Raw genomic sequence first — 144,179 nt, 5'->3', positions numbered from 1 at the left:
AAAGTCACTGCATCACTCATATCTTAGACATAGCTGCACCATACATACACATACACCATTCAGCAATACCATTAACACCACTGTGAAGTGAGTAACATTATCCCATGACAATGACACTTTTCAAGGGGCAGCAAGTGGGCACTTAAAAGTGATATGCTGGTAGCAGGAAATATGAGCAAACGTTGTGTGACTCAGAGAGCCAAAGTATGATGGCTACACAAATTGATCAGAGCATCACCAGAGTAGTAGATCTTGGGAGTCGTCAGTATGCAGTTCTTACTAATGACTAAAAGTGGTCCAAGGAAGAGCAGGGGAACTAGCAACAGGGTCATGGGCACCCCAGGATAATTGCTGGGCATGGGGAGTGACAGGCTAACCCAGGCATGGGCAAACTTGGCCCTCCAGCTGTTACGGAACTACAAGTCCCACAATGCATTTGCCTTTGAGTCATGACTGTGGCTGTCAGACTCCTGCAATGCATTGTGGGACAGTTCCATAACAGCTGGAGGGCCGAGTTTGCCCATGCCTGGGCTAACCTGTCTAGTTGGATCCAGCTGAAGAGAAGTTGTAGCAAAAACTGCTGAGAAACTTAGATGCTGTACATACGTGTCATCAGCCTGATGTAGAGGGACAACGAGTGCGTACAACAGAGCGGTTTCGGGCAGGTGTTGTGCATCACTGAAGATTCAACATGCCGGATCTTTAGCGATCGTAGTTGCACCGCTGTACCCATGCTGGTCTGACCGCCCAAATCTTGGCCATGGCAGTTGTTATCGTCCGCCACGGACGATTTTAGGCCAGCGTGGCTATGGGCTTTCAGATAAAAGGCTGTCACTCCCAATATTTACAGTTTGCTTCTGAGTGTAGCCTGTATTTCCATACTTGGCATTTGAAGATGTGCAGATAAGATTAGTACACAAATGAGTAGTGCAACCAGGGAGAAGTGAGGGAACATTTCAGAAGCAGTGGGAAACGTTTAGAAATACATTCTTCAAACATGGATCTATAACTATAGACACAGTGTTGTGAGGTGGCATGGCTATATTATAAAGTGGGGCCACAATGATTAATGCAAATATTTTACATTGTTGATTACTATCCTATTTTAAGTTATTTTAGCCATACTTGAAGCCCCACCCAAGCCTAAAATTGAAGGCAGATTCTAATAGCAAATGATTAGTTCACATAATGTATAGGAACAAAATGTTTAATGGGCCAAATATACTTGCCACAGCAGAGTCCAGAATGGAGAATTTGCCTTATTGGATTAAGTTGGACTTTCTTTAGTTTTCTTGTGTATTAGGAAGTGAAAAGTTAAAAGGAAACAAATGCTGGTTACCGATTGTAGATAGAAGTCTGCTGTTCAGAATAGCTGCATACCCTAGGCCTAGGTGAAACACTGCGCCATTGCTTAGATATAGGCACTGTGTAGAAAGTAAGGGCAAGGCTGAACAAAGCTCTGCACAGCAGCATTTAGTCGAAAAAATAATTATTTGCCTTATATCGCTTTGTGACATTGAGGCTAAAGCTGCTTATATTTTGGTCTGAACTAATTGGAAGTGGATCAGAATCCTTCTTTGGTATTTATGTCTGTCTCTGTGTTTAGGCGGTTTCTCCTATGTTTCTTCTCAGTCCTTTCCTATGAGGATCGACTGGGGGCTGATAATAGCGCCATTACACTTCTCCACCTCTGCAGTGGATTTTCCATGGGATTATTTTAACAATGCGTTAAGAGAAGTGGAATGGGAAGCCCAGATCATGGCAATGCCCTATGTGTCACCTAGACAGGAAGTGAATGGAAGTAACAGAAAACTGAGCAGACCTACATTTTCCACTCTATCCACAATATAAAAATGTAGTGGTTGTGATGCAGTACACATTTTAATTGTATCAAAAATGGATTACAAAACATATAAATGGCAATGTGGTTCTGTGATTTAATCCAAGCTTATTTCTCTCAGTCCCAGAGATGGAGCCCACAGGACCTCCTGACCCAGATGGAATTACTGACCTGTGCAACCAGATCAATACCTCCTTCAACAAATCTGAAGACCCCTTTGTGAATGGGAACGGCACAAATACTCCACCTAATTCAGTTGCTCTTCCTCCACCTCCTCCACGGCAGATGACACAGAGTGAGTATGTGGTCTCACACACCAAACCCAACTTGCTGCCCTTTAGTAGAGACATGGATAGGTCTGACAAATTGGTGTCATCTGAGACCTTTGCCTCCATCACTCTATCCTTCAGTGTATAAAGGGTGTGTCTATCACACTGCTCTTCAGAGGAGATATGGTTGTGTCCATCACACTTCCCTCTAGTGAAAACACTAATGTATCCATCACACTCTGCTTTAGTGGAGATATGTATGTATGTGTCTGTCACACGGTCTTTCTGTGGAAACATGTAAGTGTCCATCACACTGACTTCCAGGAGACGTGTATGTGTCCATCACTCAGCCCTTCAATGGAGACATGTATGTGTCTATCACATTGCCCTTCAGTGGAGACATGTATGTGTCCATCACTCAGCCCTTCAATGGAGACATGTATGTGTCTATCACACTCCCCTTCAGTGGAGACATGTATGTGTCCATTACACAACTCTTTGAAGTAAACATGTATGTGGCCATCACACTGCCTTCTAGTGTAGAAACATATCTTCCTTGGACGTGAGTCAAACAAAATTATCATTTGTGATAATTTCAGGCTGCAGTCTGTAGAGTGTCCAGGTGTCCTCTCATATCCTACCTCTTCAGGGAGTCACCAGGTTGGAAAATCCTCAGTTGACTATTATTAAATTTCTATCTCGCTTCTTCACCATCTCTCTCTGCTCTCCCACTTATGGTAGAGGTACCAAAAGAAATAGACTCCAATAACTTCAACTCCTAAGGGTAATGTTTGACATTTTATTTAAGCCACATATTACTTCATTAATTGCTTTCTGCTTCTTCCATCTCAAAATTCTATCCTTAATACGTCTCTTCTTCGCACAAGAAACTAATAACATGTTTGTGCATGCCCTAATTATTTGTCGACTGCTTGCAACATTTTGATTTTAGCCAACCATGAAATGGACTAGCACCTATCCAGTCCCTGCTGAACTTTGTAGCCCGTAACATCCACTTCTCCTCCAGCCCCTCTGATGCTACCTGTCCGTCTCTTCCAATTACACCACTTGCTGACAGTTACCCAAAGGACCCAGTTCAACTGAGACGGGTGGTTTCCGGGAGCGCTCTTACAGCCATGTAGTGTTTGCTTTGTGCACTGCCATAGATGTAATGTTATTACGACTATAGCGGCACAGCAGGATTTTCAGTATAATTGGAGTGCCGTCAATAGCTGAACCCTGAATTGTTTTACTCCGAGTTTCAACGACTCAGAGGCAAATAGTATTTAACGTTGCCCAGAATTTCACCGGCAGCAGGGTGAGTCGCCATTCGGCTCACCCTGTGCCCAACTGACCAGGCAGTGGAATAATACAAACGTGTTCAAGCCCCTAGCCCTATCATACAAAGCTCTACATAAGTTGTCACCGCCATACATTTCCTTAATAATCTCTGGATTTGATCTTAACCAGAACTTTCACCTGTTTCCTGAAACCCTCTGGTCCACTAGCCTGGTCACTTCCTCTTCATTCTCACATCCAAGACTTCTTAAGAGTAACGCCTATCTTTTGAAAATCTTTTCCTCCGCTTGTCCATCATGTTTAGAGCCAGGAAACCTTCAAATGCACCCTTAATATGCACCTCTTCAGACAAGCTTATAATTTCTCATAGTAGGATGTTGAGACTCACTGCCTCATCCACTAGCCCCTTCATCTCCTCACCTAATGTCTTCTCCTCGCTACCATCTCTAGATTGTAAGCCTACAAGACCAGCGTCCTCCCTCTGGTGTTTCCTGTTTCTAGTCTGTACTTCATCTGTCAAGTGAACATGTTACTGGTATTGCTGATGTTTTAAACCTCACATGAACTATGTATGTATTTTGTGTTTTGCGTTGCTGGATGTTCTGACGGTACTGAGTACCTTTTCATATTAGCAGTGCCATTCACCCCCACTTCTTTTAGTACTGAACGACTAACTAATGTATCTTTGGTCTCTAATAGTGTCTATTTTATTTTCTGTACAGTACTACGGAAGTTGATGGTGTTCTATAATTTAAATACTAATAATAAATGCCTATGCTCCTGTGTGACATAATGCTGCACCCATGACCAACAGTACATTGTTGCCCATGCATGGCATGCAGTTATTGGCCAACCCAACTCCAGATTGTAGCCTAGCGAGATGCTCCACAGAGATACTGAATGGCAGTTTGGCACCTTTGTTTTGTGTCTTGCAAGCTTTGGAGAATTCCTGCAGTATAAATCCTGGCAAAGATCTATTTTGAACAGTAAAATGGTGCTGTTAAGCTATGTATAAGGGTCGGCATAACACAATGAATCTGTGTCTTTTAGGCATGCCAGCATGGCCAGATCAAGCAGTCACCGGTTCAACCCCTACTAACTTCCAAATGGGCCACCGTCGTACCCCATCTGAGGCAGAACGCTGGCTGGAAGAGGTGGCAAAAGCAGCCAAGGCCCAACAGCAGCAACAACAACAGCAACATCATCATGAGCCTCTTCCACAACCTATGGTGGCTGTCCCAATGGCAGTACCAACTGCAATACAGGCTTATCCTGTTTCATATGATGCCACCCCTGCCCCTGTTGGTATGTTTATTGCTCCTCACATGCAGACTGCTTATATTCCTGTGGGTACTTATGCCCAACCAATGGTCAACAGTATGCCATATCCTACGCCAAGTGTCCCTGTGGTAGGCATCACCCCATCTCAGATGGTGGCCAATGTTTTCTGTTCTGCTACTCAAGTACCATCATCCAACCTGGCTAATAAAACTAACCCATTCCCTCAGAGTATGATGCACTCTTCCTCCACAAGCAGCCAGAGCCCTGTCCCAAACCACTCCCACCAATCAGGACCAAAGTCAAACAGTACGGCCAATGGTTCTTGGCCTCCAGATCCCAGCCAACTTAGACTTGCCTCCACAGCACAGGAAGTAGACCAGTTTGAAGCTCAGTGGGCAGCACTGGAATCCAAGTCTCAGCAACGTTTGGCCAACCCTTTTTCCAATGAACTGCAGAAGACTTTTCAGATAGAATTGTAGCCATCATCCCGTCCTGTCATCTTCACCTAAACTTTGTTCAGGAACTACTGCAGTAAGCAGGCCATACCACAGATCTGTGTCTTCAAGGGCTCGCGATCGGGTGGTCAGGAGAAGCTGCAGATCATCTATCCCCACTGACGACATCTGTACTGATGGATATGAACAGTAGCCTTGTATGTTAACCAAATAGCAGCTTCTACAGTTATTATAGCAGGGGTTGATAAGATGGATGTTGGATGTGAATTATTTCGGAAAGGTGGTTTTGGTGGGAACAGAGTTAAAGGAAACACAATCTGGGCAAATGCAAGAGCGTTATAACAGCTTCTCTTTGTAAGAGGGTTAGGGTAGGTTAAGATGAAGGTTTGAGGTAAGTTGTCTTGAAGGGCTGAGAAGGATGAAACTAAGATGGCGCAGATGTCCTACAGATGAATGCAATATTAGACACCACATTAGACCTGCCCCTTCTTTATTTCATAGCTCATCCACGTGGTGCTATTTTGGTTCTTTATCCAGGGTATCAACTTACTTTTTTATTATTTTTTTTATTTATTTTTGTGTATATATAGTGGGTTTCATTTAAATTATGCCTCTTAAAGGGAACCCAGGCGAGAGGGATATGGAGGCTGCCATATTTATTTTCTTCTAAACAATGCCAGTTCCCTGGCAGCCCTGTTGATTTTCTGGCATAAGTAGTGTCAGTCAAAACCCTCGAACAAGCATATGGCTAATGCAGTAAAACCCAAGTCAGCTGAGTCAGAGAACCTGATCTGCTGCATGCTTGTTCAGGGTGTATGGGTAAAAGTATTGGAGACAGAGGATCAGGAGGACTGCTAGGCAACTGGTATTGTTTAAAAAAAAAAAGGAAATAAATATGGCAGCCTCCATAGCTTTCTCACCTCGCCTCTCTGCACTCTACCGCCATCTGTTGGTAGATTGCAAGTTTAACATTTCATCTCAATTTTTTTTATCTGTGCCAAATTCTGTTACATCTCAAGGTTACTCTATCACTACCATCCTGCAAAGATCACAGTAAAAAGGGGGTTTACACTTGTTTAAAGTCTCTCAAATGTCTTGTGATCATTTATCTACATTATTGTAGTTTTGTTTTTATCATTGTAACTTAATGCCAAATGTATTTCATATTTAATATATATATATTATATATTTTCTTAGTTTTTGTTAATGTTTATTTAAAAAAAGAAAGACTTTATATGACCAAATAATAACATACCCTGGAGAGTTCAATCAGTGGCCATTTCACAGGAGATCTTGTATCACAGTGCAGGTCCGGTGGGTCTGGGCAGTGAGAGGCGGAGCTATTTATCCGGTCCAATAGTTGAGCTCCATTTTCAGCTTATGCAGGTTGGGTGACTGCTGTGGTATCGCCGGGGGAAGGGCGCAGATGTATTGTGGTGGACGGAGCTATAGTGCTTCCCCAGTTTTGTAACAGAGAAAGATCCAATGCCAACATTTTACAGAAATCCTATATACCCTACATCATTTACACTGCTAGTTATAATGAATTGCTTAAAGTGAGCCTGAACTCTGAATGTCTTTTTTTAAATAAAAGCTATTTATATGTTCTCCTGTCAGGCAGGATGATATGCCTAGCTCTGCTTTGCAGCTGTGGTGTCTTAGGCCACATACAGACATCAGACCATAGTCTTTGGAAAATGAAAGATCACAGACCAATCTTACCACCCTTCCTGTAGTATAAGAGCCATTCTCTACACAGTCTTTTCTATGGAGCTGAACTCCCCATCAGACAGAAATCTTTGCAAGATGCTGCACACACAGATGCTGTACAGACACAAAAGATCAGTATCTGCAAAAGATCTGTTCCTGCACAAAATCCATTCCTGCAAATTGCAATGATAGTCTATGAGATCTGCAGATCATCATACACACATGATTTAACTGACATTCATCTGCAGATCAGATCCACCAGGATGGATTTTCAGATCTGCAGATGAATGTCAGTTAAATCATGTATGTATGATGATCTGCAGATCTCATAGACTATCATTGCAATTTGCAGGAATGGATTTTTGGCAGGAACAGATCTTTTGCAGATACTGATCTTTTGTGTCTGTACAGCATCTGTGTGTGCAGCATCTTGCAAAGATTTCTGTCTGATGGGGAGTTCAGCTCCATAGAAAAGACTGTGTAGAGTATGGCTCTTATACTACAGGAAGGGTGGTAAGATTGGTCTGTGATCTTTCATTTTCCAAAGACTATGGTCTGATGTCTGTATGTGGCCTTACTCTTGAGATATCCTCACTTTCTCTAGTGTGCATTCTGCAAGCAGTCAGCGACAGCCGTTGCCTAGATGCGGAAGTTAAACTGTTTGGAATCAGAAAAAAAGTGTCTCAGATGCCAGTAATGTGATTTGCTGAGGCCAAGATGGCAGCCCCATTGCATGGACACATCACATTCTGCAGCACTGACCAGGTAGGTCAGGCGCAAATGTGCATTAGTGAAAAATGTTTAATTAGAACTTATCAAAGATGAGAACAAGTGAAGGAAACTTTAATTCGGGTTTGCTTTAAATTAGCTTAACATGGGGTCCTGATCAATACAGTGTACTTCATAAACAAATTGTAGCTGTGTTAGGCCCGGTTCACATTAGCGTTTTTACTGGAACGTAACCGGAACGTATACTGTACAAACGGAACGGATGTGAATGGATCCAATGTTAACCTATGGATCCATTCACATGCATCCGTTGCTACGGATACATTCCGTATTTTCCGGTCCCCAGGCCTAAAAATTGCTGCAGGCCCTAATTTTCCGGACCGCTCTGCTTAGCGGAAGGGATTCAGACAAAAATGCAGCAGCATTGGGAGCAATGAGGGCATGGGCCGACGCGAATCTAGTGATGGGAGGTTGAGGGGAGAGTGCAGCAGCCGGGCTGGTGGGTGAGGGAGGGTTTATACATACCTAATCTTCAGCCAGCGGTAGAGGCTTCCGTCTTCTTCCGCGTCATGTGACTGCATGATGCGTCATGGACTAGTCACATGACGCGATGTGTAGTCACAGCGGAAGAAGAGGAAGCCTCTACCGCCGGCTGCCTATGAAGATATGTATTGCCGAGTGAAAACTGATCTGATCAATCATTCATCAGATTCGGTTTCACTAATGTGAACCGGGCCACGGACTGAGCCATCCGGATCTGGTAAAGTGGAGACCCGATCCGCTCACCGGATCCTTATGGCTCATTTTGCTAATGTGAACCTGGCCTTACAGAATGCAAGGATGTCAGTTGTGCCGCATACGACAACTTATTACTTCTAAACTGTGCTAAGAGGCTGTCGTTGGTCAGCATTCAGACTAATGCTGGGAATACACGATGAGATTTTTCAGTCGATTTACTGTCCGAAGTGATTTTCAATCGATTTTCCATTCAATTTTCTTATCTTTTCTTATCTATTTCCATTCACTTCTATGAGAAATCTATCAGAAAAATGGTCAAAAATAAGATCGGACATGTCGGAAATTATCTTTTGAACTATCTGTCTGCTGAAAAAACTTATGTTGTATTCCCAGCATTAAGCCTTGTGCAATGATCAATCCGACAGACTGATCGCTGGCCAAAGCATCGCGATGCATCAGCTTCGAACCTTATCGGTCGCCTCGGCTGAGTTTCATCTAGCTTGTGTACAAGGCTGAATGCCTGTGAGAAAGTTTGGAGAGACCCATGCAGTATCTTCACCAAAGATCCAAGTATAATAGTCTTTTTAAAGGGCCACTGTGAGTGAGCAGTATATGGAGATCAAAGGAGAGAGGAACTTTATACATAACTGGGGCTTCCAGTCCCCTTCATGCTGACAAGTCCCTCGCCATCCATCCTCCTCCTCCTGGATCATCTACTACGGCTCCCAGTAATCTGGCCATTTGGATGTACTGTGCATACGCAGCCTGACCGAGCGCACACGCCCCTGGCCAGAGGAGTGCACGGGGCTGGACTTTGCTGGCTGGCCAAATAATGGGAGTTGTACCAGAGGATCCAAGAGGTGGAAGAGGTCGCCTAGGGACCTGTCAGCCTGAAGGGAGCAGAAAGCCCCTGGTATGTATACATTTCTTCACTCCCTTGATCTCAGGCACACTTTAAGCAATACCAGTTGTCTGGCAGCCCTGCTGATTCTCTGCCTCTAATACTTTTAACCATAGACCCTGAACAAGCATGAGGCACAACAGGTGTTTCTGACATTACTGTCAAATCTGACCAGATTAGCTGCATGCTTGTTTCTGGGGGGATTCAGACACTACGGCAGCCAAATAGGCAACCGGTACTGCTTAAATGGAAATAAATATGGCAGTCTCTGTATACCTCTCAATTCAGTTGTCCTTTAAGAAACAGTGGAGTCTGCCTGGGTGAACTTATAAAGTGTGTAATATCAATAGTGCAAGTAGCTTTGATTATTGATCAGGGTCTTATTTTAAGCACTTGTAGGAATACTAGTGTGATGTTGCTGGAAGATCATTTATAGTAGAAATGCAGTCAGAGGTTTTTAGTTTTGGCTACCAGGGAAGTGTTGCTGTCTGTGCCCCTGAAGGTAATACCTGGGCACCCACTCTAGGCTGAGCTTCCTGCTACAACCTGCTTGGATGCACTCCACTAGTAATCTCAATATAAGCCTTTGTTACCTTCTGATGGACTCTACATAAGAGGACACGGAAAAGGACTCCGCTGAGGTAAGACAGGAAGTCAGCTGGGTGTCACCACTACAAATAATCCCTCATTTATACCTTGTGCTTTATATGACAGGAATCCTTACATGGTTCCTAAATGAAATAAAGAATAGAATGATGAGTTGCTGGTGACTTTAGGCCTATCAAGGCCACAACTATAAAATGTTGTCAAAGCTCCCACCTTTCATCCATCCATTCCATTAACTAACAGATTAAGCTGGAGGTCACATTAAAGCATAAGTCATTTTACATGTCAGTAGTACTGTAGCATACTGCATTTATAAGAGCTATGGGGCTCCCATCTTCACCTCAGCCAGTTCTGTGGCTGTATTGCTGTCCTTCTGTATCCGATAATATCAGAATCCCTTTACCAAGCAAAGGCAGAATACCTGAACCATATACTGCCTCTACTGCTGTGACTCAGAAAGCATTAGATGGATATTGGAATTTTGATATAGAGATCAACATGACTGGAGCTGGCTGCAATCTACAACAGGCCACCTCACTTATAGTGTAACATTCCAAAATTCTAATTGGCCACACCCAGGGGGCAGGAATGGGAATTAACAAATCAAAACGATCAGCAGCTGATCCATTCACTCTAACCCACTGTAGAGTAATTTGCTAGCTCCAACTTCCTCTTCCTGGATGAAGCTGATTGGCAAGTTAGAAGTTCTCTGTTATCTCTGGGCTGGAGAGTTTTGTTTGAATCTGTTTCTGGGTAGATGCTTTTCCTCCTGCTCCTAATCTGTAGAAGCTTCCAGATCCGTGGACTGAGAAATCAGAGGTCAGCTAGGCATTGCTGGAGGGATACTCTGAACCCATAGAGGTACCTTTTATATCCATTCTCATTTACAGTATATCTATCCAGCACAGTCTATGCCAGTATATAATCTTATACTTTAAGTTGCTGAGTTTGCCCTGATTAGACAAAGCACCATGGAAGTGAGTCAAAAAGTTAAAGTGGACCCGAATTCTTGAACAGGACACAAGGAAAACAAAGAGAAATGCACCATCTGTGCTTTTAGAGAGAAGAGCCTGTCTAGTTCCCTCTCCTCTGTAAGTAATCACAAGTGTAATTTGATTTGTAATTTGAAAGACTCAGCTACAATGTAAGCACAGGATGTTAACCCTTTGTCTGCTTCCATGAAAGCAGGAAGTGGACACACCGCAGATTTATTGCAGTTCTGTAAGCTGTTACAAAAAATGTTTTTTTATTTTTTTTAAGCAACATTATAATAACCTTTACAGGACAGCTGAAAAGAGAAGTATATGGAGGCAGCCATATTTATTTCCTTTTAAGCAATACCAGTTACCTGGCAGCCCTGCTGGTCTATTTGCCTGCAGTAGTATCTGAATCAGACCAGAAACAAGCATGCAGCTAATCTTGTCATATCTGACAATAATGTCAGAAACACCTGATCTGCTTCATGCTTGCTCAGGGTCTATGGCTAAAAGTATTACAGGCAGAGGATCAGCAGAACAGCCAGGCAACCAGGGCCGGAGCTACCATAGAAAAAAAATAGGCAACTGCCCCAGAGTCTGTAGGGGCCCCCAAGTTGTCCCTCCCCATGTTAACTGTTGCTCCCCAAGGTCTCTGCAGAGTCTGTTAAGTTGGGAGGTGATTGGAGGAGGGTCAGCAGCCAGCTCAGGGGCCCAGGAGGGAAGTTTGGCTTCAACAAAGGGCCTCTAATGACACTTTTTGGTTGGGGGGTGTCTGTTGGGGGGCCCCCAGGCTAATTTTGCCCTAGGGCCCAACTGTTACTTGAACCGGCCCTGCAGGCAACTGCTATTGCTTAAAAGGAAATAAATATGGCAGCCTCTGTATCATCTCTATCTAGTTGTCCTGTAAAGGTTATTATTCTTCTGTTTAATTTTTAGAGCACAGAGGAAGTTTTAATTTCAGATCTGCTTTAAAAACAATGTAATTGAAGGCTTTTTCTCATACAGCGCCATCTGCTGGACACTGGTAGAAAATATACTTCATAGTTCTATGTATATATATCATTATCATTGGCTAACATCCGAAATGCATTAATTTTCTGCACATTTCTTCTGGTCTACAAATACAAGTACCAGAGACACAGAAAATACAAGAGAGAACAGTTCATCTTGTGGACAATGTAAACAGCCTATTTAAAATCGTTAATCGTGCCATTTTTTCTGTCATTTTCCTTCCATCCTGCAGAGACTGAATGTTGGCGGATGTTAGCCACAGAGTACATATAGCTGGAAATATAACCATATATAATGTGTGTATAAAACACATCTATTCATGTACATATCCAGAAGACTTGACTCAGGTGTCTGTTTAAAGTGTAAATTATGTTCATCATAGAATTTATGCAGAACATGCGTCTATGAGTGTATAGAAGCCACATATGTATGTCATATAACTTGTGTTTTCAAATAAACAGTGTAGCTATTCAGCTGTTGTATGTCAGGCATTCGAAATAGAAGTGACCTTATATGGATGAGCCAGCAAAGATTGAGCCTCCTTAGTCAATTACCTTTTAATTGCTCTCTATGTTCCTGCTGCTGTCCTGGTGACAGCTTTGGTCTGACCTCCCCTTTCTGTAGTGCAGCATGTCTGCCTGTTGTACATCCCATGCCTTGGCTGATGAGAGGTGTGTCTGCCCCTGACTGTTGTACATCCCATGCCTTGGCTGATGAGAGGCGTGTCTGCCCGACTGTTGTACATCCCATGGCTTGACTGATGAGAGGCGTGACTGCCCCTGACTGTCGTACATCCCATGCCTTGGCTGATAAGAGGCGTGTCTGCCCGACTGTCATACATACCATGCCTTGGCTGATAAGAGCCGTGTCTGCCCGACTGTCGTACATCCCGTGCCTTGGCTGATGAGAGGCGTGACTGCCCCTGACTGTCGTACATCCCATGCCTTGGCTGATGAGAGGTATGTCTGCCTCTGACTGTTGTACATCCCATGCCTTGGCTGATGAGAGGTGTGTCTGCCCTTGACTGTCGTACATCCCATGCCTTGGCTGATAAGAGGCGTGTCTGCCCGACTGTTGTACATCCCGTGCCTTGGCTGATGAGAGGCGTGACTGCCCCTTACTGTCGTACATCCCATGCCTTAGCTGATGAGAGGTATGTCTACCTCTGACTGTTGTACATCCCATGCCTTGGCTGATGAGAGGTGTGTCTGCCTCTGACTGTCCTACATCCCATGCCTTGGCTGATGAGAGGTGTGTCTGCCCCTGACTGTTTTACATCCCATGTCGTGGCATATATACTGAGTCTTGGCTGCCCCTGAGTGTTTTATACCCTGAGCCACAGCTGATGGCCAGCACATCCCATGCTTTGGCTGGTGAGTGGCGTGTCTGCCCCTGAGTGCTGCACATCCCATGCCTTGGCTGGTGAGAGGCGTGTCTGCCCCTGAGTGCTGCACATCCCATGCCTTGGCTGGTGAGAGGCGTGTCTGCCCCTGAGTGCTGCACATCCCATGCCTTGGCTGGAGAGAGGCGTGTCTGCCCCTGAGTGCTGCACATCCCATGCCTTGGCTGGTGAGAGGAGTGTCTGCCCCTGAGTGCTGCACATCCCATGCCTTGGCTGGTGAGAGGCGTGTCTGCCCCTGAGTGCTGCACATCCCATGCCTTGGCTGGTGAGAGGCGTGTCTGCCCCTGAGTGCTGCACATCCCATGCATTGACTCCCGCAGGACAAACCACACAAGCATGCCTAGCATCTACAATAATACACTCCCATTCAGACAGCTTTCCTGTAAACTACTGATTTATTAAGCCTGAAACTTCGTCCCGCGTTACACCAGAAAGTCATTGAAACGAACAGCGGGAGTTTTGTTCCTAGCAAAAGGAAGGCAGGAGGAAATTGATTTCCCAGAGGAACATTGGCCATTTCAAATATCATAACTTTTGCCAAGTTCTGCAGAACTCTGTTGGTGAAAAGTACAATTGGCTCTTTCATTTAAGGAACAGCTTATATTTTGAGCGCCGTTATAGAGTGTGGTCTCGGCCCCTGAATCCAGCTGCTTATTCCTATCACAGGTGGAGGCTGGGTAATCACTGCCATCAGTACACAATCTGGTTGTTGCGTGTGCAGGTGGAGAGCTGTTCAATCACTGCCACTGACTGATGATTACTGCATGTGGACGCTGCTACCGTCCGCCTTTCTTAAAAACCTGCTGGCTTTCTATCAAGAAAGAAGCATTCTGTCCTGTCCTCCCGTTTATTCACCAGGTCAAAACAAAATCTAAACAGCCAATCTTCATTTTCAGGATTTTGTATGTAAAAGACCTTCTGTATTTGTATTATAACATTGTGCAAAAAGTAAATAAATTCGGTGAACTCCTTTAGGTCTGCTCTGAGCTGAAATATTTCTTCACTCGATCTTGAATTTCATCTTTGAAGGGAACCTGTTGAGATCTATGAAGATTGTTCAGAAAGTAACAACTGTTTCCTTTTATCTGCCATGCAAGGTATTCTTTCTGTGAAATATAGCTTGCATGTGTCAGGTTATAAAGACACTGAAGCGGAAAAAAAAAAAAACCTTATGATATAATGAATTGTATGTGTAATATGGGTAATTAACAAAACATTAGTAGCAAAGAAATGAGTCTCACTTTTATTTTGTTATATATATATATTTTTAATAACATTGCATCATTCTCTAACATTTGCAGTTTTAAAACCACACTCTGTATTTTAAAATATAAAACAGAGCAGAACTAATGACCAGTAAAATCTTATCTGAAGTTGTCTTTCACTGTTCCTTTGATGTAGAAGTGCTTTAGAAAGTAGCACTGCTCTGACTAAATGAGGGCCAGTGCACACCAAAACCCGCTAGCGTATCCGCAAACGCTAGCGGTTTTTGAAGCAGTTTTTCAGAGCGATTCTAGGCATGTTTGGAGTGGCTTTCTAAACATGTCTAGCTTTTTTGGAGCATTTTGGTGTAGCATTTTTTATATTTTGTTATCGTAAAGCTTCTGTAGCAAAAACGCTTGGAAAATCGCTCTGATCTAGCGCTTTTCAGAGTGATTTTCCACTTTTTCCTATACTTTACATTGAGGCAGAAACGCCTCAGAAATCCACAGAAATGCTGCAGGACCCAAGTTTGTATTTGTGGAAAAAACGAACCGCTCTGGTGTGCACCAGCCCATTGCAATACATTAGCCAAGCGGTTTTCAACCCTCTTCTCTCCCTGCAGCGCTTGTCATGTGACTGCAGAACACTGGTTAGGACTGCTTCACTCTATAAACACTTTACTAAGTACCTGCGATTTGAAAAGTGCTTTGCTAATGTAATGCTATGTGTGAGTATGAAAAAATATCATTGCTCAAGTAAGTACACACAAACAGCATTACATTAGCAATGCACTCACTTGTCGAGTGAACCAGCCCTAGATTGTTCAGCAGCATGAACCTGAAGCTCCACCATTCCTCCAATTCATAGCTGAGGAGTGCAATGTTACTGCAACAAAGGGACTGGAGATCTTGCAAAAAGGTATGATAAATACTTAAAGGAGGAGACTGTGGAAAAATAATCAGAAGATACAGTGGGCCATATGCAATTCTTTTTTTTCTCCTAGGTGATAATTCACAACTGATCAATAAAATACCCTTTAAATCACCTGCAAGAAAGAAAATACTCAAAATAACTTTGCTAGTACTTGTCACATACTTTAAGGTATTTTTCAATTGCAAAATGCTGAAAGATAATTTTAAAGAGAAGATTAACATTTATCTCCTAGGAGAAAACTTAGGAGAAAAGGTTAATTGCACATGGGCTAGTGTGTCTAAAATAAAATGTACCCTTAGGAACATTTTACACTTTTTACGTTGCATTTTAATGTGTTTTTTTCTCCATAGCAGTGCATTGTGAAAAAGCATCAGTTTTTCAGCATATAGTGTGAAAGAGGCCATAGGGAAACATGGACACTGCACTGCACATCAGTTGTCCTTTCAGTTCCAACTGACAGCAACTGATCTAGTGTGAATGGGCCCTAAGGGTCCCTTTTACACTAAGCGCTTTTCGGAGCGTTTGCGATTGATTGGTGTTTTTAAAATCGTTCCCATTCACTTTCATTAAAGCGGAATATAACCCTGCATTTCAACTTTGCTCTAAAACATTATTTACAGTATATTATATGCAACCAACATTTTTTTTTTTTACTAGACCAGCATTGGAAGGGTTACACAGTGCTTTAAAGTTCCTGGAGATTTCTGCAGAGGCATCCGAAGCTGACATAGATACATTTATGTAAACAAAATGTATCTAAGTGTTGAATGTGACTCACTCTCTCTGACTGAGAAGGAGCTGGAGGACAGCCAAAGAGTGTGTAACATTTCTCAATAGATACATTTAACTAAATAGAATGTAACAATCTGAACTTCTGCATATCTCTCCACGGAACTTTAACCACTTGAGGACCCACCCTTTACCCCCCCTTAAGGACCAGCGCTGTTTGTTGGGATCTGTGCTGGGTGGGCTCTGCAGCCCCCAGCACAGATCAGCGGACACGCAGAACGATCAGATTGCCCCCCTTTTTTCCCCCCAATGGGGATGATGTGCAGGGGGGGTCTGATCGCTCCGGTCTGCAGGCATGTTGCAGGGGGGGGGGGGCACCTCAAAGCCCCCCTCCGCGGCGAAATCCCCCCATCCCTCTCCTACCTGTCATGCCCAGTGATCCGGGCTGCACAGGACGCTATCCGTCCTGTGCAGCCAGTGACAAGACGTCCCCTGTCACATGGCGGCGATCCCCGGCCGCTGATTGGCCGGGGATCGCCGATCTGCCTTACGGCGCTGCTGCGCAGCAGCGCCGTAGAATGTAAACAAAGGAGACATGTGTATCCTACGTTTACATTTAGTCTGCGAGCCGCGATCAGCGGTTTGCAGGCTATTCACGGAGACCCGCTCCGTGATCTGACAGGAAACGAGCGCGAGCGGCCTTTCCTGATTAATTAGGGAGGCACCTGGCGACGCAGAACTGCGTCGCTGGTCCTCCAGCTACCACTTTGCCGCCGCACGGTATGAGTGTGCGGTCGGCAAGTGGTTAAACCTCTGTGTTTAACCCTTCCAATGCTGGTCTAGTAAAAAAAAAAATGCATTTTGCATATAATATGCTGTAAATAATATTTTAGAGCAAAGTTGAAATGCAGGGTTATATTCCGCTTTAATTGCGGGAAAAAAGTTGCGATTTTCGCATACGCGATCGCGAAATTGCAGCGATTTTTCACAATTTTTACCACGACTTTTTAATGAAAATAAATGGGAGCAATTTTAAAAACAGCTAATCAATCGCAAAACGCTCAGAAAAGGGCTTCTAGTGTGAATGGGCCTTTTGGATCCATTCAAACAGAATCAGTTGCTGTGAGTTATAACTGAATGGACAATTTGCATGCAGTCCATGTTTCCCTATGGGTCATTTCACATTGTATGCCTTTTAACTGAAAGCTTTTCACAATGCACTGCTATGGAACAACTGATCCAGTTAAATCGCATCTGTTTTTCAGCGTGAATAGATCCTTAATTGATTCATTAGTACTTGCGTTGAGGCCACATTCACAGTGGTGTGTTGCAGTACGGTCACTTTGTAAAACAGCTTGCCACAATGCAATGCATCACCTATGCAACTTTCACAGTGGGGCGGGAGCATTACAGCATAGTAACGCATTACATACAGTGCATTACCCCCAAATGCACGCGTTAACAGTAGCACTACAGCATACTTTTGATTGACTGCATGCTTCATGGAATACAACACACATGACGATAATGTGCAGTGCTACTGTCCTGTTGAGTTCCTCCTGTCACAGGGATCGCCATCCACCACTGTGAACGGGGCCTTACTTTCCAGATGACCCTCGTTATAAAAAGCTCTCAGCTCATTCAGATAGGAGCGCAGTAGTATGTGATCAGGCAAGGAACATGCCTCTGTGTCCCATTTGTAATGTTTTGCCTCAGGTACACTTTAACCACTTCCCGACCGCCTAACGCACAGAGTCGGCCGGGAAGTGGAGCCCTGAAGGACCGGCTCACCCACAGAGGCGGCGGTCCTTCTAAGGGCATGGGCGGAGCGATCACGTCATCCGTGACGCGATCCTCCGCCGGCGCCTGTCACCGCTCGCCCGCCGCAACATCCCGCCGGTGTTCCGACGTGATAACCTACACGTCGAATTTGCCTACATCCACTATCAAACGTATACCAGGAGGGTTGGGGGAGGGGAAGGGATAGTAAAAGTCTATGGGATGTAGGTTAGTTCGACGTGTAGGATAAAGTGTTGGAGCACCGGCTATACGGAAGCGCCGGCGGGATGTTAACCCCGCGATCGCCGCATACAAAGTGTATAATACACTTTGTAATGTTTACAAAGTGTATTATACAGGCTGCCTCCTGCCCTGGTGGTCCCAGTGTCCGAGGGACCACCAGGGCAGGCTGCAGCCACCCTAGTCTGCACCCAAGCACACTGATTTCTCCCCCCCCTGCCCCAGATCGCCCACAGCACCCATCAGACCCCCCCCCCCTGCCCACCCCCCAGACCCCTGTTTGCACCCAATCACCCCCCTAATCACCCCCCAATCACTCCCTGTCACTATCTGTCAACGCTATTTTTTTTATCCCCCCCCCCTGCTCCCTGCCCCCTCCTGATCACCCCCCACCCCTCAGATTCTCCCCAGACCCCCCCCCCTGTTTACTGTATGCATCTATCCCCCTGATCACCTGTCAATCACCCGTCAATCACCCCCTGTCACTGCCACCCATCAATCAGCCCCTAACCTGCCCCTTGCGGGCAATCTGATCACCCCCCCACACCAATAGATCGCCCACAGATCCGACATCAGATCACCTCCCAAATCCATTGTTTACATCTATTCTCTCCTCTAAACACCCACTAATTACCCATCAATCACCCCCTATCACCACCTGTCACTTTTACCTATCAGATCAGACCCTAATCTGCCCCTTGCGGGCACCCAATCACCCGCCCACACGCTCAGATTGCCCTCTGACCCCCCCTTATCAATTCACCAGTGCATTAATTACATCTGTTCTTCCCTGTAATAACCCACTGATCACCTGTCAATCACCTGCCAATCACCTATCACCCATCAATCACCCCCTGTCACTGCCACCCATCAATCAGCCCCTAACCTGCCCCTTGCGGGCAATCTGATCACCCACCCACACCATTAGATCGCCCGCAAACCCGCCGTCAGATTACCTCCCAAATGTATCGTTTACATCTGTTATCTTCTCTAAACACCCACTAATTACCCATCAATCACCCCCTATCACCACCTGTCACTGTTACCTATCAGATCAGACCCTAATCTGCCCCTTGCGGGCACCCAATCACCCGCCTACACGCTCAGATTGCCCTCAGACCCCCCCTTATCAATTCGCCAGTGCAATATTTACATCTGTCCTTCCCTGTAATAACCCACTGATCACCTGTCAATCACCTGCCAATCACCTATCACCCATCAATCACCCCCTGTCACTGCCACCCAACAATCAGCCCCTAACCTGCCCCTTGCGGGCAAACTGATCACCCACCCACACCAATAGATCGCCCGCAGATCCGACATCAGATCACCACCCAAGCGCAGTGTTTCCATCTATTCTCTACCCTAAACACCCACTAATTACCCATCAATCACCCCCTGTCACTGCTACCTATCAGATTAGACCCCTATCTGCCCCTAGGGCACTCAATCACCCGCCCACACCCTCAGAATGCCCTCAGACCCCAGCCCTGATCACCTCGCCAGTGCATTGCTTGCATCTATTCCCCCCTCTAATCACACCTTGAGACACCCATCAATCACCTCCTGTCACCCCCTAGCACACCTACCCATCAGATCAGGCCCTAATTTGCCCCGTGTGGGCTCCTGATCACTCGGCCAAACCCTCAGATCCCCCTCAGACCCCCTTCCAATCACCTCCCCAGTGCATTGATTGCATCTATTTTCCCCTCTAACCACCCCCTGAGACACCCATCAATCGACTCCTGTCACCCCCCTAGCACTCCTATCCATCAGATCAGGCCTAATACAACCTGTCATCTAAAAGACCACCCTGCTTATGACCGGTTCCACAAAATTCGCCCCCTCATAGACCACCTGTCATCAAAATTTGCAGATGCTTATACCCCTGAACAGTCATTTTGAGACATTTGGTTTCCAGACTACTCACGGTTTTGGGCCTGTAAAATGCCAGGGCGGTATAGGAACCCCACAAGTGACCCCATTTTAGAAAAAAAGACACCCCAAGGTATTCTGTTAGGTGTATGACGAGTTCATAGAAGATTTTATTTTTTGTCAAAAGTTAGCGGAAATTAATTTTTATTGTTTTTTTTTCACAAAGTGTCATTTTTCACTAACTTGTGACAAAAAATAAAATCTTCTATGAACTCGCCATACACCTAACGGAATACCTTGGGGTGTCTTCTTTCTAAAATGGGGTCACTTGTGGGTTTCCTATACTGCCCTGGCATTTTAGGGGCCCTAAACCGCGAGGAGTAGTCTAGAAAACAAATGCTTCAAAATGATCTGTGAATAGGACGTTGGGCCCCTTAGCACACCTAGGCTGCAAAAAAGTGTCACACATGTGGTACCGCCGTACTCAGGAAAAGTAGTATAATGTGTTTTGGGGTGTATTTTTACACATACCCATGCTGGGTGGGAGAAATTTCTATGTAAATGGACAATTGTGTGTAATAAAATCAAACAATTGTCATTTACAGAGATATTTCTCCCACTTAGCATGGGTATGTGTAAAAATACACCCCAAAACGCATTATACTACTTCTCCTGAGTACGGCGGTACCACGTGTGGCACTTTTTTACACCCTAAGTACGCTAAGGGGCCCAAAGTCCAATGAGTACCTTTAGGATTTCACAGGTCATTTTGCGACATTTGGTTTCAAGACTACTCCTCACGGTTTAGGGCCCCTAAAATGCCAGGGCAGTATAGGAACCCCACAAATGACCCCATTCTAGAAAGAAGACACCCAAAGGTATTCCGTACGGAGTATGGTGAGTTCATAGAAGATTTTATTTTTTGTCACAAGTTAGCGGAAAATTACACTTTGTGAAAAAAAACTATTAAAATCAATTTCCGCTAACTTGTGACAAAAAAATAAAAACTTCTATGAACTCACCATACTCCTAACGGAATACCTTGGGGTGTCTTCTTTCTAAAATGGGGTCATTAGTGGGGTTCCTATACTGCCCTGGCATTTTAGGGGCCCTAAACCGCAAGGAGTAGTCTTGAAACAAAAATGACCTGTGAAATCCTAAAGGTACTCATTGGACTTTGGGCCCCTTAGTGCAGTTAGGCTGCAAAAAAGTGCCACACATGTGGTATCGCCGTACTCGGGAGAAGTAGTATAATGTGTTTTGGGGTGTATTTTTACACATACCCATGCTGGGTGGGAGAAATACCTCTGTAAATGACAATCTTTTGATTTTTTTTACACACAATTGTCCATTTACAGAGGTATTTCTCCCACCCAGCATGGGTATGTGTAAAAATACACCCCAAAACACATTGTACTACTTCTCCCGAGTATGGCGATACCACATGTGTGGCACTTTTTTGCACCCTAACTGCGCTAAAGGGCCCAAAGTCCAATGAGTACCTTTAGGATTTCACAGGTCATTTTGAGAAATTTCGTTTCAAGACTACTCCTCACGGTTTAGGGCCCCTAAAATGCCAGGGCAGTATAGGAACCCCACAAATTACCCCATTTTAGAAAGAAGACACCCCAAGGTATTCCGTTAGTAGTATGGCGAGTTCATAGAAGATTTTATTTTTTGTCACAAGTTAGCGGAAATTGATTTTAATTGTGTTTTTTCACAAAGTGTCATTTTCCGCTAACTTTTGACAAAAAATAAAATCTTCTATGAACTCACCATACTCCGTACGGAATACCTTGGGGTGTCTTCTTTCTAAAATGGGGTCATTTGTGGGGTTCCTATACTGCCCTGGCATTTTAGGGGCCCTAAACCGTGAGTAGTCTTGAAACGAAATTTCTCAAAATGACCTGTGAAATCCTAAAGGTACTCATTGGACTTTGGGCCCTTTAGCGCAGTTAGGGTGCAAAAAAGTGCCACACATGTGGTATCGCCGTACTCAGGAGAAGTAGTATAATGTGTTTTGTGGTGTATTTTTACACATACCCATGCTGAGTGGGAGAAAGATCTCTGTAAATGGACAATTGTGTGTAAAAAAAATTAACAAATTGTCATTTACAGAGATATTTCTCCCACCCAGCATGGGTATGTGTAAAAATACACCCCAAAACACATTATACTACTTCTCCTGAGTACGGCAATACCACATGTGTGGCACTTTTTTGCAGCCTAACTGCGCTAAGGGGTCCAAAGTCCAATGAGCACCTTTAGGCTTTACAGGGGTGCTTACAATTTAGCACCCCCCAAAATGTCAGGACAGTAAACACACCCCACAAATGACCCCATTTTGGAAAGTAGACCCTTCAAGGTATTCAGAGAGGGGCATGGTGAGTCCGTGGCAGATATCATTTTTTTTTTGTCGCAAGTTAGAAGAAATGGAAACTTTTTTTTTTTTTTTTTCTCACAAAGTGTCATTTTCCGCTTACTTGTGACAAAAAATAATATCTTCTATGAACTCACTATGCCTCTCAGTGAATACTTTGGGATGTCTTCTTTCCAAAATGGGGTCATTTGGGGGGTATTTATACTATCCTGGAATTCTAGCCCCTCATGAAACATGACAGGGGGTCAGAAAAGTCAGAGATGCTTGAAAATGGGAAAATTCACTTTTTGCACCATAGTTTGTAAACGCTATAACTTTTACCCAAACCAATAAATATACACTGAATGGGTTTTTTTTTTATCAAAAACATGTTTGTCCACATTTTTCGCGCTGCATGTATACAGAAATTTTACTTTATTTGAAAAATGTCAGCACAGAAAGTTAAAAAAATCATTTTTTTCCAAAATTCATGTCTTTTTTGATGAATATAATAAAAAGTAAAAATCGCAGGAGCAATCAAATGGCACCAAAAGAAAGCTTTATTAGTGACAAGAAAAGGAGCCAAAATTCATTTAGGTGGTAGGTTGTATGAGCGAGCAATAAACCGTGAAAGCTGCAGTGGTCTGAATGGAAAAAAAGTGGCCGGTCCTTAAAGAGGAGCTTAGGTATAAGGTCTCTGAGAAAATAAACACATATATCAGTAGCTAAAGATTGGCTGTACTTACATTACATATGCATTTCACTGTCCACGTTTGGATTTCACAGAATTTGTATATAGTATATGCAGAGATAGATGCTCCTGACAGCTCATGGCAGGCTCCATGTTTTTCTGTCAAATGTGTCGTCATGTCCTGCCTGCTTCCTGATCACAGATAAGCTCGTACTTGAACAACACAGTGTGCAGTGAATATTAATGAGCCATGTGGCTAGGAACAATAGCTGACTCCTGCAGTGTACTCTGCCCGGAGATTTATCAGTGCTATGCGCTGGACTGATTACAAGCTGCTGTAACGTCTCATTAGCAGCCGAGGGGAGGGCCCCAGAATGCTTTGCAGTTTAGTATGCGGCTTGCGTCCTTATGGGTCTATAACAGCCTTGCTGATAAGCACACATCAAAGGTAACTGAGATTTTTATCTTCACTAATGGCTTTATGGCTGCCTTCTAAACTGTTTAACACAGGAGAATAGAGGTTTAAATTAGCTTCTGCAGCCTGACAGTTACTCTTTAAGGGGTAGAAAGCCCTAGGTCCTCAAGTGGTTAATGTGAGAGTTGTTGTTACTGACTTTGTACTAACCTGAAGAACAGGTTACCAATGATGAGAGGATCACATCATCGTTTCTATAAGACCTCATATTCCCTGCAGTCTAATAATTGCAAATTGGTGCAAACATTATGCAAATGTGTACAGCTTGGAGATGGAACAATTGAATACATTGCTGCATTTCATTGGTCGGTTTCCAAGCTGCATATATCTAAAAAAATTAGCATAATATTTGCATCAGTCATTTAATTTGTGGTCAGTGAGATGCAAATAATTCCAAGTTGATGCAGGATTATGCTATGTTTTTATGCAGCTTGAAGATTGACCAATCAAAATATACCTCACTTGGATTTGATTGGTGCATTTCTAAGCTACATAAATCTGCTTCAAAATGTACATAATCCTGCATAATCTTCTATTAACCATCCCTGTTCAATTGTACAATAGGAGAACATTAGTTTGCCCAGCAGTGCAAGCAAGAAATTATCTGAGCAGATTTATCATCCAAATGGGATGGTAGTTTTTTAACCACTTAAGCCCAACTGGACGAGATTTCTCGTCCAGTTGGGCTGCGCGCACTCCCGCGGGTCGCGCCCGCGGGCCCCCCCGTGCGCGCCCCCGCTGCTGCCCGCTAGCCCACCGATCAGTGAAAGGGATTATAAATTCCTTTCGCTGATCGGACCCCCCCGGAGAAAAGCCGACAGCGTCTCTTCAGACGCTGCGGCTTTTCTGAGCTCTGGGCTCCTTTCTTCTGCCTGGGAGCGAGATCGATCGCTCCCAGGACTTTTTGATTCTGGCCATCTTGTGGCCAAATAGCAAATTACACCTAAAAAAAAAAGTTTTACAGATAAACATATAAATATATTAAAAAAAAAAACCTGTTTACCTCCCACACCAAAAAATACCCACATACAAGTTTAAATTAAAAAAAAAATAAATTACAATAATAAAAAAAACAAAAAACAAACATAAATAGTTACCTAAGGGTCTGAACTTTTTAAATATTCATGTCAAAGGAGTATATCAATATGATTTAATAAATTATGGGCTTCTAAACAGTAATGGACGCAAAACGGAAAAAATGCACCTTTATTTCCAAATAAAATATTGTCGCCATACATTGTGATAGGGACATAATTTTAACGGTGAAATACCCGGGGCATATGGGCAAATACAATACGTGAGTTTTAATTATGGAGGCATGTATTATTTTAGAACTATAATGGCTGAAAACTGAGAAATAATGAATTTTTTCCATTTTTTTCTTATTCTTCCTGTTAAAATGCATTTACAGTAAAGTGGCTCTTAGCAAAATATACCACCCACAGAAAGCCTAATTGGTGGCGGAAAAAACAAGATATAGATCAATTAATTGTGATAAGTAGTGATAAAGTTATTGGCAAATGAATGGGGGGTGAAAGTTGCTCGGATGTAAAAAAATTTCAACCCTTCGGGCTTAAGTGGTTAAATGTGGGGAGGTGTTCTCCAACTTTAAGGCTGGGAGCACACTAGGCAGTGCAGAAAACCATTTTGCACTGTGCGTTTTTAAGTTTGTGGTGCGTTTGTATTTTACTCCATTGATCAGGGAAAATAATAAAAATTAAGATTCATTTTGTATTTACAAAATCACACCAAAAATGCATATAAAAATGCATTTGTCTCCATTGAGATACATATTGTGCGTTTTACATGCGTTATTGAAAATCATGCGTCCCATAGACTAGCTGGCGTTTTTGCCTAGTGTGTTTGTAGCCTCAAGCACAACTAAACTGAGAGGGATGTGGAGACTGACATATTTATCTCCTTTTAAACCGGGGGGCGAAACAACAGACCCTGCAAGGGATGCAGCAACAGGGGGCCCCGCCCTAAGAGACAGACAACTAAGGGCACAGAGAAAAAACTTTCTACTCTCTGCACAATTGTTCCAATTACTGCATCTGCTCAGCCACTGATAAGGAATCAAAATTTTGCAGACAAATTTCTGTCCTTATTCCATGTGCAGCAGGCTCTTGTATACAGCCCCCAACCTCTTCACCCCTCCCCAAGTGCTGTGTACTGTAGTGATGCTGGAGAAGTCTGCAGAGCCAGTTCTGCTCCATCAGAGATGGACAGAGTGAGTGTAATAAGCGGAAGCTAGAACCACACTCGTCTGTCTGTTTTCTGTACACTATATATGTGTGCCTGTGTGAAAACATGCACGTTTTTATCACAGAAGCTAATGTAATTGATAGAGAAAATGCATGCAGTGCTTCAATACTGTCTGTTTTTATCTGCATGGGGGAGGGTATGTTTGGCGGGAGGGGGCCCAATGATTTCTAGTTACGCCCCTGTAAACAATGCAATTTGCCTGTCTGTCCTGATGATCCCTTGCCTCTAATACTTATAGCCATAGAACCTGAACAAGCATGAAGCAGATCAGGGGCTTGATTCACAAAAGAGTGCTAACAGTTAGCACGGCTGTTTTCGCGTGAATTTTCGCATTGCGCGCGATCGCGAATTTTCACGCTAAACGATAAAGTTTGAGCGCAAACACAAATTTTATCGCGAAATCGATATCGTTTTCACGCGAAAATTCACGGTTTCGCGCGAAAATGTTATCGTTTAGCGTGAAAATTCGCGATCGCGTGCAATGCGAAAATTCGCGCGAAAACGGCCGTGCTAACAGTTAGCACTCTTTTGTGAATCAAGCCCCAGGTGTTTCTGACTGAAGTAGCCAAATGATTGTTTCAGATGTGATTCAAACACAACAAAGAGATCAGCAGTATTGTGAGACAACTGGTATTGCTTAAAAGGAAATAAATATGGCAGCCTCCATATCACTCTCAGTTCAGGTGTAGTTTAAAAATGACAGCAGATGAGCAAAGAACTTATTGCCTTGTTTTACCCCAAGGATAACGCGTATTGCTCATCTTAGAATCGTGCTTATTTGTAACAAATCCTTTTTTTTTTTTTTTTTTTTTTTTTTTTTTTTCCAATTCTTAATAAAAACAATTGTATTCCCTGAAGGCCAATATGCAGTGTGAAGCCGGCCTCAAGCTGATTAGATTAACATGTGGGGCCAGTTACAATTGGCACAGGCATAGGATTATTGAATCTGTACTTGCATCAGTCAGTAACTTGTGTGTGATGCAGGGTGATAAAAGATTTGCTGCATGCCAGTGTATTACCTCCTGTATCTCTGAGCAGTTCTCAGTGCATCCATACTGCACATGTGTGAGTCCGGGCTCATGCATGCACAGTACGGGTGTCTCCGCAACCACTCGGGGATGCAAGTAGTTCTGAAGGCTACCCAAGGAGTACTGAAGGAGTGCAAATCACTTCAACCGGGGAAGGACCAAGGACAAGGAAGACTATGGTATACTATCCAGAGCCTTCTCTCTACTTAAAGGATGACTGAAGTGAGAGGGATATGGAGGCTGCCATATTTATTTCCTTTTAACCACCCTGGCGTTCTATTAAGATCGCCAGGGCGGCTGCGGGAGGGTTTTTTTTAAATTTAAAAAAAACTATTTCATGCAGCCAACTGAAAGTTGGCTGCATGAAAGCCCACTAGAGGGCGCTCCGGAGGCGTTCTTCCGATCGCCTCCGGCGCCCAGAATAAACAAGGAAGGCCGCAATGAGCGGCCTTCCTTGTTTTGTTTAGATCGTCGCCATAGCGACGAGCGGAGTGACGTCATGGACGTCAGCCGACGTCCTGACGTCAGCCGCCTCCGATCCAGCCCTTAGCGGTGGCCGGAACTTTTTGTTCCGGCTACGCTGGGCTCAGGCGGCTGGGGGGACCCTCTTTCGCCGCTGCTCGCGGCGAATCGCCGCAGAGCGGCGGCGATCGGGCAGCACACGCGGCTGGCAAAGTGCCGGCTGCGTGTGCTGCTCTTTATTTGAACAAAATCGGCCCAGCAGGGCCTGAGCGGCAGCCATCGGCGGTGATGGACGAGCTGAGCTCGTCCATACCGCTAAGATGGTTAAGCAATACCAGTTGCCTGGCTATCCTGCTAATCCTCTGCCTCTAATACTTTTAGCCATAGACCCTGAACAAGCATCTGCAGATCAGGTGTGTCTGACATTGTCAGATCTAACAAGATCAGCTGCATGCTCATTTCCGGCATTATTCAGACACTACTGCAGCCAAATAAATCAGCAGGGCTGCCAGGCAAATGGTATTGTGTAAAAGGTAATAAATATAGCAGTCTCCATATTCTCACTACAGTTGTCCTTTAAAGTGAATCTGTAGCACTTTTAAAAATAAAAAACACGACTATTTACCTAAGGAGAGGGATGGCTCTGGGTCCTATAGAGCAGGGGTCCTCAACCTTTTCCGGCCCGGGGACCACTTACTGACCAAATTTTTCTCCGCACGCGACCTAGTGGACAGTGTCGTGCGCAGCGGGTTATGGGGGGAGGGGCTGGGGTGCGGCGGCATAGCTAGCATAGTTGCCTCAGTATAGGGAGTTTAGTTGCCCCAGTATGGCTAGTATAGTCACCCCAGTGTAGCTAGTATAGTGCCCCAGTATAGCTTGTATTGACCAGTATAGCTAGTATAGTCCCAGTATGGGTCGGTAGTGCCCTAGTATAGCTAATATAGTGTCCAGTATGGGTAGGTAGTGCCCCAGTATGGCTAGTAAAGTGCCCAGCATGGCTAGGCTAGTATAGTTACCCCAGTATGGCTAGTAAAGTGCCCAGCATGGCTAGTATGGTTACCCCAGTATGGCTAGTATAGTGCCCCAGCATGGCTAGTATAGTGCCCCAGCATGGCTAGTACAGTGCCCCAGCATGGCTAGTACAGTGCCCCAGCATGGCTAGTATAGTGCCCCAGCATGGCTAGTATAGTGGCCCAGCTATAGCTAGTATAGTGCCCAGTATGCGTAAATGGTGCGGCCGCCGCTTCTGTTACCTTATGAGCGGGCGGGCGGCCACTTCCGGATTCGCCCATGCGCGCTCTCCTCCATGAAGTACTATCTCCTCGTCTTGCGTCTGCTGTAAGGAGGGAAGGAGGCGGGGCAGCGGTTCCCATGGTAGCATCGCCGCTACAGGGAGCCGCTGCCCCGCCTCCTTCCCTCCTTACAGCAGACGCGCTGCTGTTATAGGAGGAGATAGTACTTCATGGAGGAGAGCGCGCATGGGGGAATCCGGAAGCGGCCGCCCGCTCATAAAGTAACAGAAGCGGCGGCCGCGGGGGGGAGGGGCAAGATGACAGACCCGCCGCGGCCCGGCTGGACACTGCCAAGGGACCGGCAGTGGGCCGCGGCCCGGTGGTTGGGGACCCCTGCTATAGAGCTTTCCCGTTCTCCTGCCAGTCTCCTCGTTTCCCCGCAGACTCCTCCATTTGAATCTGCCACTGCAGGAGACTTTGGCAGTCTTAGGAACACTTGGGTTTCCGAAGACCGGCGGCTCTGTACTGCGTGTGAGAGAGGGAGCTTGCGTGTGAGCAGTACAAAGCAGCCCGTCTTCAGAAGCCCAAGTGCTTCCAAAGACTGCCGAAGTTTCCCCAACCCGGAAGAGAGCAGACCATGACCAATTGGTCATGTACTGCTAACTGGGGAGCCTGCAGGGGAACACGGACACCGGCAGGAGAACAGGAAGGCTCTATAGGACCCCAAGCCTTCCCTCTCCTTAGGCGGGTGTCTGTTTTTTATTTTTAAAAACGCTTCAGACTCCCTTTACAAGTTGCTAGATTTTACTTCCCACCGCTATCCACGCTCTGAGGCGGCAGCACAGCACTCTGGAGAAACATTACTAAAATGAATTGAGAGAAAAAGACTCATCTCAATCTTTTGAGTTTTCAGTGAAATGTTTATTAAAACATTTTTATTAAAAGTCTGATTACTACATCAAAACGCCACTTAAAAAAATAATAAATCCATAAGCAGAAGGAGGGTTAGTTGGTACTTTACAAAACAATATTTTTTTTCCACTTCAAATATAAAGTCACTTTTTTAATAATTAACAGTAATGGTAATACAAAAAAAGACATTATACACCTTGTAGTAGCATCTACATTTTCACATGTATGTTTACATAGAATGACAAATGCTGTTATGGATAGAGGACAATCTGCAGGGCGCTAAACTCCCCCACACCCTGAAACACCACTCTAACCTCAAAATACAAGAACACGTATTTCCAACACACAACAGACACAGAAATGCAGCCCATGGTTGCTTTTATAGACCAGATTCACCTCATACTTCACCTACAATCCACCTAAGAAAAACGCAACCCCCAACTCTTCAGTAATGCAGGAATAGGACAGCCATTTTGTACGTGAGCAGCTTTGGCAGGAAGTGAAGTCATTAAATGTTATGGTATTTTAAAATGGCCTCTAAAACTTGACAAGTGATTCTTGACACTTCACAATTGATTGGCTTACAGAAATCAGTAACTAGTGGAGCTTTCTACTTTCAAGAAATTAGAACTCGTTCTCTATAGCAAGCAATGTAATTTTATTTTCCAAATAAAAAAAAAAAAAAAAAATTATATATATATATATATATATATATATATATATATATATATATATATATATATATATATATATATATATAAAAATTTGCTGCAGTTGCCAAAGTTGCCCTTCTGCCGTAACAGCACAAAACAGCACTGGAAATTTAGGCGCACCATGGGCCGCAATGTGAATTCTGGCTATAGCGTTGCTCAGACTGTAATTTGGGCGTTGTCAAAAGACGGAGCCCAAATTACTTTTAAAACAACGTAATTTGGCTTCCCGCAACATCTGGAAGCCAAATTATATATTACACACCCCCCCCCCCCCCCCCAGTCCTGGAGGGGGAATAGTAATTAACGTCACTGGAACTTTTGCAGTAGCGGGGTGAGGCGTTTTTCATCTTCACCTCGCGCCCAAATTTCCCAGTGCCATGTTTGCACATATGCTGCACTTCTGCCCCATTTTATTTTTCTCAACGGGAAAACCCACTTTTTTTTTTATTAACTGACATAGAAGCCCATCATTTAGTGAATGAACATAAAGCTGACCGGGCCACAACAGTACCGCTGCTGAGATAACAGATAAAGCCCCATTCCCCCACCCTGTATTATGGTTTGTCTTACCCTATAAAATGACAAAGTAAAGCACTTCCATGACATGCTGCTCATGTGGAGAAACCTGATATCTACTGATGTTGTTCCATTCCTTAGTATCGGCTCTACACTTACATACAGTTTGTGCATATGATATAAAATGTACAGTATTTAGCTTGTTTCCCGTAGAAAACACACAAACTGCATGGCTTGAAAATAATATAGTACTTCATCCTTGCTACAGCCTATTGTACTTTGTTTAGCTACATTTCCTCATCAAATAGAGGCTGCAAAACCCTTTACAACAGGTTCCCTGGACCCTCCAGCAGCTATTTGATAGATCATTTCTACTAAATGACGGGTGAAACAGTCGATTGTGACTAAACAGCAAGGAGATAGAAGGGCAATCTGCTTCATGTGACACATACGTACTCAGCTGTAGAGGGAATCCTTACAGGGGAATCAAGAGACTAAAAAGCAGTGATAGGCATTCATATATCCAATCCCTTTTCAGGGTTTTCTTTTAAATAGACACTTGTGGCCATTTGTCACTAGGGGGCAGTGTGAGATAATAACAGAGGACTTCTGCTTTCAGTTTCTATATTTTCTGCTAGTAGAGAGAGATCAAAGCATTCCAAAAATGTACAGGACAATGAGTTTTGCTGACTGAGGTCAAAAGCAGTGCAATTATCTCAAACAAGATAACTCTATTGAAGTTTCTAATGGGTTGAAGAATAGATGCATTTCAATTTAATCAAACTATCTCCCAGCTAGATTATTTAAAATTGATTGTAATATTTCATGGTTTAATAACAGTAACCCAAGAACAAAAAAATATCTTTAGGGTCATAATTACAATTCACAAATCTAATAATCCAGTACTGCCCTCTTCTGCATTTGTGATAAACATCCCGAAAGCTAGGAATCCTCTCTACATTACTACGCACCACTGCATTTACTAAAGCCAGGTCCTGACCACTAAGAAATGGGAGCACAAACAACAGATCTTTATCTCCTCTCTTGTGAACCCAGGTATAGCATGTTAAATACAGTATGATTGAAACAGATTAATGTACTTTAAGGAACAATCAAAAAAGTAACTTTCACAGCAATATTTTTGGCAGTCCTTCAATACAGATAAAGAAGAGGTTAGAGTGGAGTGATTACCTTAAAAACGTGAGGCCTGCAATTAAGTACTGCTGTCATAACAGGTCTTGGAGAGGAAAAAAATAAAATATCAGTTCTTATTGTTATATGGCCAGTGTCTTCTCTGTAACAGTCTCTGTCGTAATCTGCTTTGTTGTTGTAACTTTAAGGAAGCCCAGAGTAGTCTCTTCCTCTTTGGTTATCTGTTCTTCTTGATGTGTGGTGAAGCTTACTTGTGGCAGGCTGATCTTGAAACCTTCTTGAGAACCTTCTTCGGTTTTTTTCTGTGTGTCTGTAGAACTGTCAGCTTCTGTTCCTGACTTGGATCCCAGTGATAATTTGGGTATCTTATATTTGGTAGACTTGTCTTTGTGGGTGCTTTCTTCAGTTTCTTCAATACCAGTATTATCCACTGTGTATTCACCTTTGGATTTACTTGACAGAAACCCAAGTGAGATCCGACCCCTTCCTGATTTTGAGTCTCCCTCCTCAGTACTTTCTGCTGTGGTTGTATACTCACCCTTTTCTTTCTTTTTAAAACCAGAGAAGGCTATTTTTGGAGATTTAAATTTCCCAGAAAATAAACTTTGGTTTGTTTCGTTAGAATCCAGCTCTTCTTTCTTCACCAATTTCAGATTCATTTCAGAGTCTATTTCTTTGCCTTTGTATGGTGAGGAAAATTCAACTTTAGGAAATCTGAGTTTTCCGACCTTACCAACTCCATCTTGAGATCCGTTTTGAACAGATACCTCTTTTTCACCATTCACATGGCCAGGGGAACTAGTGCCATTTACATTGAACTCACCAGAATTGGTCTTTGAGGATGAAAACCCTAATTTTGGAAATCTAATCTTTGAAGACCTCCCTGAACCATCATATGCATCTGTGCTTATGGATGCCTCAGATTCTCCATTAACTTCCTCTCCTTTACCTTTGCCTCGTGATCGACCAAATGAAGGTTTCATCTTTATTTTAGGTAACTTTATCTTCACATCTGGTGCTTCAACTTCAAGGTTTGTATTTATATCCGATGTGAATAAGCTTGCATTTTTATCCTTCGTCTTGCTGAGAGAGAATGTCTTTTTGGCTTTTTTCCCATCATGATATTCCTCAGAATCATGTTTTGTATCCAACTTTAGCTTGGGTGCAGAAAGTTCCACATTTCCAGGTGCAACCTTTGGTAAACTGATACCAAATTTTGGCAGTTTAACCTTAGATTTCCTTTCAGAATCTTCTTCAGTTTGCTTATGTTCTTCCTTGGCTTTACTGCTCTTCTTTGGAGAAGAACCTCCTCCTATGTCTACATTTGCACTATCCACTTCATACTCTCCATGTGCCTTGATCTTTGGTGCAAATAGTTCCACATCTGGCATCTTGAGCAAAGATCTCTTTGCTTCCGACTCCTCTTCAAGGGATACATCCATTTCATCTCCCTTCCTTCCTGGTAATCCAATTGTTGGCATTTTAATTTTTGGCATTTTAAGTCCCAGATCTATTTCTAAATTTTCTATGCTTGATGATGTAGTACTTTTTATCTTTTCAATTGTACTGGCTTGACCGCTTTCTAAAGACACTGCTCCCTCAGAATCACCTCCTGTAAACCCAACATCAGGCAAAGAGATTTTTGGCATTTTAAACATAACCTCTGTACTTTCTTCAGATGGATGTAGTGGCTCAGTGGCAGAATCGGTACTGGACTTTGAAGTGCCGAATGAAGGCATCTTAATTCTAAACAAATGTCCATTTTCAGAATCTTCATGGTCTGAGACTTTTGTATCACCTTTCACAGACACTTTATGGTCACCTTCTTTCTCCACATCTCCTTTTCCCTTAAAGGATCCTACTTGGACTTTAGGTAGCTTGATTTTAAAACCCATTGGACTTGATTCAGAACCATCTTCTTGTTTGGATGTCTTAGCACTTACTTTGACATCTTCTGAAGAACCACCCCCAAACTTAGGCAACTTGATTTTTGGCATCTTGAGTTTTAGATCATGCTGCTCACCTTCAGATACTTTTAATTCTGCTTTCGGGGTCTTTGATACATCATGAGAGTCTATGTCATCCTTGTTTAGACCGATATCTAGCTCAAGTTCTGGGGGCCTTATTTTTGGTGCAGATATTTTTGAAAGCTCAACAGAAGGCAAATTGAATGCAGCTTCAGTAGAACTTGTTTCAAATGTAGAACCATGCATTTTCATTTCACTTTCAATAAATGGTATATCTTCTTCATCTAATCTGATTTTGGGTAAAGAAATGTCAACATGTGGCATTTTTATTTTAGACCCTTTCGTGCTAATGTCCACTTTGGCTTCTCTCTCCCCAAATTTTGGCAATTCAACCTTTGGCATAATATTTGCAGTTTCTCGTTCTAAAGTGGTCTCCATACTTGCTTTAGGTAATCCAATATCTAATTCTAGCCCTGGCACAGAGAGATCAATAGATGGAAGTTTTGGTATTTTTAAATCCCCTTCATATCTTTTAATATCAACATCAGAAACATCAACTTCTGCTTTTGGTAAAGAGGTACAGATATCTGGTTTAGCACAGGGGACAGAAATGTGTAATTCAGGAACTTTTGTTGGTGCAGAGATCTCCAGAGAAGGCAGCTTCACTTTATCACTTATATGAACTTCAGAGCTCTCCAGCTTCTTTGAAATTTTTGCTTCTGTTTTTGGAATTGTTGCGTTGGCTGCTGGATCAGTCTTTAAGCCAAAGGAAGGTAATGTGACTTGAGGTAATTTCATGTGTACATCTGGCATCCGTAGGTCTTCTTCTGAGCTTTTCAGTGTCATGTCAAGTTTAGGTGCCTTTACTTCTGGAGAAGACATTTCAAATGTAGGCATTTTAATGAACAACTTCCCATCATCCTCCTTGGGTTCTTTTGACACTTTTGTTTCTTGAGCTGCAGCTTTTGCCTTTGTTTTATCTTCACTGTGGCTGAGCCCAGTTTTTGCTTCAGATACATCAACATCTTTCTTTGATATTCCAAATGAAGGTATCTTGATCACTGGCATTTTCATTTTAAGTTCTCTGCCTTTAACGCTGCTCCCAGCAACTTCAGAAGAAGCCTCAACTGTCTTTGACTTTTTACTTGGAGAGATTTTGGCTTCAACTTTTGCTTTTTCAAATTCTGTATCTACATCGGTTCCTTTGCCTTTTCCAAATTTTGGCAGCGAAAATTTGGGAAGGTTCAGCTTTATATCTGGAATGTCGATATTTATTTCAGTGGGTTTCTCCATTTTTTGTTGAGATTCTTCACATGGCATTGCTATGTCTACATCCAACTTTGGTGCAGAGATATCAACTGTGGGTAGCTCAACCGATGTAGCAGAAATATCAAATTTTGGTAGCTCAAATGATGGAGCAGAAATCTCAACTGGGGGTAGTTCAACAGATGGAGCAGACATATCAAATTTGGGTAGCTCAACTGATGGAGCAGAGATATCAAATTTGGGTAGTTCAACTGATGGAGCAGAGATATCAACTGTAGGTACAGCTACAGATGGAAGAATAAGTTTCCCCTCAGTGGACATATCTATCTTGCCAACAGAAGAATTAGTCTTGCCCTTACTTGCTTTTAGGTCTTTGTCACCTTCAACATCCTGCTTTGCTTTTGGGAAGGTTATTCCAAATTTAGGCATTTTTATCTTTGGTCCTTTGATAGCAACCTCTTTCTCTTGTTCTTTATCCATTGGTTTTATATCTACTTCACCACTTTTCTTTATTTTGGGTCCTGAAATGCCAAATTTGCGTAGAGAAAATTTTGGAGCTTTCCATTTAGCATCAGATTCAGGGGGAACATTTTCTGTTCTAGCTTTACCTGCAAGTTCTATTGCAACTTTTGGCATGCTTGCATCAACATCTGCATCAAGAATGCTAGGTGTTGTTAATTCAAGAGAAGGAATTTTCACTGAAGGCAGCTTCATTTTATGCTCTTTATCTTCTGCATCAGGCTTTTCCATTTTTACTTTAGGAGGCTTGACAGACTTTTCTTTGAGTTCCACTCCACCAATTTCAAGTTCTGTGACTTTGCCTAAGCCTATCTCAACTTTTGGCAAACTCATCTTTCCAACTTTATCTTCTATGTCAAATCCAGGTCCTTTTGTATCTGTGGCAAAATGTGGTAATGAAAGGTCACCTGTGATCTTCGGCACATCAAGTTCAACAGCCATATCTTTCGCCACTTCACTCAGCTTGGGAAGGTTTAGTTTTGGCATTTGGAATTTACTCTCTGTTCCTTCAGTAACTAGTTCATTTGTCTCTAGTTTCATTTTTGGTAGGTTTAAATCAACATCAAGGCTTGGAGCATCTATCTCAAGAGAGGGCATTGTAATAGAGGGAAGACCTAATTTGTAATCCCCATGTTTCCCATCAAATGCTATTGCATCAGACTCTACTTTGGGAAGCTTCATTGCAATTTTCGTTTTTTCCAATGAAATCCCTCCATCATATTTTGGTGATGTTGTGCCAAGTTCTACAGGTTTAATCTTGGGAATTGAAATATCTAATTCAGGGATAAAGTGTTTTTCCACCTTACCAGTCACTTCTCCTTTTGCTTTTGTATCACCACCTGAAATATGGGTTCCAATTTTTGTAGGAGATGCATCAGGTTTCTTAAGCTTTCCTGAGATGTCTAGCTTGGGTAAAGAAATTTTGGGCATTTTCACACTCAACTCCAGACCTTCCTGCTCAGCCATTTTACTTTCTAGTCTAGCTGTGGGAGCTGAAACTTCCAGTTTACCTGGTTCAATGTCTGGGACTTTTGGCAATGAGATATCGACAGATGGAATCTTAACCGAGGGAAATTTTAGTTTCCCTTCAATGTCTGCTGATTCTTTTTCAGGAACATCAGCCTCCAATTTCTCCTTGAATGATGGAATTCCAAAGCTGGGCAGTTTTATTTTAGGCCCTTTCCAATGAATTTCTTCGTCCTCACCTTTCCCAGATGTCTTAGCCTGAACTGCTTGTTCATCACTCAAGCTCACCTTGGGAAGACTAATTTTTGGCATGTGAAGCGTTAAATCAGGGCTTTCAGATGTGCTCTCCACTCCAGGTTTTTCTGTTTTGAAATCTGTTTTGGGGGCTCTTGCAGCATAAGCATCTTTAACTTTCATACGTACCTTAGTTGGGCTTATTTGGGGCATTTTTAATGACAAATCTGGAATCTCTATGACTTGATCAACGTCTGCTGTAGCTAGTTTAGGGACACTTACATCCACATCCACTTTAGGGGCAGATATTTCGAGAGATGGCAATTTAATGGCAGTTCTGTGTTGACCATCAGTACTGTCTCCTTCCACACTAGCTTTAGGAAGAGAAATACCAATGTGTGGCATTTTTAAAGATGGCATTTTAAGTTTATCGTCCGATACCTTGACTTCAATATCTTTTTTGACTTGCGGTGGTGTTGCTTTTAGACCTGATTCTGGAGCTTTGCTTGACATGGTAAATTTTGGTAGCTTGATCTGAAACCCATGACTAGTAGTTTCAGGTGGTTCTACCTCTACGGCACCTTCTACTTTTGGCAGACTGAAATCAACATCTAATTTTGGTGCAGCAATTTCTACAGACGGCAACTTGATTTCAGTTTTGGGCCTTCCATCAACTTGAATGTCAATATCTTGCTCTTTATCTATTCGAGGTGTGCAGATACCAACTTTTGGCAGTTGAGGAATGCTAAACTTAGCTTCTGGAGCTTCCACTTCAACTGACCCTGTTGGAAGCTTAATTTCAACTTCTGGAAGTTTAACAGCAGGGCTTGCTCCTGGCACTTTACCTCCTTCTGAAGCCCATTGTGACTCAGTCTTTAGAACTGGAAGGGGTATATCAAGCTCTACTTGTGGGGTCTGGAAAATGGTTTCTTCTTTCGCTTCAGATTTTGTCCCCGATACCCCAATCTCTGGTTTGGACACTGTGACATCTACTTTAGGTTTTTTTATTTTAGGAACAGAGATTCCAAATTTGCCTGAAGATTTGTCTTTAACTTCAGCCTCGGCTTTTGCAGAAACTGTTTTAGATTCATCCGTGGAGATTTTACCTAAAGCGCCTTCTTTGAGCCGGAATCGTGGGAATTTCAGTTTTAGCCCTCTCTGTTCTTCTGATGCAACTTTGCCGGTTGCTTCTGCTTCTCCACCACCTTTTGTTTTCAGTAACTTTGAGAAATTGGGTAAAGAGAACTCAACATCAACTGGTGGAATGTCCATACTGGCAGCAGATAGTTCAGAGCCTTTCACAGCCTCCACTGAAACATCTGAGTCTTTTGCTGACAACTTCTTCTTTTTCTTTTTCACTGGTGTTAGGCTTTTAACAGTCTGAAAAAAAGAGCATTCTTATTAAAGACAAGGGTATAATTATTTTTTCATAATTTTTATTTATTAGACTTTTGATAAAAACTTTTTTTTATACTGTTAATGGTTTCATCGGTAAAGTATTAAATATCACAAATATAAATCAGTTGTTCATTTAGAGCGCTACCTCCTGGTCCAGCTGGTAAAGTTTGTAAGCACAAGAAAAGCTTTTATAAATAAGCTTCATAAAATACAACCGGACCTGGGGTCAGTTCACACGGCCGGCTGCTGGTGGCCAATTTCGGCATAGCCAATCATTTCTCTGCTACTGAGCAGAAAAGCAATTGGCATCCTTTCCTGTCCATTCGCCCTGCGATACGCAACCATGAATGCTGACAATGCTAGAACCTACATGCAGCGCCTTGGTTCCTTCGCAATCGCCAATAAACATTGAGATGAATGCTTCCATTTATTTCATTGTGGTGGATCCCGGCAGGAAATGACAGAGAGTCGGACGGCAGCAGTTGTCCTTAAGATGGCCACTATTGATCCAATTTCTAGCAAAAAAAAATCATTCAAGCGATCAGATAATTCTAATTGAAAGTGAAATATCGTAAAATATTGTTGACTACACAATCAAGGAACCAATCTTGGCTTCCTATCACAACCAACAAGAAAATCCACATTTTTAGACGAAAATCCAATCGGTGACTGTTTTTATAATGATTTCTTATCGATTGTGCCCATCAATGGAGATTTACAACCATTACCTGATTATTATCTAATCGCTTTAATTATTTTTCACTATAAATTGGCCGGTTAGTGCAAAGCAGGTGGTTTCAACGCCTGGTGCTTAGCGTCGAAACCAGGCCCCCATAGTGCTGTGCGGGGTGCGCAAGGTTTGCGGGACCCCGAATTACAATAACTCAGAGAGGGAATAGTATTTAACGCTGCCAGGGATTTTTGCTGCAGTTGGGAAAGCTGTAATTCGGCTCTCCCGGCGTCCAACTCACCGGCGACGCGTACATATGTAAACCGTTGGTAGCTACCTTTAGTTATATGCAATGAAGACTGGGGACTGGTCTTGTTAGGTTAGTAATTTGTTTACTACAGCAGTAAAATTTTTCTCTATTTTGCTTGCAAAACATTACCAGATGGAGCTCTAAAACAACCAAACCTTTTATTTGTATTACACATTTCTAATAATGTATTTACTTACCACTGATATATAAGTGCTACAAAGGGGCGCCCTTTTGAAGCAGAATCAAAAACCATTGTAGCCAAAAACCTGGTAGGCAAATCCAAAATATGGGCTACAAAGAGCCACCCTTTTGTAGCCGAATCAAAAACCTTGGAGCTGAATGAAAACTATGGACTACAAAGGGGCACCCATTTGTAGCCAAATTGAAAACCTTGTAGCCAAAAAAACTCAGGGGCCCATTTCACCACCTTGTAGCCCATTCTTGCAGAAATAACACTGAAGTCTATGGAGGTACCCTTTTAATACAGATGGCTCAGGCGTCTTTTTAAACTGATTCGCTAATTTTCCCACCCGTCTATACAGTGGATGCTTTAGAAGTAACCCTTTATTGTAAGAATTCATTCACATTGATAGTCTATTTAAAGTAATACTGTATACCCATACTGGGCCTGCGCAGTACGCTCCTGGTGACATCAGCAGGAGCGGGGACACGGTAACGCAGGCGCAGTGGTTTTTCAGACTTTAAAGTCTGAAATTCCAGAAGTGAACCGGAGGCGGGGCCGGTGCATCAGTGAGTGGCTGTGCGGGCACAGGAAGCCTGCGGGGGACCATCAGAAGCCCCGGGTAAGTTCAACTTATTTTCCCCCGACCACCCTACAGTATTACAGTATTCCTTTAATGTGACTTAAACATACTGCACTATTGCAGACTCTCAATTTTCAAAGAAACGAATACACAAAGGATGAGAATAAGTAAAAGTCTTCTGCACCACTTAAAAATTGCTTTCAGTTCAAAAGAAAAAAAAAATCTATTCAATCTTCACTACAGCCACTTCACAGATGGCAGTTTATCTCCATCCCTCTTGCTGGAGATAAAAATAGTCACCTTTTGAAAGTAATCTATTTTAATTCAAAGCATTTGTGGGCTGGTGCTGAAGAAGATGAGATGTTCCAGTTTCAGAGTACCTCAAATGTGTTTGTGACTCGACCACTAGAATTATGAAAGGCTTGTAGCTGCTCTTGGTGAAGGTGTTCTAGGCTTAGATTCTTCTACAATCCTAGAAGTTTTAATATTCTGAATAAACTGTATTTTACTAAAAAAAGAAAAAGATTTGAAATACTCAAATGCCTTGGTATTAAAGTGCAGTCACATGACCTGCACCAACATCCAATCAACAGGACCTGGTTGTCCATACTACACCTACTACAATGGCCACAGCTTCTCCTTGTCCTACAGTAAGAGCAAGGAAGAGTTGCAAACTTGCAACATCCACTCCAGAAGTCCAGGCAGGATGAAGGGCGAATGGCAGCCATGGACAAACTTTCACCAAGAAGGCAAGATGGGGTGCTGCTACCGTATGATGCAAAATCCCATCTCAAGTGGCAGAAAATGGCAGGAGAGAGGGTGTTACCAAGCAGTAAAAGAAATTAAGATATTTTAAATTTTGTTTCTAGGGCACTGCCACATGTGTACTGGGGAGCAAGGGGGAAGAGGGGGGGCACAGAAAAACGCTAATGGTGTCCATACAAGGTACAATAAAAACATTATATTTTCCCATTTATTCAACCAAAACGATAGAAACAAATGAAAGTAGAAAAAAAACCTTTTTTTTCGATCAAGACAATCGAATGATTATCCCATTTTTTTCAATAAAAATCCAACCGGACATGTTGCAAAAATCTTTATATTCGATCTAATGGAATAATCAAACTAAATTATCTAATTGGAGAAAAAAAAATGTACCATGTATGGGCACCATTAGATGGTGGCTTTGAGTTCTGAACATTCAATCCAGCGTGGGTCACATGACCCAAACTTTTGACATTAGAGACGTGCAGACCCTTGCACATTCTGCATGCATGTCAGACATCACATTTGTATGTTGCTGCAGTCAGTATTTTGTGCCTTCAATTCTGAATTGAATTAATTTTCACATTCTCACCATTTGTTCATACTGGAAAGGATAACAAAGTACACCTGAAGTGAGAGGGATATGGAGGCTGCCAAAGTTATTTCCTTTTAAACAACAGCAGCAGTTGCCTGGCTGCCCTGCTGATCTCTTTTGGCTGCAGTAGTGTCTGAATAACAGACCTGTAACAAGCATGTGGCTAATCCAGGCATATCTTAGTCAGAGACATCTGATCTGTATTCTTTCTTCAGAGTCTATGGCTAAAAGTATTAGAGGCAGAGGGTCAGCAGGACAGTCAGGCAATTTTTATAGCTTAACCACCTTAGCGGTATGGACGAGCTCAGCTCGTCCATCACCGCCGGTGGCTGCCGCTCAGGCCCTGCTGGGCCGATTTGCTCGCTGTAAAAAGCAGCACACGCAGCCGGCACTTTGCCAGCCGCGTGTGCTGCCCGATCGCCGCTGCAGCGCGGCGATCCGCCGCGTGCAGCGGCGAAAGAGGGTCCCCCCAGCCGCCCGAGCCCTGCGCAGCCGGAACAAACAGTTCCGGCCAGCGCTGAGGGCTGGATCGGAGGCGGCTGACGTCAGGACGTCGGCTGACGTCCATGACGTCACTCCGCTCGTCGCCATGGCGACGAGCAAAACGAAACAAGGAAGGCCGCTCATTGCGGCCTTCCTTGTTACTGCGGATCGCCGGAGGCGATCAGAAATATGGATTAGGAGTGCCCTCTAGTGGGCTTTCATGCAGCCAACTTTCAGTTGGCTGCATGAAATCGTTTTTTTTTTATTAAAAAAAAACCCTCCCGCAGCTGCCCTGGCGATCTTAATAGAACGCCAGGGTGGTTAAAGTGAACCAGAGAAGAAGCACCCTCATGTATTTTGCCATATATATCAGTAGGAACATTAGAGAAAACATCTAAGTTGCTTTCTGTTTCATTCTGCACTGTACATCCTGCTTCTAATCAGCCCTGATAAAATCCCCAACTGAGCATTCAGTCTGGCTTTGCTCAGGAATCATTATAGCTGAGTCATTATAGCAAAGCCAGAAGGGGCAGGCTTGGGCTTGAAAAGACATCAGAGAAGACAGACTCAGCTATAATGATTCCTGAGCAAAGCCAGCCAGCACATGTGAGCCACTACTATTCCAAAGACTCTGCATAGGCCCCGGGGTGCAACAGTTAAGTCGGAGGGGGGGGGGAGGGGACACCTTGGGGGCCCCTACAAGCTCTGGAACCCTGGCAATTGCCCCTTTTGCCTCTATGGTAGTGCCAGCCCTGCTTATTGAGCTGAACAATGTCATGTTTGGAAACCAATTAAAATAATTTGAACAGGAGCAGATTCCTTCATGATTAGCCAATATTTTCTAACCTGTTTGTAAATTGGTCTATTTGACCAGGTATCGGTCAATTTCCATCGATCCAGCAGAATGGAACATAATCAATTCTCCCCATCTGCTAAAATGATCAAATTGAATGGTTGATCAAGCAGGAAAATTGATGTATGTATGGGCTCCTTTGCTTTGCCCCAATTACAACATTGATAACATGGCAATGAATGACTGTGATGTTGGGAACTTGCAAGCAAGCAGACTGAAGCTCCATCTAAACCCACAATCTAGCACGGCTTTCTCTACACGGCTCAGTTTAGCTAAGACCCGAGGATGGGTAGCGTACCCTGTTCCGTTACATTTTAGCTGGAATAGATGGCACTTAATACCTGTTCTCCCACGTACCATTTTTGGCATCTTGGCCTTTGGGCCCTTCACCTCCACATTCCCAGAGCCTGGTGATATGGAGACATCTCCAGATGGCACAGTCCTCTTGAGGCAGTAGGACACTTTGTAATGTTCTGCATACTGGAGGATCTTCAATGCATCTTCGTACTTAATGTTTTCAAAGTATACCCGGGCACTGATGATCTGGTCGCCTGTAATATTACAGAAAAAAGGAGAAATTAATCATCTCTATATAGAAAGACCACATTAAATTCTGACTCTGCTGGAAATGGGATTCTGTAACCCAACTTCCATATTTCTCAAACACACTGCTTAATAGCGCAACTTGAACAATAATAATTATTATTATTATTTAGTATTTATATAGCGCCGACATATTACGCAGCGCTGTACAGTGCATATATATATATATATATATTGTCTTGTCACTAACTGTCCCTCAAAGGAGCTCACAATCTAATCCCTACCATTGCCATATGTCTATATTATGTAGTGTAAGTACTGTAGTCTAGGGCCAATTTTTTTTTTAGGGGGAGCCAATTAACTTATCTGTATGTTTTTGGAATGTGGGAGGAAACCGGAGTGCCCGGAGGAAACCCACGCAGACACGGAGAGAACATACAAACTCTTTGCAGATAGTGCCCTGGCTGGGATTCGAACCAGGGACCCAGCGCTGCAAGGCGAGAGAGCTAACCACTACGCCACCGTGCTGCCCAATAATAGACACAATACAGTGATACAGCACTAGGGCAATTCCCATCCTGGACAGTTCTTCAACCTCACAGTGGAAGACCATTTACCTTCTTGCAGAGAAAGGTTCTTGGCAGCTGGGGAGTCTTTGAGGACATCCGATATGAAAAGTCCATCCCTTCCACCTCCAGAGATGCTGATGCCACTCATTCCGGCATGAGCTTCTGTTTCTACAATCACCTCCACAAGCTCTGAGGCTCTTAGCTTTTCCTGGTAACAGAAATATTAAACAGTTATTGAGACTATAACCCTAATCAAACTGCACACCCAATAGCAGAGCTACAGAAAGCACTACAGAGCGTACATTTTATACTGAGCCCCCTGACCACTAAAATTTATAACCTAGAGCAGAGATGTCAAACTCCTTGACTGTCCTAATCCTTTGTTAAAGTTCAACTTTGCTGTCATCAGACTAAGGAAACCTTTGCGGTACTTTCTTGGAGAATGGATTAGAGAGCAGGTTATACAGGAAGTTTGTATACTACGTCCTCCCGTAGCTTCAATGGAATACAACATACTTTACCTGTGCATATCAGGTTATTTGCTGAAATACATTAGCTTCTTTTACTCAGACCAGGAGTGAGGGAAGATCTCACTACACATTTTCTTCACACACCTCTAAAGATCAAACCCTGCTCTTTCCCAGTGTGAAACCGATTCCACAGGTTTCTGCAATGACTGCATACACTAGCAGATGTAACCTGAGCACTAGACTTTCCATTGTGCCCTTCTTGACATCTGAAGGATTATCAGTTAGTTACGCAAGTCATTCCTCCTAAATACATAGCCCAGTTATTCACAGATGGGCCATGCATGAGATACAGTAGGGATAAAGAGGTGGCCAGATGTGAATACAACTATGTGAGTTAAACAGATGTGAGTTAAAAACAATAATAAAAATGAAAAAGGTGAGGTGGCTTACCTCAATAACTACAGTCTCATAAGACAAAAACAAATGTTATTTAGCACAGGCAACACATTTCATGGGTCACAGTCAGCTTCATCAGGCCAATAAAAGTGCCAAACAAGGAACAGCCAGGCTGTTGTCATTAAGGTAAGCCACCTCACTTTTTCATTTTTATTGTTTTAACTCAGTTGTATTCACATCTGGGTGCCTCTTTATCCCTATTGTGCTTTTGTACCCTCCACCCCACCAAGGTTGGAGGGGTTCCACTCTGGCCTCACGTGGCTCACACCTAGTGAGAGCCAGTCAGTCTTTTCTACCAAGGAGAACGACCGCACCCAGTCCAGTTTGGACACCCCTAATAGAGAATGGTTTATTGTCTCTATCTGCTTCAAGTGGTTGCCCCATATTTCCTATCTACAGAGAGCGACTTCTTAATCCTGAGTGGGGACAGGTCTAATCTCCCCACCTGCTGATATAGTGGTTACCTGGATGGTAACCCTTGTTTGTGAGTATATCTGCATACTTACCTTACATATCCACTCTACCAGTACATACTACACTATATCGGGCTCTTGGTGTCTCCATCTTTGTGCTTCGAGTGGTTGGTTGCCCCTATTGCAACCTACCTTTGTGAGTAGTCTCTTTTGTATATTATTTCTACTCATTTACCACTAACACACTATGGTATCTGGGCTCCCATTGTCTCTGTATGTTTTTTCCTAAAGGGTGTCAAGACACCCCACATTCCTACTTACATTAGATAACTTTAGAGAAGCACTTTAGAAGGGCAGTTGCTTGTCACATCAAGCCACCTATTCCTTTAAGACATGTGTTAAAGGATGCCAGTGAGAACAGTGGAGACAGCATTTACAGCACACTCTACTAAATATGTTACCTGTCTTTTTGCCACAACGATCCTTTGCCTTTAGTCAATTTGTATATGACAAACTTAGTAAATTATGTGGGGCAAGTAAACCCAAGCCCGTTTAAAAAACGGGCTCTAGGGTCTGTTTCTTGCCGCCGCATGTTACTACGCGCGGACACCTGGCCGCCCGCTCACGCGCGCTCCCTGGCCCCATCCTCCTGTCTCTGTGAGGCTGGGTCGGTGCTGCGCACATGGGCAGTAGCAAAAAGCACGGACCAAGCTACATAGGGACAGCGTGACGTAGGGACACGGGTTTTATTATAGAGAATGATATTTTTGGATTGTGAATATGATCGCAGACTGATGGAGAAAACTTTGTCCCACCAGATCAGAATGAGGACTGCTTATTGTGAAGTGAGATGTCCTCACCTCTGTGATGTTGACCTTAGTCTCCATCGTGGGTTCCTCTTTCTCTGCTGAGTTTCTTTGTCCTTTCAGTAGCAAAACCTTCTTTAACTCTTCGTGCAGCTTTTCTTTCTGGGCCTAAAATCAAGTGGCAAACATCATTCGTTTAGAATTCAGTCATCATCAAGATTATCAAGATCAATGTAAAAGAAAATCCTTCCGAATGCTTCAAATGCTGGTCAAACAGGCTAAAAGTTAGTGGTGAGCAAAATATTCTAACATCCAAATTTCCACTAACCCAAAGCAAGCAGCTGCTGATCAATTAGTTGGCTGCTGGTTAATTAAAAAGCAACTTGAGGCTTTCATTGACTAAAATGGATACCCATCCTGAGATTTTGTACACCACTAGCAAAGATTATCAGAATCAGAGTATCTTACTCATATTGCCCAACTGGTCTTAAAGGTTGGTCTACACTGAATGAGCTCAGTCAGCATCTCTGTAGCTGCTCAGATATTGTGCCATCCAATGTAAAGGCAACACACTCATTGATGCAGTCAAAGCACTGCTGCTTATTGTAAAAAAATCAAATAAACAAAGTAAAAATAAAACATGTTCAAAAAATGGTAGAAAAAGCAGGATTAGATAACATATTCTTAATGCACATATAAGATACATCATGTAGGTCAGGGGTGTCAAACTCAAATATAAAGTGGGCTGAAATTGTACATCGGGGCCTAATCATGGGCCAACTTCAATGTCTACTGCCCACCTTCCTCCCTTATAAAGTTCCCAGGTGTCTAATGCCCTCCCCTCCAACCCCATTACAGTTTCCTGATGTCTAGAGGCCCCCATCCTCCTCTATGCAGTTCCCTGGTGTCTAGTGCTTTGCCCCTCCCTCCCCCATATTGCTTTCCTGGTGTCTTAGGGCTTCACCTCCATTATAGCTTCCCTGGTGGTCTAGAGTGGGCCAAACATAATGCAAAGTGGTGAAAACACTTGAGGACCAAATTTAATGGCTCTGAGGGCCAGATTTGACCCGCGGGCCGGAGTTTGACATGTATGATGTATTTGTTGTTGCAAATCTGACCTTTTGACTTGCAACAATAGTCAATCAAAATTCAGTAGAAAGGTTGCAGTCAAGCATCTTACTTATCTAGAAGATAATCAGGAATATTCCCGGAGTGCCATCAAAGAATAAAGACAGAGAAAAGGAGAGGGAAAAGAGAAAAAGAAAGAGGCAGAAGAGAGAAGGATCAGAAAAGGAGATACTTTGGTGTATTTATGATCACATAATATTTCTGTAATCCTGAGAGTACTGGAATTCTATTCAGACTGACCAAGTAATGGCGTATTGCTTAGTGCGAACCTGGGAAAGAAGTATAAGGCATTCCATAGCCTCAATCACATGAACCCGCGTGAGCCAAGCTTTAACTGTGGGTGGGCTTACAGACCTCCAGTTCAAAGGAACCTAAGCTGAGAAGGATATGGATTTTTCCTTTTAAAATAATACCAGTTGCCTGACTCTCCAGCTGATCCTGTGTCTCAATACTTTTAGCCACAGCCCCTGAACAAGCATGCAGATCAGATGCTCTGACTGAAGTCAGACTGGATTAGCTGCATGCTTGTTTCAGTTGTGTGATTCAACCACTACTGCAGCCAAAGAGATCAGCAAACTACCAGGCAACTGGTATTGTTTAAAAGGAAACATCCAAATCCCTCAAGTGGACAAAAAGGGCGCCCCATTCACTCCCATTATAAATATCGTTTAATGGGCGCCAAACAGGGAAAAAAAGCCGCCGGAGATTATTAACGTTTTACAAACAGCGCCCGGAGATTTTTAAGGTTTTATAACTGTGCTTGTGATGATTTAACTTTACATAATGAGCCCGTGACGAATAACGTTTATAAAGATACTAAATCACTATTTCTAAAACATTTCTAAAACATTATTATCCACTCAAAAAATTATTTACATTTTTTTATTTACATTTTTTATGTATTAATGTTTGTAAAACATTATTATCCATATGGGGTCTTAGGTTTAGGAACCACCAGGGGGGTCTTAGGTTTAGGCACCAACAGGGGGGTCTTAGGTTTAGGCACCAACAGGGGGGTCTTAGGTTTAGGCACCAAAAGGGGGGTCTTAGGTTTAGGCACCAACAGGGGGGTCTTAGGTTTAGGCACCAACAGGGGGGTCTTAGGTTTAGGCACCACCAGGGGGGTCTTAGGTTTAGGCACCACCAGGGGGTTTAGGGGTTAGGGATAGGTACAGGGAGGGTTTTTAACAAACGTAAATATAAGTTTCAGTTTAGAAACAGGGAAGATTAACGTTTTAAGAATTGCCGATCTCATACACATTATTTAATGATTTATAAATTCTTAAAACACTATTTGTAAACGAAATTCTACACAATATTTTTATAAACGATAATACTGCTTATCGTTTACACCACGCGCCCTTTTTCCCCGACGCCCTTATTTGATGTACGCCTGGCAACATTCACCAGGTGGATTGTTAGGGACTTCTTGTATGATTTCACAGATTCTCTGGTATCATGCAAAAGAAAAATGCTAGGTGAAAAAACAATGTTTTCTGTTCCATTAGCCCATGAACCTGTTTCCAGAAGGAAAGGATGATCGGACAAGACCAAAAACCAAGGCAGATGATGCCTGCACCTGATGCACAGCGCCAGCATAAGTCGGAGATTGAAGGGTACATTTTGTGCAGACACTGGAGTGTGGGATAACAGATGAACAGAATCTTATATCCCAATTCTTAGGTGTTTGCATTCATGTTTTAGTGCACAGCAGATTAATCGCCATTTCATTCAAAAAGGCATAGAATCTGTGTTGTACTCATTGTTAAATTCAAATTAACTTACATTTGGAAAAATGCAAATCACTTAAAGTGGACCTGTTTTAAAAAACATAATATCAATTACATCATAAATATTAGTACTCTACTGAAAGTAAACGTATTATTTTACTTTCAAATATCATCATTTTAGCAGTGGCTGGATAATGTACTGTTTAAGGGCTCTGCCTTTGACATGTGAGACCAGGGTTCTAATCCTGGCTAGGGCCAGTACCTATTCAGTAGGGAGTTCAAGGCAAGACTCCCTTACACTGCAGGGTGGTCCGAAGTGGCTGCAGCTCTCGAGCTCTGTGAGTCCGACAGGAGAAAAGCGCTATACAAATGTTCGGATTATTATTTTCTGTCTGCAGTCTGGTAGTGTGTACCTCCATATGCTGCCTGGTTGGCTATGTAAATACCACTGTAAGCTGTCCAGGGCATTGCTATGTGCATCAGCCCCTGGAACTTGCCTCCTTTCTTTCCTTTCAGGAATCACGTGCAGAAAGGGAAAGAGAGGCTTATCAGCTCCGAGCATGACTAGCATTGCACCTGGTACCCGGCAGCATGTCACGTGGGGAGTGGCTAAATACATACATAAATAAAGGAAAAGATGCCTTATTATTAAAAAAAAAAAAAAAAAAGAACTTAAATACACCCATAATTATACATTTCAATAAGGAAGCAATGGAAGTACTTCCACTTTAAAGCTGACCTGAACTAACAACTTCCTCTCTGCTCTAAAAGATAAGCAACAACATAATAACCTTTAAAGTAAAACATTTATTTGTTTACAGCTGATACAAATCCTGCAATACATCTGCAGTGTGTCTACTTCCTGCTTTCATGGAAGCAGGCATATTGTTATCATCCTGTGTTTACAAATTAGTTGCTCTGCCATGGCAGCCAGTTGACACCGCTGAGAAATCAAATCACACTTGTGATTAGTCACAGATGAGGGGGAATTAGACAGGCTAAACTCTCTAAATACATTCAAGGTGCATTTCTCTATGTTTTCCTTCTGTCTTGTGCAAGAGTTCAGGTCCACTTTAAGGGCTCAAACCCACTAGAAGCCTTTTCCTAGCGCTAGTGATTTGAAAAAGCTCTTGCTAATGTAATGCTATGGGGGATTTTTATAAAATCACATCGCTCAAGTGCGATCACACCCATAGCATTACATTAGCAGGAGCTTTTCAAATCACAAAGTGCTCAGATAAGCACTCCTAGTGGGTTCCAGGCCTTAGCGTGATGGGATTGAAATTCTGGCCTATTCCATGTCATACACTGTACAACAACGTACAGTTACCACAACAGCATTTTTGTGGTCTGCCTTTAGTAAAGCAAAATCTGATTAGCTGCCCTGCATCACAGCGCTTTGGACATCGTCTCTGAACAAGCAAAGGCTGTCCTACGCTGTAAGCTGGGGAAATGAGCAATGGAACTTCAGCGATCCTCTCAAGTGAGCTGGGCAGGAAACATCAGGCATTTGGCTTGCAGGAAAGACGTCTGGTGTTGTTGATGAAACTCGTAGGATAACTGGGCACAGCTAGATCAGGAAAGACAAGTAACTGAGGGAAGGAGTAATTGGGTCAGAGGGTTTGAAGATTACACAGGAAAACACCACCCATTCACTTCTGATCTTAAACATTCACAGGATGTTCGTGATGTATGCTGAGAACGCTTGATCAAATGTGACATTAAGGTAAGAAAGCTCTGTGTGCACTGATGTCTCAAGCTTCTCCTCCACATACAGTATCTCATCTTTTGTCTTCTACAAGACTGAGCACAAATCCAAGCTGCATCAGTTTTGGAAGGGTAGACACTCTATTTTTGTAGAACAAACCATTTATTCTGTCCTGTACATCAGTCCAGTCAATCTTTAGATTCTTTCTGTACAGATCGGTATAAATAAATATACTTCAATGTGAACCTGTGACTTTGTTTATATAGCATTGGGGGTTACAAAGGGTAACAGTAAATTCGGGCGCCTGAGGCAAGTGGACAAATCGGGCGCCGCCATTCACTCCCATAATAAATATCGTTTAATGGGCGCCCGACAGGAAAAAAGGGCGCCGGAGAAAAATAACGTTTTATAAGCGGCGCCCGGAGACTTTTACTGTTTTATAACTGCTTCTCATGATTACACATTATTTTATGATTTAAAATTTTTTAAACATTATTTTTAAACGAAAAACAGTACAATCTTTTTTAAAACATTATTTTTAAACGAAAAACAGCACAATATTTTTTTCACACGTTATTAATGCTTATCACAGGGGGGTCTTAGGTTTAGGCACCACCAGGGGGGTCTTAGGTTTAGGCATCAACAGGGGGGTCTTAGGTTTAGGCACCATCAGGGGAGTCTTAGGTTTAGGCACCACCAGGGGGGTCTTAGGTTTAGGCACCAACACGGGGGTCTAGGGGTTAGGGGTAGGTACAGGGAGGGTTACTTACTATTTTTTTTTTTAAACGTTATTATACGTTTCACTTTTTAAACGGAAGATTAACGTTTTCACAATTGCCAATTTCATGCACATTATTTAATGATTTATAACTTTATAAAACATTATTTTTAAACGAAATATAGTACATTATATTTTTAAACGTTATCCATGTTTATCGTTTAAAACCCGGCGCCCTTTTTTCCCAGCGCCCCTTTTTAACGTACGCGTTACAAAGTGCCTGCTCTACACTTTAATGTACTGAGTGCATTTTCTGTACCCCCAAAAGAATCCTTCAATAACAAGAGCACATTTTATGTAATCGGCAGGTTTGCTCTGGTCTGGAGCTTCATGCTGCCCTAGATGAAGAAAAGGTGACCTCACTAAGGGAAGGTGTTTTTATTTGAATTCTGAGGCAGCACATACAAATTAGAGCATGGTTTTTCAGTCATGTTTGTGGAACCTCCAGGGGTTCTGTGTCCTCTGATGACATGGTGAAGCTGGGCACAGAATTTCCTCTCTGCATTCCTTATGCTATGTAGGGCTGTAGGCCACTCCTGCTTGGGCAATATATGTTACTCCCTGGAAGATGCTGGAAGCAAAAGACCCTCACTAGATCCACATTATGGTGTGCTCTTTCTTTCCTATCTGCAAGGCCAGCTACATACTGACAGCACTGCTTCTACTAACCCCACCTCTTTCAACCCAATGTTCACTCATGGAGGACACATTGTCCCCAGGTAATTTTTGTTGTCTTCAATGTTTTCCAAGTATATCTCCATGTCTCCAGGGTTGCACACTGCTGCAGTAACGTAGGGTATTTTGGAGATTTATATTTCAAGATGGGAGTACTTAAAATCGAGGGCTGTGGAGTCAGTACAAAAATTGTCTAACTCCAACTCCGACTCCTCAGTTTATGAAACCACCGGCTCCAGGTACCCAAAATGGCTCAGACTCCGACTCTGACTCCTTAGTGTAATACTTAACAGGGCTGTGGATTTGGTACTAAAATCATCAGACTCCTCAATTTATGAAACCTTCGACACCAACTCTGACTCCAGGTACTCACAATTGCTCCGACACTTTTTTCTACATACCATAGATACTATTTCTGAAGCACTTCCAACATGCTTGAATTAAGAACTGAAGTACCAATATCCGTAATCCTGAGTTATGCCTTCGACAATGTGGGACCGAGCAGGGTGGCACTGGCCAGCTGCAAGTGATAAAGAGGAGGCTATTCCATGCAACCCTACTGATGGCCGCTGCAACATAACAAAGAATTGCCTAAACTCTTCAGGCAGGATGAGTGGATGTGTTGCATTTAGTTATAACTAATTAGAATCCAAGGGGCATATTCATTATCAGCTACAAGAACAGCTGTTGATTTGTTGAACTCCACACACAGCTTCTTCAATTTTGTCCACAGCAGTTTTGCAGGCAATCTTCATGTTCAGAAAACATGGACAAGAATCACATTTCTCACCTAATTTCCTGGTTCTCTACATCATGTGATGCTGAGCACCCAATAATGTGAGGAGGTATCCCAGGGGACCCCATGCTCGTGTCAGCATAAAGGAGAGTAGCCTAATAGACAGGGACCAACCACTGAAGATCACTCCCAGCTGCCATACTGTAAAGTCCCAGGGATATCAATGACAGACAAAAAGTATCTAACAAATACAGTGATTTTTTTTTTCAATGAACAATATCAATAAAATACAGCTGAAAATGTTCTCTCTGCCAGATTGTAGCTGGTAAAGAAGCTTTCTTGTGTGATGATAAAGAGATGAACTTAAAGTGGATCCGAGATGAACTTTTACTTATTGCATAATTGTGTTACTTTCCTATTGTTTATAGGGCATTCCTCAAGCCAAATCCTTTTTTGTTTTAATACTCAAATTCCCTATAAACTAAACAAGCCCCGCCCACCGTTTTCAGAGAGCCTTGGCAGTAGCAAGGGCTCATGGGAGCTCAGTCTAGGCAGGAGGAGGGGAAGGTATTACTAGCCAGAGATTTCAGAGGCAGAGGGGAGGAGGGAAGAGGAGGGGGGATTAGGTTTTTTCACATTCTGAGTGCTGATGGTGCAGATAAGCTTGGCTGTGTGTAATGTTTACAAACAACATGGCTGCTGTCATTGTATCACAGGAAGAAATAATCATATTCTATTAAAGCTGTATGCAGACAGATTTGCTGTTTAAACCATCTAAACTGTACATAAGATATATAGACAAGTTACTTGTTATAGTTAGTTTTTCATCTCGGATCCGCTTTAAGTGCCTCTAAGCACACTTTAAGTGCAAGTTTTTTGCTTATTTACAAAGTACTTATTTACTAATATGCCCCTTCAGGTTATTGGTAGGGCAGTGTAGAAATGGAAATGAACACCTCAATGGCTACTTCAAGCAAGTCAATCCCTCCAATGTCAGTTTCATCTACACACATTTAACATAAGCAGAAATAAAACACATGATCGATTTATAAGTCTCTAATTTGTATAGTCATGACCACTTTTCACTTCAGCTAGCTCTATCGGAGTAAAAGAGAAAAAGAGAAGCAAGGCATAATCACATGACTATGGCCAGCCAATCAAAGGCCTTCATTCACATAATTAAACTGACTAAAATAATGGCCAAATAACTCCTCAATGAGAGTTTACATAGGAGAAACTGTAATAGCTCTGAACTTCAATCTACGTTTATGTGGGGAAGGGTCACAGGAGAGCAAAGAGCTACTGTACATTAAATTACAGCATATAAAGCCTAAGTTCAGGAATAGCTTAATAACAGAACATTGTTTTATATCAATTGTTAGTAAAAAGTGAGAAGGAAGCAACGAATGGTATCCTGATGCGTGGGGGCACCATAATAAAACAGTATCACTCATTGGCTAATAGCTACTTAGCTATCCTATCTAGCGTGTGTGTGTGTGTAGGGGGGGGGGGGGGGGAGGAAATATTTCAGGCTAAATGTGTGTTCATATTAAGTAGTAAGTTGCTGAGGGTCTCTGAACGAGTGAAAAGCATAGTTCCCTTTTATTTTCCAATAACTGCAAGGTTTGTATGAAAGTGTTTATGCTTAATTTAAAATATTGTTCTGTAAAATAAGCATAAATCTGTAGTTGAAATGGAGCTGTAATGAAATGAATACTCTATGGTTAGCTTTGTGTTTCCAGTGCTCTTCACCTAATAACGCAGCACAGGATGTGAGCTGACTGATGACCCCAATCCCTGTTACTTCTCAGCCCAACATCCCCTTCCCCTGCTTGCAATGAATAAGAGGAAATTCTCACCGCTCGATCTGCGTCTTTGATTTCCTCCAGGGACAGGTGGGAGCGGCCGGCGGGGGGAGACCTCTGCTTCAAGGGGCTGTACTTCTCTCTTACTTTTACTGGCTGGAGAAACAAATATCAAACTTTATCAGGAAGACAAGTGAAGGGAAACAAACTGTTGTGATAAAAATATCAGTGCCAGGGTGACTAAGAAGGAGGTTCCAAGTGTGGCTGAACCATTGTTGTAGTGAGCTTCAGTGTCACTAGGGTTAGGTCTGAGGACTCCAGTCTAGGGTATATTTTTAAGAGATTTGAGTGGTTGAACCTCCCAGGATTGGCTGTCATTAGCTGTTACAAGACTTAAAGGATACACAAGGTGACATGAGGAGTTAAACATGTATATGTACAGTGCCAAGCATACAAATAACTATTCTGTGTTCCTTTTTATCTTTTTCTGTCTGAAAGATTTAAAAATCAGGTATGCAAGTGACAGTTTCTGTCTGGGTCGGACTATAACCTAACCCTCACAAATAAGGGATTACAGCCATAAAACACTTTCCTAGCAGAAAATAGCTTCTGAGAGCAGGAAAAAGATAAAAAGGATCAATAGTTCATAGATTTTCGCTCTGAGATACCTTAATGCATGTATCATTGCGCAGAGAGAATGAAACAATAAAAACTTAAAAAAGTAGATTTAAAAATAAAATAAAACTGAGGGATATCTTAAAAAAGGGGTACATTTTAGGAAAAGGAGGATAGATACAAATGTTTATCTCATCAGTTTGTTTCATCTCGTGTTTCCTTTACAGATGCCATACATCACTCGATTATCCATCAAGCCATTAAGCGATCGACTTTATTGGGCAATCAACTACAGTGTGGTTGATTGAAAGTCGATCGTCTAGTGGCCCACACACTATAAGCGGGATCCTATGTGGTTCTTCACTTATCGATCTGAACAATGCCTTCATGGTCTGAAACCAAAAATCGATTCTGTGCCAATAAAAATCAGCAGCCGATTCCTTTACCATCGACCGATATTTTCCATGCTGTCCGATCGAGTAAATTGGATGATTAGACCAGATATCGGCCAATTTCCATCGATTCAGCAGAATGGAACATGATGGATTCTCCCTCGAACCGATAACATTATCGAATAGAGTGGTGGATCGTACAGGAAAATCAGGTTATGTATGGGCTGTACAATATGGTTAACATATGTAAAGGAATTTCCTCTCAAATCTGACATAGGTAAACGATCAATGTAATCCGGCTCTCTACAGGAAGTCTCTGGCTTCGCCAGTTCAGAATGGCGAATGTAAAAAGCCTCATAAACACACTAACATTTTCCATCAGATCGACCGGGGATCTGATAAGAAATTGCATCGTGTATAGACGTCCAAATTGTTTCCGAATCTGATCGGACTGGTCGGAAATTATCTAATAGATCCGTCAATCTGACAGAAAATTGTACCGTGTGTACCCAGCTTTAGCCAGACAGTAGGAATCTTTGTGATGAATGTTACATTCAGCGCTACATATAAATATAGATGGTTTACAGATTTCACTTAGGCCCGGTTCACACTAGCGTTCGCTGTCCGGATTCGCCTGATCGGATCCGGACCGTATACTGTACAAACGGAACGTACGTTCCGCATAGCAATGCAAAGTCTATGCGGAAGTTCCCATGCGTACGTTCCGGATCCGGACTCCGGACACTTTTCCAACATGCGCTATTTTTCGGGTCCAGATCATCCGGCCCACGCACCCGGACCGGAGCCTGACTGCACCATCCGGAAATAGAAACCAATGGGGAACGGAAAGCACAGAACACACTGGATACAAACACCTGACGTTCTACCCCACTTCCTATGCGTATTCTAGCGGCCATTTCGGATGGGGACACATGGGCCCAGCATTCCTGGAGTGGAGCAGCAGTGACTAATGTGCTGGAGCTATTTGGCAGTATGTCGGAGGTGGAGGTGAGGCCTAAACAGCGGAGGAACCTGATTCTAGAGGTGCACCAGGTGCACCATCTGCTGACCCTAACAATTTTAATAGTAATTTCACTATTTTTACCACACGGATCCGGATGGCAGCCTGATGCATGCGTGATGCAAACGGACCGGATCTGGTCCTGATCCGATCCGGATCCGGTCCGTTTGCATGCCAAAACGCAAGTGTGAACGGGGCCTTACTGCACTGGTTTAATCCAGTGATATATTTAACCTCCTGGGCGATAATCCTGAGCTGAGCTCAGGGTATGTCGCGCAGGAGGAGTTCTCAGGCCCTAGTGGGCCGATTTACATAATTTTTTTTTGTTACACGCAGCTAGCACTTTGCTAGCTGCGTGTAACTTCCGATCTGCCGCTACCCGCCGTGCCACGCAGCACCCCCTCTCCCCGACCCCTTGAGCAGCCTGGCCAATCAGTGCCAGGCAGCGCTTAGGGGTGGATCGGGACTCCCTCTGATGTCACGACGTCCATGACGTCGGTGACATCATCCCGCCCTGTCGCCATGGAGACCGGGGAAGCCCAGCAGGAAATCCCGTTCTGAACGGGATTTCCTGCTTACTCTGATCGCCGAAGGCGATCGGAGTGGGTGGGGGGATGCCGCTGCGCAGCGGCTATCATGTAGCGAGCCCAGGGCTCGCTACATGATTTAAAAAAAAAAAAAAAAAAGTGCTGCGCCCCCTCCTGGGCGATGTAATTGTATCGCCCAGAGGGTTAATGACTAAATGTACAAAGTTTATTGCAAGCTTCTGAAACTTTTAAAACTTTTTCAAAAGTTTGCAATAAACTACGTACAGTTAGTCATTAAAGTGAATCAGGGGAGAAAATAATCTGATGGGATAACAAATTATATTTATCTTCCTACTTCTAAAAATTACTTTTTAAAGTATCCCTTGGTCTTCTTTTATATTTAACATATTAGGTTGAATGTTTTACTGTGTCTAATCAGTTGCAGCCTATTAATTGTCCCAGAGTTAAGAAAAAGGTCAATAGTTCATGTATTTTATATATCTCTCTGTCCACAGAATCTGTATTCTGCCAGGAAAAACGGTTATGGCTGTAATTTGCTTATCAGTGATATTTACTATATTCCCCGACAAGGGGAATGCCTAGAAATTAACTCTTTCAGGGAGCAAAATAAAGTAAAACAGCCTGGTTATTAATATGTTTTGTACTCTACATACACGTTTATCTCATCATGTCCCGTTGACTCGGGTACACTTTAAAGGTATTACCTAACAGCTTAGTGGGGGTTGCCGCTGCTGGCTGGAGGGACTTGGACTGGCGTTGTGGGCACAGGAGGACTCCAGGGGGCTGCAAGAAGCCCCAGGTAAGTTCAAATCATTTTTTAAAGTTGACTCAAGTCTCCCTTTAAGCCTATATACTGTAGTTTGTTGAAGTCAAGCAGTCTTCTAGCCATCTGTAGTTTGTGTGTGAGCACTATAGCACCCAACCGTCTTATTATTGGAGGACAGTGCCTATTTTCAGGAATTTTCAATGTATTTATCATAACTGGAGATTTGCATAGCTCCCAAATGTCCTTTTTTCAGAGGCACAGTCCCTCTGGGAACCAAATCCCTCTGTCCTTCTCTCTTCCTCATTTGTCATTCTTTCAAGGCTCATGTCCAGATCTGTGTAAATATATTTATTTTTTTGTACTGAAAATTTGTTTAATAGATCCTAAATGTTATTTTTACCATTTAGGTTGATATATTTCTTATTTATTTTTAAATGCTAAAATGAGGGAAAACTAATGATGATAGAGAGGACCAATGTGGTCTGAATGCGCATCGTTTGCTTCTGAATTCTTTCTGGTATCAGTGACTAGTGGGGGGTGATAATGGGTGTGGCAAGGCAGTGTGCCCTTAAAGTGCCCTTTCCTTCTTTATGTCAAAAAGTTGGGAAGCATGGATTTGTCAGAGGTATGTCCTTGGTTAAAACATTTTGCACTTTAAGATATCCCCCTTTTCTTTCCCGAAAAAGGAAAATATGTAATGGCAGCGGTGTAAGGTGACCACTCAGGGTCAGGACTCCAGGGGCACGGACACATATCTTTTTTTTTTTTTTTTTTTTTTTTTTTTTTTGCCTCAGATCGTTCACTTGCTCAACTAATGAAAACATCACTTCATTGCCATGCTCCCGAGTTGAGCTGAACTTTCATCATCAATTGGCAATTTTTTAAATACATATTTATGAGTTGATACAGTTTAATAATACTAGTAATAATACTTCCATCTGAGACATACAAGGAGCTTTCTCTCCTACATGTTCTTTCACCCACCAAATTCCAAACATTCAACCATGTATCCTTTTCCCACTCTCCAATCATCCAGCCCTATGTACCCCCCTCTCCCCCTCCCCGTTTGACCTAAACACTAATCTCTGACCATACCTCTCTCCATCTATCCAGAATTTTACTATTAGAACCCTCATTTGTCTCCCACTCTTCTAATTCCAGAAACCTTCCCATTTCTGTGAGCCACTCCCCTAGATCCGGAACTATTGGGCTTTTCCAGTAACAAGCTATTATTTTTTTTGCCACAATTACTGCTGGAAGAATCCAACTGTTGCTGTCACCTAATCCAAAAATAATCGTTAATTCTGTGAATCTACCCCTTTTGTTTGATTTTCGATCATAGAATGATTCTATATCGGACCAAAGTTTTTGTATCTTTGGACAAGTCCACCACATGTGCTTCAAATCACCCCTTTCAATGTGGCATCGCCAGCATAAGTCCTCTTGATTTGCTTTCATCTTCGCTTTCCGAGCCGGGGAGATATACCATCTTGCTACCAATTTGTAATTAACCAACTGATACCCAGGGTTGCGAGTTAACCAAATGTTTTGGAATATTTTCTCCCAATCCATGGTCGGAGGAAAGTCCATCTCTTTTTCCCATTTACTACAAAAGGGAGGGAGAGGTGGATCCAAATACTGGCTTATGAAAGTATATAAATGGGAGATAGATTTTTCCTTCTTTATAGCGTTGGAAAAGCATTTTTCAAAAAAGTTTTGTTGTATTCTGATTTTACCCTTGACTTTGTCAAAAAAACTTGTTAATTGACAATACTTGAGATACTTTTCTTTCTTTTTACTTTTGTCTAGATCCATTATTCTTAAATCAATAATCTCAGATAGCGTTGTTGTCGGCATAAAAAGGGAGTCCTTAAACCAGTGTTCATCCATTCCAGGTCTAAAGTCTGGATTATTTCCCAAAGTCCTCAAGGGGGGAATTTCTTTTTTATCGTTACATTCCAATAATTCCATAAAGGATTGAAGAGTAGGAGCAAGAAGAGGATGTGACATTCCTTGTATGACCTTCCTGACTGTTTTGGGATGCCATGAACCTATCTGTGTAAAATCTATGATATCCTTCTCACTTCTGGACCAAAATTTTAGATGGGAAGCTATCCTAATGTCCAGAAGCCTATCGAGTTGAATACTCTTATAGTAATATTGAACATTTGGGACCCCCATACCGCCCATCTCCTTAGAACGACAAATCGTTCGAAATGCTATTCTGTGTTTGCTTCTCCGCCATATACAATCACCGAAAGCTCTATCCCATCTTACAAACCAGAATTTGGGTACTGCTATCGGAAGATTCTGCATAATAAAATTAATTTTTGGAAGAATTTTCATTTTTATCAAATTTATTCTACCGATGACATTCAAGGGTGCCCCTTCCATTGTTTTTAAAAGATGTATACCATCGCGCTGAACAGATACATAATTTTCCTTGAAAAGATCCTCGCTATTTTTGCAGATATTAATTCCTAAATATTTAATTTTCTGATCTGTGTAATTAAAATTATATTTATTTTTAATCTCTTCTAATACATCCTGGTCGCAACCCATGTTTAACAGAATTGACTTCTCATTATTTATTTTAAAGTTTGAGACCTTACAGAAGTCCTCTAGAATTTTATAGACCCTCTCTAATGAAGATTGGGGGTTGCTCAAGGTTAGCAATAAATCGTCTGCATAGGCCAAAATCTTATTTTCGTAATCTCCTATTTTCCATCCCAATATCTCTTTTTCTTTCTGTATAGACGAAATTAGAACCTCCATACATAAATTAAACAATAGAGGAGAGAGGGGACATCCCTGTCTGACTCCATTGTTCACCATAAATGGTTTTGACATTACCCCATTGATCTTAACCTTAGCGTCTTGGTTACAATATAGTCCCATAATTCTATCCATAATGATTTCCCCAAAACCGTAAACCCTCAATGTTGCATAAATGAAAGGCCTAGCTATTCGGTCGAAAGCCTTTTCGGCATCGATGGCTAGTAAAACTGCTCGATCTTTATTACATTTCACTCTAAATTGAAAATTAATCGCTGCAAAAATGTTATCTCGCATATGATGGCCTTTTCTAAAACCGGCCTGTTCTTTGCCCAATATATTATCTAGGATTTTCGCTATTCTTAATGTTAATATTTTCGCGTAGATCTTCACATCAGTGTTAAACACTGAGATCGGCCTATAGCTTGAACAGTTTTCTAAATTTTTTCCCTCCTTTGGGATTACTGTAATTATCGCCAAATTTCCAATACGCGAAAAGGGTTCTTTACCATTATGTTCATTCATCATCTTACATAGACTTGGGACTACTTTATCATCGAAATGCTTGTAAAAATCCGCTCCGAAGCCGTCTGGGCCCGGGCTTTTTTGACTTTGTAGGGTATGTATTACTTCTTTGATTTCCTTTTCGGTAATTGGGGCCTCAAGTTCCTCTTTTTCCTCACTCCCTAACTGAGGAAGCTTCAATGGATGAAAATAATTCGCCAATTGATCCGGGGTCACGTTTATGTTTTGATTAAATAACTCTCCAAAATAGTCAACAAAAACATTGCCCATAATACTACTATCAAAACAGATATCCCCTTTGCCATCGCGAATTTTCTCTATATAATTACGATTCTTCTTTTTTTCTATTAGACTTGCCATAACTTTCCCCGGTTTATTAATACTGATTGCATAATCTCTTTTCAGCCGTTTATAGTGATTGCGAACGGGCACGGACACATATCAATCTGGTGCCCTGTCCACCTCATTCTGATGAACGGGTCACGGAGTATGACACTGTAACCCACTTCCTGCCTGAGTAGTCATGTGACCGTGTAACGGCTTTAGTCAGCTAAAGCAAGGCCAGTATAAACAAGGAGTAGAAATACTTACTGAGGTTTCAGACACTCTGCTGGCCACATGTCTCTCTAATCGGTCTTCCTCTATACCTGTAAGAGTAACATCATTAGCTTCTTTATTCAGCGTTACACAAATTAAGACATTTTATAATACTTAGTATTGTATAATAAAGTGGTCTATCTGTCCACCAATAACTTTAAAATCTGCAGAATTTTGAAGGACCAAGGCCCCTTTTACACTATATGCTGATAAACTGATGTGTTTTAACTTTCCATAGCAGTTCACCATCAACACATCAGGATATTTATAAAGAGGTTAGAGTATGTGCCAAGATTTAGAACCTTCTGAAAATACTGTACAGGTCCATCAATCAGGCCAAACTTAGGACTTGTAGTGGAAACCATTCATGCCACAAGATGGCAGCACTATTTTATTTACTTATTGTATTTATAAAACGCCAACATATTACGCAGGGCTGAGAGAAACCATCATCAGAGAGACTGGAGCATCCACAGTGGTCAGGTTTCCTCAAATTAATATTTCACAATAACTTATTCTGTTAATCCGGTACAGCCCCTTTCATCATGGGGTAGACTGGGATCAGCTATTTTAAGTAACACATTCTGGATGCCTGAGGCCGTATGGACACCTGCCTCCCTCACTCCAGGGTCTCCAGCAGATCCAGAGCAGGGCATGATCATCATGTTGGACAACACAAGGCACACCCTGCAAGAGGCAGACACACTGAAGACACACATATCACAGCACAATATATGTGAATGTTTTTATTGTACACGCTACATATTTGCTCTGCAGCTGGAGATTAGTGTCTTTCTGGCCAATGAGTTGTTTGTAGAGAAGTGAAATTACAATTGCCGTCGTAGTTTAGCTTTATTGCCCTTGTTTTAGTAGCCCCATTAGTGACTTTTGTACAGTAAACAGTTTTTAAATTCTCCTGTTTGTTTTTGGTGCCAATTTACATGCCGTGAACTGGAGCCCCAAAACATCTGCAGTGTCCAAGAGGTGTAATCAGAGAAGGAAACAGTTTGTTAAAGAGAACCTGAACTGAAAATAAAAAGTCAAAATAACCATACACAGGTCATACTTACCTCCTGTGTAGTCTACTCCTCAATCTCTCTCTGGTCTCCTGCATTTTGTCTGTCCTCTGATCAATGGAATTCTCCATCCTCCATTTTAAAAATGGCCATTACCCCCTAACAGCTTCCTGGTCAGCACACTGGTAAACTGTAATATCACCCACTTGAGCCATAGGGAAACCTTGACATTACCTTGCACATTCAGTTGTAACTGACAGCTGCTGATATAGAACTGACAGCAACTGGTATATTTTCAGTTCTGACAAAATATTGTCAGAACTGGAAGGGATCATTGTAAGAAAATGGTGAGCTTCTGAGAGGAACTGACGGTGAGGTTAGTATGTAATATTCATTTGCAGCTATGCCATGTGTTTATTTTAAATAATTTTACCCACTTCAAGTTCCCTTTAAGGATCACCACTATGCAATGCACATATAGAGGTGTTCATTACTAGCATAACATCAATGAAAATCTATTAAGATGGATGAAGGAGGGTCCCTATTGGGCCCCTCTAGTCCAAGGGCCTCGATGTGGTCGCAACTTCTGCATCCCCTAGTGCTGTTCACTGGATGCAGACTGTAAGTCATGCAGCATCTCCTTGCTCTTACCTCCAAGCTCAACCCTAATCTCAGTCCCTGCCCTATGCTTAACCCTAACCTCCTTCCCCTTCTCTGTCTGCAAACCAACCATAAACCACCCCTGGCTCCAATGGGCCCTCCCCCCCTATATTTAACTATTGCCCCTCTTCCTTGTGCCTATTATTAATTTAACACTTCCCCTAAATTCTGCCCTAACCTGTTCCTTTTCCTCTTCCTAATGCTGGGAATACACCATGAATTTTTTCAGCAGATAGCTGGCTCGATCCATAATTTCCGACGGTCCGATCTGATTTAGATCATTTTTCTGATCAATTTTCTCATAGAGGTGAATGGAAATCAATTAGGAAAACATTCGGAAAATTGATCGGAAAATCGAAAACCGAAAATCGCTTCCTGATCATAACCCTCATGCCCTAAAGTTTACCTCGACTTTTACCTTCTAAACAAATCTAGCCTGACAAACCTTAGCCTAGCCCTAACTTATCAACAAAAAAAGTGAAAATACATTTCCTCTGTCCACCCTCCAATACAATATTGCACTATATATAGATACAAAACATGACGTTTCAGTTGGACACAGTCTTCTTGCAAGTGAGAACAAAAGAATACATAATATCGGTTAAAAAGTAACATGGCCAAATGCTGCTAAAACACACATAGCACCAAGTTGGCTTACTACTACTTTATCAGTGACCACTGCTATCAAAAAGTGGATTCCACCATATCTGAGAAAATAAATGCTAGAATTGATGATGAAAGTGCAAAAGAAACACAGAGAGCCTTATATAGTGCAGTATGTACTGGAATTGGGTGAATGTTAAAGTGTGAGAAAAAAGGGTACTCACAAACCAGGGTTACCTTCTAGGCAACCACTGTGTAGGCAGGTGAGGAGATTAGACCTGTCCTCACTCAGGATAAAGAAGTTTCTCTCTATAGATTGGAAAAGAAGGGGTATATAACCCCTCCACCAGGGGTGGACTCAATACTCCTAGAAGAAAACAAAGGTGCCAACAGGATAAAACAAGTAAAAAATTAAAAAAAAAATGCTTGGGAGGCAGTGGTGGACTTGTGTCACAGAGGCGCCTGGTGCATCACTGACTATTTACTGTTTATACCCCTGTTTATTGCCTGATGAAGCAGGTCAGGCTGTGAGACGTGTTGCAGCATGTTTTGGGAGTATACAATAAATCTATGTCTTTTCGAAATGGACAGTTATTGTGTCTGCTTCTAGGAGGCAAGTCCACCACTGCTTCCCAAGCATTTCTATAACATTTTAGATTGTTTTATCCTGCTGGCGCCTCTGTTTTCTATCTGCAAGCGATGATGGAAGTGGTGCCTTTTGAAGTGGGCCCCTTGGATTTCCTTCAGAGAGAAGCAAGTGGGGTTAAACCTCCTCCTCCTGTATGTTATTTGCTATATATTTGTAATTTATCTGACTGATTGATTTCCCTGACTACCATGCTTTGTAGTATAATATTCCTTTCTGCTAACTGACTGCTAAGTTATGTTCGCAGGCTTGTTTTGTTGTACTTATTTGACACAATGTTTACACCTCATGATTTTTTGATATTTTTAAAATTCTTCACATTTTACATATACAGTATCATTGTACACTTTTCATATGTGATGTCACAGTAGTATTGTTATACTTGTTCTTGTACTTGTACTTAAAGAGAACCTGAACTGAAATAAAAAAAAAAGTCTAAATAACCATACACAGGTCATACTTACCTCCCGTGTAGTCTACTCCTCAATCTTTCTCCTCTCCTGCGTCCCATTTGTCCACTGATCAATGGATTTTTACGTCCTCCATTTTAAAAATGGCCATTACTTCATAACAGCTTTCTGGTCAGCACACTATTAAACTGTAATATCACCCACTTGAGCCATAGGGAAACATGGACATTACCTTGCACATTCAGTTGTAACTGACAGCTGCTGATATATAACTGACAGCAACTGGTATATTTCGGTTCTAACAAAATATTGTCAGAACTGGAAGGGATCACTGTAAGAAGAAAACGGTGAGCTTCTGAGAGGAACTGATGGTGAGGTTAGTATGTAATATTCATTTCCAGCTACGTCACGTGTTTATTTTAAATAATTTTACTCGCTTCAGGTTCCCTTTAAAGGACCACTACCACAAAAATTGTCAAATACATGTAAACACATACAAATAAGACATACATTTCTTCCAGTGTAAAATGAGCTTTAAATTACTTTTATCCCATGTTGCTGTTACTTACCTTAGCTTGTAGAAATCTACTGGTTTTTGACTAGTCTATCTCTTCATGGGGGATTCTCAGTATTTCCTTTATTCTTTACAAAACACTCCCTGGAAAGGATATATAGTTCTATACAATCATGCTGGACACCCTCCCTACCGGTTTACACACTATTCTGGCCGATGGACTGAGCAACTGCTGTTCACTAAGTGCTTTTGAAAATAAAGAATATCCTGAGAATCCCCCATGAGGAGATGGGCTAGTCCAAAACACGTCAGTTCTGTTGGATTTCTACTACCTATTATAAGTGACAGCAACATAGGCGAAAAGCAATTTATAGCACATGTTGCTCTGGGAGAAATGTACTTTTAATGTGTTTGTTTTCATATAATTTACATTTTACAGTTTTCCATGAAGAGGTCCTTTAATAAAAGATTATGAAAATTAAATAGTAAGCTGTACTCTATAAAGCATTGTGTAAAATATCAGTACTGGGAGATACTTATCTGTACTGTGATGCTGTGGTAGGTAGCTGGAGGCAGGGCTGCCACTGAAACTCCTGCATTGGAGCCAATGCAAAGTACCCTGCTTACCTAGAAATGAGGCTGTGTGCAGGTCAATGAAACACTACACTGATATGGGGAAGAGTGATGAGTGAGCGCTGTTAAAACAGCAAAGGAGATTTGGGTGCAGCCGGCGCCAACATAGGCCATAATAGGAATTACGGCTATAGCAGCGGTCAGTGAGTAGCTTGGGCGCTGTCATAAGACGCAGTGCAAATTATTATTAAAATACTGATTTGGCAGCCAGCAATACCTGGAAGCCGAATTACATCATTCCCTACCATGCAGGGCTGGTTTTCTTATGAAGCAAGGTGAAACATTTGCATCAGGTTGCAGAGATTACAGGGTCAGCATGTTTACATTAACAGCATGCAGTCAGAGTAGGGGGCGACGTGAGAGGAAGGTGAAGAAGTCATCATTGGGGAAAAGCAGCTTGTTGTGCTGTGTGAGGAGGAGAGGGAGGCAGGAGAGCAGCAGTTTCTTTTGACTTGCACAGCAGAAGGGAGGAGGTGGCACTGCTGTTCTGACTGAGGAGGAGTGGAGTGGCTGAGGGTGAGCAGTTTGTTTGTCACAGACTCACAGCCAGCAATTGTGCTATTGTGTTGAGCTGCAGCATGTCACGTGAGAACATTAAATGAAGCAGAGTAAATTGATGAGTGCTGTGCGATCATTCCAAATTGGGGTGTGGGGGAGGGAGGCTTGTGGAGGCTCATCCTTGCAAGTTTGCCTCAGGCAGGAAAAAGTCTAGAAGCGGCCCTGCTACCATGCACGCCAACCAGGAGGGGTAACAGTAATAAACGCTGCAGGGACTTGTGCAGGAGCAGGGTAAGCCGTATATCAGCTTTATCCTGTGCCCAAATCTCCCGGCGGTATAGTCATAGGTATGCACGCTGAGGGGCATATGTGAAAGGGACATCACATCATGGTTCCCACATGAATACAGGGCCAGCATGGAGTGCAAATTGGAGCAAATGTGACCAGAGCAACTAATCAGTTCTGATTTGTAAAATGAAGTAAGAATTCCGATTGGCTGCTCCACCTTTCCATCGCACTGATCTTCTTATGCCCCATTTCATATAAGGGATACCGAAGTAAACCTCAATGGTGACACCTATACAGTATCATTGATGGTGCAATTTTCCCCTGAGCTGAATGTGGACCCTGCAAGACACTGCAGTGATGGCAGAAACATGAGTGCCCATTCCAGAGTCCCACGCCTGGCAGAGTGCTGCCCACGCCGACTGATTCTGAGAAAGGTCAGTGCTTCATAGATGAAATTCCCGGACCCTCCTGGGACAATAGCGGCCATATTCAGACTCCCTCAAAAGGCATTACAGACATACCAAGGAAAGGGTTTACACAAGTGAACAATGGTCTCCTTAACATATGGCCCAGCTCCACAGCCATCAACCCCTTCACTGCTGGAGAGCTACGCAATCACCAGCACTAAAAACCAGGTAAATAAATCATCTCTCTGTATAGCCATGTGCTTCCGGTAGAGTTTAGCTGAAAACAAAAACACAGCATTGATGACTGGATTCTGGATATTAGGCCATGATCCACTAAGGGCCATAGTAAATCAGTGAAAACAGGAACATGGCAGATGTTGCTGCTCAGTTATTTTTAAAGGGGAACTGAAGTGAGAGTGATAAGGTGGCTGCCATATTTATCTCCTTTTACACGATACCAGTTGCCTGGCAGCCCTGCTGGTCTATTTAGCTACAATAGTGTCTGAATCACATCAGAAACAAGCATGCAGCTAATCTTGTCAGATCCGACAATAATGTCAGAAACACCTGATCTGCTGCATGCTTGTTCAGGGGTTATGGCTAAACGTATTAGAGGCAGAATATCAGCAGGATAGCCAGGCAACTGGAATTGCTTAAAAGTAAATAAATATGGCAGCCTTCATATACCTCTCACTTCAGTTGTCCTTTAAGAGTACAAACCCCAAACCCTTAATTCTTCTTGCCCTACACACAGGTCAGTAACTTGCAAGGTAGTAATGTCAGGATTAGGACTGACAGCCCTGGAATGTGCACCTTTGAAGGATAGTGGTATTTAGAAAGGGATACTGTAGGGGGGGGTCGGAAGAAAAGGAGCTGAACTTACCCGGGGCTTCTAATGGTCCCCTGCAGACATCCTGTGTTGGCGCAGCCACTCACCGGTGCTCTGGCCCCGCCTCCAGTTCACTTCTGGAATTTCTGACTTTAAAGTCAGAAAACCACTGCGCCTGCACGCCCGTGTCCTCGCTCCCGCTGATGTCACCAGGAGTGTACTCCACAGACACAGACCATACTGGGCCTGCGCTGTGCGCTCTTGATGACATCAGCGGGATCGACGACACGGCAACGCAGGCGCAGTGGTTTTCAGACTTTAAAGTCTGAAATTCCAGAAGTGAACCGGTGAACATCGGTGAGTGGCTGCGTCAACACAGGATGTCTGCGGGGGACCGTTAGAAGCCCCGGGTAAGTTCAACTCATTTTCCCCTGATCCCCCTACAGTATCCCTTTAAAAACTATTTTGGACAGTTAGCGAAACAGTTTAAGAAAGGATGCGTTACATTAACAAAAATCTCTAGTTTCTGTAAGAGCAGCTTATAGCTGTCAGGCCACTCATTGATGGGTAACCTGCTCCTACTCTCCCTCCAGGGTGCTGTCTGGAAATAGCATTACTTCCTGTTTGCATACTTATAGCACACTAATAGGAAATGATGCGCGAGGGCATCTTGTGGCTAAATAGTAAAATTACACCTACATACGTTTATTTCAGTAAAGATGAATACTCACCTCACGACCCAGGAAGATCAATCCCAGCAAGGTTCCACGATGACGAGCGCTTTCCGATCCATCTCTCTGCCAGAGGGTATATGCGACGGCACATGACGGGTGCAAACGAGAGTTCAAGCAATCGCGGTACTTTGCATGGGAGTCGTTGGGGATCTTAAAGATCTGATCCGCCGTGATTGATGCCAACGATCATTGACACAGGGACTTAGATTAATGAATGGGAACTGCGTTCTCATTCATTCATTCCCCCTTTAATGATCAGCGGTGAGAATGAGCGCGGGGGCGTGTGGGAGTGCGTGGCGGCAAGGGACGAGTATCTGCGATCGATGCGAGGTGGAGTGGTGTTTTGCAGGGATATAGATACTCGTCCGGAGGAGGTAAAGTGGTTAAAGTTACCTGTATAGTAATGATACGTCTCAAAGATTTTGTACAAAAGTACAAAAACAAAATTCTACTGCAACTGGTCATGGGGACACATGTGACATCTTTGAAAGTATAATTAGTCTTTATGTATCACAAAAGCTGTCTCATTAAACTAGCTTCCCACAATCTAATAATTCCTCAGCAGACCAAATTGTCTTGTTAAGCTAAAACCATTTTCTAAAGCTAAACCCCTTACAGCAGTATACTGTTCAAGATAGCAGCCATTCTGGTAATACTGATAGGATAAAATACAATAAATGTAATAGTCTGGTCAGGATCGATATCTATTGTACTTATCCTCTTATGTGATAAACAGTATGGCCCACTTACTATGCTCTACTGCTTAGGCCAGGCATGGGCAAACTTGGCCCTCCAGCTGTTAAGGAACTACAAGTCCCACAATGCATTGCAGGAGTCTGACAGCCACAGTCATGACTCATAAAGGCAAATGCATTGTGGAACTTGTAGTTCCGTAACAGCTGGAGGGCCGAGTTTGCCCATGCCTGGCTAAGGCCATCGTGCTTCTCTGATAACAATTATCCTACTACTGTTGCAGCTGATATGATTTTATTTTATTACTATGGTTATCTTTTCCTTGCAAAGCAGTCATACTGTATAACGCCATGCTGTACATGAAATAATAACTGGCTGTAAATTACAAACTAGAATTGAAAAATACAAAAACATGACAGGCCCCCTACCCAAACAAACCACTGAACACTGAAGCAAAAACAAAAACGTATGATATAATGGATTGTATGTGTAGTACGGATAATTGATAGAACATTAGTAGCATAGAAAAGTGTCTCATTTTTATTTTCAGTTATATAGCTTTTTTTATTTTATAACATTACATCATTCTATAATATTTGCAGTTTGCAAATTACACTCTGTATCATTTTAAACTATGAAACAGAGCAGAGCTAATGACCCTTAGAACTTTCCTGCAGTAAAATCCTATCTGAAGTTGTCTTTCACTGTTCCTTTGATGTATAAGCGCTTCAGAAAATAGCACTGTAGCCAACCGTGTTCGGTCAGAGAGCCTAGAGAACCTATTTTGCATAGATAACAACTAAAGATTCTTAAAGGAGTACTGGAAGCCCTAAAAAAAAAAAAAAAAACCTTACCTGGGGCTTCTACTAGTCCCCCGCAGATGTCCTGTACCCACGCAGGGACAAAACGATCACCCAGTCCCCCGACACGGCTCACTTCTGTTTTTTTGTGTGAGTTTAATGTTGCAAGCCACTGCGCGGTGCAGGCACAGGATGTCTGTGGGGAACCTTTAGAAGCCCCAGGTAATGTTAACCACTTCACCCCGAAGGCGTTTTTACCCTAACGCACAAGAGCGATTTTCACCTTTCAGTGCTCATTCCTTTCATTTGCCAATAGCTTAATCACTACTAATCACAATGAAATGATCTACTGTATATCTTGTTTTTTTACCACCATTTGGGCTTTTTGGGGTTGATAATTGTTTTCAGTAATTAATTTATTTTCTATGCATTTTAAAGGGAAAAACAAGGAAAAAAATGAAAAAATACACTATTTCTCCAATTTCATCCCCTATAGTTTTAATATAAACACTGCTACTGTACATAAACCCACACATTTTATCTGCCTATTTGTCCTGGTTATCACAAGAGTTTAATTATGTCCCTAGTACAAAGTATGGTAACAATACAGTATTTGGAAATAAAGGTGTATTTTTTCTTTGGTGTTTTTTTTCACTATTTTCACGTGGACGTGCATGCAGGCGCGGGAGCGCGCACGCGCACAGTGGCAGCAGCACTGTCTGACTTCTAAACACTTCCTGGAACCATTAAGAGGCTCTAGCAGGACGTTTTTATAAGTCAGCTTGTCATTAAGTGGTTAAACTTTTTTTTTTTTTTTTTTTTTTTTTAAGGGCTTACAGTACTCCTTTAACTCTTTCTGTACTAGAAACAATATGAGACTGGTTTCCGTGCTACTAATGTTATATTTCTACTACACATACAATTCATTCTATCATAACTTTATTTTCTTTTTAAATTCCCTTTAATAGCAATAACGAGATGAAAAATACAAAAACGTGACTAAGAAGAAGAGGGCAGTACCCAAACAAACCACTGCTAACAGCAATAACGATAATCAGAATGAAAGATAAAAGTCAGCTCATGGCATTGACAGAACATAGTGGGAGTATTACAGTCAGTGTCCTCTCTACGTGATCACAACACATGTATCAGGCACACATATTCTGGTATGCTGCTATCACAGCTGTGGTTGCTGCTCCATTTTTGGACTAAGTCTGTCCATAGTCTGGATATATGGCTTACTGTCACACAACATCTCCCACGCAAGCTGCAACAACGCAACAGGACCCTGTATGAGGACATGGCCTGCATGACAAGAGCTGGAGGGGCCTGGGCTAAAGCTCACAGCTAGCACAGAATGTGTTACTTTATATGTATGCCAGATAGCAAGAGGCCACTAAATCATTACTGCTGGCAATGGAATTCAGAAGGCAACATAACAAAGATGTACAGTGAAAAGCAGGCGGCTATGTGGACAATGCAAGATGTATGCTATCTTGTATTATAGGAGAACTGTAGGGCAAGCCATTAGATGGGGCAGCGAATGAAAATAATATTAAATATCCTGGTTTTAGGGTCAGAAACCCTTCCCATAGCATATATATTGCTGTTTATTAGTATGTAGCCCTGTCCTCCTACTAAGGCTTTTTATTATGCACAATTCCACAAACCCCCCCCCCCCCCCCCCGAGCATTCTGGGGAACCAGCTACGTTCTTGTACTTGTACATACATTCTGCAGAGTTCATCTGCCAATACTAAAGATGTTGCTGTGATAAATGACAAATTAAATTAGGGAGATAACATATTTCAAAATGGGCAAACACTGACAAAATGATTTATAAATGAATATAAAAAACATAAGCAATTTTTTTCATTATGTTATTTTGACTACAGTTCCTCTTTAGGCTGCATTCATGCTATCTTACTGCATTTGTGCACGTTTTTGGGCACTCAGACGCATACTACAAACATTCATATGCATTTAAAGGATACCCGAGGTGACATGTGACATGAGGAGATAGACATGTGTTTGTACAGTGCCTAGCACACAAATAACTATGCTGTGTTCCTTTTTTTCTTTCTCTGCTTGAAAGAGTTAAACATCAGGTATGTACCGGTAAGTGGCAGCTCTTGTCAGGACTGAGTCAGACTTCAGTGTGACCCTCACTGATAAGAAATTACAACTATAAAACACTTTCCTAGCAGAAAATTGCTTCTAAAAGCAAGAAAGAGATAAAAATTGTCAATAGTTCATAGATTTTGGCTCCGGCATACTTCAATGAATGTGTCATTGAGCAAAAACAATAAAACAGTAAAAACTTAAAGAGAACCCGATGTGTGTTTAAAGAATGTTATCTGCATACAGAGGCTGGATCTGCCTATACAGCCCAGCCTCTGTTGCTATCCCAAACCCCACTAAGGTCCCCCTGCACTCTGCAATCCCTCATAAATCACAGCCGTGCTGTGAGGCTGTGTTTACATCTGTAGTGTCAGTTTCAGCTGCTCTCCTGCCTCCTGCATAGCTCCAGTCCCTGCCCCCGTCCCTTCCCTCCAATCAGCAGGGAGGGAAGGGATGCAGGCGGGGACTGGAGTTCTGCAGGAGGCGGGGAGAGCAGCAGACTGACACTATAGAGATAAACACAGCCAGCTCTGACAAGCTGTTTGTCAGCAGCGTGGCTGTGATTTATGGGGGATTGCAGAGTGCAGGGGGACCTTAGGGGGGTTTGGGATAGCAACAGAGGCTGGGCTGTATAGGCAGATCCAGCCTCTGTATGCAGATAATATTCTTCAAACCCACCTCGGGTTCTCTTTAAAAAGTAGATTTAAATATAAAATAAAACTGGGGAATATCATGTCATTTTTATGAGAAGGAAGATAAATACAATTGTTTATTTCATTTGTTTATTTTCACCTCGGGTGTCCTTTAAATGCACGGGTTCTTGATGGCAATATAATATATTTCAATGTAAATATGTGACAAACAAAGCATCAGGCTGGAAGGTTTTTTTCTCCGTGCATAAAAAAACCCACTGCATTCGTTATAAACCACGTCATTCATTTAAATGGGCTGTCAAATCCAATTAACCTTTGTGCATGGGAAAACAGGAAAAATGTACGGATTATGAATGGGGTCTTTACAAAGGAGAAAAAAAAAAGTTTTGAAAATTACATGAATGCACTTCCGTGATTAAAAAAGCCAAAGCTTAAAGCACAACTACAGTCAAAAAAAGGAAAAAAAGTATATTAAAAAATAATCAACCTCACTCTGAAGCGTTGAGAAACCTTCGGGCCTCTTTTGCACGTAGGTTGACGCAACAGCGCAGAAAGTGTATGGGGCCCAGTACCCTAACTGCGTCGCATGGGTGGCAAAATCAACAGCGCTTTACCGTGCGACTGCTGCGGTGACGGAATGCATCAAAATCATTTGGCAATGCAGAAGTGTTAAACTTGTTGGGGGCGGCATGTATGCGTGAAACTATGCAAATACGACAGAAAAGCCGGGAATCAGTGACGCTTCCGCTCATGCGCGCCACAATGCTGGCAAAAGAGTTTTTTTTTTTATAAAAAAGTATGCGTCGCCATAAAAAGTATGCGTCACCGTGTGAATCAACGGTAAGGTAGGTATGCGCTCGTGCCGGGGATGACGTGAAAACGTCACTTCCGTCCCAACGCGGCAGTCTCAAAGGCCCCATAGACTTTCATTGGCGTAGCTTTGGCCTATGGCAAAACCAGGCCAACACAACGCTTCAGGGTTAAAGGGCCCTGAAGAAACACTGTCTATTTTATGCTCCATAAATTGATTTGATACTACGAGGGTTAAAAGGAATTCTAGAAGTAAACCAACACTTACCTCTTTTTTAATTGTATTAGAAGATATTTTATAGCCTTAAGCCCCATCTACACCATACAATTTTTGGTCCGATTCAATTCGATTGAATAAGACATGTCTGATCGGGATTCGATTCAATTCAATTTGCCATTGTTTTGCAATGGCAAATTGAATCAAATCGAATCCCGATCGGACATGTCGGATTGAATCGAATTGAATCGGACAAAAAAATTGTATGGTGTAGATGGGGCTTTAGGGTGTCTCCAATTTCCTCAATGCTTAGAGCCAACAGAATATCTAAATTCTTCTCCGAAGAATGTCTTGAAGGACAACTGAAGTGACAGGTATATGGAGGCTGCCATATTTATTTCCTTTTAAGCAATACTAGTTGCCTGGCTATCCTGCTGATCCTCTGCCTCTAATACTTTTAGCCATAGACCCTGAACAAGCATGCAGATCAGGTGTTTCTGACATATTGTCAGATCTGACAAGATTAGCCACATGCTTGTTTCTGGTGTTTTTCAGACACTACTGCAGCCAAATAGATCAGCAGGGCTGCCAGGCAATTGGCAGGCATGGTATTGTTTAAAACAAAATAAATATGGCAGCTTCCACATTGCTCTCACTTCGGTTGTCCTTTAAGACAGCGGAAGTGCAAAACAAGTTCCTAAAGCTCATTTTGAACCACACCATGACACACCTGAGCTAAGAAGCCCGTCTTTGGGAATTTTAAAGCAGAATAATAGCAAGATAAATAGGTATAAAATCACAAGCAACAATAATTGATAGCCATAGAAGAATACATTTATTTAAGGCACACCTGATCAAGGGCAAAGCTACCCAAGGTAAGCACAGAGGTGTGTTCATGCTGGATCCAGATACCTCTGTGCATTGTTCATCCCTCCCCACCAGTCCCCATAATCGCTCCTTGAGACTTTCAGCCAAAACCCATCTATACAAGAGGAGCTCCACGAGATATTAACAAAACATCACAAAAACAAAAATAAGCCAACTAAAAGCAGAGTTTTCCCTCCTACATTAAAATGGTAAGGTGCATACACATGCTCAAAGAATGTCGCCTGCCGTTCGGAGCTGAGTGTTGTATAAGAGAGGAGGGACGACAGCGCAGTACACAACAGAGCAGCCTCCATGAGGGAAAGGTTACAAACATGGACTGTAGGAGTCATCCAAAAAAGGGAAAAGAATTTCACTCAATAAAACAGTTTAGTGAAAACCTCTCTGTCGCCACTGGCAAAATGAGCCACAAAGGTGTCTTTAGCACAGGGGCGCCTCTAGCCATTTTGTCACTTCAGGCGAGAGAACCTGTGGCGCCCCTTCCCTCTCCGCCATGGCGCCCCCCCCCCCCATGAAAATAATTGTAATGCGGTAGTGCTTCACCAAAAATAATCGTAATGAGGCAGCATTTCACCAGAATATAATCATAATGCAGTAGTGTTTCACCAGAAAATAATAATGCGGCAATGTTTCACCAGAAAATAATCGTAATGCGTCAGCATTTCACCAGAAATTACACTTATTGCGGCAGTGTTTCACCAGAAAATACACATAAATGCAGCGTTTTACCAGAAAATAATTATAATGCGGCAGCGTTTCACCAGAAATTACACTTATTATGGCAGCGTATCACCAGAAAATACATGTAAATTCAGCATCGTTTCACCAGAAAATAGGCAATGCGGGCAGCATTTCACCAGAAAATACACGTAATGTGGGCACAGAAGGACACAACGGTAGCTGCCTGTAACTTACACTGAGCAGATGCAGCAGAAGCAAGTAATAGTACACCCACAGGCGGGGCTTAATCCAGCAACATGGCGCCCCCAGGACCAATAGCACTCCAGACAATGGCCTGTAGTGCCTATGCCTAATAACGCCCCTGCTTTAGCAACACAAAAAATAATTTCAGACACAATCTGGTAAGTTCAAAAATGATCTTCTGGGAGAAAAAAAAAAACTTGGGAGAACAGTTAATTGGATATGGGCCAAAGTCTCCTACTTAGCTCTTTGAAATGTAAATAAAATTAATGATTGTCCAAAAGCACGCTTGAACCAGAGTGTAACCATGGGCCATGCTATGACCTGCAAAAATAAGAGCCAGCAAGGTAAGAACAAATGGCTGCTCAACACCTCATACTGCACTGCAGGATAAGAGGAAGCATGTGTCATTATTTGTGCTATAAAACCAGCATGCCGCATTGAGAAACAGTGTTTTTATACAATGATGACATTGAACCTCAGGGAAGGAAAAGGCCCTTCCTGTCATCCGTGGTCTCCAGACTTTGGGGCGTCTCCTCCAGCCTCTCCCTCTAATGCTTCATGTCTCGGTATCCAGGAGAAGGCCAAAGCCCTCCACTACTCACAATGCAGATAAGCAGCTCATATCCTTCCGGGGCTCACCACATTTTATATGTCCATACCGTCACAATGACACAGGGACTGGTCAGTGATTCAACACATGGATATTACACAGTGTGATGTGTATAAGAATGACGTCCAAAAAGCAGATTACTATATTAGGAATTCATGCCATCTACGAAGATGGAGGCTGTACAAATATGTTTGCACATCTTTGCAACCATGGCGAAGTCTGCCTAAAAAAAACCATAGTGCTGCACAAGTAATTATATAAGATGAGAAAATAATAATGGGTGTGACTTTAACCAGTGACGTAGCTAAGGAGCTGTGGGCCTCGGTGCAAGTTTTACAATGGGGCCCCCCAAGCACTCTATACATAACAATTGATTCGGCGCACCAAAACCTGCCAAGGACAACCATAGTGTCAGAGGTGCAAGAAGGGGATAGGGAACAGTTTGTTAATGATTATTACTATTGAAAGCATCTATAGAAGTGATTATTATGAGCACAAAGAGCATAGAGAATAGAGAGCGAATACTGCAGTTAAGGGAGGGCCCCGATGCGGTCGCAAACTCTACACCTCCTATTACTACGCCCCTGGCTTTAACCACGTCACTTCCAAGAGTTTTTCCCCTTAAAAAGAAAAACAGCAATTTTCACCTGTCAGCGCTCCTTACATTCATTCGCCTATAGCTTTATTACTACTTATCAGAATCAATCTATATCTTGCCTTTTTTTTTGCCACCAGTTAGGCTGTGTGTGTGTGGGGGGGGGAGGGGGGGGTGCTTTTTGCTAAGAATTATTTTATTCTAACTGTATTTTAATGGGATTAATAAGAAAAAAATTATTAATTCTCAGTTTTCGGCCATTATAATTTTAAAATACATGCTTCCGTAATTAAAACCCACGTATTTTATTTGCCCATTTGTCCCGGTTATTGCAACATTTACATTTTTTCCCTAGTACAAATGTATGGTGACAATATTTTATTTGGAAATAAAGGTGCATTTTTATAGTTTTGCATCCATCCCTAATTACGAGCCCATAATTTATAAAGTAATGGTAATATACCCTCTTGACATACATATTAAAAAAAGTTCAGTTTCTAAGGTAACTATGTATTTTTTTTATTTGTAATTTTTTTTTTCAAATTTTTTTTGGGGGGTAACTATTGGGAATGTGGGAGGTCAAGGGTTAATTTAAAATGTAAAAATAATGTCAAAATAGGTCTTTTATTGAAAAAAAAAAAAATTGTAGATGTAAATTTACTATTTGGCCACAAGAGGTCCTTGCGCCTGACTTCCTTATGCGTAGTATCACTGCTCAAAGAGGAAGTGATGCGTGTATGGTATTTGTGAATGGTGCTGCTGTCTCATGGACAGCTGCGTTCATTCACACGGGGACTTAGATCAATGAATGGGAACTGTGTTCCCATTCATTGATCTAGTGTCTAACGATAGACAGGGGTAGCTTGCGCGGGGGGGGGGGGCACAGGGGGCAAGCGGGAACGCGCGACGAGGAGAGACGTAGTAACTACGCCCCTGCAAGCAGTTACGGCATTTTGCAGGGACGTAGTTGGAGCCGCCACTGAAGAGTGATAAGTAAAATGGAGAAGATATAGTCACTTCTGTCAGGCCTTTATTGACATCTCTCATTTTCAGTTCTGGTGACCACCTGGATTGACATTACAGCCACATCAAAGTACTAGCAATCTCCATGGAAAGAAGTCAAGGAGATTCCCTCAAAAGGGGACACAAACAGCAGTAACAACCCCACAGAGGGTTTATCTGTCTGTGCAAAACACACAGGAAAGCATTGGCTGAAGTTGGATGTTCAGTAGTAAAGCTACACGATGAGCTGGACAGCCATCAACATTGGCATCACAGGTTGCCTCTGAAGAATAAAAGACAGAAAGTACTGAGAAATCACACGTTATCACATTTCAACCATTGAAAACTGTCAGGATGAAATACAACCTTCAGAATATTTCTGCAGTAATGTACAGTATGTTATCTGGTGCTAACTATCCCGGAAGTCCATAAAAAATAATAATTTTGCTGTTCAGTAATGATATCAGACCCAGACTTCCTCCCGTATGGTCACTTTGCTGACCACTAGTGGAAAATGTAATGCTTACATGTAGCATGTGGAGGTCAGGGTTAAAGGTCAAGTCCACCCAAAACTGATATGCTGTTTTTTGGCACATATCATAAGTTGAGTCATTCTCTGGATTCTTCCATCTCTCAGGCATTCCAGCATTATAAAAATTATCTCATCCCTCATCTGTCCAGGTTCCAAGTAAAAATCCTCCTATTGCACTCCATAACGTAATACAGATGCTGAAAGAGAGCAGCTGGTAGGCGGGGCTGAGAGTAACTCTCACCTTCTGAAACTGACCAGTTAGACAAGTCGACCGCTCCATGCGGCGTGAACACGGCGGCAGCCCCAGGAACGATCCACGTCGTGAACGACCTTCTATGGGGCTAGCAGGAGATCGCGCGTGCATCTCCGCTTGGAAGGCTCCGCCTTCAGTCTCCCAGCGGCGATCGCTGCTAGGAGGCTTTTAGACGGCTAAACCGCCGTCTAATTAGGCCGTACAGCACTGCGATGTAAGGTGTAACACAGCTGTCACACAGGAGAGCGATTGGCTCTCATAGGCTGAAGCCTATGACAGCCGATCGCCATGATTGGTGGCTGGGGAGAGGGAGGGAGTTAGGGGAAAAAAAAAATACGTAAATTTATTTAAAACAACAACAAATATTTATTAAAAAAAATAAAGGGGGGGAATCAGACCACTTGTGTGCCGAGTTGTGCGGCCCTGCAGAGAGCCCTTAAAGCTGTAGTGACCTATTTAGAGAAAGATTGCCTGGTCTTTAGGGGGGTTTAACACTGCGGTCCTCAAGTGGTTAAAGACTTTTTTTTTACCTACTGGCTTGATCCGGGATTCAAACACTGGTCAAAGGCTCAAACCCTACATCTAAGGCAACAGCCTTACTAATACGCTATCCAGCTTGATTCTACCAATCAGCAATATACACAAGGGCTATGGCTATGCAAGCCTTCTCCACTTGGAACAAGGAGGTAGCATGGAGCAACTGGGTTTGGCTCAATAAGCAGCATGTAGTGTTTTTCCTCAGGTATTTTGAATTTAAGCACATTACTCGTTGAATTGATATACAACAGGAACTCCGGGCTTCTGGAAATTAGACTAATGGTGCCCATAAATGGTACAATTTTTTCATATTTTTTTTTATTAGATGAATTCGTTCGATTATCCCGTTACATCGAAAAAAATTGCATAGTTTTTTTCGAGGTACCATACACGTACGTTCGATTAGCCTGAAAATCCAGGGAAAATGATCGAATATGCCGATAAATCTAATTGAGAAAAAAGATTGAGAAAAAAAGTATTCAATCTAATGGTTTATTCGATCGGAAGTGAGTTTTTTTTCAACCGGAATCTCTTTTTTTTTCTCTGAGTGGTTCAATTTATTTATTGTGAAATTAATATTACCTCATAGGTGTGTTTTACCTCACAGTGTTATTGGTTTGTTTGTTTTTTTCGTGCTGAGGGAATTTTTACCACAGAGCGATTACAAATGGCTCTATTAACTAACAGGAAGAAGGCCAAAATTGCATTTGCATTGTACCTGTGGACTCTCCTTGATGCGGACAAACTTACTTTACTTTAGTAAAAAAATATATATAATTATAATAAAATGATAATCATACACATACTTCAATATTTAATCTTTAATCTTGTTATGAAGACAATGCAAATAAAGATTACGGTCTTTGAAACAATTATTACAATTAGGATCTAAATGATCTTTTCATACAATTTAATATGCATGATACAATTACAACACACAATCATCAACATTTTTCCAGCATGTTCGATCAAATTTTCTCGAAAAACAAAAAACAGGACAATCGTTCAAATTTCTTGATCGAAAAAAAAAAAAAGGATTGTTTTTGACTTTCATTCGATCGTTTAGATCGAATAAACGGGAAAATCTAACGTTTTTATTGTACCGTGTATGGGCACCATTACACAAGTTACGCTACTATGATTATGTTCACTTTCAAATGTAAAAAAATAAACATTTTTACCTTAAAATTGTATTGAATACATACCTTGATGACATCATTAGCCTAGTCCCAGTACACTGCTATCAGTAAAAGCCTCCTGCATCAATTGCATGTTGGGCATTGAACTATATTTCCCATTATTTTTAGTGGCATTGGTTAGTTGCCAATACCCTGCTGACAACACTGAATTCCAAAGGATCGTGTCAGTTTGTAGTTCTGAATGCCATGACATGTCAACCATAGTGGTAAATACACCAAAGCCAACTCCCATTGTCAAGCTTCATTTAAGAAATCACCAACTCCATTCTCAAGCACAATTATACACTAATGCTTAGTTAAATGTGAATTCTGCAAAAAATAAAAAATATAATAATAATAAAATAGCTGAAATTAGAAGCTCTAGGTCCATTTGGGCTTTCAGTTCCAGATAAAGTATTTTGAAAGTCCTTCTTCTGGCAAAAGTCACCAATGACTCTTATTGGGCATTTTTGCAAAACACTATTTTATGTACATTGCCAGCAGTTTTAATACAAGCTTTTTTTTTTTTTTTTTTTACTTTTTATAGTCAAATCCATGTCATTGTCATTAAAAATACATTCTGAACATATTTTCCTAGAACAATTAGGTCTTGTTGCACAGCTGCATTTAAAGTGCCATTCAACTACCCCTGTTATGATGAGTTGCATTTTCTGGAATGCAGTAAATCCACGTGTTCCATATTCCATGTCCCAAATGCTACTAAGATTATGAGTAACTGAAACACAACTCTGAATGTGATCCGATATCGGTACATATTGCTGCATCCGTTGGCCGCCAGTTGGTGCGGCTACTAAATAATATTGGTAATTTAGATTACTGATTTTACTATGCAATACCTGCCACCCAATTGAATTTTGATGCCTAACCCTAAAATGAACCACACCACCTAATGCCTAACTCTAACGTCCCCTCTAAGTGCCTTATATGAACCACCCCATCAAATGCCTAATCGCACCCCGTAAGTGCCTAAATGGAACCTCCTAACCTGGTGCCTAAACAACTGCTATTTGTAACCAATCATAGGTGATTGACTACAATCATTAATTCCTATGTAGTAGCTGGGCGTCTTCTAATTGGATCAGCACCCAATTCACCGCTTGGGCACCTGATCACTGAAGGTGAACGCGAACCCTGTGCTTAAATGTCATGATTCATCTTTTCTAACCACGTGCACACAAGCTGTAAAGGTGACCATAGACAAAGTAATGGCCGGAACACTCTCTTAAGGCTTGTTCACACTATGAGCATTTGCATATAAAGCGCTAAAAACGCTAGTGCAATGATTCCATATGAGAGTGTTCACATATGAGCGGTTCCATTGCGCTCTGCTTTCAAGAGCGCTACCTGTACCGTTTTCTGAGTGCTTTGGCTCAATGGAAGGTATAGAAAAAAGTGCTTTGTATAGCGATTTCCCGAGCGCTTCTATGAATAAATACATTGCATTTATTCATTTCCGGGTGAAAGAGTTCACTTTCTGACTGACGTTAGGAAGTGAAAAACGGAATCACTTTGCAAAAGCGCTTAGAAAAGCACTTTTCTAAGCGCAAAGCACAGGGAAAAGCGCTGACAAAACTCTCAATAAATCGCCCAGTGCTTGCGATAGCACTGGCGCTTTATAATGTGAACATAGCATAGCCTTAAGCTCAACACACACCATACAATCTTGGTTGTACAGATTTACCAAATCTATGTAGTATAAGGGCCAACAGATTGAAAATACCTTGAATGATTGATTGGAAAAGCTCTTATACTACATAAAAGTGGTAAGATTGAACAACCTAGATTGTATGGTGTGTGTTGAGCCTTACTGTGCAGAAATTATGTAGATGTTCAGTGATTCTGTGACTGGACATGAGGACAACCACCAGCATTGTCTTATCTCAACGGAACAAAAATAAATAGCCAATAATAATTCTTAAAGGGTCAACTCTTCCCATTAGATGCATCAGTTTAGGAGAGCCTTAACAGATTATTAGTCATGTATGTAGAGCCATCTTCTCTTGTGGAAGGCCTTACACATAAATATTGCTTTCTGATCCAACCATTATTGCTCGGATCAGATTATAATCCTGTAACATCTATGGGTACATTTCCGCCACAATTTCACAGGCAGTTTGGAAAGCCATGATGTTGTCCCCTAAAACTGCACGCTATGTAACCCTGTGTGTTTATACATATGCATATAGTTAGAGGGAGGATATTTAATATACAGCTTGCAGCAACCAACCGCAAGAGTGTGTCGTCCATGGCGGTACTTCCACAGTGATGTTCGGCGTTCACTGCTAAGGTGTGGTCATGAGACCTGCTACATGCCTAATTTAGCCCACTCATCGTAGCCATTGACAGCTGACTTGCAAATGCCTGGAAAATAGCAGTATGCAGTTTTCCAGGTGGTTGCATTAGAGTCGGTATAATGGTCATATCAAAAGGGGGAGGGGCTGAAACTCTGCATCAGCAGTCACCAAAGAAAAATGTAAAGCAGGTTGGTGAAGCAACGTCCTTCCCAGCTTCCATCCATAACTTGAATGCTAATTTTAGAATGACTTTTGGCTCAGTTTACAAAAAGTGTGATGTATGTGAAGTTATCAGAGCTTTTATATATTGGTTTCATCTTGGAACTGTTTGAAGTTGAGTAAACATTGCGTGCGGCACCCCTGCATGAAATGGGCACCGTGTGGTGCTGCTAGTAGTAAAATATTTATAATTTTAATTACTGATTTTTTTACTGTGCAATACCTGGCACCCATTTTCACTTGAACCCTCCTCTATAAAAGCCTAACCCTAAACCCCAACACCTAATGCCTAACCCCCAATGTACATGCCTAACTCTAACCCCAATGCCTAACTCCCGATGTAAGTCCCTAACCCCTAATGTACATGCCTAACTCTAACCCCAACACCTAACTCCCAATGTAAGTGCCTAACCCCTGACACCTAATGCCTAACCCCCAATGTACATGCCTAACTCTAACCCCAACATCTAACCCCCAATGTAAGGGCCTAACCCGTGACACCTAATCCCCAACACCTATTGCCTAACCCCCAATGTACATGCCTAACTCTAACCCCAACATCTAACCCCCAATGTAAGGGCCTAACCCGTGACACCTAATCCCCAACACCTAATGTCTAACTCCCAATGTACAGTAAGTGCCTAACCCCCAATGTAATTGTCTAACTCTAAACCGCAATGCCTAACCCCCAATGTAAGCTCCCAACCATAAACCCCAACATCTAATGCCTAACCCCCAATGTAAGTGCCAACCCTAACTTCAACACCGAATGTCAAATCCCCACTGTAAGTGCCTAATCCCCAACACCTAATGCCAAACCCCCAATGCAAGTGCCTAACCCCTAACAACTAACGCTTAACCCCCAATGTAAGTGTCTAACCGGAACCCCCAAAACCTAATGCCTAACCCCAAAGTGCCCAAACCTAACCCCCAACATCTAATGCTTATTGCCTAACCCCCAATCTAAGTGCCTAACACTAACCCCCAACACCGAATCCTTAGCACCAAAAGAAAAGTTCCCAACTTTAACCCCACACCTAATGCCCAACTCTACACTTTTAGCAAGTGCCACACTTTAACTCCCCACCTAATGCCTAAGCCTAACCCCCCGTTAAGTGCCTATAAATAACCTAGAACCTGGCACCCAAACAACTGATAGTTGTAGCTGATCGTCTACAACCATTAATTACTATGTAGCAGCCGGTGTGCCACTAGCTGCATTTAGGCGCCAGATTACCAATAATTAACACAGGCAACTATTAGACTCCTGGTGATCGTGGCGCCCAAAGATCTGATCTGTTTAAGTTCAATTGATACACTTTCAAACAGGTCCACATTCCTGATTCCTCCACAGTCACCCTACAAATACCCCTTTAGCTTCATCTCCAGCTTTATGGTGAAAACAACAACTCAAATTTGTTTCTACTTAATTTAATAGAGTTCCAAGCTGAAGAGGCAGAAAAGTTCATAAAATTCCAAATATCTCACATTCTTTGTGAACTGAGCCTTTAGTCTATAATACTTGTAAATTAATAACCAAGTCCAATGCAGTTACGATGATTGCTCGCACTGTGGAAAATGTACACCCCCTCATATCTGCCCCCCTTATAACAAATGCACCCCTGTGAGACCATTAAATTCATGAAGGCAAAGACTCCTCTGTCAGCTTGTGCTGCAAACAGTGCTGCTTATGTTACCCGATCTCTGAGCTCCTCTGGAAGCATGTTGTTGATAGACATGGGGGTGATTAGGTTAAGGGTCTGTTGTGAAGGCTCTGGATAAGTTTAGAAAGTTTAAATTGGGTCAGAGCTGGACATCAATAGTCACACCCTTGAATTAGGATAGATAAATAAACTCAGCAGCCAACACTGATCTCTGTAAAGTTGTATATGGTACTGGGAGTCACATATCTTATGTAGTTCAGTCAAAGCTGAATAGCTACTGGTGGCTGCCTCTGTGGTGTATAGTTATAATGCAGTCAGATGATTTAGATGGTGTGGAGAAGGTTCAAGGCATGCTCCTTCACTGGTTCATGGCATATTCCTCTGCCCAGCATTAGGCTGCCCAAACGCTATGTGGTTTACAAGATATAACATGACCACAAAGTTTGATAGGAAATTCTGGGAAAGACACACATTGGAGTAGTGGGAGGATACCTATCTGGTGGGCAAATAATAGCTTTAGCATGGGTGTCCACAGGTGTTTAAGTGGTGTTTGGAGGCATCTTATGCGATTCTGCCTTCCCTTCAAAACTGCATTCCACCATAGCACAACCTATTACTCGTACAATTCCCCCTTCCCTAGAAAAACGATTTCCACCAAAAGATCCTAGCATATATTATTTATGCATACAGGCTGGGTATAAGGAGCACCAATAGATAATCAACCCAAAATAACATCTAGTTTAATTTGGTTTATACCTATGTTTCCTAGTATGGAACACACACAGACACACTCACACACATAGACACACACACACACACACACATAGACACACACACACACACATAGACACACACACACACACATAGACACACACACACACACACACACACACACACACACACACACACACACACACACACACACACACACACACACACACACACACACACACACACACACACACACACACACACACACACACACACACACACACACACACACACACCAAAAAAAATGTTTTGAGCATCCCTCAGAAAATGTTCAGTGGACCACTACTCTATTAGTAGAATCTGCAGTGACCACATACCACATACACAGATACATATTAATGTTAATGCCACCGCCAGCAAAGAGAGTGAGAGACAGATATGGTTGTAAAGGAAGAGTTGATGGAAATAACAGAGAAAATGAGGGGAAATGTTATAAAAACACATAAAAAACATTGCCTAAGGTCGCATTCACAGTGGGACGTTGCGGTTTAATGCGACGTTAAAGTCGCAACGTGTCTGCGTTAGGAGGTAACGCACTGCAAGCAGTAAGTTACCACAATGCAACATTTTTCAATGCGACTTTAACATCGCACTGTGAACGGCCCATAGGATTAGCATTGCAGTGCGGTAAGCTGCGTTATAAGACTTTATAAACGCAGCTCCACAACGTGGCACTGTGAATGCGACCTTAAGCTACGTACAAACCGCAAATTTTCGTTCCTCGTGCATCCTTAGATGTGTGATCATCTCATGCCAATATCTAGCATCTTTACAGCTCTTCTAAAATGTCATTTAGCAATCCAAAGGAGCAAGCACGTTGTTATCATCACTCTCTCATTAGCTCTCATCGCTCTCCACAAAATAAAACAAGATTGCTCGACTAGAGCCCAGCAACGTGTCTGCACAGTGATTGTGCCCAAAACTATCAATCTGCAAGATTAACCATGACTGCTCAGAATGACAGTTACCATAGTTGAGATAGTCAAACGGGTATCATGGTTCGCACAGCGTTAGATTAGAGATAGATTGACATATATTAGACATGCAAAGGTGAGTAAATATAAATAATAGCCTATAAAGGAGAAGAGATACTCATTCTATTCCACTGTGTCAGTTGACGATTTTGGACAAAGATGCATCATGTAACAGTATGGATGAAAGTGCTATATTCCACATACAAGCAACTTCCAAATGTTTCTCTTGCCTTCTTGTACTCCACTAATAAAACAAACGTGAATGGTTTTTGCTATAGGAAACAGCTCCACTTCCCTATATCATATAGTTTAGTAATCACATACAGCATGCCTAATACAGTAACTAACAATGTTAGGCAGGACAATGTGCTGTATTAGCGCTGTGTGCTTATTTCATTGTGAGGAACTCACCAGGCTGTCAGCTGCAATAGCCCCTTGAAGGTCTGTCAGAGCCCCCCAGCCTTCTTTCCCCTGGACAGTCCAGCAAGTGTGTGAGCTGTCACTGAGACTGTGACACTCAATGCCAGAGGGAGAGGCCAGGGAGAAGGGGAGAGGGCTAAAACTTCCCAAAATGACTCTGCCTGTCCTGGGATTGGCTGCAGGCGGATTACCTCACTCAAACATCTCCAAGCTGTGTACATTATCTCAGAATGTGCTATTATATTACTGCTCCCGTTGGAAGCATTTTTATTCCACAGAGATCAGGCAGGGCCCCTATCACTTACATCTCACTGATAATCCCCACAGACATCAGATAGAGGGCTGCAACAAATGATTTTGAGGTGCTTATACAACTGTCATGAGGAGGAATTCTTATCATGAGAGACATTTGTGAGATGCCAGCGAGTGATCAATGTCTGCTAAAAGGTCAATTGCATGGGTGGCATTTTTCTGATGACCGTCTGCGTATGTTGCGTCAGTGTAAACAACAGGGCCCTTATTCCAAGTTTTCTCCTAGGAGATAGTTTTTCAACTTCTTTTTAAAATCATTTTTCAGCAATTAGTAATTGAAAAAGTACCTAAAAGTAGTGGGAAACGTAATATCAAAATTAGTTTGAATATTTCCTTGCTTGCTGGTGATTTTAAAGGCATGGTATTGAAAATATCACCTAGTATAAAAAGTTAATTGTAGATCCCCACCTCGTTTCCCCCTATTCCTTTAGATTGTAAGCTCACGGGGGCAGGGCTCTCTCCCCCTTTTATGTGTTGGAATTCATTATACATTTTAATCATCATTTTACTTTTGCCACTGTAATTAGCAGTTCTGTATTTTGTGTTGATTCTGTATTTTGTCACCAATTATGTATTTTGTATATTGGTGTGTATTCTATTTGTCTGTATTATTATGTACCCCATGTTCGTTCCTTACTTTGTACAGGGCCACGGAATATGTTGGTGCTTTATAGTTCACCCTGCATCGGTGCCTGTCTGACACGGGCAATATTGAAAACTTTTGGGCTTCCTCCAGCCCCTGTAGCCTACAAGGTCCTTTGGTGTCCTCTGAGTTCCCTCCGTTGCCCCGCTGGCAGCTCTTTAGCGACTTCATCCAGGCACCCGACACGCCATTGCGCTCATCGCCATAAGGGTCCTGCGCATGCGCGGTTCAGTGTTTCGAGTACCATGCAGGACCCTTTTGGCGACTAGCGCGTGATCGTGCTGAGTGTGTGGACGGACCATGCATGCACGTCTTCAGCCAAAGTCGCCAGGTTTACGGAGCCGCCAGCGAGACCACGGAGGGGACACAGAGGAGACCAAAAGGACCTCGCAGGCTACGGGAGGCTGGAAGAAGCCTTTTTTTTTTTTTTTACCTCTGCTCAGGGTTCCTTTAAAATGTATATATTTACATTTACATATTTACACATTTTACATATTATACATTACATGCCAATTCACAGAGATGTGCTGAAGCTTCACTTTCACTAAAAGTTCCTTTAAGCATTTACAGGTAAAACTTGAAAAATTTGAATATTGTGCAAAAGTCCATTTATTTCAGTAAATCAACTTAAGGGGGAACCAATATATGAAATAGGAACCCTTTGCAGGTGTTTTGGATGAATTACCTGATTAAAGTCTGATTAAAGTCTGACACTTTGAGCCTAGAATATTGAACATTTTCACAATATTCTAATGGTCTAAGATTTTGGGGTTCTCATAAGGCAGTGTTTCAAAAACCTTTCCTCGTGATTCCCCAGCGGTGCATGATTTGCTGGCAACCTCATCTATGCACAGGTGGGGTAATTAGTGTCTCAGCTACATGGAATCCACCTAGCTGAGACACGAAATACCCCACCTGTGCATAGACGAGGTTGGCCTACATTTACTAAGATCATGCTGGAGATAATAAGGCAAGAGAAAATTTACCTCCACACAGTAAGTTATCTTATCTCTCCATTCCCTTAAGTTACCTCCTCTGTTGTTATTTTCAGAATTCTGGAGTTATTTCCCACAATGCAACAAGGCTCCCACAGTGTGAGGTCAGAACCATGGTCCTGACATCACACTGTGGGAGGGGTTTCACCACAATATCAGCCATACAGAGCCCCCTAATGATCCGTTGGTGAAAAGGAAAAGATTTCTCATGGGAAAGGGGGTATCAGCTACTGACTGGGATGAAGTTCAATTCTTAGTTACGATTTTTCTTCAACTTCCGCTAGGGCTTATATTCTAAGCATGCTCAGAATTCCAGCCAGGACTTACTCTCAGGGTAGGGCTTATTTTGGGGGGAAAGAGGGTATGTAGTGGAAAGCTCCACCCCACCACTGCTGCTCGGGAGTCGGGACCCTCCTCTTCATCGCATCCATGCTCCGATCCATGCACGAGCTCAGCTGTACTGCCCATGCGCAAGCATAGGCTTTGAATGCACAGTAGCACAAAGCCGCTTAACCCCTTAAGGACCAGGGGATTTGGTGCAGATCTGTGCTGCGTGGGCACTCCAGCCCACAGCACAGATCAGGAATCAGCCAGGCCGATCAGATTTTCCCCCTTTTTCCACCACTAAGGGGATGTCCTGCTGGGGGGGGGGGGGGGGTGTTGGTCTGATCGCCGCCGGCTACTTGTGCCTTGCGGGGGCTCTTCAAAGCCCACCTCCGCAGCGATTCCCAGCCTCCCCATCCTTCCCTCCCTCTCCCACAGGCTATGGGCGGCGCAGGACGGAGATCCGTCCTGTGCCGCCTCTAATAGGCTGCAGCCTATCAGAATGCGGCGATCCTCGGCCAATTAGAGGCCGGGGATCGTCGATCTCCTTTGCGGCGCTGCTGCGCGGCGGCGCTGTATGATGTAAACAGCGGGGATTTCTTCCCCGCGTTTACATTTCGCCTGCGAGCCGCGATCAGAGGCTTGCAGGCAGTTCACGGAGACACCCTCCGTGAACTGACATGGAAAGGCCGCTCGAACGGCCGTTTCCATGTAAAACCACTTAACACCTAGGTCCGCTGATCAGCTTACCGTGGTCGTTAAGTGGTTAAGAATAAAAGAAAAAGCCGTGCATTAGTGGGTTCATGCTATGACCAGGCCCGTTTCTAGGGCCGTGTGGGGCAAGCCGCCGCCCGGGGCGCTGTTGGGAGGGGGGCGCTGTAATGGAGGGGGGAGCCGGAGCCGCGGGGAGGGCAGCCCGACCTCTCCTCTCCCGGGCCGCCCTCCTGCTCCCCCCTCAGATGCAGAGCGAGCAGGCAGGGAGCGCTGTATACAACATACCTCCCTGCGTTCCAAGCGCCGCCCTCTCGCCGCCGGTCTCTTCCTCTCTGCCTATACGATGATACACACGCTGCTTCCTGTTTAGCCGGGAGCAGCGTGTGTATCATCGTATAGGCAGAGAGGAAGAGACCGGCGGCAAAAGAGCGGCGCTTGGAACGCAGGGAGATATGTTGTATACAGCGCTCCCTGCCTGCTCGCTCTGCATCTGAGGGGGGAGCAGGAGGGCGGCCCGGGAGAGGAGAGGAAGGGAGAGGTCGGGCTGCCCTCCCGTGGCTCTGGCTCCCCCCTCCATTATAGGGGACAGCTACCTATCTAACCTATACTGGGGGGCACCTACCTAATCTACCCTACGCTGGGGGGCACCTACCTGATCTAACCTACGCTCGGGGCAGCTACCTATCTAACCTATACTGGGGGGCACCTACCTAATCTAACCTACGCTGGGGGGCAGCTACCTATCTAACCTATACTGGGGGGCAGCTACCTATCTAACCTACACTGGGGGGCACCTACCTAATCTAACCTATACTGGGGGGCAGCTACCTATCTAACCTATACTGGGGGGCACCTACCTAATCTAACCTACGCTGGGGGGCAGCTACCTATCTAACCTATACTGAGGGGCACCTACAGAGCCGGATTTAAGCCAAGGCCCCCTAGGCCATGGCCTAGGGCACCACAGGAGGAAGGGCACCAAAGCAACAGGCTAAACTGGTGCAGCATTTGCAAGCTTGCAAATGCTACAATGCTGGGAGATCAGGCGAGCGCCTAACCGCGGTACTCTGCTGCTAGCTGCCTGTGCAGCGGCTCTCTGTGCACGTTTGCATTGTGGCCGGCGGCTATGGACTTGGGCAGCATTGGAGATGGAAAGGAATAGGAAACTTCTGCACTGAAGACGAGTGGAGAAATGAGTGACACAGATGGCTGCTGCAGTGTGAAGGCGAGCTAACTACGGATACTGAATGAGGGAAAGTGGGAAAAGGAGTGATCTGGCTACTTATACTGGAGGGAAAGGGGGGAGGAGTCATATGGCTACATATACTAGAGGGAAGGGGTCATCTGGCTACCTATACTGGAGGGTCATTAGTCTACCTATACTAGAGGGAAGGGGGGAGGGTTCTTCTCGCTACCTATAATGAAAGGGGGTGGCTGGTGACAGTGGCCTAGGGCAGTAAAGAGTACAAATCCGGCCCTGGGAATACGCTGGGGGGCAGCTACCTATCTAACCTATACTGGGGAGCACCTGCCTAATCTAACCTACACTGGGGAGCAGCTACCTAATCTAACCTATACTGGGGGGCACCTACCTATCTAACCTATACTGGGGGGCACCTACCTATCTAACCTATACTGGGGGGCACCTACCTATCTAATCTATACTGGGGGGCAGCTACCTAATCTAACCTACGCTGGGGGGCAGCTACCTATCTAACCTATACTGGGGGGCACCTACCTATCTAACCTATACTGGGGGGCACCTACCTATCTAACCTACACTGGGGGGGAGCTACCTATCTAATCTATACTGGGGGGCAGCTACCTAATCTAACCTACGCTGGGGGGCAGCTACCTATCTAACCTATACTGGGGGGCACCTACCTAATCTAACCTACACTGGGGGGCAGCTACCTATCTAACCTACACTGGGGGGCAGCTACCTATCTAACCTACACTGGGGGGCAGCTACCTATCTAACCTACACTGGGGGGCAGCTACCTAATCTAACCTACACTGGGGGGCAGCTACCTATCTAACCTATATGGGGGGCACTTATCTAACCTGTATTGGGGGCACCTACCTAGATAGCCTATACAGGTGGCAACTATACTGGCTACCTATATTGCAGGCACCTACCTAAATAACCTATACTGGGGGCACCTACCCATCCAACCTATGCTGGGGGCAACTATTCTGGCTACCTATATTAGAGGCACCCACCTAGCTAACCTGTACTGGGGCACCTACCTATCTAACTTATACGGGGGGCGCCTGCCTATCTAACCTATACCGGGGGCAACTATACTGGCTACCTACACTGGAGGCACCTACCTGGCTAACCTATAGCTGGCAACTATACTGGCTCACCTATGCCTGGCTACCTATACTGGGGTACCTATTCTTGGCTACCTATACTGGGGGGACCTATACTAAGTGCAACTAGACCTGGCTAACCTATACTGCGGGCACCCATACCTTGCTCGGGGAAGGGGGGGGGTGCGCAATTTTTACACCCTCGCCCTGGGTGCATTTTAGCCTAGAAACTGCACTGGCTATGACGCAGGTATGGACCACACATGCGAAGCTTGGTCACATTCCTGCACAAACATATGTGCGGCTACGTAAGCATATTCAACAAGCCCTTTGTAGAATATGCTTAGAGGGACCCAGCACTGAATCAGGAAGATGGGGGAAGCCAGTGGACTATCCAGTGAAGCAGGGAATTTGGGCACAAAATTTATTTTTAATGAAACCTTACGGCTTCTTTCCCACCAGGACGTTGCGTTTTAGGGGACGTTATAGGTCGCATAACGTGCCCCTAACGCAACGCCTGGTGGTGTTGTAGGAGGACGCTACCAAGAGCGTCTTGCAGCTCTTGGTGCGCCTTTTTTGTGCCATGCGATGCAGAGACCACGTGATCCGCATCACATGGTCCCGCCGGCCAATCGCCGCACAGAGCGGCCGCTCCAGGAAGTAAACACTGCACGTCACTGAGTGCAGTGAATATTAATTAGCCATGTGGCTGGCCGCGGAGGAGGAGGGGAGACCTCCTCCTCCAACATTACTGAGCATGTGCAAACAGTCTAACGCAGCTTAGCCGCGTATAACGTACAGCATGCAGCACTTTGTTTGAACGTGCTGCGTTACAATGTAATGCAACGTGGGCACTGTGAACAGCCCATTGATTTTTCATTACTGTGCGGTGGGCTGCGTTACAGGCTGCACTAACGTATGCATGTAACGTCTTACTGTGAAAGCAGCCTACATCAAACATTTCCAGAGTAAAAAAACAAAAAACAAAAAAAAACAATGAGCATTTATCATGTATCTTGCTTCTTTTTGTTGTACGAGTGGTTTTCAGGTTGCACCTCTCAGCTGTTTCTGGCAGTCTTGTATGCCATATGTCTATGTTTTATGACCATGTTTAAGCTCAACACTCACCATACAATCTTTGTTGTAGCAATTTACCAGACCTATGTTAAATAAGGGCCAACAGATTGAAAACACTTTGAAAGGATTGTTTTGATATGCTCTTTATACTACATGAAAGTAATATGAATGAACAACCAAGATTGTATGGTGTGTAGTGAGCCTTATGGTGCCCAAAGACATAACAACAAAAGTTGTTTAGGTGATATCTTTAATGACTAACTGTACAGTATTTCTTTGCAAGCTTTCGAAACTAAGTTTCTTCTTCAGGCATGTTTCAGAACTGGATCAGAACCAATGCATGGTACTTTATTTTTCATCCAATCTTACCATTTTTATGTAATACAAGGGAACTGCCTAAATTATCCTCTCAGTGTATTCACTTAATTTACCCTTATACTACATAGAAATGGTAAGATTGGATGAAAAAAATTGTACCATGTATGAGCACCATTAAGGTGCCCATACATCTATCAACTTGGTGGCCGATCGATCTTTAATTCGATAGTACGGTAATTATCGAATCGGGTGAAAATTGGTGCAGCCAAATGAATGCCCGATCGACGATGTAACCAATTTTAGGCCGAGAAAGATATCAGGCCGTAGTGGTCGATCGGGTGCACAGTGGTATTGGCGTGCGATATCGGGACAATTTGGAAAAGATGCACCCTGGTGGATAAAAGCTTTTAAAAGCAGTTTAAAATCAAAAAAGGAAACGAGGTAGCTTACCTCAATGACAAAATCTTTATGATGATAAAATATTTTATTTAGCACAGGCAACACGTTTCGCAGGTCTGAGCCCGCTTCCTCAGGCCAATAACAGTAACAAATGAAAGAATTCAATCTAGCATAGAGAGGCTCCGTTTTGAACTTCTTTCAAAAGCTCTTATCCACCAGGGCGCCTCTTTTCCCAATTGTGTATATTATACCCCCTACATATCCTGTTCGAGGAATGGAGACAGAACACACATGGTTTCCACAACGGTGTACATCTGTCCCCTTTTTTTCCAGGAGTGCGACCAAAACCAGGTCCGTAAGGGCCACCCCAAGTAGAGACGGGTTAAAGGTCTCCACCTGCTTCCTGTGGTCAGTTGCCCCCCTGCAACCCTCCTTTGTGAGTAGTGTTTTACTTATCTTTACATTTATACTCAACATACCACACTATTGGGCTCACGTTTTTGTCTCCTGTATCTTTTCCTTCAAGGTGCCAAGACACCTCCACTACACTAGATATCAGGACAAGGATTTTTTCTAATTAGGTAAGTATTAGTCATTCTTTTTTGTTTCAGTTATAGGTTTGCTTTAAAGTGAATGTTAAGCGGAAAAAATAAAAAAAAACCAAAACACCCCAGATACTCTCCTATGGAGAGGAAAGGCTCTGGGTCCTATAAAGCCTTCCTGCTCCTCTCGCGGTCCCCGCGTTCCAGCACTGGCTCCCCCTTTAGCTGTATCCGACTGCCCTGTGCTGCCGCATGCTTTGGAAGTCTTCGGGGGCCCAAGTGCTCCCAAAGATGAGTGGCTCCATACTGCCCTGCATGAGAGCGCTCTCTCTCACACACACATGCGCAGTATGAAGCCAGCTGTCTTTGGGAGCACTAAGCTTCCTGCGTGGCCAGCTCAGCTGCCAGACGAGGATTACTGTGTACTAACGTGGTAATTCCCGAAGGCCTGTTTTTGGCGGTGCAGTGCCCGTACCACTGCCGCCAATCCGCAGTCTGAAACTGGCTTTAATGCATTTGTGCAGAAGCCAGGCAACAATTAAGAGAATGAAGATGGCAGCCTCCGTATTCCTCTCACTTCAAGTTCCCTTTAAAATTACAAAAAGTTATTAGAGGGCACTAATAAAGGTTTGTAGCAAATTTCAAAGAAATTTCACTTTTTTTTTGCATTTGCAATATCACTTCTGTGAAATAATAACAACCTTATGCTAGGTACACACAATACAATTTTCTGGCAGATTTACCTGCCAGATCGATTTTTTCCAGCATGTCCGATCTGAATTTCGAACGATTTTCCGATCTATTTCTTTTCACATCTATGGATGTGTACCTATCATTAACCACTTGCCAAACGAGTCACGTCGACAGGCGTGGACGTGGCAGCAGCACCAGGACCGCCGAACGGCATAAGGTCCTTGGGACGTGGTTTGCAGGAGAATGCGCGCATCCCTGCTTGGATGGCGGAGCACCGCTCCACCTTCCGCCTCCCAGCGGCGATCGTCGTCGTCTATTTACTAGGTACAGCGCTGCGATCTAAGGCAGCACTGTACAGGGGACAGCCGTGTCACTCGACTGTCCCCTCCAGATGCACGGGGGTGAAAATAAATAAGTACATATATTTAAAAATATAGAAGAAAAATATTTGTAAAAATAAAACAAAAACACATTGGGGGAGCGATCAGACAGAAAGCTGTGTTGGTGGGCAGAAAGGGGGGGGGGGGGGGGGGGGAGGGGGGATCACTTGTGTACCAAGTTGTGCGGCCCTGCAGCGAGGCCTTAAAGCTGCAGTGGCCAATTTAGTAAAAAGTGGTCTTTAGGGGGGTTTAACACTGTGCTCCTCAAGAGGTTTAAACGTACATTAAAAGATAGTCTACCATTCCTATCATATATGATCTGCACTGGTGACCTCAAGCCAGGCCTGCAATAAAACAGAAAAAACTTAAAAGGAACGGTGACCCCGGCATGCCGATGACAGTGAAAGCATCAGCACTCGCACATAAGTGTGTCATTGTTCAACGCAAATGAGGAAAAAACAACTTTCTCTGTCTAAATTAAACAAACTCACATTTAGTCAATTGAGATGAGGACTATAGCTATAACTTGTAAGGGAAATAGCCAGTGGAGAGGAGACACCATAGACTATGTAAACAATAACTAGAACATGCCTCCCAACTTTTTGAGATGAGAAAGCTGGACACTTAAGCCACACCCCTGCCACACCCCTGACCACGCCCCATCACACCCCTGATCACGCATACCATAAAGATCTTTATAAGAAAACTATGTTGTTTTATAATTCAAACCACACTGGTCCTTTCTATCCTGGTTCATTTTCCTTCATAGTAACATCTTAAAATTAGTAATATATCAATTTAAAGGATGGGAATAAAGTTGAGTCAAACCAAAGAGGATCAGTTGGGAGCTATGCTATAAGAATACAACAGTGAGAAATACCAGTCAAGATTATACTGAACTAAAGCTATCCATAAAATGGTCAACTTCGATAAGCCAAGTTCATCGATCCCTACACAATTGGAATGTGATTGATTCCTACCCTACACAGCAAACTCCAATTCAATAGATTTCAGTCGAATTTAATGGAGCATTAATTAAACCGCAAGGAGTACCAGTTGATGCAGTGCAGCACTATCGGAGATCAATCCCCCTACTTGTAGCCAGCTCTAATTCTCAGGTTACCAATGTCCGGCAAGCCCAAGGAGATTCAGCGAGAGGACCGGGAGATAAGGTCTGCCAAAGGCTTGTATGGCCAGCTTTAATTCACTGGGTATTAATGCCAAGCTTAGGAAGAGATCAAGAGCAGAGGTGTAACTGCAGGGGAGCAGTCCTTGCAATCACAGAGGGGCCCAGAGCTGTAAGGGAGCACCAACTTCTACTTCACTTCCTCTGATAAAGGGGTCCATGCTTCAGATCAGGGGTTTTTAAAACTACATTTGTTATGGGTGTGAAGGTCTATATAGGTATGAACAGCGCTGAGAGTAGTAGTTGGATAATATAAGCTTTAATAGATTGTTATGGTCTGTATATATTCAGGATAGATTTCAAAGCACAAGGTCAAATGTTAAAAATACAGAATTTAAAATCTGTAAAAAGTCTCACAGCATATAGCTAGAGTGCATATATTGCATACACATACCCTGTATGTGTTTAGGATTAATATTCAATCAAAAAAATCCCTATTCAAAGGTACAAAAAATATATTAAAATCGCATAGCATGTAATTCAAATCCATATATTGCATACAGTTGTGTTATAAATGGAGTCTATATAGGTATGAACAACTCTGAGAGTAGTAGTTGGATAATATAAGCTTTAATAGATTGTTATGGTCTGTATATATTCAGGATAGATTTCAAGGCACAAGGTCAAATGCTAAAAATACAGAATTTAAAATCTATAAAAAGTTGCACCGCATATAGCTAGAGTGCGTATAATGCATATACATACCCTGCGTATGTTTAGGATTAATATTCAATCAAAAAAAGATCACTATTCAAAAGTTCAAAATATTTAAAATCGCATAGTACGTAATTCAAATGCATATATTGCATACAGCTAACTGGGTTGTTATAAAAGTTGTAAAAGTTCACACCGCATTGGGAGTATTCACCATAAATTCTGTGACAAAGAATGCAATATTCAGTCTACATTCAACAATCAACCCCCATTCACTCCTGAGCCACCCGATGCTGTTTATGCACAAAAATGTGCTAAGAAAAAAAAAAAAAAAAGAAAAAAAAAATTGGTCAGATAATTCTAGGACCAAAATGTCCGAAAGCAGGGGGGGGGGGGGGGGGGGGGAATGATAAATGATGGATATTCTAGCAGTAGAGACTGAGCTTAGAGTACTTCTCGTGGTTGCGCTTCAATTGCGCTTGCGGAATTCCGCCGGATGTAGATAATGGTGGATCACAAACTTGATGAACGGATCTTTTCCCCGATCAGCGGGGGTACTCACGCTCCTGCAGCTATCCAGGTGTACAGCAGTTGGTGTCGTCCTGTGCGGGGCTCCGAATGTCCTTGTCCGCAATCCAGGTGCGTATCTTCCGCTGGTTGCAGCGCTCCAGTTCCAGTGTAAGTGCTCCCTGACAGCGTGAGAGCTGTGCAGTGTGACAAGAGTCCTTCCGGATCTGCCTAGACGCCGGTGGTATGCTTCCGGGTATGGATGGTGACGTCACCCTTCTAGCGTGTTCGCAAGCGTTGGGTCTTCTGGTCTGCAGTACCTGATGGCCCTGCTCACACGCTATATCCCTGCACAGCTCTCACGCTGTCAGGGAGCACTTACACTGGAACTGGAGCGCTGCAACCAGCGGAAGATACGCACCTGGATTGCGGACAAGGACATTCGGAGCCCCGCACAGGACGACACCAACCGCTGTACACCTGGATAGCTGCAGGAGCGTGAGTACCCCCGCTGATCGGGGAAAAGATCCGTTCATCAAGTTTGTGATCCACCATTATCTACATCCGGCGGAATTCCGCAAGCGCAATTGAAGCGCAACCACGAGAAGTACCCCCCCCCCCCTGCTTTCGGACATTTTGGTCCTAGAATTATCTGACCAATTTTTTTTTTTTTTCTTAGCACATTTTTGTGCACAAACAGCATCGGGTGGCTCAGGAGTGAATGGGGGTTGATTGTTGAATGTAGACTGAATATTGCATTCTTTGTCACAGAATTTATGGTGAATACTCCCAATGCGGTGTGAACTTTTACAACTTTTATAACAACCCAGTTAGCTGTATGCAATATATGCATTTGAATTACGTACTATGCGATTTTAAATATTTTGACCTTTTGAATAGTGATCTTTTTTTGATTAAATATTAATCCTAAACATACGCAGGGTATGTGTATGCATTATACGCACTCTAGCTATATGCGGTGCAACTTTTTATAGATTTTAAATTCTGTATTTTTAGCATTTGACCTTGTGCCTTGAAATCTATCCTGAATATACACAAGCCATAACAATCTATTAAAGCTTATATTATCCAACTACTACTCTCAGAGTTGTTCATACCTATATAGACTCCATTTATAACACAACTGTATGCAATATATGGATTTGAATTACATGCTATGCGATTTTAATATATTTTTTGTACCTTTGAATAGGGATTTTTTTGATTGAATATTAATCCTAAACACATACAGGGTATGTGTATGCAATATATGCACTCTAGCTATATGCTGTGAGACTTTTTACAGATTTTAAATTCTGTATTTTTAACATTTGACCTTGTGCTTTGAAATCTATCCTGAATATATACAGACCATAACAATCTATTAAAGCTTATATTATCCAACTACTACTCTCAGCGCTGTTCTTACCTATATAGACTCCATTTATAACACAACCAGAGGTGGTTGGGAACCCCTGGCCAGTGAACAGCAGCGGGTGAAAAGAACCGCACTATCCCCATCTGTACTCCCATACCACCTAAGCGCCTCTCCACCTTTTTAAAACTTCTTTAACACCATGGGTGTGAAGGTTACTATGTCCAAGAAGGTAACAGGTTACTTGTGGGCCCATCTTGGGCCCCAAGGCTGTGAGGATCACCAGAGGTAGGCAAGGAAAGGGATGTGAACATATTAGGCGGGCCCCACCAACGTTTTGCTAGAGGGTCCCATGATTTATAGTTTTGCCCCTGATCAGTTATCCTTAACCCCTTTTTGACAACCAAGAAATTTAAAGAAAATTTGTAACCAAGGATTGAACTTCATCCCAATCAGTAGCTCATACCCCCTTTCCCATGAGAAATCTTTTCCTTTTCTCAAACTGATCAGGGGGCTTTGTATAGCTAATATTGTGGTGAAACCCCTCCCACATTGTGATGTCAGGACCATGGTGCTGACATCACACTGTGGGAGCCTTGTTGCATTGTAGGAAATAACAGCTGTTTCCAACTGCCAAAAAAGAAAGCAGCAGCTACTTCCACTGACACCACCTGCCAGCAGTAAAAATGTCACCATGTGATAAATGTCAGAATGTAAAACAGGGAGAGGAAAGCTTTTACAAGGGGCAAACACTGACTAAATCATTTATACATAATTATTGTAAAAATTAAGTAGTTTTTTATTACATTATTTTCACAGGAGTTCCTCTTTAAAGCCCAGGTAAAGCATCCTTCACACTACATGCGTTTGCACTTTTTGAAGAATATATAAACCATATAGGGATGTGATTTGTCATAGAACTCCACTGTAGCATTCACACTATATAATGAACATCCCTGCTGCAGGCAAGTGCTAAGTAACTCGGCACTGCCCTGCATGAGTTATCTGATAAAGCTGCCATTTTCTGTGAGATATCTGTGGGGTTCAGGTGGCCGGAACCGCGACTATGCAGTGGACAGAGCAGGTTTGCAGAGTCCACTGTGGGAGAATGTAGGGGATCGGGAGGACAGCGAGCGAGCAGATGGACTATAGGGGGCTGGAGGAAGCCACAGGTAAGTATAATCCTATATACAGTAGAGTCTGGGTTATCTGGCACCGATGTGGATCCGCTCATGCCGGATAATTGTGCTTTATGGTTGCTTGAGACTCAATTTTAAAAATAGGTCTAGCTAATACAGTACTATGCCCCACTCTATACACATACCATGAACTCTGTATTAAATGTTGAAATACAGTAACATAGTCTTAAAATATAGTAACCTTGGGGGCGCCTGGAACCCAGCCTATAAGCACAGCAGGGGGGGTAGGGGTGTCTCTCCCATGGTGTGATGTAAGTACCTAGGTCCTGACAGTTTACTGTCTGTGAACCTTGCTGCATTTTGGGAACTAACAACTGTCTGTTTCCAACTGCCAAGCAACCAGTATCTCCCTCTGTGCATATGTTTATCTATAAAATACCACCTTTTAGCCTATCACATTGTTAGGAGGTTTAGTTATAGGTATTTGCAATTGGTGCTGCCTGATTTTTTTCATGTCTGCCAGTAGTACAGATGATTACATGCAGGCTGATTGTGGATCAAACAATATGAACAAACGACACGGTGAATATAAATCATTCCTTGATCTCTCTTCTATTTTTTAACTCCTCACTTTGGAATGTATTGATTTATTTCCCCCCCCCCCCCCTTCCTTTTCGCTATAGTTCTTCTTTTGAAGCAAACCTGATCTAAAAATTGAAAGTCAGAATAAACATACACCCATCATCCTTATGTGGGCTGCATCATATGTTTATGGTGGCAATAGCTAGCTAATTACATCCCCTGATCCTACACATCACAGATGGGCATATAAATGGGGAGCACACTAAAGGTGAATACTAACAGTCCTATTTCTAGCAAAAAATTGTTTGAGCAACAAGATAATTCTAAACGGATGTGATCGGATTGGTTGTAAATAATCTCCATTAATGGGCACAATTGATTATAAAAACAGTCGTCTGATTGGATTTTCGTTGAACCAAAATTTGGATTTTCTTGCTAGATGTGATAGGAAGCAAAGGTTGGTTCACTGATGGTGTAGTGGACGATGTATTACGATATTTCACTTCCGATCAGAATTATACGATCGCTCAATTTTTCGCTAGAAATTGGATCGTTAGTGGCCACCTTAACAGTAACGCAACAAAGCATGTTCTATCAATTAGAGGCAATGTGCAAACTTTGTGTTTTTTCTTAAACACATTGAGGGGCTAATTAATAAAACCTTTTTAAAGAAATCTCACCTTATCTGTTCCATCTCATTTTTACTTATCTCTTATCGGTCTGAAATCATGATTTATTGCTTATCTGTTTTATAGCATGATTTAGCTCTCCTTGGTCCCTCGTCAATTAGCTTTTCTGCTGAGTTTGAAGATATTTTATACATTATCAATAGAGCACTAGGCAAGGAGGACATATTTAAAATAAGCTTCATATGACTTTTTTTGACCCACTTTTTTTTAAACTTTTAGGCTTCTTTCCCACTAAGACGTTGCGTTAGATGCTACGTTAAGGTCGCATAACGTGCACCTAACGCAACGCATAGTGGAGTAGAAGCTGGACGTCAGATCGAGCCACGTTAAGCGGCTCTTCACGCGTCCTGTGATGCGTACTCTTGGACGCATGCAGCATCATGTGGTCCCGCCAGCCAATCCAGGAAGTAAACACTGCACGTCACACCGTGCAGTGAATATTAATTAGCCATGTGGCTGGCCGTGGAGGAGGAGGGGAGACCTCCTCCTCCAACACTACTGAGCATGTGCAAACAGTCTAAGACGGCTTAGCCGCTTATAACGCACAGCACGCAGCACTTTGTTTTTGCCTGCTGCGTTACAGTGTAACGCAACGTGGGCACTGTGAACAGGCCATTGATTTTTCATTGCTGTGCGGTGGGCTGCGTTACAGGCTGCTCTAACGTGCGCCTGTAACGTCTCACTGTGAAAGCAGCCTTAAATTCTCCAATTGCAAAGTGCTGAAAAGTTATTTTGTACAGAAGAAGAAAAATGGTCTCCTGGGAGAAAACTTAGGAGAAAAGTGAATAGAATAAGGACCCATCTATCTCCTGAATATCTATCCTTATGTAGTTGATGTGAAAACTAAATAAGGTGAGATAATTCATGAGATACGTTTTGTGACTCCGCCCATTCATCATTAAAGCAAACCTGAACTCAGAACTCCCCCTCTGCTCTAAAAGATACACAACAGCATAATAAACTTTAAAGAAAAACATTTCCTTGTTACAGCTGATACAAATCCTAAAATAAATCTGCAGTGTGTCTACTTCCTGCTTTCATGGAATCAGATATTCATGGAATCATCCTGTGCTTTTAGGTGAGCTTATCTGTCTTATCTGCAGTGGCAGTCATGTGACACGGGGAAATCAAATTACAACTTGTGATTAGACAAAGGTGAGGAAGAATTACACAGGCTAAACTCTCTAAATACACACAGGGTGCATTTCTCTGTTTCATTCTGTCCTGTGCAAGAGTTCAGTTCCACTTTAATCCAAGCAGCTACTTTACTTCAACCAAGGCTATTGGAATACACCAACAACTTATTTCAGCCACCAAAGATGCTTTTCCAATTATGACTTATTATACAGACAACAATTCTTCATGTAAAATTTCTGGAGGTGTAAACTGTTGTTAAAACCTCAGGAAAACTTGCCTATTTGAATCAGTCGGGGGATAAGCAGAGAAATTGCCTCACACCTTCAAGCACAAAAGTGCCATACACAATGCAAAGATCATCAGAAGATGCTTTGCATTCATTATACAACAGGGGGTGTGCACAAGCTTATAAAAGTCCAATAAACCCTGCTTTCAACAGAAATGCTGGTTTTTTTTTTAAAGCAACGGTCTATTGGAAGCAAAGGAAAACATAATGCACAGGTTACAATAGATATAAGTACAGGGTTATTTTTATTCAGCACATCCTTGAGTTGTTTTTCAGCTTCAACACAGTGCAGTCATCTGAAACTGTGCAAATACCAATAGTGCTGCTTACAGATGGGATACTTTCACACTGAAAGCAAACCTGAAGCAAAAATAAACTTATGAGATAATAAATTGTATGTGTAGTACGGCTAAGAAACAGAACATTAGTAGCAAAGAAAATAGTCTCATATTGTTTTCCAGTACAGGAAGAGTTCTGAAACTTCAGTAATCTATGCAAAAGAGCTTCTCTGAGCTCTTCAACCCAAGTTGGGGCGAGTACAGTCCTGTTTTCTGAATCACTTATACATCAAAGGAACAGTGAGAGACAGCTAGAGATAAGGTTTTGCTGCAGGGAAGTTCAAAGGGTCATGAGCTTGGCTTTGTTTTATAGTTTAAAATCGAGTGTGGTTTGTAAACTGCAAATATGACAGAATGATGCAATGTTATAAACAAAAAGCAATATATTAACCACTTAACAGCCGCCTAACGCTGATAGGCGGCGGCTGGCCGTTAGTGGTTTTACATGGAAACAGCCGCTCGTTCAAGCGGCCGTTCCATGTCAGTTCACGGAGGGTGTCTCCGTGAACAGCCTGCGAGCCTCCGATCGTGGCTCGCAGGCTAAATGTAAACACGCGGGGAAGAAAACCCAGCTGTTTACATCATACGGCGCTGCTGCACCGTAAAGGAGATCGGCGATCCCCGGCCTCTGATTGGCTGAAGCCTGTCAGAGGCGGCGCAGGACGGATCTCCGTCCTGTGCCGCCCACAGCGAAAGGGAGAGGGAGGGAGGGAGAGGGAGGGAAGGAGAGGGAGGGCAGAAATCGCTGCGGAGGGGGGCTTTGAGGAGCCCCCCCCCCCCGCTTGTCACACATAGCCGGCGGCGATCAGACCCCCCCAGCTGGACATCCCCCTAGTGGGGAAAAAAGGGGGGGGGAGGAAGTCTGGTCGCCCTGGCTGCCACACGATCTGTGCTGCGGGCTGGAGAGCCCACCGAGCACAGATCTAAGACAACAAACCCGATTCTTAAGGAATATAAAAATATAAAAACTCTTCTTTGCAACGAATGTTCTATTAATTTTCCGTACTGCACATACAATTCATCTCATAAGTTTTTTTTTCACTTCAGTGTCACTTTAAGCATTGTGTTGTAACGCTCACTGTTTTGCACACTGTAACATGGTGAGATGTAAAGTCTATGAGCAGTTCACACCTCATCAGTTGCGCTGGGATGCAACAGATCCTGTTGTTACGACGCAGCACATGCTGACGCACCCACGATTTAAACAACGATAGTCAATGAGGCTGCGTATTGGTCATATGCTTCTTTGTGTACGTCACATTACATGCCACCGCAAAGGTTATTGGCTGCATTATCCGTCATTCAGCTCATTTATTTGTGGACAGTTTGTGCAATACAAAGAGTCAGAATGAATATCACCTGATCCTCATGGCGAAACCGTGCGGGGTAAGATGGAGGTGGGTGCTTTGGGTTGTAGAAGGGTCGGCGACGGCCGTTTCGCGTCCACCAGGACACTTGGTCACGCTGCGATCCACAAAATGGCCGCCGAGGCGCTTCCGGTATAAGACGGGGACAAGCCCCGCCCCTTCCGGCTGCGCGTCGGCGCCCGTGCTTGAAGGTGATTGGTCGACCAAAGAGGGAGCCCGGATCCCAGTTCGCATGTGTAGCCCGGTGACGCGAAAAAGGTGCGACCTACAGGTCGCACGGCTGACCAAAAACGTATAATTGTATTCAAAGTCGGCCGGCAAGACGTAGCGAAAACGCGCCACGTCGCCCTTTAAACGCACAATAGAGGCGAGAGTCAAGTACTGATGCCATGGTCTCTGACCTATGGGCACGGGACGACCCAACTGATGAGGAATTAGCCCGGATCATAGATGAACTTTGGACTGAGGGCAAAGATGTGGGGTGGGCGGGAATACTTGATGATGCAGAGAAATTGAGACTGGGGGATGTACAATCATTTAGAGCTTGTAGGTCGGTACACCCCTTTCCAGTTAGCCCTGGCTCTAGCATAGACCATTTTTTCGATAGGGTTATGCAGGACATGAAAGCTGAAATTTATGTAGATGCGGTGCCCAACATGAGCAAAGATGAGAGATCGGCTTTGGAATGGTTAAAGGGGAATGATGGTCTCGTCATCCGCGGGGCGGACAAGGGTGGGAACTTGGTCATAATGTCTGCTGACCAGTACAAACAAGAAGCCGAATGGCAATTAAATGACGAAACCACCTATTGCCCGCTCGCGGCTGACCCGACCCCAGAGTTCCAAATCAAACTGAAGCATCTATTGGAGGGGGGGGTAGAGAGGGGCTTTTTGTCCAGGAAACTGGCCGTGGACCTACTGCCCCCCTTTCCAAGACGCCCCGTCTGGTACCACATCCCAAAATTGCACAAGTCTTTGGCCGCACCGCCGGGACGCCCCATAGTGTCGGGCTGTGGGTCTCTCACGGAGAGACTGTCCAGATACCTCGACCATCTCCTGCGCCCCCTATTGAGAGGGGTGCCCTCGTATTTAAGGGACACACTAGAGGTGTTGCAGATGTTGGAGCGTGCCACATGGGTCCCAGGGGACAGACTGGCCACCATTGATGTGGTCAGCCTGTACAGCCGTATCCCTCAGGATTTGGGGGTGCTGGCGGTCAAACGATTTTTGAAACGCACCAATAAGGATGATGGTTACATCGATTTTTTATGTGAATGTTTGGAATTCGTGCTGAAGCACAACGCGTTCCTATTCGATGGGCGTTGGTATCAACAGACCGCCGGCACCGCCATGGGGACCCCGGTGGCATGCTCTTTCGCAAACCTCTTTCTGGGAGCATGGGAGGAGTCTGCCGTATTCTCCGAGAGTAATCCGTTTTGGAGATGCGTCAGACAATGGTCGAGGTATGTGGACGACGTCCTGGTGGTGTGGTCGGGCTCTGATTATGAGTTTGACTTGTTTATGGGGTATTTAAATACCAACGAAATCAATATGGAATTTACGGCAGAACTGAGTCATACAGAGGTGACTTTTTTAGACCTGAAGTTAATGATTCAAGATGATGAGATTCATAGCAAGGGCTATAGAAAATCTACAGCCACAAATGCAATCCTGCATGCTAATAGTTTTCACCCGAAACATGTCATCAGGGCAATCCCATACGGACAGTACTTGAGACTAAGGAGAAATAACAAGAGAGAATCAGATTTCGACTGTCAGGCAGATGAAATGACTGAGAGATTTATTAAAAGAGGCTATGATCCTGTACAATTGGGGGAAGCCAGGGAGCGTGCTAAGAAACAGGAAAGAATAGATCTGCTAACCCCCAAAAAAGGAAAGGAATCAGATAGAAAAAGAATGACCTTCACTTTCGATTACACCCCCATGGCAGAGAAAATTAGAAAGACCATTTTTAGACACTGGAACGTTATTATGAAAGACACCGACTTGTCGAGGAAAGTGGGGGGACCACCACGAGTGGCCTTCAGACGAGCACCCACCTTGAGGAATATGCTCACTCGGAGTGAGTTTATTTCCCCGAGGAAAACCAACTGGCTGAACAGAACTATCCCTAAGGGAAACTTTAGATGTGGACGTTGTGTCCATTGCCCCCACATGCTACTCCAAAGGAGTGTGCAGGTGGGAAAGGAGGTGTTCCAGGCTAGATCTTTCTTTTCCTGTACCACGGATTTTGTTGTGTATGTGATGTTCTGCCCATGTGGCCGTTATTATATAGGCCAAACTACACGCCCATTGAAAGTTAGGATGGGAGAGCATTTGAGTTCAGTTAAATCCGGAAAGAGTGGGACAAGGCTCGTAACACATATGAATGAAAAACACGGGGGGAGTGGTAGAGGTTTAAAATTTGCAGTACTGGATAGGGTCGAGCCCCAGAGACGGGGGGGTGACAGGGAGAAAATGTTGCTGAGGAGGGAGACCTGGTTAATATTACAAACTAATGCTATGGGCCCCCTTGGTTTAAATGACAAAATTGAACTCTCCTGCATGCTAGACCCCTGATATGCCCCTTTTGAGTAGAACTTGTCTAGTAGATCTTCCAATGTTTACCCTTTGGTATAATATGTAATGCTCTATGATTTGTACTTGAATCGTTTCCATGCTCTGTGTTCCATGCTCCCCCCTTTCTTCCTCCCCCTCCCCCCATTCCTGGTGGCGAAATTGTGGTATATGTCCTACACTTCACCTCCGTGGCCTATAGCACGACATTTGTGAGTTTAGGCCACATGGAGATGGATGCTTCCAGCAATGGATGTGATTGTAATGTCTCTTGCAAACACAGAACGCCCTGACTATATTGGTTTTAGTCACTATAACATTTCTGCACGTAGGTAGCATATGTGGTGCACTAATTTTATCGGCCAGGAGATGGCGCCTGGACCTTGTGTTTACATGTATTTTTCAAGCCTGGTGGTGTGTACCGGCTGGGCACACTTTGAGGTCACTTCGCCTCTATTGTGCGTTTAAAGGGCGACGTGGCGCGTTTTCGCTACGTCTTGCCGGCCGACTTTGAATACAATTATACGTTTTTGGTCAGCCGTGCGACCTGTAGGTCGCACCTTTTTCGCGTCACCGGGCTACACATGCGAACTGGGATCCGGGCTCCCTCTTTGGTCGACCAATCACCTTCAAGCACGGGCGCCGACGCGCAGCCGGAAGGGGCAGGGCTTGTCCCCGTCTTATACCGGAAGCGCCTCGGCGGCCATTTTGTGGATCGCAGCGTGACCAAGCGTCCTGGTGGACGCGAAACGGCCGTCGCCGACCCTTCTACAACCCAAAGCACCCACCTCCATCTTACCCCGCACGGTTTCGCCATGAGGATCAGGTGATATTCATTCTGACTCTTTGTATTGCACAAACTGTCCACAAATAAATGAGCTGAATGACGGATGGTGCCCGAATCTGTCTCTTGATTACAGTGAGTACATATATTGCTTCCTTCCTACCATTATCTGCGAGGCACACGTCAGTGGCTGTATGTGTTTGAAAGTGCAAGTGACCTACTGTGCGGGGTTTTTTTGACCCAATGCAACTCGACCCACGGAATCCTCCTGGTTGTTAGGAGTGCCACACCCACTTTTCTTGAACTCAAGTATTGGCTGCATTATAACTTAATACCATGCAATGCCTCAGTATGAAACTTGCCTTATGCTTCTACTTATGGTCACCATAATCTGCTATTTTGTGTGTAGGGTTGTGTGGAGCGACTATAGCTGTGAGATTGAATAAGTGTGTATTCAGTGACTGCCAGGAAGCAGCAGTAGTGTGTATATGTGTGTGGTGGGGGCCGCGATCTGTGACACTGTACAAACTATGTTCTCTATCAAAGAGACGCAGTCCTTTCCTGCTGCCTTATCTGCACTGGGAGTGAGGGCTAACTTCCCTCCAGGATGTATACTCTCTAAATATATATTATATGTGCATATGGTTCCCAGCCACACAACTGCTCAGAGAGGCACGTAGGGCCAACTACAACAACCTTCACTAAATGTGTTCCCATAGCCTCGGGAAGAAGATTTCTACATTATCTCTGAAGCGATGTGCAGTTCACTGAAAGATACCAAACATGCTCCAATCATGGACTTGTTTCAAAACTAGGAAAATGGAGGACAATAAAATGCAAAAAAAATACTAAATATAAATAGCTTGGCCTACCTTTCTAGTAGTCAGTCGAACACCAACTAACGGAAAATATTTTTTGTGACATAAAGGAAGACCATGCGTTTTGCAGGTTGAACCTACTTCTTCAGGGCAATAACAAGTTGTGCCAGGAGATTAGTCAGAAACAACAAACCACTAAGCCTTAAAGGGACTCCGAGCAGTGCCTGTGGGTATGCCTTTAAGCATACCCACAACTAATTAAATAATATCCTCACACCTACCGGCATGATGTTTGTAATTATATCCCCCTGGGTTCCTTGTATTTCATTGCATTGCACTGAATGGCGCTGCCGACACTGGGGAAAGTGTCGTCCTGCATAATACAATGCTGAATAAGGCATCCAAGATGGCGGCCAGAATTTCGATCGCGAAAACTACAAGGCGTAGGGTGGCGGTTTATATATCAATGGAAAGAGGAGAAAGAGAGCTTCAAAATGGTATGCATCGTTCCATAGTTACTGCACTGCTCGGAGTCCCTTCAAAATGGATGTAACTTACGGCAGTTACTAACACAAGACATTAAGGAAAGGCAAAGAGAGCACTCACTCAATCCAACAATCGATAAGGCTGAAAAGCCACTGGTGGACAGGTCTCACCTCCTCTGATAGCTGGTAGGCGTACATACTGTAGTACGGTGCTGCCGGTGAGCTGGGCACGGGTGAGCCGAATGAGGGCTCACCCTGCTGCCGCTCCAATCCTTGGTGGCGTTAAATACTATTCCCCCTCAAAGTTGTACCAACTTGAAGGGAGTTGTACCCAATTCAGGGTTCGAGGATTGTTCGATCCCCGAATTACTCTTGCGCGGGGCACGCAACACATAAAAAAAAAAAAAAAAAAAAGGGAAAACTGAAGCCCAAGGGAACTGTTAATGAAATAGAGGGGCTGCAGTGCATGGATGAAACGCATAGAGGGGGCTGGAATGGGAGGGGCACTGCTGCACATGAAAGCGGAGCCACAAGATACAGTACACGACCTAGGGGCACAAAAAGTATAAATCCAGCCTTGGATACAGTAGTGATAACCTGAAGATAACACCGTGGTAACTACAACACGGAAGCATCGGGTGGTGATTTCTCCTGCTGATTTGGCATTACCACCTTCAGAGTGGTGATATTGTGCACGGCAGTTCAGCCAGGGATAACACTTATAGCTGTATTATAAAGATCCCTTTCCGTAGTTATACAGGAAAGCAATAAGGGGGCCGGAAAAGGAACACAGCTGTAAAGCATCCTGTGTTTGTTATTTAATCAATTCCAGTAACAGAAACTAAGAAAATGCATCAATATCACTACATTATTATGCTTTTATAAATTAGCCCCATGCTGACAAAAGCATCTCTCATCTCTGTTTTAATATAGCTGATTTAGTTGATGATGATTATTTTTTTTAATTTAACCAGAAGCCCATTTACTGGCCACAGGGTTGAGCAGAACCTCTACAGACTGCAGTCTTCTGAGTGAGCTTGGTCTGTGTTCTGACACTTTGCACCCTGAACAGCATAATGAAGCAGTGCAGCAGCTCCTCCAGCACAGCCTGTGGTTGCAGCTTTACACCAGGACTGCATTTCAAAGTATATTTAGCTGCAGGTAACATTTGTGCTCTCATCTTGGTAAGCAACCAGCAGGTATACTTGGATCAGTATCTGTGCCTGGACGTGAGCTTAAATAGGCAAGATTTAGATTATTAGAGGCCCATTCGCTACAAGATTTCTTTAAGCTCATCAGACCAGTAACAGGGGACCCTGGCAGTAACAGAACACATTTCATGAGGACATTGGCCAACATCACTGCTTGCAACGACTCATTCAGAAAACATATCTTATGAGTTGCCTTTGCTTTCTTTTCATCTTATCTACACACAGCGGTGCAGCAATAGCAGATGCAGCAGCTGAGACTGCACCAGGGCCCCTATGGGACCCTCCTCCTGTCGCATCATCCTTTCTCTGTTGACATTGTGGTGGTAATTATCACTTCTGAGTGTGCTTTGAAGAATGGTAATTTACAAATCATTCATTTACTTCTGCTTACACCTCCCTCACACAGTGGTTATCCTTGGAAAGCTGGTTTTGGTGGTCTGTATTATGCAGGGGCGTAGCAATAGGGGGTGCAGAGGTAGCGACCGCATCGGGGCCCTTGGGCCGGAGGGGCCCCGAAGGGCCCTCCCTCAATTACAGTATTAGCTCTGTATTGGCCCTGTGCTCATAATAATCACTTCTATAGATACTTTGAATAGTAGTAATCATTAACACACTGTTCCCCATCCCCCTCTTGCACCCCTGACACTGTAGTTGCCATTGGCAGGTTTTGGTGCGCCGTATCAATTGTTATGTATAGAGTGCATGGGGGGGCCCCATAGTAAAACTTGCATCAGGGCCCTCAGCTCCTTAGCTACGCCACTGGTATTATGATTATTATACGCACAGTTCTGTGGACCTAAAGTGTAAAACTTGCACTAAAGTTCATGGCTCTGTAGCAGCACCACAGTCTATGCCAGGGCCAGATTTACCTTAAGGCACTTTAAGCACGTGCCTACAAGCACCTGGTGATGGAAGGGTTGCTCACTCCCGTCTCTAGTGCATCCCTTACTCCTTCTCTATGCAGAGTCCCGAGCAGAACATAAATGAAGGGTTATCAGCATTCCACTGACGTGAGTTCCCTTCAGTTGCAGGCACCACTAACTACTACCGAGGGTACCTCTGGCTACCTAATGCTAAGGGACATCTGTACCTACCTATGATGGGCAAGGGAAGTAAGGGAGAGGTTGGGCCAGTCAGCACACTTGCGGTGCGGTTTGGCAGTGGTTTGTAGGTTCATGAAGGGTGAAGTCTAGTGTGCCAGGACATCTGTTCCTATAAGGTCCTGTGATGTAAATCCAGGCCTGTTCTATACAATACCTTCAAGCACCTAGCAAGCAAAAAGGACTAAAAATAACCAGGGACGACAAAGAAGATCATAAAGAAAACCATAGATGAAGAGGGGGTTTTTTTGCTTCCCGTTTGCTGAAAAGTTATTTTGTTGATGGAGAGAAAAGGAGAAGGTAAGAGAAGCCACCAAGACAATTTCGTACATCAGCTCTCTCATCTTTGACTAGAGAAATAGCGTGCGTACTGACAGTAGACACTGGTGCCATTTCCACTCAATTCTGCAGATGAGTCCAGCACCCACCGCCCATCCCTGGTCGAGTAGCTCTCCGGTGATGTCATATCCTAGTTAATTCTTCTGTCAGTGAGTTTCAATTTCCTGTGTTTATTCCCCAGCTCCCTCGCTGACACGGAAAGGACCTGCTCTAGAATTCGAGGAATACTAACCCGCGTGGTTAGAAAGGTCACATTTTTTAGGCTTGACTTCCTCTTCGTTGGGGTCCTCCACCCTTTCCTTCCTAAACACAAAATCACATCAGCAGTTTGTTATGGCCCAGCCCTGTCATTATAAATAAGTGTGCACAGTCACAAACTGCACATTCCTTCATGTATGAATGATGGCACTTCACTCATTAATTCCTCAATCCCATGGAGTTTTATACCTTATTGGGAAACATGACACACGGCAAGGATCCTATAGTGACACAGTTCTTAGAAGTCATTCTTAGGTCATAATGGTTTTTTTTCCAGTCATGCTTGACCCAGAGGAAATGCAGCATACCGATTCACAAATGAACAGTCACATTACCAGACATGCCGGTTATTCCTAATAATCATGCTTTCTTACTGTATCTCCTGCCTCCAATGATCATTGGTATTCCTCTTGCTTATCATAAGAAACACATTGAACAACTTCTATACAGTTGCAGTTTAATCACTGAACATGATAAACATGTCATACTAATGACAGGCAGATATCAATGAGATAGACAAATATATGTGCGCTCTGCGTTACAACCAGGACTAAAGCCGCATCTACACGCGTAGATGCGGCCGCGATGTTCCTTATCAATCGAGCCGCTGATGCGGCTCGATTGATAAGATCCGACAGGACGGATCTCCTCACCGCCGATTCCCTGCTCGTTTCTCACGAGGGGACAATGGCAGGGAATCGAGCGGAAGATAAGCGGCGCCGGCGGGGAATCGAATCCGGGGGACGCGGAGGAGGCGATCTGGCGGCTAATCGAGCTGCCGGATCGCCACAACATCTCCCCGTGTAGACAGGGCTTAAAGGATACTGCAGCCGAAAGGCTGCAGAGAGATAAAACCTGCATTGTGTAGGGAAAGAAAAGGACATACTCCCCGCTCCCCTTGCTCCCTGCCGTCGGGTTCCGCTCGTCAGCCACAGCTCCCGGTACTGGCCGACTCTCCTGACCCCTGACCCGGACATACTGCGCCGCACATGCGCAGTATGTCCTGTAATCTTCGCTTCTGGCATCGCATCATGACGCCAGAAGTACGGCCACTCCCCCGCCTCCTGCATGTGCGCTCCAGCGGCTCCACTATAAAGCTACATGCTAGCTTTATAGTGGAGCCACTGGAGCGCACACGCAGGAGGCGGGGGAGTGTCCGTACTTCTGGCGTCATGATGCGACGCCAGAAGCGAAGATTACAGGACATACTGCGCATGTGCGGCGCAGTATGTCCGGGTCAGGGGTCAGGAGAGTCGGCCAGTACCGGGAGCTGTGGCTGACGAGCAGGACCCGACGGCAGGGAGCAAGGGGAGCGGTGAGTATGTCCTTTTCTTTCCCTACACAATGCAGGTTTTATCTCTCTGCAGCCTTTCGGCTGCAGTATCCTTTAAAGGATATAATGTCCAAAGTGAACCAGTTCTCCAATGCCAGTGTCAGACAATAAGAGGAGAAAAAGTAGCGTCCAGACCTCCCCTCTCAGTGGTGGGATGTGACAGGTGTCTATACAGAAAAAGAAGACAGAAGAGAGCCCGCCTATGGTGCAATAGGTTCAATTCAGTTTGCAAAGTGCAATAGACCAGTGGGGGCATTATCAAGGTTAGGTGGTAGGTCTCGAGTCCAGGCAAGCTCCGTGTGCCAGGTGATAATGACAACGCATTTTGACACACCAGTGTGTCTTCATCAAGTCAGGATTCTGGACTCTACACCTACCTCTTCTTTCCTTTATCTGACACAGATATCAATGAGATACAGGTAATAACAATAGCAAGAAAATATTACCAATGACAGCTATTACAATGACTGTCAGGTATTATAAACATGCAGGTATTGATTATAGCAAGCAGATATCAATGACATGAAGATAGCAACAAGATACGGATTCCACCAACAGGCAGGTGGTGCTAGAAAAAAAGGACGCACAGGGATGGTGGACAAAAAGGGCGCCGCCATAGACTGCAATGCAAAATATCGGCTATTCGGCGCCCGACAGGAAAAAAGGGCGTCCGAGAAATAGCGGTTACAGGGATAGTGTTAACAAAAGTTTTCGTTTACAGAATAACGTTTATAACAAATCGTTTAGAAGTTCGTTTTGAGTTTGTGTTATACTTATTTTTTCGTTTTTAAATTTCGCTTATATCAGTTTTTACTTGTTAGTTTAAAAATTTCGCTTACAAAAGTATAACAACTACATTTTCGTTTACACTTCTTTGATCATTTAAAAATTTGTTTTCATATGTATAATGCGTAAATACCATTTTCAACCTTATTGTATTCGAAATACATCGCTTTTGGTATTAACTTTGTTTTTACACTTATAATGCGTTGATTATAGTTACTAAAATATCACTTTTAATATTACTGTTATTTTAAGGTTGTTTTTACACTTATAATGCGTTGATTGTAGTTACTAAAATATCGCTTTTAATGTTACTGTTATTTTAAGATTTCTAATGCTTGTAAGGCTATCTATTGTATTGTATATATTAATATATACTTTTCTCTATTTATAATATTAATGTATACGTGATTTTAAGGCTATTTTAAAGCTATTTATTCTATTACAAATATATAAATAATTTTATTCATGTTATTTGTAGAGAAGTATTTTAAGGATTAAATATATTATTGTTTATATGTGTTTAAGGTGTTTGTGCGGTGGGGATGGTTAGGTTTAGGCATTACCAGGGGGGGTCTTAGGGTTAGGCACCAACTGGGGGGGGGGGGTCTTAGGGTTAGGCACCACCAGGGGGGTCTTAGGGTTAGGCACCACCAGGGGGGTCTTAGGGTTAGGCACCACCAGGGGGGGGGGCCTTAGGGTTAGGCACCACCAGGGGGGTCTTAGGGTTAGGCACCACCAGGGGGGTCTTAGGGTTAGGCACCACCAGGGGGTCTTAGGGTTAGGCACCACCAGGGGGGTCTAGGGGTTAGGGATAGGTACAGGGAGGGCTCTGTGTGAGAGTAAGGTTAGGTATAGTTACAGCACAATATATGTAATATATACATTTTAAATTATATATATTTAAACAAAGAGGGGTCTAGGGGTTAGGGAGAGATCTGTGTGAGCCTACAGTTTGGTATAATTACAGTAAAATATCTGTAAAACCTACCATTGCATTGCTATGCTTAATACAGGTGTAAATATCGTTTTTGTAATAGACGATATTTGACGTTTCTTTTCAGAATTCGTTTGTGGTTATAGACGGTATTTTGCCATTTCATTTCCATTTATTTAACCTATTTAGCACTAAATTTTCGTTTACAACCCCTTAAAAGAAAAATATGGTTTTGCATTAAAACTTAAAATTTCGGCTATACCCCGCACCCTTTTTTCCACGCGCCCTTTTTTGATACACGCCAGGCAGGTATTTATCCTGATGATGGCAAGATTTTCCAAAGTTACTCTAGTGATAGGCAGATACACCTACTGTATGACAGGCAGATTCTAAAGATGGGAAGATTCTATTGGCAATAGGTAAGTGAAAGCAGGAAGTGTGGCATTATTCCATCATTCCTACTAGGTAGCATTGTAGGCGACTGTTTATGTCACATGCACAGAGACTGTCCTGTGCCTATGGCACCCCATCACTCCTACTTATACCCTTGGCATGCACAGTCAGCACCACTGTACCTGTAGCCTTGGAAGCTTGGCAATGCCTGGAACACTGAGGCGTAGCTCTGGGTGGGCAAGGGGGGACATTTGTCCCCAGGCGCAGCACTAAGGGCTCACAGCATGGCCGTTGCAACCCCACGTGTCTCCACGGGGGCTGGGTGCTGAGAGCCCTAGCTCTGCCTCTGCTGGAACACAAGGCCTAGTGGAGCGGTCATCTACTAAAACCTGAACCGGGGCAATAACGAACCTTCTGATAACAGAATGGAAAATGGGTTGATTTACAAAAGCGAAAGAACACTGGATAATATTGGGGACATTTATGGTCCAGTAAACATGAGCTTTTTTATTTGAATTGTCTGCTTGTAGACAAGGCACAGAACATTTACCGTATATCGAGATTTTCTCCTGGTGGACTCAAAGCGCCAGAGCTGCAGCCACTGGGGCATGCTCTATAGGCAGTAGCAGTGTTAGGGAGTCTTGCCCAAGGTCTCCTTACTGAATAGGTGCTGCACTGCTGGCTTACTGAACAGGCAGAATTAGTTTGCAGCCCGCATTTGGGTCATAATTGTCAGCAACCACATAAATAACCTTATGTTGATAAATTCAGGCTGTATTGGAGTTCTTGCAATGGGTGAATGCAAATAAACGCCTAAATCCACTATCTCAGCAATTCTCACTATAATTCATATCACGACCTATGAGGTCACCAGGAATGCAATCATCTTACAGTGCGTGGCAGATGCATAAACAGTGTTCATGAGTTCTAACTTGTCATAAGTTGATTTAAAAACAAAACAAGTCATAACAAAAGCAATACTTCATCTTCTCCTCAGATATCGCCGCTGACCTTAAAAGGAACCCGAGATGTGAGACCTATGGAAACTGCCATATGTATTTCCTTTTAAAACAATAACATTTGCCTGGCAGTCCTACTGATCTTTCTGGTCAGTAGGGTCTAAATCCCACATCTGAAACAAGCATGCAGGTAATCTTGTCAGATTTGTCATAGACATCTGATCTGCATGCTTGTTCAGGGTCTGTAGCTTAAAGTATTAGAAGCAGAGGATCAGCAGGATAGCCAGGCAAAGTGTATTATTTTAACGGAAATTAACATGTCAGCCTCCATATACCTCTCACCTCGGGTTCACTTTAAAATGTGGGAGTGGGTCTCTGAGACACAATCATTCTAAGCACATAGCCTGCAATGCCGGGTTCCCTCCTGACCAAAAATCTGGAGCCTGGCATTAGTGGACTGTATATTTACACTGGAGATGTTATGAAGCAAAACATTTCATATTATTCCGTAGGATGAGGGAGTAAGCAACAACTACAGTATCTGTAAGGACATTTTTCTTATTTCTAGAAATGTATTTGAACTTGACCCAATCGGCAAACGATAATCTACCTGATCAAGAATCTAGAGGTTGTAGTGATCATTTTACTGGCTTACGGCATGCAGTTTAAATCAGAAATTGGCAGAAATGTATTTGAAAATTGATTGGAATGCCATGGACGATGGCGGTACTTAGGTGTTATGATTGCTGTTGGTCCTGGCGCAGCTCAGAAATCCAGGTTACTTAATGTTAATGCTCATCTTTGAAGCGACTTACTGTCAATAAGAACATGATAGATGGAGGTTAGTAGTAGGGAACCAACGTGGCCATCCAACAAGCACAAGGTGTGGACACATTTTATGAGGCTTGGTGAATATACCTTATCTGCTAATATTGTTATCTAATATAGATTTCAGAAGAAAAATGTGTTACATATAGAAAAGCAGCAGAAGGTTATTCAACAGGAAATTACTTTCAGAGACCTTTAGAGCCACAGAACAGTCTAAAGCATGCATGTCAAACTCTGGCCCGTGGGCCAAATCTGTCCCTCAGAGCCATAAAATTTGGCCCTTAAGTGGTTTCTCCACTTTGCATTATGTTTGGCCCACTCTAGACTAGCAGGGAAGGTATATTGGAGGTCAAGTGCTAGAACACGTATGGGGAGGTTGGGGAAAGCACTAAACACTATGGAACTGTATAGGGGAGGGAAGACCACTAGACATCAGGGAACTGTATAGGGGTTGGAGGGGGGCCATTAGACATCAAGGAACTTAAAGTGGACCCAAATTAAAAAAACAAAATTTCAGAAATGAAATCTACTTTCTAAATTATAATAATAAATAGCAGCCTTTTTTTCAGCTGCATGATGACAAATATAAAATATTTTACATTTATTGGAGAAACCCCTCCCTTCCTTTCAAATTGCCGGGACAGAATCCGGCAAACTGGTGGAGTAGATGGTGTCCAGCAAAGGAGGAATTGCTAATGGCTGCCACCTGTATAACCCTATTTATGAAAAAAGAATGGTGAAAAGCAGGCACTGAAATGCTCATAGGCTTGAAGGAGTGTTTATTTATCTTTGCATATGTCAGAGTGGTGCAACTAAATATTTTGAATTAAAAAAAAATGTTTGGTTTGGGTCCGCTTTAATAACGTGGCCAATGGACAATGAGGTTGGCCCACAACTAGATACCAGTGTACAATTTCAGCCCACTTTGTATTTGAGTTTGACACCCCTGGTCTAAGATTTTTGGTATCAGAACTGAGGCGATATGGGGAATTGGAAAATGAAACCCAGTAATTACCAGTTATCATAATCACAGCTATAGAATTGTGACAAACAATAACAATATTATTTGCCTTTTTCTGAGTATGTGCTGGCCATCACAGGGAAGCGGTCTAGTTCTGACCTCCAGTTGTGGGACCATTATGGAGTCTTTTCCACAGTCTGGATGCAGGGGAGTAGCAATAGGGGTTGCAGAGGTTGCGACTGCATCGGGGCCCCGAAGGGCACTCCCTCAACTGTAGTATTACCTCTCTATTGGTCCTGCTCCACATCCCCTTCTTGCACCTCTGACACTGTAGTTGCCATTGGCAGGTTTTGGTGCACCGTATAATTTATTATGTATAGAGTGCTTGGGGGGGCCCAATGTAAAACTTGCATCAGGGCCCACAGCTCATTAGCTATGCCGCTGTCTGGATGTGTAGGAGTTTTGGTGAAAGGGCTGGGTGTTTTGATGCTTAGAATTAAGGTACAGTTTGACATAATATTGACAGTAATTCTAGTATTTGTAGAGCTGAACAGAAGGTTTTTTATTTCATTTCTCAACAAAGGTGTTTGAGATAGTCAGCCACAAAATGAAATTCCATTAACCCACTGCACTGTGTTCACTATGCAGCCTGGAACCTTACCCTGCATTGCAAGCACTCCAATTGAATCTGACATGTTTCTGTTGTAATAAATCTCATCTGTCAGCCTGGCTCTATTTGGTACATTGCCAACGAGAAGGAAGCTTGTCGTCACCCCTCCCACATTTCTGCTCATCGCTGATTGGCTGAGAGCAGTTCAGTGTGAAGTTGCTGAAACTTCATCCATGCTTGTGCTCACATGTTTACAAAGCAAGCTAGCTATGACAGAGCAAATTCGAGAAGGAAAAAAAAAAGTGTAGGGAGGAAATGACATCAGGAATGGCTACAGTCAGAGGGAAACTAGATGGTCAATGTCAGGAACATAATTCTCTTCATTTACTATTTAAAATTCACTGAAATCAAAACTTGGGCAGTACAATACAGGTTATGTAAATAGAACAAGTAGTTATCTACTTATGTACAGTATGTTTTTTTTCCTGGAATAGTATGGCTGACCCTGCTGCTTTAAAAGGTTAATGTATAGATTTCTGTGTTATCCTATACTAAACGGTTTGCCTCAGTCAGATTTGTTTTGCCATGAAACCATAACAGGAAACAAACAGCTGGAAATAGCAGAACTCCAAAAGTTTATGTACTTAAAGGCTACCACAGTGTAACTTTTAACCACCTTAGCGGTATGGACGAGCTCAGCTCGTCCATCACCGCCGGTGGCTGCCGCTCAGGCCCTGCTGGGCCGATTTGCTCGCTGTAAAAAGCAGCACACGCAGCCGGCACTTTGCCAGCCGCGTGTGCTGCCCGATCGCCGCCGCAGCGCGGCGATCCGCCGCGTGCAGCGGCGAAAGAGGGTCCCCCCAGCCGCCCGAGCCCTGCGCAGCCGGAACAAACAGTTCCGGCCAGCGCTGAGGGCTGGATCGGAGGCGGCTGACGTCAGGACGTCGGCTGACGTCCATGACGTCACTCCGCTCGTCGCCATGGCGACGAGCAAAACGAAACAAGGAAGGCCGCTCATTGCGGCCTTCCTTGTTACTGCGGATCGCCGTAGGCGATCAGAAATATGGGTTAGGAGCGCCCTCTAGTGGGCTTTCATGCAGCCAACTTTCAGTTGGCTGCATGAAATCGTTTTTTTTTTATTAAAAAAAAACCCTCCCGCAGCTGCCCTGGCGATCTTAATAGAACGCCAGGGTGGTTAATATTATAAGATTTCAAACTCACAGCTTTTCATGGGCGGCAGATTTACTTCGCTGTAAATGGTTGATGTACCCAAAACAGATAATTTAGTTATTGGTGGACACGGAGCTGATAAGTCAAATAGCAGCTTATCTCTTTTGCAGTCTCCCACCATCAGAACTCTGTATTGTCCATTCTCTTTCTGAACAGAGGTAAATGGAGGCTGCCATATTTATTTCCTTTTAAACAATACTAGCTGCCTGGCAGCCCTGCTGATCTTTCTGGTCAGTAGGGTCTAAATTACACACCTGAAACAAGCATGCAGATAATCATCAGATTTTTGTCAGAAAAACCTGATCTGCAGGCTTGTTCCGGGTCTAAGGCTTAAAGTATCAGAGGCAGAGAATCAGCAGGACAGCCAGGCAATGTGTATTGTGTAAAAAGAAATAGAGATGAAAAGTCCATTTATTTCAGCAATTCAACCTAAAAGGTGAAGCTAATATATGAAATAGACTCAATGCATGCAAAGTGAGATATTTAAAGCCATTATTTGTTATAATTGTAATGATTATGGCTTACAGCTAATGAAAAACTCAAAATCAAATTCATTGACCATTAGAATATTGTGAAAAGGTTCAATATTCTAGGCTCAAAGCGTCAGACTCTAATCAGCCAATTAATCCAAAACACCAGCAAAGGGTTCCTATTTCATATATTAGTTTCACCTTTTAAGTTGAAATACTGAAATAAGGGCTGGTGCACACCGATTGGCTTTTTCAGCGTTTCTGCAGCCGCTTGCGGCTGCGGATACGCTTGGTCAATGTATCTCAATGGGGTGGTTCACACCAGAGCAGGAGGCGTTTTGCAGAAACGCATACTCCCGGGGTGAGGCATTTTTTGGATTGCGGATGCGTTTCTGCCTCAATGTTAAGTATAGGAAAAACGCAAACCGCTCTGAAAAACGCCTGTTCAGATCGGATTTGCCGGCGTTTTTGTTACAGAAGCTGTTCAGTAACAGCTTTACTGTAACAATATATGAAATCTACTACACCAAAACCGCAAAATGCTAGCTGAAACGCTACAGAAAAATAAGAAAAAGCGTTTCAAAATGTGCTAGCATTTTTGCTAGCGGTTTTTGGTGTGCACCAGGCCTTAATGTACATTTGCACGATATTCTAATTTTTCGAGTTTCACCTGTATGTCAGCCTCCATATGTCCTCACCTCTGTTCCCTTTAAGTTACATACATGGGCCAGGTTAAAATAGGCCAGCACAGCCAATAAACATTGACTTAGCCGAGAATCCAGCATATATCTCTCATGCAGATTGCAGAGGCCTGATGGCACCTACAGGAAAAACGCCCAAACGACTCCTGAGCGCATTGTTCTCCCCCTCACCCCATGGGAAGCCACTGGTTGCCCCTCCGCCCATCTCACAGCAACAGCCTGAAGGCTAACAAAGCATCGGTACTGCATCTGTCAAAGGGATCAAGTCCTGAACCCTGCTGGGTGACAGTAATCTATAGTGTGTATGTAGCCTTACTACTCCTGCTATATTGTTCCCAGTGCAGATAAATATATTTTAGGTCTAGGAGAAAAGGAAGAAAAAAAAATAGGGTGGGTGATTCAGCAATCTGAAGCCAACATCATCATTTCTAGCACCTATCACAACAGCTGACGTGAGAAGGCGACTTGGGCCAGTGCAGTAGACCCGATTGGTCTCAGCTATTTCCGCCAGAGCTTGAGGGGACGCTTGTATTGCACTTCGCAGGAGCATAGAGTGTGTATATTGTTGTATGCTGAAGCCCCTACTGGATGCTCACTGATTTTCAGGGGGCTGCCAGTGCTGGATACCAGAGGCTGAAGAGGATGGGGAAAGCCTCACTAGGATTCAGAGGCTTCCCCCTCTTGAAGCTCTTTTAATCCCTACAGGTACACTTTAAGGGAAAAAAATCCTTCCCGACTCCAGGTGGCAGTCAGATAAAATCTCTGAATCAACTCTGCTGAGAATTACGTGCTAATTATAGCTGCAAATGTCCTTCAATGCAAGGAAAGCATCCAAACCTCTTATATGAGATATAGAATTTGTTATAACTACTTCCTGTGGTAAAATATTCCACATTTTTCTCTTACTGTAAAGAACCCCTTCCTAAATAGATGAGAAATTTTTTTTTTTCCTCCATATGCAGATGATGTTTCCTTGTCCGTTGTACAAGCTTAATTTACATTTTTCATCAAGCTGTAGTAGTCACTCATAATGCATCGTCCATTTGGCAAGTAGTGATTAGTGAGAATTTCTTGCCATTTCATGGACTTTGGGGTGGATGCGGAATTTGCAGGTAGAAGAGGAACTGTGGCATTTGCACTCCATAGGCTGCCTTTTAGTTTTTGGATCAAAGTGGTGGATCTTACATTGTTCAAAAGCTCATTAGAACTGAATGTCCCTTTTGATCAGTTGTCAATATTCCTGACACACGTCAGGCCAACTATTTTCCCATGCCCAATACAACAATTAAAAAGCTAAGTTAAGATATTGCACTGTTGCAAATATGCATACAAAATAACTCAACAACACATTAAAAGTCCATTGGCCAACAATAGTTGCAATTAAGATATGTATTCACCCTGAACTGGCAAAGTAAAAATCTGCTAATCAAAAGGACACTGGACATAAGGAAAATGGCAACTGATGTGACACAACTCACTACTACAATCCCCCAGATACCAAATAAAAAAAAAAACACCAATCCACTGAACTGGAGACCTGTGACCTTTGAACCTCTGAGAAAGTCACGTGGATGAGACAGATCAGGGATTGCTAAGGCGAGTGAGCCGAGAGCAGGGGAGTGAGCAGAGAGGTACGCCGACAGCCGATTGACGTGGAGCCATTATGCGAGAGGCAATCTCCATTTACCTTCGGTACCTGCGCTTTTCTGTATGCCTGTCCAGGGACGGATCTAGGGGGGGGCAAGCGGGTATCTTGCCCCAGGCGCAGTTTGTTGAATTCTTAAAAAGGCGGCAAAATGAATGGCAGTTTAGGCGCCAAAACCTGACCTTTAGGCGCCAAAACCTGACCTTGCCCCAGGCGCAACTTGGTCTTGAGCCGTCCCTGTGCCTGTCATGGACATACATTGGATTGTTTTGAGCTTTAAATTGTTGTAAATGGAGGATTTACATTCTAGAACGGTACTACACTGTTTGTCGTCCCATATGTTTTTTACATGCTGATATTCACTGGAAGAAGATAATGTGGACGGAGCCCAATAGAGACCAGACAGGCAAGGAGGGAACGCAAGCGCATGTGATCAGGCACGTGCACAGGGGGGTGCTCTGGGTGCCCAGGCACCCCCCTTTTTAAAATCTTCAAAAAAGGCCCCTCTCGCCGTGCAAAATAAGCTCCGCCCCCGACCGCGATAAGCCCCGCCCACCCGTTGGAAGCTCCGCCCCTGCCTGGGACACTTTCAAGTGAAGAGGCCCAGACAGGAATCCTAGTGTGGCATACTAACCTCTCCCTCCACCTAGGACCCATACTGACCTCTACCTCCCCCAGCACCCATAGTGACCTCTCCCTCCACCTAGTACCCAGTGACCACTCCCTTCCCTAGCACTCACAGTGACCTCTCCCTCCACCTAGGACCCATACTGACCTCTCCCTCCCCAGCACCCACAGGGACCTCTCCCTCCATCTAGCACCCATAGAGACCTCTCCCTCCACCTAGCACCCACAGTGACCTCTATCTTACCCAGCAGCCACAGTGACCTCTTCCTCCACCTAGCACCCACAGTGACCTCTCCCTCCACCTGGGACCCATAGTGACCTCTCCCTCCCCCAGCACCCACAGTGACCTCTCCCTCCATCTAGCACCCACAGTGACCTCTCCCTCCACCTAGGACCCATAGTGACCTCTCCCTCCCCCAGCACCCACAGTGACCTCTCCCTCCATCTAGCACCCACAGTGACCTCTCCCTCCACCTAGCACCCACAGTGATCTCTCCCTCCCCAGCACCCACAGTGACCTCTCCCTCCCCCAGGACCCACAGTGACCTCTCCCTCCACCTAGGACTCACAGTGATCTCTCCCTTCCCCAGCACCCACAGTGACCTCTCCCTTCCCAGCACGCACAGTGACCTCTCCCTCCACCTAGCACCCACAGTGACCTTTCCCTTACCCAGCACCCACAGTGACCTCTCCCTCCACCTAGGACTCATAGTGACCTCTCCCTCCCCCAGCACCCACAGTGACCTCTCCCTCCACCTAGCACCCACAGTGACCTCTCCCTCCCAAGCTCTAGCAGTGATCCTGCCTACCCTAGCACCCACACTGACCTATCCCTCCCCCAGCACCCACAGTGATTTTTCCCTCCCCCAGTGGCTAACCTCCTGTCCCCTGCAGCATCCACAGGGACCTCCCATCCCAAAAGCAGCACCTACAGTGACCTCTCCCATTGCCAGCGCCCACAGTGGCTTCTCCCAACACCCAGCATCCACTCCTTCCTCCAGTAACCACACTGACTTCTCCCAGCACCCACAGTGGCCTACCCTTCCCCCAGCACCCACACTGACCTCTGCCTCCCGAGACCCACAGTGATCTCCCCCAAAGGACCCACAGTGACCTACTCCCTTTCCTCCAGCACCCATACTGACCTCTACTTTCCACAGTACCCACAGTTACTTCTCCCCCCAGCACCCACAGTGACCTACCCTTCCCCCATCAACCACACTGACCTCGACCTCCCCTAGCAGCAACTATGCCATTCATAGCAGTACCCACAGTGACCTCCCACCCCCTGCACCCACAGCAATCCCACCAATATTCAGCACCCACATTACACTCAACCAGTAATCCCCACTATAGCAAGCACCCAGTACTTGCACCAAGCACCCTGCACCCAATACTCACATCCGGCCTCAATATGGCACTTACTACTTGCATCAAACAGCCACATGACACCCAATACCTGCACCCCTTCACCCTATAGCTGGCACCCAGTACTCACAACTACATGGCACAGTACTTGCACCCAGCTCTGACGTGTCACTCACTACTCACACCTGCACACAGCCTCCACATGGCACCCACTCACATAACCAGTACTAGCACCCGAAGTACCTGCACTCAGAACCCACGTGACACACAACACCCACCCAGAGCTAGCACCCAGTGCAGGCATGGCACAAAGTATTTGCACCTATGTGATACCCAGTACCTGCACCCAACACCCACATGTTTCATCTGCAGTAGTTCCAGTTGCACTAAGCCTCCACTTGGTGCCCAACACCCACACCAAGCACTCACATATGACATCCAGTACTTGCACCCAGAACTCAAAAGGGACTGAGTACCTGAAATCAACACATACATGATGGTTGATACACACCCATACAGCCAGAATCCACATGACACCCTGTGCCAGCACCCAGAACCCACATGGTACCCATCATCTGCATTCAGCAGCATGACAATCAATACCCCCCTAGCCAGAAATGAGGAGGGGGGGAGGGGCATGCGGGGGGAAGCCATTGCCAGACCCCTTTTTTAAATTTGAGCACCCCCCACTTAAGGACCCTCTGCACGGCCCTGCATGTGATCATTTTGTATAGTCACAGAATCTGGTTAGTGTGCTCTGATCTATTGGTGCGGAGGAGATGTTAAAGTGCAGAACTTTGATCAGATGGAGTGAGAAAGTGCCAAATACCAAGATACCATGGGCTTAACAATCACCCATGCAACCCCTGCCATTGCAGGGGGGGGGGGCCCGGTGGCTTTGGGGGCTCCTCCTCCCTCACCCCAACTGCAAGGGCAGCCAATAAGCAAAAAAACCTAATTCATTCACAAAAACCGTCCCTGCTCCTCCTCCCACCATGCAGAGTAGAGTGTAGCGGGAGCATCTATTTTTTTTCTTGCTTCTAGACGCTGCTTCACAGCACAAGTACTGCCATTCCTGGGTCCCAATCACGTGACCCTCATGGGGTTTGGGAACTAAGGGGGACCCATTCTATCATTTTTGCAGGTGAGCCCTATTAAAGTCTAGTTACGACCCTGCAAGATACATTCCACAGTGTGGACTTTTGTTTGAACAACAATTTATATTGCTTGGGAATGGAATGTGGTGAAAATGGACTGCGCACTGATTTGTTGTTGTTTAATCTACTGAACTCGGACATATCAGTGGCAGAAGCAGATTCCTACACAACTATTAAACTTCTAATTTTGGACACAGTGGAAAAGTACTAAAATCCTCTTTCATGTGAAATAAACCTTTTATAGCGTGTGCAAGATTTGCTGTCAGGCTTTTAAAGGTTACCCGAAATGACATGTGACATGATAAGATAGACGCGTTTGTACAGTGCCTAGCGCACAAATAACTACGCGGTGTTCCTTTTTTCTTTCTCTGCCTGAAAGAGTTAAATATCAGGTAAGTGGCTGACTCAGTCCTGACTCAGACAGGAAGTGACTACAGTGTGACCCTCACTGATAAGAAATTCCCCTTTTTACCTCTTTCCTGCTCTCAGAAGCCATTTTCTGCTAGGAAAGTGTTTTATAGTTATTTGTGTGCTAGGCACTGCACATACACATGTCTATCATCATGTAACATGTCACTTCGGGTATCCTTTAAAGCGGCTCCTCACTACCTCTCCCAGTCGCAGAGCTCACCTTAGTGCCACAGGCTTCACCATTCAAGGTAATTGTAATTTCCCCTACAGAAACTCAAGTTAGATAAGTAAAAGTCCATCTAAATGAAAACTTGTTTGCTACACAATTAAATTGTGTTGACAAGTTATTGTAGGAATAAAAATAAATTATGCTACTAAACAGGTAAGAATCATGTAATTCACTTCACGAGCACTGAAGGGTTTTAAGCTTATAGACCAGAACTGCTCTTCTGAATGACAGTCCATTTGGTTACTATATTGGAAGGTAATGTCGCATACATGTGCAATTTATTTTTACAGTGGGACAAAAACGTACAGACATACCAAGGATTGGATGTGTATAACTGACTGACATCTGTTTGTAACTAAAACACAGAGATGCAGTAGAGTCCTGGTAAACGCTAACTCAGGCATCCAGTCTCACCTAACTGGCAAGCCTGTTGCACACAATGGGAGAGTTTCTAACTAACTTTATACAGCGGTGTGCAGAAGAAACTATTTATGCATCCTCCAGGCACGGTCCTTTCCAGTTTTTGCAGCTCCCAGCTGCTGTGCGGCGTCCTCCTACGACTCCGTGTTGTCACCTGACATGCATCAAGTCACATGGCGAATGCCGCACAAGAAGTTAAAAGGACGGCACCAGGAGGATGCGTATACAGTTTCTGCTGCACACCGCTGTACAGTTAATCTGCTGGGGGAGGTTAGTGTTTTAAGGTCCACTATCGCAAAAAAAAAAAAAATTGTAAAATTTAAAATATATGTAAACACGTAAAAATACAAAGTTCGTTTCTTCCAGAGTAAAATGAGGCATAAATTACTTTTCTCCTACAAGATGTTGCTGCCACTTACAGTAAGTAGTAGAAATCTAACAGAACTAACAGATCTTGGGCTAGTCCATTCATTCATGGGGGATTCTCAGCACGGCCTTTATTCTTTGTAAAGACAAATCCTGAAAAGGATTTATACAAAGATGCTGGCCAGCCTCCCTGCCATCTGCATACTTCTTTGGCAATTGGATGGAGCAAGTGCCATTCACTAAGTGCTTTTGCAAATAAGGAAAACCCTGAGAACTCTCCTTGAGGAGATGGGCCAGTCCAAAACCTGTTGGTTCTGTCAGATTTCTCTTACCTACTGTGACAGCAATATTGGAGAAAAGTAATTTGTGTGTCATTTTACTCTGTTAGAAATGTGCTTTGTATTTGTATGCATTTACATTTATTTAAAACGTTATGATTTTTGTGGTCGTGGTCCTTTAAAGCTGGTGACTTCTCAAGCAACCAGCAAGCAAACATATCCAGCATCAGGTAATCCCCGCAGATGTTTAGCTGTGACATCATACCCACTGGGGTGATAGTCATTTCATACTCTATAGCACAGATCTGTAAGCCCCGCTCCATAAGCACCACCATAACAAGAAGAAGCAGCCACTGAACAGGCATACCAGTTCTGACCCCCAAGCTGTATACAGGGTGGAGGAAACACAAAACGCACACAGAGCAGCTGGAGGGGAAGAGGCACACCCAATGACATGTATAGAAATGACATCAGCATGCTATGTTGTGCCCTATCAACAAATTGTATTAAAGCAAAATCCCATATCCAAACATGACATAAATGTTATAATCTTAACTGTTTATGTGCTTCATACAATTCTTAGCAGGAGCGGTCACACTTGTCAGCCTGCAACAGATCCGTGGGATCCATTGCGGTAAGCGGGCCCAGTATAGATGGGAACAGAGCCTATCAGAGTAACAATGACAAGAATGATACCAGATGACAGTTTTCAAACTAAAATTATGCTGGACTTTGTTGGCTTCATCATCTCGGAATAGAGAAGGTTTTCAACGGCGCGGTCCACACTTGTCCTGTTGCAGATCGGAATGAGTTTTAAACAGGTCCGTTTTGCAAAATAGCAGCCTCCGTTTCTGTCGTTTTTTTACTCACCCCAATTCCATCGCTCTGCATCCCAATGCCCGGCAAGTCAGATTAGGCGAGAGGTGCATACAGTATACTTCCTGTATACGTTTTTTTTAGTTACTGTATTTTTTAGATTATAAGACTCACTTTTTCTCCCCCAAAAGAGGGGAAAAAAGTCACTGCACCATATAGTCCAAATGCATGAAGTTGTGAGCACCTGTCAATACGAACCTCCAACGCGCCAACACACCGCAATGTTGAGGACTCCCTGTACTGTGCCCATGCAGAGGAGAACACTGGGGGACAAACTGGGGGACAAACGGAGGACACAAAGGAGCATAGAGGAGCATAGAGGAGGACACAAGAAGAACAGGTGGACACAGGGAGACAAGAGGTACAAAGGGGACATAATCCACAAGATGCCCCTCTCGCCATGGATGCACCAGGTTTAGTATATATTTATTTCCCCTAGTTTTTGTCCTCTAAACCTAGGTGCGTCTTATGGTGAGGAGCGTCTTATAGTCCGAAAAATACAGTACTTCTCTGTTCACACTAGGTGGCACTATACAAATTACTGTTATCTATTAGACCTTTGTTTACTCATGATGCTGCAAAACAGTATCTCACCAGTTCATTTTTCTCTGTTCACAGAGTTAGCGCCTTTGGGATTTAAAAAAGAACTCCGATCCTTAGCACTACAAGGTAAGAATTCTAACCAATGAGCCGCCTTAATGACTCCCATTATCCCTGTTCATGAAGATCTCTACTTTGACTTTGTACACTGATCATTTTTTTTGAAAGTTCTATACATTACTTTTAGGCCCTGTTCACTTTGGTCATAGTGTTCGTGGTGCCACATGTTATCCCAGCATTGCGTTGGGTACAGTGAAACAAGTAGTCAATGAAACCACTGACTTCACCTTCAACTGTTAGCACACATTTAGCAGTAATGCACTGCAACCCGTTATACTGCAACCCTACCGCCGTATTCTGAATGTCGCATGGGGGTGCATTGCAGTGCGGTAATCCATATTACAAAGCAAACTACACCACTGTGAACATGGGCTAAATAATTCCTGACTACTTCAATGCATAGTTGTATAGCAATCAGGAAAATCCTTGCAACTGGTCAACTACAACATGCATGAGCGTACAGAAGTGAAAGGCTGAACTGCATGGAACTTCAAATCAACAACTGTGCAGTTGGACCTTTCACACATTATAATCATTTACTTTACTAATCAATATGATTGGCCTTGTTATGCAAATTAATTTTCAACATTCTGTATTTCATTTAATTGGAAAAGCTATATGATTAATGCAAACTTTATGACATAAGTGGAATCATTCTTCAATGTTTGTTAAAACAGAATAACAGCTCTATCCTATGAGTGGAGGTTGGAGAGAATACACAAAGGGAACACTAGATGGCACTGTAGAAATTACGGTCATCCATTAGTTCCTAGTTTTCTCATGATTCTGAAAAATAGTATCCCACCAGTTCCTGTTCCTCTCTTGTATGCTGCTTGTCAAATTGATATGTATACCCTATAAACTTTTCTGACAAAATACCATAGTGTGGTGAAGTCATTTTTTGCGTTAAAGAAGAATTTTAACCTCGGATTGAACTTCATCCCAATCAGTAATCGATACCCCCACTCCAATGAGAAATATTTATCTTTTCTTGAATCGTCAGGGGAGGTCTGTGTGGCCGATATTGTGGCGAAACCCCTCCCACTGTGTGATGTCATGGCCAGTTTCCTGTCTGTGGACCTTGTACTTGTCTGAGGTGGTCTTCAGCGGCTGCCTTGGCATTGCCTTAATTTAATGTGTGTACCCTGTGCACACTTGTGATTATGTATGGTTGGCTGTGTGTGCGATGACGTCATCACAGCTTATTTTTTTTTTAATCAAAATGTTTTATTCAATTTTACAACCTTACAAAGCATAGCGTGCTTCAAGCTTCTCATTGCTACCACTATGAATTAGCCAAACATTTGTTTTTAGGAATAGGTGGTAACTGATGGGATGTACTGCACCTGCCATACTGTGAATGTCGCATAGGTGGTACATTGCACTGTGGCAAACACATTACAATGTGGCCGTTCTGCCACAATGCACCACTGTGAACCTAGCCTTAGGCCTACCACAGACCTGCAGAAGGCTACAATATTTGGCCGTTTTTTTTAAACGCAATCTCTGAATGCCATTACCTCAGAGTGTCTCCACCAGTTCACACCATGTTCATTTCTGCATCTTTCAGGCTGAAAAGATTGAGCTCTGGGCAAGACGTTTTCCAACATACCATTAAACATCCTTGGACACACTCAGATGTTTGGGATTGGTCACACCATGTGCTTTAGGGTATTTATGTGTCACGAGAAAAGATGAACAAGCAAACACCAAGACGTCAGTCATAAGGTTAGTCAGTATTTATAAATACAAGGATTCCCAGCACTCTTATAATGGGACTTAAAATGCTAATCAACGTGAACCTGTCATGCCACAAAAAGTAACAAACTAATGCTACAAACCTGGTCCTGTAGCTTGAGGCATCTACAAATACGTCCAATAATATTTAAGAATAAGCCAAAACCATGCTAAGGGCTCTTTTCCACTAGGCATGATCCGATCATCAGATCGCGCCCATTTTGCTGACCGCAACAGCACCACGCCTAACACTTAAATCACGGTGCGGTTTTTCCACTAATGTGATTCGTTTCCCCCAGAATCGTAATCACGAGTCTGCACAATTTTCATGTGTTTGTGCTTGTACCCAATGGATAATACTAAACGGAATTGTGGGTAGTGTAAATAGATGGAAACACGATTGCGTATGGGAACGTGTTTCCTAGTGGAAAAGAGCCCTAACACAGTTCCTACCAAAATATATTTTGAAAAATTGCTAAAAACAACAGTTTTCCTATTGAAAACTGAGTTTAAATAGACTTTTCTGCCAGGCATTGTGTCGTGTTTAAAGGTAAAACTATTGTTCCTGAATCTGTAGCAGGAGTAATCTATCCCTCCAGATCCTTTACATAGATTGTTTATGCATAGACTATCACTCTGGAACCTGATCTCCTGCTACACAAGAGGGCAGCAAGTCCCACTTCCACCATTCACCTTCATAGAAGAGACTGCCTGTCTGTCATTCAGTCTTTGGGCAGAAGGGGGCAGAACATCCTACTGGAAAAGCAGGGGGATGGGGGCGAATCAGTCAAGGCCCTCCCCTATAATGTGTACGCAGGAGCAAGGGACTGCCATGTGCAAAGAAATAGATATTTAATAACGAGATACTAAAGGTGTTAGTAGGATCTCGCTTTGTAGCAGGTTCACTTCAAAAAGTTGGTTTCTATTATTATAAATGTATTTATCTAGCTATGAAAAAAGTCCTTCAGAGCTTTTCCATTCTGTTGATTGATGGAAAGAAATTGGCTTCTGTTCACGATTTCAATCCACACAGAATTGATTTTTGGTTTCAGAGCATGGAGGCACAACATTGTTCAGCTCGCTTAGTGAAGGCGATTCACCTAGGATCTCATTTGCAGTTTGTGGGCCACTAGTTGATCGCCCAAAAAATTAAATCGATGAATGGAAAACTAAGTAATGTAAGGGTGACTTAACCCTTTAGCAGCCAAATAAAGTAAAACTGGGGGCCGAATTTTACCTGCCACTGGGGAAGTGTGTCGCCCCCAGCCTGGCAGGCTTGCAGGGTATGCAGAGTGGGCGGCTGAAGGCTTTTATAGTTACCAGTCCGGACTGCTGTATAGACTTCTTCTCTCCTCCTCTGCTGCAGCGATGTAACATTGACATGTCTTCTCAGTTCCGATCACATGATATGACATGTGATCGGGATCCAGGAGACCATGTCAACTTTACAGCTCCACCCGGTGGTGGAAGAGGGGTGATGCCATAATCTTTTCTATCACCCCTCTTCCACCACAACGGCGGATATGTAACCCCGACATGTCTTTTCGGTTCAATCACATGACATGTGATCAGAATCGAGGAGACCATGTTAGTGTTACAGCGCCACCCAGTGGTGGAAGAGGGGTGATGGAACAACCAGAATCTCTTCTATCTCCGCTCTTCCACCACCACGGCGACTATGCAACTCCGACATGTCTTCTCGGTTCCGATCACATGATACGACGTAATCGGGATGCAGGAGACCATGTCAATGTTACAACGCCACGCCAGTGTCTCTTCCAACACCGCGGCAGCGATGTAATGCAGACATATCTTCTTGGTTACGATCACATGATATGGCGTAATCGGGATGCAGGAGACCATGTCAATGTTACAACGCCAGTGTCTCTTCCAACACCGCGGCAGCGATGTAATACAGACATATCTACTTGGTTACGATCACATGATATGACGTGATTGTGATCCAACAGACAATGTCTGTGTTACAGCGCCACCTGGTGGTGGAAGAGGGGTGATGGAACAACCAGAATCTCTTCTATCTCCGCTCTTCCACCACCACGGCGACGATGCAACGCCGACATGTCTTCTCAGTTCCGATCACATGATACGACGTAATCGGGATGCAAGAGACCATGTCAATGTTACAACGCCACGCCAGTGTCTCTTCTAACACCGCGGCAGCGATGTAATACAGACATATCTACTTGGTTACGATCACATGATATGACGTGATTGTGATCCAACAGACAATATCTGTGTTACAGCGCCACCTGGTGGTGGAAGAGGGGTGATGGCATAGTCTTTTCCATCAACCCTCTTCCACCCCCACGCTAATGAGTTAAGAGAGGAAAACTGCTGCATCCAGTGGAACTCACACATACACTGAGAGGCTTCACAGCCCTCATCTAGATAATGCCCTGGCTTGGAAACAAACCTAGTACCCAGGTACTGTAACATGACAGTATGGAATATGTGAAGGCCAGGTGCCTCTGCACAGTGTCATCTCTACTCAATTCCACCACATCAGAACATATAGAGCAATGAATGAAGCAGACTTACCTGGGGAATTCCTCTCAGCACCTGCAGACCTTTCAAGCGATGCACCCAACACAACAATAAGACAAAATGCCAAATCCTCAAGGAAATGACAGCAAGCTAACAAGGTGCGCAGTGGGAGGGTTAATCACCACATACAAAGCTTTACGCCAGCACTTAGCTCTGTTAGCCAGCAAATAAAGCCTGACTAAAACCTGTTTACGACACTTCAGTAAAATAAATTCTTACTCGCTTACTAATATTGCTGTGAACAGAAGCCTAGCATTAGGATGAACACAGCCATGAAGCTACCTCCACACTGACCTCTAAGACTTCATAGAGACTTCCAGGTGTGTGCATTCACTTACCATAGGGAGAAGTTGGAGACCAGGTAACCCCAAATAGCTGATTAAAGCAGTCGCACATCTTACAGCTTGTCCAGTCCTGTAAGTCGGAACGTTCCCCAGCTCCTGTATATCCCAGTGCAGACTCGCCACTGGGCACAGCATAAGCCGGGAGGCACACAGAGAATGGCATATAACCCCTGTAGATTAGCACAGCGGCCCTGTCAGCATTTCACAAAAGCTGCTCACAAACATCCACCATTGTCCAGCATGGTCCGGGTTTAACAAAGCAAAGGCAAAATCCCTTATTTAAAGCTTTTGGGGAGAGGGAGAAGGGGCAGGCATCAGGGCAAAACTGCAGAGCTAGTTGATCTACTTGTCGCTGGACAAATGGGGGACAGGTCAGGGAAAAGCAGCGACAGACAGGCCTGTACTAATGGACATGCAGAGACGGAGGCTGGGGTCTAATGTGTGTACACCGCATAGAAACTGCATGTAAAAACTTACCGAACAGCCTTAATCATACAGTAATTACAGCTCATCACTGCCATTACAAAGCTAGAAAGCAGAGTTATTTCTATAAGGATGCAAGTTAGAGCCATGCGAATAATACTTGCTTTGAAGTGGAATTTCAGGCTTAGACTTGATTTTACCTTTCAAATACGGCTTTCATCTGTATTAAAGCAAAGCAATTGTATATGTAGTACAGCTAAGAAATTGAACATTAATAGCAAAGAAAAGTCTCATTGTTTTCCAGTACAGGAAGAGTGAAAAAAAAAACTTCAGTTATCTATGCAAAAGAGCTTCTCTGAGCTATTGACCCACTGGGTCCAATACAGTCCTGTTTTCTGAAGCACTTAAACAGTGAGAAACAGCTGAGATAAGGTTTTACTGCAGAAAAGTTGAAAGGGTCATTGGTACTTACGTATTATAACGTCTGAAGAGTTTGGGAGTTCCTTGTTTAAGTTTTGTTTGCTCCACTACCAAGATTTAACTCTTTTTGAAAAGCTGAACTCCCTGACCTCTCTCTCTGTGCGTTACTGGCCAGGGCTGGAGACTATTAAGATGAAGGAGCAGCCCAATTATACACACTCTTCACCGCTCAAGATGCAGGGGACACCCCTCTTTCAAAACCCTTTAACCACTTGAGGACCTAGGGCTTTCTACCCCTTAAGGACCGGCCACTTTTTTTCCATTCAGACCACTGCAGCTTTCACGGTTTATTGCTCGCTCATACAACCTACCACCTAAATGAATTTTGGCTCCTTTTCTTGTCACTAATAAAGCTTTCTTTTGATGCTATTTGATTGCTCCTGCGATTTTTACTTTTTATTATATTCATCAAAAAAGACATGAATTTTGGCAAAAAAATGATTTTTTTAACTTTCTGTGCTGACATTTTTCAAATAAAGTAAAATTTCTGTATACATGCAGCGCGAAAAATGTGGACAAACATGTTTTTGATAAAAAAAAAACCCATTCAGTGTATATTTATTGGTTTGGGTAAAAGTTATAGCGTTTACAAACTATGGTGCCAAAAGTGAATTTTCCCATTTTCAAGCATCTCTGACTTTTCTGACCCCCTGTCATGTTTCATGAGGGGCTAGAATTCCAGGATAGTATAAATACCCCCCAAATGACCCCATTTTGGAAAGAAGACATCCCAAAGTATTCACTGAGAGGCATAGTGAGTTCATAGAAGATATTATTTTTTGTCACAAGTAAGCAGAAAATGACACTTTGTGAGGAAAAAAAAAAAAAAAAAAAAGTTTCCATTTCTTCTAACTTGCGACAAAAAAAAATGAAATCTGCCACGGACTCACCATGCCCCTCTCTGAATACCTTGAAGGGTCTACTTTCCAAAATGGGATCATTTGTGGGGTGTGTTTACTGTCCTGACATTTTGGGGGGTGCTAAATTGTAAGCACCCCTGTAAAGCCTAAAGGTGCTCATTGGACTTTGGACCCCTTAGCGCAGTTAGGCTGCAAAAAAGTGCCACACATGTGGTATTGCCGTACTCAGGAGAAGTAGTATAATGTGTTTTGAGGTGTATTTTTACACATACCCATGCTGGGTGGGAGAAATATCTCTGTAAATGACAATTTGTTAATTTTTTTTACACACAATTGTCCATTTACAGAGATATTTCTCCCACTCAGCATGGGTATGTGTAAAAATACACCACAAAACACATTATACTACTTCTCCTGAGTACGGCGATACCACATGTGTGGCACTTTTTTGCACCCTAACTGCGCTAAAGGGCCCAAAGTCCAATGAGTACCTTTAGGATTTCACAGGTCATTTTGAGAAATTTCGTTTCAAGACTACTCCTCACGGTTTAGGGCCCCTAAAATGCCAGGGCAGTATAGGAACCCCACAAATGACCCCATTTTAGAAAGAAGACACCCCAAGGTATTCCGTTAGTAGTATGGCGAGTTCATAGAAGATTTTATTTTTTGTCACAAGTTAGCGGAAAATGACACTTTGTGAAAAAACACAATTAAAATCAATTTCCGCTAACTTTTGACAAAAAATAAAATCTTCTATGAACTCACCATACTCCTAACGGAATACCTTGGGGTGTCTTCTTTCTAAAATGGGGTCATTTGTGGGGTTCCTATACTGCCCTGGCATTTTAGGGGCCCTAAACCGTGAGGAGTAGTCTTGAAACGAAATTTCTCAAAATGACCTGTGAAATCCTAAAGGTACTCATTGGACTTTGGGCCCTTTAGCGCACTTAGGGTGCAAAAAAGTGCCACACATGTGGTATCGCCATACTCGGGAGAAGTAGTACAATGTGTTTTGGGGTGTATTTTTACACATACCCATGCTGGGTGGGAGAAATTTCTATGTAAATGGACAATTGTGTGTAAAAAAATCAAACAATTGTCATTTACAGAGATATTTCTCCCACTTAGCATGGGTATGTGTAAAAATACACCCCAAAACGCATTATACTACTTCTCCTGAGTACGGCGGTACCACATGTGTGGCACTTTTTTACACCCTAAGTACGCTAAGGGGCCCAAAGTCCAATGAGTACCTTTAGGATTTCACAGGTCATTTTTGTTTCAAGACTACTCCTCACGGTTTAGGGCCCCTAAAATGCCAGGGCAGTATAGGAACCCCACTAATGACCCCATTTTAGAAAGAAGACACCCCAAGGTATTCCGTTAGGAGTATGGTGAGTTCATAGAAGTTTTTATTTTTTTGTCACAAGTTAGCGGAAATTGATTTTAATAGTTTTTTTTCACAAAGTGTCATTTTCCGCTAACTTGTGACAAAAAATAAAATCTTCTATGAACTCACCATACCTTTGGGTGTCTTCTTTCTAGAATGGGGTCATTTGTGGGGTTCCTATACTGCCCTGGCATTTTAGGGGCCCTAAACCGTGAGGAGTAGTCTTGAAACCAAATGTCGCAAAATGACCTGTGAAATCCTAAAGGTACTCATTGGACTTTGGGCCCCTTAGCGTACTTAGGGTGTAAAAAAGTGCCACACATGTGGTACCGCTGTACTCAGGAGAAGTAGTATAATGCGTTTTGGGGTGTATTTTTACACATACCCATGCTAAGTGGGAGAAATATCTCTGTAAATGACAATTGTTTGATTTTTTTACACACAATTGTCCATTTACATAGACATTTCTCCCACCCAGCATGGGTATGTGTAAAAATACACCCCAAAACACATTATACTACTTTTCCTGAGTACGGCGGTACCACATGTGTGACACTTTTTTGCAGCCTAGGTGCGCTAAGGGGCCCAACGTCCTATTCACAGGTCATTTTGAAGCATTTGTTTTCTAGACTACTCCTCGCGGTTTAGGGCCCCTAAAATGCCAGGGCAGTATAGGAACCCCACAAGTGACCCCATTTTAGAAAGAAGACACCCCAAGGTATTCCGTTAGGTGTATGGCAAGTTCATAGAAGATTTTATTTTTTGTCACAAGTTAGTGAAAAATGACACTTTGTGAAAAAAAACTAATAAAAATTAATTTCCGCTAACTTTTGACAAAAAATTAAATCTTCTATGAACTCGTCATACACCTAACATAATACCTTGGGGTGTCTTTTTTTTCTAAAATGGGGTCACTTGTGGGGTTCCTATACCGCCCTGGCATTTTACAGGCCCAAAACCGTGAATAGTCTGGAAACCAAATGTCTCAAAATGACTGTTCAGGGGTATAAGCATCTGCAAATTTTGATGACAGGTGGTCTATGAGGGGGCGAATTTTGTGGAACCGGTCATAAGCAGGGTGGGCTTTTAGATGACAGGTTGTATTGGGCCTGATCTGATGGATAGGAGTGCTAGGGGGGTGACAGGAGGTGATTGATGGGTGTCTCAGGGGGTGGTTAGAGGGGAAAATAGATGCAATCCATGCACTGGGGAGGTGATCGGAAGGGGGTCTGAGGGTTTGGCCGAGTGATCAGGAGCCCACACGGGGCAAATTGGGGCCTGATCTGATGGGTAGGTGTGCTAGGGGGTGACAGGAGGTGATTGATGGGTGTCTCAAGGTGTGATTAGAGGGGGGAATGGATGCAAGCAATGCACTGGCGAGGTGATCAGGGCTGGGGTCTGAGGGCATTCTGAGGGTGTGGGCGGGTGATTGAGTGCCCTAGGGGCAGATAGGGGTCTAATCTGATAGGTAGCAGTGACAGGGGGTGATTGATGGGTAATTAGTGGGTGTTTAGGGTAGAGAATAGATGGAAACACTGCGCTTGGGTGGTGATCTGATGTCGGATCTGCGGGCGATCTATTGGTGTGGGTGGGTGATCAGTTTGCCCGCAAGGGGCAGGTTAGGGGCTGATTGATGGGTGGCAGTGACAGCGGGTGATTGATGGGTGGCAGTGACAGGGGGTGATTGATGGGTGGCAGTGACAGGGGGTGATTGATGGGTGATTGATAGGTGATTGACAGGTAATCAGTGGGTTATTACAGGGGAGAACAGATGTAAATATTGCACTGGCGAATTGATAAGGGGGGGTCTGAGGGCAATCTGAGCGTGTAGGCGGTCGATTGGGTGCCCGCAAGGGGCAGATTAGGGTCTGATCTGATAGGTAACAGTGACAGGTGGTGATAGGGAGTGATTGATGGGTGATTGATGGGTAATTAGTGGGTGTTTAGAGGAGAGAATAGATGGAAACACTGCGCTTGGGTGGTGATCTGATGTCGGATCTGCGGGCGATCTATTGGTGTGGGTGGGTGATCAGATTGCCCGCAAGGGGCAGGTTAGGGGCTGATTGTTGGGTGGCAGTGACAGGGGGTGATTGATGGGTGATAGGTGATTGGCAGGTGATTGACAGGTGATCAGTGGGTTATTACAGGGAAGGACAGATGTAATTAATGCACTGGCGAATTGATAAGGGGGGGGGGGGTCTGAGGGCAATCTGAGCGTGTGGGCGGGTGATTAGGTGCCCGCAAGGGGCAGATTAGGGTCTGATCTGATAGGTAACAGTGACAGGTGGTGATAGGGGGTGATTGATGGGTAATTAGTGGGTGTTTAGAGAAGATAACAGATGTAAACGATACATTTGGGAGGTAATCTGACGGCGGGTTTGCGGGCGATCTAATGGTGTGGGTGGGTGATCAGATTGCCCGCAAGGGGCAGGTTAGGGGCTGATTGATGGGTGGCAGTGACAGGGGGTGATTGATGGGTGATAGGTGATTGGCAGGTGATTGACAGGTGATCAGTGGGTTATTACAGGGAAGAACAGATGTAATTAATGCACTGGTGAATTGATAAGGGGGGGTCAGAGGGCAATCTGAGCGTGTGGGCGGGTGATTGGGTGCCCGCAAGGGGCAGATTAGGGTCTGATCTGATAGGTAAAAGTGACAAGTGGTGATAGGGGGTGATTGATGGGTGATTGATGGGTAATTAGTGGGTGTTTAGAGGAGAGAATAGATGTAAACAATGGATTTGGGAGGTGATCTGATGTCGGATCTGTGGGCGATCTATTGGTGTGGGGGGGTGATCAGATTGCCCGCAAGGGGCAGGTTAGGGGCTGATTGATGGGTGGCAGTGACAGGGGGTGATTGACGGGTGATTGATGGGTGATTGACGGGTGATTGACAGGTGATTGACAGGTGATTGACAGGTGATCAGGGGGATAGATGCATACAGTAAACAGGGGGGGGTGGTCTGGGGGGGGGGTCTGGGGAGAATCTGAGGGGTGGGGGGTGATCAGGAGGGGGCAGGGAGCAGGGGGGGGGGATAAAAAAAAAAATAGCGTTGACAGATAGTGACAGGGAGTGATTGATGGGTGATTAGGGGGGTGATTGGGTGCAAACAGGGGTCTGGGGGGTGGGCAGGGGGGGGGTCTGATGGGTGCTGTGGGCGATCTGGGGCGGGGGGGGAGAAAATCAGTGTGCTTGGTGCAGACTAGGGTGGCTGCAGCCTGCCCTGGTGGTCCCTCGGACACTGGGACCACCAGGGCAGGAGGCAGCCTGTATAATACACTTTGTAAACATTACAAAGTGTATTATACACTTTGTATGCGGCGATCGCGGGGTTAACATCCCGCCGGCGCTTCCGTATAGCCGGCGGGATGTTGCGGCGAGCGAGCGGTGACAGGCGCCGGCGGAGGATCGCGTCACGGATGACGCGATCGCTCCGCCCATGCCCTTAAATGGACCGCCGCCTCTGTGGGTGAGGCCGTCCTGCAGGGCTCCACTTCCCCGCCGCCCCTGTGTAGTGGGCGGTCGGGAAGTGGTTAACTTGGCAACGGAGCATTACACTGACATGTGACCTGGTGTAATGGAAAGCCAGTACGTTCAGCTTTTCAAAAAGGGTTAAATCTTAGTGGTGGAGCAAACAGAACTTAAACAAGGAACTGCCAAACTCTTCAGGTATAAATACACAAGTACCAGGTCATTATTTCGGATTTGTTTTATAGCGTAAAAGACAGAGTGTGGTTTTAAAATTGTGACTGTTACAGTATAATGCAATGTTATAAAAAAAAAAAAAAAGCGCTATATAACTGAAAATCAAAATGTGATATTTTTCTAGTTGTATTCATTGTCCGTACTTTAAATATAATTCATTTATCATAATTTTTTTTTTTTCACTTCAGGTTTGTTTTAAGAAAAGTTCTAAGGGCTGGTGCACACCAAAACCCGCTAGCAGATCCGCAAAATGCTAGCAGATTTTTAAACGCTTTTTTTTATTTTTCTATGGCGTTTTGCTAGCGTTTTGCGGATTGCTGCTGCGGTTTTCAGTATAGTAGATTTCATATATTGTTACAGTAAAGCTGTTACTGAACAGCTTCTGTAACAAAAACGCCTGCAAAACCGCTCTGAAGTGCCGTTTTTCAGAGCGGTTTGCGTTTTTCCTATACTTAACATTGAGGCAGAAACGCATCCGCAATCCAAAAAATGCCTCACCCAGGCATTTTTCGTTTCTGCAAAACGCCTGCCGCTCTGGTGTGCACCACCCCATTGAGATACATTGACCAAGCAGATCCGCAGCCGCAAGCGGATCTGAAAACGCCCAAAAAGCCGCTCGGTGTGCACCAGCCCTAAGAAGTGATGCAGATATCCCAGCAACCCCTGCAGAGATAAATCCATATTTTATTCTATATAATTGAGTTTTTACTTTTAATCTAAGGTTCTGTTTTAATTCAAAGCCTCTAGTCTGGTCTTGAACACAGCTCCTCGTAGACACATGGCACTGAGTAGAATAGGATGATGCTACCACAATAACTTTTTCCCTGATAGAAAAGCATTTACCCTTTACGGGTGAAGAAAGACTGTTGAATATTAAAATAAACATGGAGAGGACTGCAAACAGTAAACTGGTAGCAAGGCTACTGTATCACCATGCCAATTCACCAGGATGCCACAGACAAGGCTCTAACTGAGCCCTAGGGAGTTCCAGTGTTTAGTGGGACCTCCTGCTTCAGATGCCCTCTCCTGCCCATGCCACTCCCCTCCAAACCCCCTGATGATGTAATTTCCGGACCCTTGCACCAATACTGAGGCCGGGTAGTGTCACCTGGGGTGGGGGTAGGCATTCACGAGTCACTGCCTCTGGTCCGGTTCACTATAGCTTAGAACAGCCCAGTTACTGAGAGCACTGCTGAGGAAGTAAGCTGCCTTATTACCAGATCGCTACAAAGTGACCTCTACAGGGTCTCTTTAGGTATCAGCAACACACGCACACACACACAATTTCCTACCATTATCTGGTCAGCAGGCGCCAGTCGGCCAGTCAGGTGTACGGTCATACACCCTTTGCCTGCCATACCAAATCTAGCAGGAATTGCATAAATTAGCCTTCAGGTGGGAGGCTCGGTTGGACGTAATCATTGGTAGGAAATTGCATGAACTGGTAGTGAGCAATTGTGTGTGTTGCAGTTAGCATTCAGTTTAGAGGCAATGGGGGTGAAGTCCCTGGAGGTGAGAGATCCAGGGCTCGCCTGCATTTCCCTCTAGGTATCGCACGGTGGTTTAGGGGCCCCTGGCCAGTGACAGAGACTGGGGCGCCTGGCTGTCGTGTGAAACAGTGTTTGTGATTTTAAGTCGCTTTAGGTATCAAAATTTTTTTTATGGAATCTGCAACCATGAAATGTGGACAAATTCACTTACAGTGGTTTGCAAAAGTATTCAGCCTCCTTGAAGTTTTCCACATTTTGTCATATTACTGCCACAAACATGAATCAATTTTATTGGAATTCCACATGAAAGACCAATACAAAGTGGTGTACACGTGAGAAGTGGAATGAAAATCATACATGATTCCAAACAGTTTTTACAAATCAATAACTGCAAAGTGGGGTGTGCGCAATTATTCAGCCCCCTTTAGTCTGAGTGCAGTCAGTTGCCCATAGACATTGCCTGATGAGTGCTAATGACTAATTAGAGTGCACCTGTGTGTAATCTAATGTCAGTACAAATACAGCTGCACTGTGACGGCCTCAGAGGTTGTCTAAGAGCTTCATGGTGTTGTTGGGAGCAACAACACCATGAAGTCCAAAGAACACACCAGACATGTCAGGGATACAGTTATTGAGAAATTTAAAGCAGGCTTAGGCTAAAAAAGATTTCAGTTATTTTTTTTTTAAAAGTGTTTGGAATCATGTAAGATTTTCGTTCCACTTCTCACATGTACACCACTTTGTATTGGTCTTTCACGTGAATGGATTCATGTTTGTGGCAGGAAGATGACAAAATGTGGAAAACTTCAAGGGGGCCGAATACTTTTGCAAACCACCGTAACAGACAATTTCCTTATGTGGGGATATACAAAAGAATTAGAATTTTTTTTTTAGAACATAGGATTTTCAGAATTGCTAATGGAGGCATAGAGTAGTAGAAAAATAATGTAAATGTTCACATCTCATGAAAATGTGATGTGAACATCAAATTATTAAAGTTAACCAATATAATCATCTTCGAAAAAACATGGAAAGGCAATGCTTACTCACCAAGCAGAAATATGTCCATATGAGGCATCAAGTGGACTATTCTCCCAGCAGATCAGAAGTTCAGGCAGGTGCAGATTCCACAACACTCCACTTCAGTGAGTTGAACCACCACCTCACCCTTAGGGCACACACCCTACGTATTGCCCCTCAGTAAGATGGGTCAGCAGCGCATCTGGGGTCATCAGGCTGTCCCCACCACATCAACGATCATCTCTTTCTCCATTCATGTATTGTGCCATACTCTCATAGACCAATATGGCCCACACACGGGGGAGAGCCCGGAAAAATTCTATGCGATTTTTACCTTGGTT

The 144,179-nt window shown here is 43.5% G+C and overlaps 2 protein-coding genes across 6 annotated transcripts in view; one reads left to right on the top strand and one right to left on the bottom strand.

The window, feature by feature from the left end:
• NUMBL (NUMB like endocytic adaptor protein) overlaps positions 1-5,394 on the top strand; it is a 131,740-nt gene extending 126,346 nt beyond the window's left edge. For all 5 annotated transcript variants that reach the window (XM_068250784.1, XM_068250781.1, XM_068250782.1 and 2 more), the window contains 2 exons: positions 1,962-2,135; positions 4,459-5,394. In XM_068250784.1, coding sequence (XP_068106885.1) covers positions 1,962-2,135; positions 4,459-5,168 — 884 coding nt within the window. In that variant the 3' untranslated portion in view covers positions 5,169-5,394. The remainder of the gene's footprint in view (positions 1-1,961; positions 2,136-4,458) is intronic.
• A 24,973-nt stretch (positions 5,395-30,367) lies between these two features.
• Positions 30,368-134,648, bottom strand: PRX (periaxin). Its single transcript, XM_068250778.1, has 7 exons — positions 134,465-134,648; positions 61,623-61,678; positions 54,444-54,545; positions 45,884-45,997; positions 43,733-43,892; positions 42,930-43,123; positions 30,368-38,114 (listed from the first exon to the last, which is right to left on the bottom strand). The coding sequence occupies exons 1-7, from the start codon at positions 134,631-134,633 to the stop codon at positions 31,905-31,907; spliced, it is 7,005 nt and encodes a 2,334-aa protein (XP_068106879.1). The 5' UTR covers positions 134,634-134,648; the 3' UTR covers positions 30,368-31,904.
• Positions 134,649-144,179: the final 9,531 nt, after the last annotated feature.

The sequence above is a fragment of the Hyperolius riggenbachi genome, chromosome 8 (genome assembly GCF_040937935.1).
Source record: "Hyperolius riggenbachi isolate aHypRig1 chromosome 8, aHypRig1.pri, whole genome shotgun sequence".
NCBI classification, from domain to species: domain Eukaryota; kingdom Metazoa; phylum Chordata; class Amphibia; order Anura; family Hyperoliidae; genus Hyperolius; species Hyperolius riggenbachi.
The sequence above is the reverse complement of the archived record's forward strand: the minus strand, read 5'-3'. Positions and strand labels throughout refer to the sequence as shown.

Excerpts from the sequence above, each read along its gene's own strand:
- PRX (XM_068250778.1), bottom strand. The coding sequence starts at position 134,633 with ATGCCATTCTCTGTGTGCCTCCCGGCTTATGCTGTGCCCAGTGGCGAG. Across the intron at positions 61,679-134,464 it reads GTCTCCAACTTCTCCCTATG|GTATAGAGGAAGACCGATTA; the intron begins GTAAGTGAATGC and ends TTACTCTTACAG. Across the intron at positions 54,546-61,622 it reads GCAGAGTGTCTGAAACCTCA|CCAGTAAAAGTAAGAGAGAA; the intron begins GTAAGTATTTCT and ends TTGTTTCTCCAG.